This window comes from Plecotus auritus (genome assembly GCF_963455305.1).
Source record: "Plecotus auritus genome assembly, chromosome: 7".
NCBI lineage: Eukaryota > Metazoa > Chordata > Mammalia > Chiroptera > Vespertilionidae > Plecotus > Plecotus auritus.
Genome location: NC_137774.1, coordinates 54,116,972 through 54,258,261, shown reverse-complemented (window position 1 = coordinate 54,258,261; position 141,290 = coordinate 54,116,972). Strand labels below are relative to the sequence as shown.

Here is a 141,290-nt window from a genome sequence, read left to right as displayed (position 1 = left end):
GGTAAGCACACTCTGTGTGCACATACCTGCACATCCCTGCAGGCGCTGGCACCGGGCAACCACGGCTCTGAGGGTGGCACGCGCTCTACTTCACTGGCCACTGCCCAGCTGTTGTCCAAAGTGGGCAAACCAGACAAGCAAACAAGATCGTAAGATAACTTGCAATCCGTTCAGACCACTCTCTTCCACTCTGACTCCCCTTCGCCCTGGGTCCCCTCTGTTTGTACTTATGAGGCTGTACTTTTTCCAAGCGGCCTGGGCATCCTACATTATAGACGCTCCAGGCCCACAAGCCTGGCTCTGCCCCTGAGGGGGCTCTGTAGACCATGGCAAGGTTGTAAGTGAGCTGGGAGCCCAGAGGGTCCTGAGCAGAGGAGGGATGTGGGGTTCGGGTGGGGATCAGCCTGGGACACAGGTGGAAGAGAGAGCTGAGCCAAGTGAGCAGTGTCCATGTGGCCAGGACGCCAGCGGGGCTGTGGGTCCGAGTCCAGAACATTCCAGAGGTAGCCAATGAGATTTGCTGGCAAATCAGATGCAGGGAATGAGAAAAAGGTGGTCTCTTGCCCTCAGCAGATGGCAGGAGGGTTGTACAGAGCAGGAGAAGACAGGGTGGAATGGGTCTGGGGGAGACTGGGAGCTTGTTTTCAGATGGGGTGATGTTGGAGCATGAGCCTGGAGTTCAGGGCTTAGCTGGTGTTTAGAGCCTCTAGAGTACTGAGACCACCCGGAAGTTAGTGAAGACGCAGAAAGGCCAGGGTGGACCCAGGGGCGCCCTGAGGTCAGAGAGGAGGACCCCTCACTGAAGCCTCTGGAAAACTGGGAGCAGTGAGGGGCAGTGTGTTGCACACCTCACATCCCAGGACACCCTACTGTGTGCACTGCCCAGGCCCTGCAAGAGCACGAGCAGGCTCCCTGTCCTTCCAGCCGACTTCCGCACAGCGCTCACCTCTGCAGCAAGACTGACCTCACACTTTGTATTGATTATTGACTGTCCCCTCCGCGTCTGTTTCCCGGTCACTGCCGCAGTCCCAGCGCCCTGTTCAGTGCCTAGCACACAGTAGGAACTCGGGAAATAGTTGGGTAATGCGTTTTGCAGAAGTGGAAAGTGAGGCTCAGAGAGGGAAGGCAGGATAGGGATTTGGTTAAGATCTGTGGTCCCAAGGCCCAGACCCCTCCGACGCTCTTCCCGGGCCTCCTTGGGTCACCTCGCCTGGATCCTGGGACCGACAGGTGGAGACTGCCTAGCGACCTGGGCGTCTACGCAAGAGGGCGCGGGGGACGCGCGAATGGCGAGCAGGGAGGGGCTGGGCGGGCAGGGCGGGCCGGGAGGGGCTAGGCGGGCCGGGCGGGCCGAACCCGGAAGGGAGAGGGAATAGGGTCGTCACTGGGGGGAGGGAGGACTAGCTGGGGAGACGCAGGCCAGAGGGGGGCTGCGGGAACCCTTGAGGACCTTTAGCAGCTGGGGAGGGAAGCAGGAAGAAGGCAGGCTGCCCAGAAGGTATCTTAACTGTATCCTGAAAAATCGGGGGGAGGGGTAGTTTGGGAAGGGCAGGGGTCTGGTGAAGGGAGCAGCAAAGGCCCCAGCAGCTCTCCAGGACTACAACTTGCCCCTGCGGAGGCCTCAGTGGTATCACCTGTAGAATGGGTTTTAGGGGAAGATATGAAGCCCATTCCAGGTCCTTGTCTAAAGTCAACAGGAAGGATTGCCCCCCCCCCCCCCCCCCCCCCCCCCCCCGCCAGCAAACTGTCCCTCCTACTTCCTGCTGCAAGATATTCCAGGGACAATGTCAATAATAATAATAATGGCTCTTTGTTTTCTTTAGTTTTGCTATATTCCAGGACCCTTCCTAAGTGATTGATTTATTAGATCAATTAACCCCTAAACGGTACCATGATGAGCAACTGCTGATCCCCTTTTGCAGATGAAGAAACTGAGACCCAGAGAGGGAGGTGACTCGTCCAAGCCAAACAGCTGGGAATGAGCAGTCTGGTCTCTCAGGTCAGGTGAGTGCCCCAGCCCCATGCAAGGAAAAAAGAGACCCCAAACCTCAGCCTTGCTCTGAGCACAGACACGCATGTGCTCCAGACCTCTCCCCAGAGGCAGCGTGACCTGGACCCAGAGAGGACCCCTTCAGTCTGGGGCCGCTGAGCCCTGGAGTGCAGTTGGATGTGGGCAGTCAGCCTTGGGGCAGGGATGGTGCCCAGCTGCCTGGGTGCTGGCACCAGAGTGGCAGCTGTGGGTTAAAATTCCAACTGTACCACTCTGGGCTGGGAGTCCAGGCAAGTCACGCAGCTACTCTGCGCCTTGGTTCCCCTTTCATGAGGCTGGGTAATAACAGCACCTGCCTTAGGGAATTGAGAGCGCTGGCTGCTGCTGTGCCATGGCCTTCCTTGGCTCCCCATGTCTCCTAGTTCTCCAATGGCCTCCTCATGTTCAGCACAGTGGGCAGTAAACCCCGCCTCCAAACCTCAGTGGCATCATGAACCAAAGCTTTGGAATCTCCCACTGGTCCTCTGGGGTTGGTATGGTAAGTGCCACTCCATGAAGGAGGGAATGGAGGCTCCACAGCCAGAAAAAGGGATGAAGAAGGCATCTAGATTGACAGGAAGTGATCTCCGAGTTAGACTGTTAGAAATTGTAAATGGAAGGGGGAAAGCCAAGTGCAGAACAATGTGTAGTATATTCTCACATTTGAGTTGAAAAGGGGGTGGGGAGAGAGAGAACATATAGGTAGATTTGCCTATATGTGCACAAAATAACTCTAAAATCGTAAACAAGTGAGTGATTGGAGAGGGGTCTGGATGCCTGGGGTCTGCAGCTGAAGGGTACTTTTTGCTGCATATCTAGGAAGCACGGGGAAGGGATACTTTGTGTGCTTAACCAATCCTGGAGACTCTGAAATGAGGGCAGGGAGAGGAAATAAATGCATTAGCTCAGCCCTAGCTGGTTTGGCTCAGTGTCGGCCTGTGAACTGAAGGGTCCCGGGTTCGATTCCGGTCAAGGGCACATGCCCAGGTTGCGGGCTCGTGCAGAAGTCAGCCAATCAATGATTCTCTCTCATCATTGATGTTTCTATCTCTCTCTCCCTCTCCCTTCCTCTCTGAAATCAATAAAATATATTTTTAAAAAATACATTAGCTCAGGCGTTCAAGTTTCATCACCAATAAGGGCCAAGCAAGAAATGTGAATGAGTGAAATGTGAGGCATTAGGGACTGGTAGAGACTGAGGCAGTCATATCCTACCTAAAGGGGCAGCCTACTCTGGATCAATGATTGTCGCGCTGTGAAGTGCAGGCCCAGAACTGTCAGAGCTCTCATTTTCTAAAGAGAAATGGAAATGGGGTTGGATGAGAGAGGAGGTCAGGGGTGACTATGGAGAGCATGGCCTGGGGCAAGGGGGCCGGGGTGGGGGGGCGAAGGGAGAATCTGTGGCAGACACCACTGGCTGGCTGACCGATCGCCATTCCTGTGCCCCTCTTCCCTACTGCCTTCCACTTTGGAGGCTGGAAAAGAGAAATGACTCCCTTTCCCAGGCCCCCTTGCAGTTAGGAGTGGTCATGTAACACAGTTCTGGCCAACTAGATCTCAGGAGTCCGGGAGGGGGTGGCTCTGGGAAACTTTCTCTTCATGATAAAAGGGGCAAAAGCCTTCAGTTAACCCTAAACCTAAGCTGTCTTAAATGTAAATTCAGGCCCAATGCCAGGAGCAGTACAGCCATTTGCAAACGACAGGGAAAAGCCAAGAGAGTTGCAGAGACACCAGCCCTGGCATCTTTGGCAGGTGAACAGTGCCAGCCACAGCTGGTCTCCAGGCTTGGTGTGATGGGAAGAAATAAGCTCCTGCCTGTCGGAGCCCCGGGGTCTGTTTCCTGGTTTTTGTAGTCAGCACGCCCTTCACTGTGCAGAGACGGTGTTTGACAGAACCCAGGGGAAGCAGGGAGAAGCTGAGGAGGAGTTGGTGGGGGAAGGGTCCGGCGGAGAGACTTGTTTGAAGTGGGGAAGTGTGAGGTGTGTCTGCTGTAATAACCACATTTCCCGAGCACACACTATGTGCTGCGCACAGCGATGCACACAGAGGGACTTGCTGCCCACCCCAGCCCTCTGGGCCAGCTGCACGGTACCCCATTTCACAGGGGGGACCTTGGCCTTCACAGAGAAGCACAACTTGCCCAAAGGTCCTATAGCAACGAGGCAGTGCAGGCAGGATTTGAACTCGGGCAGACTGAGTCCAGCCCAAGATGGATCTGACTCCTCAATCAGTGTAGTGGGCAAGTGTGTTAATAGATGCACATGCCTGTCCCTCCTGGGGCAGATGGTCTCTCTCTGTCAGGAGACAGGGTCCTGCCCATCTTCACCCCTCCCACCCGTGTAGGCCAGAGGGGTAGCACTGCCTGTGGGTGGCTGAGTTGTGTGGCGGAATGGGTTGGCATCTGCTGGCCCAGAGCTGGGGTGGTAGGCTTTGCTCTCTGTTCCTGGGGGACAGTGAGCTGACCACCTCCGTTTTGGGCTCCATCTCCATGTCCGTCCATCCACTGGGATAGAAGGGTTTGTGGGTGATGCAGCCCTGCTGGGCAGGGACCAGGAGGGAGCAGCCTGGGCCTGGCAGAGTCACTGAAGTGCTGGAGGCAAAGTGACTTCACTGGCCCTGCGTGCCTCCGTGTCTTCTCCCCTGAAGTGGGGATTGAAGGGCACCGCCGCCCATCCAGGGGGTTCACGTGTAGGACAATCACAGAGCCCAGAGGGGTGCTGGAGACCCAGGAATCCAGGAGAGGCGCATGGAGGGGAGCGTGCAGATCACAGGTAGGCAGGGGCGGGGTGTAGCTCCCTCCCAGGTCTGTCCTATTCCCGGCTCCCCAGGTGGCCCCAGGCACATCTGGACCAGCCTCAGGGAAAACCGGATCCTGCCCCATGCCCCACTGGTCCTCCCGGCCCAGGTCCCCCCACCACCGGCCCAGCTGCTCACCGGATCTCCTCCACTACCATAGGCCGAGGGCAGTGCCTGTTCTCCTGGGTGGTGCCCTCAAGACTTACCCCGCCACCTCGAACCTTCTGGATGTCTGTGCCACCTCTTTCCTTTTCTCCAAGGCTACTCCCTTTCTGGAAAAGACCAGCTGAGGGGCAGGGCTGGGGTCTGGTAACGGGGCTGCTATACCCAGGAGGTCAGGCTGTTGTGAGGTGGGGAAAGATGGGGGAGAGTCTGGGAATGCAGAATGGGAATCAGGGAAGCCATATGGGAAGGCTGCCTGGCGAAGGGGACATTAGGTGTGGATGGGGAGAGCAGGCCGTTACCAAGGAACAGTGTTCCAGGTAGGAATTCATTTATTCAGCAAACGTGTGCTGAGCACCTGCTTGGTGCCGTCCCTGTCTAGGCCCAGAGGCAACATAAGTGTGTGCTGTGGTGTGTTTTGCAGCCTGGGAGTCAGAGGAGAAGGCAGAGGGGTAGACATCACCTCCCCCACTGGACTCAGCTCCTGAGGTAGAGTATCATACGGGGCGGAGGGACCTGTGCTGGTCGGAGGGAGTCGGTCAGTAGAGCTTCCTCCCCGTGAGAGGGCCTTGGCAGGATTGCGGAGCCGCGAGGCCGAGAGCTGGGGTTGCCTAAGCCAAGAGCGAGGCGGGGCAGTGCACTGGAAGTCCCGTGCCACTGAGGGCTGGAGGGAATGGGCAGTGAGGGGATGTGCCCAAGGCCACAAGGGGTGGAGCTCCCACTGCTGCCCATCCCATCCCTCAGGGCGCAGACCGTGGCAGGCTGTTGCACGGGGCAGGTGCTGATGGTGACAGCCAGCGGGTGGTAGGAGGGATTGCGGGGAGAGGCAGCAGTGGAAGGAAGTCGCTGTGGGATGGTGAAGGCTGTGGTGGCCGCGATGAGGTTCCCAGGCCCTGTGATACTAGCTGGGCACTGTGCCCACCTCCTGCGGCTCCAGCCAGCGCCCTCTGTGGGGCGTGTTCTTGTTCCCAGAGCTTGGGCTTGGGCTGGGAGCCCAGATGGGGCTCTTCTCAGGCTCTGGAGACTACGACACACTGACGGGCTGTGAAAGCACCTCCCTCCCGCAGCGATGGCCTCCCTCAGGGCCCGAAAGGTGACTCCAGGGATGGCGCGCAAGCAAACACCTGGCACTGATTCCTTGTTCTCACTGGCTTGGGGGGGGCAGCCTTCCCAGGGGACTGAGCCCCGCCTGAAGCCCCCCCCCGCCCCCCCGCCAGGCAGGCTCTCCATTATCCAGCCCGCCTCGGAGTGGCTCCCGCGGAGGCCGCAGGCATGACTGCTGGCGCTGGGTCAGACCCCCAGTCTAACACCCGACCGGTGAGCCACGTGTCACTGCACCTGCCTGTGCCGCAGTCCCCTCGCCGTGGAACGGGGACGTGATGGCTCCTCACTGGCTCAGTGTGAAGGTTAAATAAGATAACACAGGGTGATGCTCAGGCGGTGCCAGGTGGGTGTCATGTCATCCCTGGACACCTCCTACACCCGATGACCTTGCACAGAGGAGTCAGCCCACGGCCTGGCCGCATCCTACCTGGGCTGACCAGGTGGCTTCCACCCGGGATGTCTTGTCTTCTGTTCTTCACTCAACACACATGCTCAGACATTACATTACACTCTGTGGCCAGGGCCTTGCAGGCCTAGGAGACACGGCTAAGGGCCAGTCCCGGCCCTCCGTCAAGAAGCTGTGGGACACGGGTGGCAGAATCTTACCTGTCTGTTACCACCCAGGGGGCAGGTGCTAGGATGGTGAGCAGCCAGAGAAGGCCTTGAACACGGCCCGTGGCCGTCAGTGAGGCTTCCGAGAGCTCCACCCCTTGTGGCCTTGGGCACGTCCCCTCACTGCCCATTTCCTCCGGCCCTCAGTGGCACGGGGCTTCCAGTGCACCACCCCACCTCGCTCTTGGCTTAGGCAACCCCAGCTCTCGGCCTCGCGGCTCCGCAATCCTGCCAAGGCCCTCTCACGGGGAGGAAGCTCTACTGACCGCCTCCCTCCGACCAGTACAGGGCCCTCCGCCCCGTATGATACTCTTCCTCAGGAGCTGAGTCCAGTGGGGGAGGTGATGTCTACCCCTCTGCCTTCTCCTCTGACTCCCAGGATGCAAAACGCACCAGAGCACACACTTATGTTGCCTCTTGCCCAAACCCAGGGCCTAGACAGGGACGAGCACCAAGTAAGTGCTCAGTACACGTTTGCTGAATAAATGACTTCTTATCTGGAACGCTTGTTCTGCGAGCCTTTTAGCATTCAGCCGGGCCGCCTGCTGGGCGGGGCCTGAGGGTGGAGAGGGCGCTCGGGCCACAGGAGCAGCACGCTGGACAGGGACGCTCAGTGGAGAGCATGCACAGGCCGTCCACGGCGCCCATGTGATTGGCGGGGCTGCGAGGCAGGATGGTGGGGAGCAGTGCCAGCAGCTGAGCCAGGGAGGGCAGTGCCTTTCCCCGGGAGCTCAGTGGTCACAAGGAAGCGGTGAGACCAGGCGGTCGGGGTGGGCAGGGCGCGGGGCTGGCTGGGCAGGTTTCTGTTGGCTGACTTGCACCTCCCGCCTTTGTTTGAGTGTGTGGGCGGCTTGAAGCCAGCAGCCAGATAAAAGCAATGGAGGTGCAGTTTTGTTCTCATCTTTCTTCTCTGTGCCTCTCAGATAAGTACATTTACAAAATGTATGGCAATATTTGTTTCATGTCCTCAAATTGTATTTCCTTTGGGTTAAAGAAAAAAAAAGTAGGAGAAGGAGAGAGGAATGGAGGGGAGGGGGAAATAAGGAAGAGGAGACAGAGGCCAAAAAAAAAAAGAGAGAGAAAGATTGGGGGAAATGTTCTTTTTGCCTTTTTCTGGACTAAGTGGCCTCAACCTTTACATTTTCTCACCCCTTGGAGTCACTGGCCTTCTGTCCTCTTTTGGAACCCTCCAGGTCTGGGCCTCTCACTGCTGTATCTGTGTCAGCCTCCCCATGGCCTGGCCCCGCATCAGTCCTGCTTCAGCTCCAATCTCCAGCAGCACACGAATGGCTCAGGACACCGTGGCTAAAGGGATGCATAGAGGCAAGTGGGAGGAGAAGGCGGCAGGGAGAACCAGTCTGAATGCGTGTTCCAAGGTCTCTGGATAGACTGGTAGATCCTGATATTCCATTCCATCACCCTTGGCCTGGGCCTCTTCCAGAGCCAGGCTGGCCCTCCTGGATTCTTCCAACCCTGAGTGATGAGTGTCGGCTCTGCGCTGGGCCCCGGAAGGCGTACTTTCCGCCTCTCGTCTCGGGACCATGAAGTGGTCCTCCTGGTCCCGTTTCCCAGGTGAAGAAGCTTGCGGCACACAGAAGAGCAGGGACTAGACTGAGGCCACCAGCTGAGAAGTGAAGTCTGGATTCAAACTCAGGCCTCCTTGTCCCAGGACCTGTATTTTCAGCCACTGGTAGAGTCCCCAGAAGGGACCAGGTTATGGGCGTGGCTTCGCAAAGGGAAGAGCATCCAAATGGAAAGGCTGGAGAATTCAAGCACTTCTCCCAACATATTAGAAATCCTATTTCTCTCCCCCGTCCAAAAAGCCCTGGATTCTCTCAAGGGCAGAGATTTTCAACCTCTGTGCCACAAGAATTTTTAAAACATGAAATACCTCACTGTTTAGTCAGGGCGCTGGCCTCTATTCCCTTAGAATCTTAGATAAAAGAATCAAATAAAAAAGAGACAATAGCCAACACAGCCATCTGGTGTGAATGAATCAAAATTATACCCATTTTTTTGGTCAGATCAGCAAAAAATGTAATGTATTTTTTGGTATGCTGCAGAATTTTAGTAATTAGTGTATGTGTGTCATGAGATGGAAAAGGTTCATCTGGAAGCTGAGCCAGCCACCCGGGCTGGCCCTGCGGCCTGTGTGAGAGCACGTGGGCAAGCCAGCCTCACGAGCTCGCGGGTGCTCCTGCCCCGGATCAGGGGGTGGGTCCCAGAGCCTGGCATGCTTCTCATAGCCCACGCGGCACAGGCACGCCTTGCTGCACAACACTTTCACATCTCATATAATCTGGGCCTCCTATCGCCATTTGAAGTAGACCAGGCAGGAGTTATCACTGCCCTGTTCATTTCATAGCAGAGATAACAGGCTCAGAAAGGTAGAGTGGTATGTCCGAGGCCACGGAGCTGCCAAGTGCTACCTTGTACCCTGGTCTTGATCATCGCGAATCTGTGGTTTTGCACATGGCACTAACATGTCAGCTTCTTTGCAGTCTTCTTAGCCCCTCAGGCTGCTCTGTAATTCTCCAGGCTGCAGGCTCTCTGCTCAGGCCCACCTGTCTTTTTGCTTCTGGGGAGTAGGGAGAGGGATCAGGACTCTGGAGACAGAGGGGAAAGTGAAGAGCAGATCAACAGGGCAGCCAAGCACCTCCCCCATTGCCCTCACACAGTATTTGGGTTAAGAAATACACATGGCCCTGGCTGGGTGGCTTACTTGGTGGGAGTATCATTCCATACACCACAGAGTTGTGGGTTCCATTCCCATTCAGGGCACATACCTAGGTTTTGGGTTCAATCCCCAGTTGGGGCGTGTATGAGAGGCAATTGATCGATGTTTCTCTTTCACATAGATGTCTCTCTCTCAAAATCAATAAAAAAATAAACATATCCTCCAGGGAGGATTAAAATCTATATATATAAAAGCCTAAGTGACCAAATGACCGGTTGACCAGTTGCTATGATGTGCACTGACCACCAGGGGGCAGACGCTCAATGCAGGAGCTGCCCCCTGGTGGTCAGTGCACTTCCACAGCCAACCTCCCGCGGTCCCTCCCCTGGCTGGCCAGGACCCGATTGCCCTGATTCCTGGCCAGGCTGAGGGACCCCACCCATGCATGAATTCCTGCACTGGGCCACTAGTATATAAATAAATAAAAAAGAAACATACATGACAGGTTGGAAAACTTAGGTCCTCAAAAAGGTGAAATTGCTTCATGAGTGGAGGGGCTGGGGTTTGAATTCTGGCTTTCTGAGTCCCAATTTTATGCCCTTGGCCTTGGAGGGACCACACACCTAGAGAGTTGACTGCCATTTCAGTTTTGATTTGGACTTTTTGCCCAAGATGACCAGCTGATGATGACAGAAAAGTGTGATGCAGGCCAGGAGTGACCAGGGACAGAGCATGGTCCCCAGTGTGGTGACAAGTCTTCTGTTTCTGCCTTTGGTATCAAAGGCAGCAGCGCTTTTAGAATACAAATAGAAAGAGGCTCACTATTACGCATGAAATATAGCTGGGAGGGCACTGGTTTGAATAAAACTAACATTTAAGAATGACTTCAACAAATATTTATTCAGAGCTGAATCGATATCAAGCAGTAATAGAGAAGCATTCAGAATGGGGAGAGTGTCACCACGGCCAGGAGTCTGTTACATTCCTTTATTAATGGAGGCACAGGGCGGGAACAGCTGTTTAGGAATCATTGCATGATTTAAAACAGGGATGCAGCCCTAACCAGTTTGGCTCAGTGGATAGAGCATTGGCCCTTGGACTGAAGGGTCTTGGGTTGGATTCTTGTCAAGGGCACGTACTTCAGTTTCAGGCTCAATCCCTGGCCCCAGTCAGGGCACGTGAGGGAGGCAACCAATTCATGTGTCTCTCTCACATCAATGTTTCTCTCTCTGTCTCTCCCTCTCCTTTCCACTCTCTAAAAATCAATGGAAAAATATCCCCGGGTGAGGATTAACAACAACAACAAAAACAGGATGGAGAAGGTATCAGGTCGGGTTCTTTGGCTGAGAGCAACAGAAATGGATTCTGGTTAACAAAAGAAAAAATGGAAGGAAATTTAAATTTAGTGCAAAAAAATGGAATAGCTCAGAGAATCAAAGTCGGGGCTTGACAAGCCCGCCACCATGCCAGGCAGCTCCAGGGCCTCAGAAGCAAGAGTTGTTGGGCAAGCTTGTGAGGCGGCACTTCTGCGGGGTGGTCCACAGGGAACAGATGCTGAGCAGTTGATCCAAGGAGGACTCCTCCGTGGGTAGGAGGTCGGTTGATAGCAGTCAAATCCTCAGAGATGTCACCTGCAACCGGCAGGCGGGATCTGGTAGAGCAGTAAAGTAATTTTGCTGAAGTAAACTTCAAATCCTATCTTTGAGTCTGAGAACCCAATATAGGTTGGGGATACCTGGCCTTGCAGAAACCTATGGGCAGAGCTCTGCAGTTGCTCTTTGAGAGCCTCTATAATGAGCCTGGAGATAAATTTGCACATGTGTGCAAAGACATTGTATGTAGCAGAATGCAGGGGGTACTGCCCACCATTCACTGGGGACACGGTAAATACACCAAACCATTACAAACGAGGCAGTTCTCTTCATGTGGACGGGGAAGACTCTCCAAGAAACACACTGTTAAGTGAAAAGCAGGAGTTACTATTTGTGTAGAACAGGGTGGAGGGGTAGATCTATGTAAGTCTGCAGTTACATAGAGCATCCACATTACACTGTAACAGTGGTTGTCTCTAAGGAGGGGGGATTGCAGGAGAGACACCTGTTTTCCACCATATATCCTGATATACTGGTTGAACTTTTTCTGTGCAATGTATTAAAAAAACAAACAAAAAAAACTTTTACACTGGAGTGATTTCAGATTTAGAGAAAAGTTTCAAATATAGCACAGAGAGTTTTCTTCTGTTCCCTGTACCCTAATTACCACACATTACCATTGTCCCTTTGTCAAAACTCAGAAATTAACATTGGTACAGTACTTTTAACTAAGCCACAGAATTATTCAGATTATTTCACCTGGGTTTTGTTTTTGTTTTTTAGGGGGGTGGCGGTGGGGTTGTGTGTGTGGTGTTTGTGGGTTTTTTGTTTGTTTGTTTTTACCAATCTCCCTTTTCTGTAGTAAGGTCTCATCCAGGATGCCACATTGAATTGAATTGTCTTCTTAGTCTCCTTTAGTTGGTGGCAGTTTCTTAATCCTTCTTATGTTTCATGACATTGACAGTTTTAAATCATACTGGTCAGGTATTTGTAAAATGTGTGCGTGTATTTTTTAGAATTATTTTAAAAGATATTTACTAAATTAAAAAATAAAGGAGAGAGAGAAACAGAAAAAAGATGTGGAAAGAAAAAGAAAGAATGCAAGAGAGAATGAATATGAATAAATGAAAAAAAGAAGAGAAAAAGGAAATAAAGACTTTTGAGGTTTCTCTCAAAAGAGAAGTTTGCTTGAGGCGACAGTTGGATGTGTCCTTCCAAAAAGCTAGGATGAGGCCAGCCTGACTCAACAGCCCTGGTCTCCTTGTCTCCAGGCTGATCTGAACTGGTGGTGCTCAGAATTGTCTCTGTGGGGTGACAAAGCGGTTCCTGGCAGCTCCAGGCTTCCCTGGTCCTTGGCACCTGCAATCACAGAAACAGAGAGGGCCTCTTACCTGCTGGTTTTATCTAAAATCCTGGGGAAAGATCTCATTGGCTTGGCTTGAGTCACATGCCCACTCCTGAACCAATCACTATCACCATGGAGATATGCATTCTCATTGGCCAGCCAGGGATATGCCCGCCCCTGGACTGCCAAGGAGGAGGGCTGATCTCTAGGGCACCTTCTAGCTATTCTCTCCTGACTCACTCCCTGACTCTCTCTTCCATGCCTCCTGCAGCTCAGCTGAGCTGCACCCCTGGTCTGTGATTTCCCACCTCCTGGTCTTTGCTCAGCCTGTCCCGCTCCCCCACTTTCTGCAAAGCAAATAATTAGCCATCCTTACAAAGGCTCAGCACACATGCTACTCTTCAGGGCAGACTTCTTTGTGCTATTGGTTTGAGTGGTTACGTTTCAACTCTAGACCTAAGCTGAAACCTTTATGAAGGCGGAGTGTGTTCAACTTGTCTGTAAATTTTTTGAAGAAGCAAGCATGGTACCTTTCTGAGGCCGTAGAGGTGCTATGGCCTCTCCTGGCCATGCTGCAGTCTCTGACGGAAATGTAGTGTGCACATTACTGAGGAAAGGAGCTCAAGGGAGGGCACAGGGAAGTGCTCTGAGGGAGGTACCAGTCCCTGACGCCATGGACTTGAGTGAAGAGCTGAGCTCTGCCACTCACCAGCTGGGCCACCAGCTGCAGCACTCTCTGTGCCTCACTGCACGTGCCTGCAAAATGGTGATGACCAGTGTGCCTGTCTCACAGGGTGCTGCTGGATGTTTCCTGAAACGATGTGTGTGAGATGTTCAGTCCATATAGATTTAATAAAACATGTTTTACAACAGCCTTTCTTGCTTGAAAGCTTCATTGCTATAGAGGAAAAGGCATGAAGATTAATGGTCAATAAAGAACAGACATGTTGAGTTGTAAGAGTAGAAACTATATATTAAGTGGATGCTATGGGGTTTTTTTTGGGGGGGGGTGTTTATTTTTAATAATACATTTTTATTGACTTCAAAGAGGGAGAGGGAGAGAGAGATAGAAGCATCAATGATGAGAGAGAATCAATGATCTGCTGCCTACTGCACACCCCGCACTGGGGATCAAGCCCGCAAGCTGGGCATGTGCCCTGACCTGGAATAGAGCCGTGACCTCCTGGTTCATAGGTCGATACTTAACCACTGAGCCCAGGCTGCTATGTTTTTATAGTTACTAGTACACATAATGCCCTAGGGCAGTGGTCAACAAACTCTTTAGTCAACAGAGCCAAATATCAACAGCACGATTGAAATTTCTTTTGAGAGCCAAATTTTTTAAACTTAAACTTCTTCTAATGCTACTTCTTCAAAATAGACTCACCCAGGCCATGGTATTTTGTGGAAGAGCCACACTCAAGGGGCCAAAGAGCCGCATGTGGCTCGCAAGCCGCGGTTTGCCGACTACTGCCCTAGGGGGGAAAGGCTGAGGCAGGTTGTTGAAACTTGTTTCTGAGGTGTGATGAGAGTTTGGGATAAAAGGCATTATGTAAATTCCAAGCAGAATTAACAATTTGTTGATTGATTTAGTAAATACTGTAAGTATAAAGACTGGAGCGGCCAAAAATTAAATGAAAACTCTTTGGAAATGGGGTTGATGATTGTTACTATCAGGAATCTGGGTACCAAGTGATGAAACCCAAGTCAATTGACTAAGGGAGAAAAGGGGTTCTTAGAGGTGGGCACTGCGGCCTCTTAGCACGTGTTCTCCTGCCTCCAATGCCAGGGCTGAGCCCCGGCTGGCCCAAGCCAATCACCCTTATTCCTCACATCGAACTCCCTAGTTGGCTCAGGGATGAGCAGGAGATCTGAGTTCTTCCCATCAGAGCACACCTGAGACTTTAGTTTGTGGTTGGGAAAGAGGCACTATCGGTTCTGGGTGGTGTGGCTGCAGAAGTGAAGCCTGATCTGCTGCAGCCAGTTCACAACCAGTCCAGACACCAGCTAGGGACGACGATGGCATGCCTACGAGGCGTGCATATGCCATGGGGCCTCGGGCATCTGCACTTGAATTCCCAGCGCTGGAGTTGTTCTTTAAATGAGCCAATCGATTCCGATGAGCATTTAAGCCAGTTTGAGTTGGGTTTTCTATCAAAATAGTTTCAACTGGTGTATTGGCTGTATGCTAAAAAGCCCAGGGTGAGAGCTCCAGGCACAGCTGGCTCAGATGGCAGCAGGAACCTGTCTTTCCCTTGCCTCTGCCCCTCTGCCCCTCTGCGTGGGCTTCATCTCAGCCTCGCTCTCCCAGGGTGCAGTTGCTCCAGGCTTAAATCACATTAGTCAGCAAGCTGTCGGAAAGAGAAGTGTCACATTTTCAATGGTTTCTACAGTTTCTATAGAAATCCTTGTTTTGAGGTTCACTGGCCTATCTTGAGTCATGTGCCCATTCCTGAACCAATCACTGTGACCAGGGAGAGATGCTCTGATGGGCTCAGCCTTGGTTATACACCAACCCCTGGAGCGGGAGCAAAGGGGGATCTCTCTCTCCAGCTATCCAAATTCTTTTCAAGAGTTTGGCTTTGCCCTACCTAGCCCATTTGCCTCAGTGGACAGAAAGTCGGCCTGCGGACTGAGGGTCCAGGTTCGATTCCGGTCAAGGGCACATATCTCAGTTGCAGGCTGGATCCGGGTCTGGTCGGGGCATTGCAGGAGGAAAACAATCGATGTGTCTCTCTCACATTGATATTTCTTTCTGTCTCTCCACCTCCCTCCCACTCTCTCTAAAAAAATCAATGGAAAAATATCTTCAGGTGAGGATTAACAAGAGAGAGAGAGAGAGAGAGAGAGAGAGAGAGAGAGAGAGAGAGAGAGTTTGGCTTTGAAATCAGACAGGTTTTCCACCACTGCCAGTTTTTAGCTTTGTGATCGTGGGCAAGTAGTTGAATGTCTCTGAACATTATCTGTAAGTTAAAGACATTGATGGTCTGAAACTCAGGGTTGTGATGAACAGGAAATGAGATAACCTATGCAAACCATTTACACAGTGCTCACTACTTTGTTGTTATTATTAGTATTACTATTATTTCCTATCTCTAGTGCCTCCACTTCCAGAAAGTCTGAGCTGACCACTCCCTTCCCACAAACCAGAAGAAACTTCCGTGTTGAGCTCTCACAACCCTTTCTCTTACGGTTTCCTATGTAATTTCAGAGCTTCCGTTTCTGCTCCTGTTCATGACTCTTCTGCTCTTTTAGACTCCCAGCACCTACAAGGCCCGCACAGCTGCATCTTGGTATCTTAATAAGAAGCACTGCTAGCACCTCAGGGCTTTACCATTTCCAAAGCATTTCTGTCTCTGTGTTTTCATTCTGAACTGAAGTGCAATCCTACAAGGTGTGAGGGATTATTATTCCCACTTCCAAGATGGAGAAACTGAGGCCTGGAAGGAGTAGTGATATGGCCAAAGTCAGGCAACAAATCAGTGGAGTAGACATTAGGCATTTTGGGATTTCCAGCACATTGAACAGTGCTGGCCTAGAACCTCACACAGCCCCACAAGGTGAGCATTCTTATTGCCCACATTTTATAGACCAAGAAATTGAGGCTTGGGGGGATGCTGGGTCTTGTCACCCAGGCTGATTTTGCTGGATTTAAAAAAAAAATGTTTTTATTGATTTCAGAGGGAGGAAGGAAGAGGGAGAGAGAGTTAGAAACATCAATGAGAGAGAAACATCGATTGGCTGCCTTCTGCATGCTCCTTACTGGGAATAGAGCCCGCAACCCAGGCATGTGCCCTGATCAGGAATTGAACCGGTGACCTCTTGGTTCATGGGTTGATGCTCAACCAGTTGGATATGGTTTTGACTGTAGGGTTCACCCCTGGGACCTCCTTCTACACCTTTATTCAGTGATTCTTCTCACTCAGCACATCCTCTCTCCCTGCAGGCAATTCTCCCCCTATTGACTCCTCCTTCCCCAACTCTAGAGATATCCCTGGCCCGCACAGTCACCCTTCTGCTTCTGAAGCATAGCACTCAAGCTATCCCTCATCACTCTGCCTCAGTATGCATCTGGAACCAACCTCCATGTCCTAGGAAGGGCAGGTGAGTGTCTGCTCTGGCTCTGTGCCCTGGGACTGTATTGGGCTTGGGTTATCCTGTACCCTCCTCTGCAAGGCTGCTTGCATGCTGTGGACTGAGCAGAACTGGGTTTTGAATCCCAGCACTTGCAGTGTGCTGCCTCTGATTTTTCATCGGTAAAATGAGAATAGAGCTGCTGACCTCAAGGGCTCCTCATGAGAATGCACTGAGAGAGGGAAGGGGGAGATGACGATATGCTTCAAAGCTAGTGCAGGGGGAGACGTGATTTTAAGGACTGAGGCAATGTTCTCTGATCTTACACGTGGGTGGTGGGCCTTCAGCCTCTGGAGACCCTCCCTCAACCCCAGCCCCGCTCAGTCTCACCCTCCAACTCACTTTCTGGGCTGCAGTTAGCTCATCATTGCTTTATCTGCATCCAATTCTCTTCCCAAAGCTTGCATCTTATCTCGGTGACTCCACAGACTTGCTAGCGTGGTGGGGAAAGGAATGGGTTCTACATGCAGCAAAACCAGCCTGGGTGACAAGACCCAGCATCCCCCCAAGCCACAAGTTCTTGGTCTGTAAAGTGTGGGCAATAAGAATGCTCACCTTGTGGGGCTGTGTGAGGTTCTAGGCCAGCACTGTTCTCTGTGGCAGCATCTAGCGACATGTGGCTATTTAAATATATTACTTAAAGTTATATAAGGTCTTAAAACTTCAGATCTTTGGTCACTAGCCACATTTCAGTGCTCACATGTGGCAGCATCTCTAGAGAACATGTCCATCATTGCAGGACGTTCAGCCGGGCAGTGCTGGTTTAGACAACCCATGTAAAGCCCTCAAGCCTGCACCGGGCTCCCAGTTCGTGTTGGCATAATCCCCCTGAAGTTGCAAACTTTTTGAGGCCAGGAGCCATGATTTCATGTAAAGCTCTGCTCTCCTGGGAGGCCTGGGAAGGCCCAGCAAAGAGTTGCGGCTTACAAGGAGTGTTGGACTGGTTGAGGGCCTTCTCTGGGACAAGGAGCCTGGTTCCTGCCACAAGGCAGGCATAGAAAACTTAATTTATCCTCACAGTGGAGCAGGAACACAGCAGTGGGAGGGACATGGAGTCCTGTGAGGGCAGCCAACTGTTGGGAGGAGTTCCCAGCATCTAGAACTAGTGTGGGACTTTACAAAGGAAGAGTGGCCATGTGGGTTTGCAAATGTGTTGGTTTCTCTCTCTCTTCTCCCTCCCCTCTCATGGCCTCCCCTCTCTCCTCCCTCTTTTTTTTAAAATTTAATAAATCTTTATTGTTCAGATTATTACAATTGTTCCTCTTTTTTCCCCCATACCTCCCCTCCACCCAGTTCTCACCCCACCCTCTGCCCTTACCCTCCCACTACTGTCCTCATCCATAGGTGTACGATTTTTGTCCAGTCTCTTCCCACACCCCCCACACCCTTTTCCCCCTGAGAATTGTCAGTCCACTCCCTTTCTATGCCCCTGATTCTATTATATTCACCAGTTTATTTTGTTCATCAGATTTTTTTATTCACTTGATTTTTAGATTCACTTGTTGATAGATATGTATTTGTTGTTCATAATTTTTATCTTTACCTTTTTCTTCTTCTTCCTCTTCTTAAAGAATACCTTTCAGCATTTCATATAATACTGGTTTGGCGGTGATGAACTCCTTTAGCTTTTTCTTATCTGTGAAGCTCTTTGTCTGACCTTCAATTCTGAATGATAGCTTTGCTGGGTAGAGTAACCTTGGTTGTAGGTTCTTGCTGTTCATCACTTTGAATATTTCTTGCCACTCCCATCTGGCCTGCATAGTTTCTGTTGAGAAATCAGTTGACAATTGTATGGGTGCTCCCTTGTAGGTAACTGACTGCTTTTCTCTTGCTGCTTTTAATATTCTCTCTGTCTTTTGCTCTTGGCATTTTAATTATGATGTGTCTTGGTGTGGTTCTCTTTGGATTCCTCTTGTTTGGGGTTCTCTGTGCTTCCTGGACTTGTAAGTCTATTTCTTTCACCAGGTGGGGGAGGTTTTCAGTCATTATTTCTTCAAATAGGTTTTCAGTATCTTGCTCTCTAGAGTCTTCTTCTGGCACCCCCATAATTCGGATGTTGGTACGCTTGAAGTTGTCCCAGAGGCTCCTTATACTATCTTCATATTTTTGGATTCTTTTTTCTTTTTGCTTTTCCGGTTGAGTGTTTTTTGCTTCTTTGTATTTCAAATCTTTGACTTGATTCTTGCGATCCTCTAGTCTGCTGTTAGATCTCTGTATAATATTTTTTTTAAAAAATTTTTTATTGATATTTCACAGAGAGGAAGAGAGAGGGATAGAGAGCTAGAAACATCGATCAGCTGCCTCCTGCACACCTCCCACTGGGGATGTGCCCGCAACCAAGGTACATGCCCTTGACCGGAATCGAACCTGGGACCCTTCAGTCTGCAGGCCGACGCTCTATCCACTGAGCCAAACTGGTTTCGGCTGTATAATATTTTTTATTTCAGTCAGTGTATGCTTAATTTCTAGTTGGTCCTTTTTCATATCCTCTAGGGTCTCGCTAAATTTATCAGCCTTTTCTAGGATATTCTTGAAAAACCTTATAACCGTGGTTTTGAAATCTATATCCAGTCGTTTGCTTTCCTCCATTTCTTTCATTTGTGACCTGTTTTTTTCTCTCTGCATTTTGGCTGCTTCTGAGTTGATAGAGTGGCTTTGTGTGCTAGGTGTCCTATAGGGCCCAGTGGCTCAGCCTCCCCAATTACCTGAGGTGGACACTCTTGGTGCACCCCTTTGTGGGCTGTGTGCACAGTCTTGTTGTAGTTAAGCCTTGATTGTTGTTGGTATCACTGGGAAGAATTGATCTCCAGGCCAGTTGGCTGTGAGGATCAACTGTGTCTACGCTGGGAGAACTTCTGTGCTGGAGACACCCTATGAGACAAGACCTGCAAAAGCCTCTGTGCTCAGCTTGGATGGGGCGGAGTCTCAGGGCGGAGCAGACAGCATTGGTGTCCCATCAGCCCTGCCCTAATAGGCCCCTGTGTCTCAGTGTCCCGCGGTAATCGCTGCAAGCACCTCTGAGAGAAAGCTGCCCTCGAGTTTCACCCGCTGCCAGACAGTCCAGTTTCTCCCCAAATGAGTCTGGGTCCCCAGAGTCTCGCCTGGAACTGGAGTTCAGTGCATTCGGGAGCTTTTGTCTCCCTCCCGCTTGAGAAAGCCAGCCGTGCACTCAGTTGCCCGCCCTCTCCGCGCGTCTCAGTGCCTCTGCCTCTTGCAGCTCCTCTGAGTCTCAGTGTGCTTTTCTCTTTCCTTCTAGTTGTAGAATTTCCACTCAGCCAGCCTTCCTGTGGTTCTGAATGATGTCCGTTTTGTCTTTTAGTTGTAGTTTTGAAATTGTTGTGCAAGGCAGCAGTTTAGGTGCTTACCTATGCCGCCATCTTGGTTTCTCCTCTCCTCCCTCTTATATTTTTGCTGGAGAAGGGAAGTCCAGTCTAGATCCCAGCTTGTGTGAACGGAAGAGATGCCTTGGCCATCTGGCTCCTTCATAGGAGGAGTATGCAGCTCATAGAAGTGCAGCGAGCTGCCTAGTCCCCGAGTGAGTGAGGGCAGAGTGATGGTTCTGGATACAGCTTTCCTGACACCAGAGTTTGGCATAGTGTTGATATTGTCTAGCAACAGGGATGGTGCTGTCTGCTGTCTGCCAATCTAGCAGCCCTGATCCATCCCCAGGCTCTGCTGTGAGGGGTCTATGCAGTGCCCACCCTGACTGGGGCAGGTTAGTCAGCTGGGAGGTCCTGAGAACCTCCTCAGGGTCTGCCATTTCTCAGCTTTCTTTGTCTCCTTCTGTGCCAAGCACCATGCTGGGCACATAGTTGGTGCCTTGTGGGCACGGGTTTAATCAAAGGGAAGAGGCAGTTCCTGTTGTTCCTTTGAGAGTGTGAGGCCATGTGAAGGGGCAAGGCTGCACCAGGGGCGTTTAATAACCCCTCACATCAGGGTTATGGTGAGCTTAGAGGCCCCACCTTTTCAGTGCCACCGCCCCTCTGGCAGCCTAAGGAAGCCTATGCATCCCTTCCCGGAATAACTTTTGAGCGTGTTTTATTGAAGTATAACACACACAGATTAAAGTGCACACATTTAAAGTATACACCAGTGAATTTTCACAAAGTGAACACTTTTGATCCCCGCACCCAGCTCAAGAAACCAGGCGTGACCTAGCGCTCCAAGCAGCCACCTCACCCCTTTCAAGCACCACCTCTCAAGAAATCTCTGTCCCAATGTTTACTGCAAGGGTCAGAATGCGCGTGTTAGCTTAAGATGCCGTGATCTGTGTGTGTGAGGGAGGGTGGTGAGGTGTGTCAGGAGTTGCAGGATGTGCATGGGGTGTGAGGATTTGTGGGGGATCTGAGTGAAAGTCGCAGAGTGCATGGTTTGGGGTATGAATTTGCCAGGGTATGTGTGGCACTTGGGATAGTTGGAACGCGTGAGTGGGCGTTGGGGGAGTTGTTTAGGGGATTCCGGCCAAGGTTCTGGGGAGCTGTGGGACCACTGGGCAATCTGCGTGGGGTCGTGGGAAGGTGGGGGTGGAGGCTGCAGGGGGCGGGGCGGAGCCTGAGAGACGGTGGGCGGGGGCCGGTGGGCGTGGGGCGGGGCCTGGGCGACAGTGGGCGGGACCGGCGGGCGCGGGGCGGGGCCTGGGCAACGGAGGGCGGGGCCGGCGCGCGCGCACACGCAGCCGGCGCGCCCCCTCCCGGCCGCCATGTTGGCTGGTGAGTGGGTGTCAAACGGAGCTAGACGTGCTGGCGGCGCCGGCGGCGGCTCCGCGGGCTCCGGTTGCTCCCGCCTCCACAGCGCTATTGGCGGTCGTGGCCGCGAACCCGGGCCGGCCCGAAGGAGCGGAGGTGAGCCGGGTTCGGGACCGGAGTGGGCCCCAGAGCGCGGAGCGCCCCCCTCCCCCAGGGGGCGGACGCCTCCAGAACATAGGCGTCCGCGAAGTCAGCCCCCCAAGCGTGCAACCCCGCTGCCCCAGCTGGGTCTACCCCTCTGGCGGGACCCCTTTCCTTCCAACCAGACCCCGCCCCACAGCATGGCCCCCTCCCTATCTTCCCGCTGCAAGGACCCCGCTCCCCGACACACGCGCGCACACTCTCCATTTCCTATCCGGGGGCTCTGCGTTTTATATCCTGGGAGTCTGGAGTCCCCTCTCGGCCCTCACCTCTGCCTCAGTCTGAAGTGACGCCGCCCGTTCTCCCAGAGCACTTTCCGCTCCTCCCGGGCCAGGCGCCCCTTTTCTCGGGAGCCGGGTCTGGTCTCCCTCCCGCCCCCTTGTGGAGCTCAGGCCCCATCCCTCCTGGAATCGGAGGAAGGGTTCTCTGTGTCCGGGATCCCGGCCCGACCCCGTTCTTCTTCGGGCTGGAGCGGGGCCCCTACCCCTCCCGAGGGACCAGGTTCTCCCTCCCCACCCCCACCCCCAATCCCTCCACCTCACAGCGGGGACGGGGGCGGCAGAGCCAGGCTCCAGCTGCCTTTTGTTCCGCGTGGGATGGCAGAGACCCCCCTCCCTGCTCGGCTAATCGGGTGGGGGAATGGGTGCGTGGGGCCCTGCTCTTCCAGGCAGTCTGTGTGGAAAGAGGCCCTTCCTCTCTCCCCCAGTTGGGCGGCTCCCCGGGAGCCGAGCGCGTTGGAGAAGCTGGTCCTTCCTGGAGGAGTCCTAGCCCAAAGGTTTTTGTTTGCGTCCCGGAGTTGGTCAAGTGGCTTTCTGGAAAGGGCAATTTGCTCTCCCCCAAACCCCAGCATTCCTCCGCCCAGGGGCTTCGTGTGGGGCCCCTTCACAGTTTTGCAGTCTGTGTTTGAAGAGAAGATGGGGCTCAACCATCTTTGGGGTTCAGATGGGGAAAACTGAGGCCCAGAGAAGCAGTGATTCGCTCAAGATCACATAGCGATTCTGTGGCAGTGCCAAAACTAGAAGCTCCCTCTCTAAGGCTCTCCCCATAACGTTATAGAATTTTTATAAAAAATCATTTTAATTGATTTTTAGAGAGAAGGGCGGGGGGGAGAGAAACATCGGCACACCAATCAGCTGCCTCCCTGTATGCCCCCTACCGGGAGATCAAGCCACGAGCCTGCAATCCAGGTGACCCTGCAATCCAGGTGACCGGGAATCTTACTGGCAACCTTTTAGTGCACTGGATGGTGTCCAACCTACTGGGCCACACCGGCCAGAATTATCTCCCTCCTCTTAAAAATTTTTTAAATTAATCCTCATATTTTCTCCATTGATTTTTTAGAGAGAATGGAAGGAAGAGAGAGAAATATCACGTGATAGACACATGGATTGGTTGCCTCCTGCACGCCAGGGACCAGGGCCGATGGAACCTGTAACCCAGGTACGTGCCCTTGACTGGGAATTGAACCTGAGACCTTTTGGTCTGCTAGCCTATGCTCTAACCACAGAGCCAAACTGGCTAGGGCAGTCCCCCTCCTCTTTTATTTTTAACATTCACACGAGAAAATGGTTAGGAGAAGATGAGAAGTATGATTTCTTTATTTCCACCTCCAGAATATCCCTTGTAAAGAAGGGATTGGACTGGGGGTTAGAATGATTTTAAAAGGTGAATTTTAATATCCATGCCCTTCCTTTCCCTCTGCAACTGCCACCTCATTACATGTGCATCTTGTAGCTCTAGATACCAGATGGTAGGTGCTGACAAAATCATATACTGACTGAATCCTGCACAGCACCCATTGAGTTGGAACTGATAATTAAGTTTTCATTGTATTTAAAAATTGAAAGGGACTATCGTTTATTTCTGAATAGTACTTGTTCTAGTGTTTGTGTTTGAAACGATTGTGTTGGAGAAACCACCAAAATCGTCTCATCTTTTACTTATTTGTATTTTTACATTTAGAAGCTATTTTTTTTTTTTTAGTTGTAATATTAGGCTCATCATCCTTCCCAATCTTGCTGGTCTAGTCTTTTGTGAGCATTGAATGTGATACTGGCTATTAAAGCATTTGGTAAGTGCAAACTACTGTAAGGCAAGATTCAGGATTGCATCCCACAAACGTCTGGACCAGGAGCAAGTTTGGATTGTCCTGTGGTTTACACCAGCTTTTTGCCTCTCTGGACCCTGAGCTTGGCAGATAGGGGGTTCTGTGGAGAATTCTCTCCCAGCAAGGTGTGTGCCAAGCACCTGTGTGAGATGTGAAGAAATGTAAACCTTTCAAGTAGTGATACCCAGCACAGTGTCTGCAGTCTTGAAAAATGTATTTCTACATTCTCTGTAGAAATACAATTGCCTCTTATGTCTTCCATAATAAGGTGTGGATTTCCTGAGCATTGGGATTCTGATCCTGCAAAAGCGTTTGCACTGTTTTGGGGACTGATTTGTTTTAATTGCTTGGCTTTTCCTAAATTTAAAGGGTAGACGGTGGCAGCTTCCTCTTCTTCTTCCGCTTCTGCTGCTTCTGCTTCTGCTTCTCCTCTTCCTCCTCCTCCTGCCCCTCCCTTCCTCCTTCCTTCCTTCTTCATTTCATTCAGAGGAGTGGCACCTTTCAGATCTTTGTGGACTAAGTGCTAAGAGATTATCATGTGTGGGGTTGTCATTGTTATACTGTTGGGAAGCACATTAAAGCCCTAGCTGGTTTGGCTCAGTGGATGGAGCGTCAGCCTACAGACTGAGGGGTCCCAGGTTTGATTTCTGTTGGGGGTGCATGCTGGGTTGTGGGCTTGATCCCCGGTGGTGATGTGCAGTGCAGTGATTATCTCTCATTATTGATGTTTCTGTCTCTCTGTCCCTCTCCCTTCCTCTCTGAAATCAATACTAATATATATGTATGTATGGTGTGTGTGTGTGTGTGTGTGTGTGTGTGTGTATATATATATATATATGTATTTTTTTTTTAAGTTTTCAAATGTTTTTGGCAATTGTTCTTATCGTTCCCCAGAACCTTCCTGTTGAATTGGTGGAGCATGGATGAGCATGGTAGTTACCATTTTATGGCATGAGTACCCGGTGACTGTGAGCCTTGGAGAAATAAAAGGGCTTGGATTTGGGGAATTTGAGGTTAGAGAGGATATAAAGAATCACCTAGTCCTGCTCCCTGTTTTCTGTTGGACATTCAACCTATGCCTTCAGTTTAAACGTCTGTCAAGCCTTTGCCAGCCAACTCCATCAGTGTTTGGGCCCCTCTAAGCCTGTTCTGTATGCCTCACCAGTCTGTTGGAGCACTTATCACAGTTGTCTGTGTATCTGGGGCTCTTGTGACACTGACATCTTTGAAACCAATGATTGTCCTTTTTTTTACTTCTCCAGCACACAGCTCCGTTTCTGGCACATGCATGGTAGGTGCTCAGTAAAGGTCTGGGGTATGAATAAATAGTCCTGGTGACAGGGGAACGACCTTTTATTGATCTTACTACAGGCTCCACTGTTCTGTCTTGTTCTTGCAAAAACCATTGCTGTTTGTCCAGCAGTCATATGTCAGTCAGGTGGGTATTATCCTCCTGTTACAGATGACGAAAATGAGACCCAGAGGCCCAAGGTCACACAATCAGTAAGTGATGAAGCTGGGATTTGAACAGATCTGTTGGATTCCAAAATATTATTATTACTGGAGACCTGGTGCACAAAATTCATGCACTTGCGGGGGGGTGGCCCTCAGCCTGGCCTGCGCCCTCCCGCAGTCTGGGAGCCCTCGGGGGATGTCCAACTGATGGCTTAGGCCTGCTTCCCATGGCAGTCTGACATCCTTAGTGCTGCCATGGAGGCAGGAGAGGCTCCCACCACCGCTGCTGTGCTTGCCAGCTGTGAGCCCGGCTTCTGGCTGAGTGGCACTCCCCCTGTGGGAGTGCACTGACCATCAGGGGCCAGCTCCTGCCTTGAGCGTCTGCCCCCTGGTGGTCAGTGAGCATCATAGTGACCAGTTGTTCTCCTGTTTGGTCGATTTGCATATTAGCCTTTTATTATATAGGATTATTATTATGTTTTTATTGATTTCAGAGAGAGGAAGGGAGAGGGAGAGAGAGAGAAACATCAGTGATGAGAGAGAATCATTAATCAGCTACCTCCGCAGTCTCCCTTTTGGGGATCGAGCCCAAAACCCGGGCATGTGCCCTGACCAGAAATCAAAACTTGACTTCCTGGTTCATGGGTTGATGCTCAACCAGTGAGCCACACTGGCTGGGCCCAAAATATTATTATTCCCATTACTTCATTTGAAAAATCCAGTCTCACAGGAACGAAGATACTTGCTTAAAGCCCTACTACAAATGGATAATGGACTGAGGACTGTGAGATGATGTAATTAAGATTGGTAAGGGTGGGAGAAAGCACATTTTATTTTTGCAAAATGCATTGTTGGAATGACTGTTCACAGCCATCTGTTGAGTTTCTGAAAATTGACAAACTTTCTGATAAGTTCGTCAGTGGAATTAATTAGCTTGTTCAAGTTGTCTAAAACTAGAAACTTAGAAAACAAAAACAGTGAAATAAGTGTGCACGTAGTTAAGTAAGTGTATTCAGTGTCAGCCACCTATGGACTTGTTTGGGCACACCTATTTTTTAGTCAGGCAGTTAAGTTTTTGATGTCTTAAAATGCAAAGCTATTAATAGCAGCTTTTGTGTGTGTGTGTGGTTTTTCACATAAAATTTTATTTTGTGTTCACATGGACACACTGATTCATGAGTGGAAAATCTGAGGTCCAGAAGAGATGTAACCCTTCCCGCCCCCCCATCATCAGTATTGAGCATTTATGGTGCACTAGGCACAATAGAACATACAAGAAAAACATTGTCCCTGCTCTGGAGGAGCTTACATTCTAAAAGGAAAAATACACCTCTTTTAAAATGGTACTTTTGTTTGGTGTTTTTGCAAGGTACTGAGGTTATAGTTTGTCGGGTAAGCTTTGGGTATAACAGCCTCGTTATTTAAAAAGAGAGGAAGCCTGGCTGGTGTGGCTCGGTTGGTTGTGTCGTCCCCTGCCAGTTCGATTGCAGGTCGGCACATTCTCAGTTTTGGGCTTCATCCCCAATGGGGTGCATGTGCGGGAGGCAGCTGATCGATGTTTCGTTCTCACATTGATGTTTCTCTCTCCCTGTCTCTTCTCTAAAATCATTAAAAACACATTTCAATCTTTTTAAAAAATAAAGACGAGAGGAAGAGGAAGGATTTTAAAGGCAGACAATGACAGACATTTGGGATAGGTGTTGTTCACAGGGAGGTAACACAATCTCATCAACTAAGAAGAGATTTGCTGCAGTAAATAGGACCAGGGAGATAGTGTGTGCCATGCAAGCAAAGGAAGCAGCGTGTCCTTAGACACTGAGTGGAGCCATAAAGATCATGCGGCCTTTTTTCCAAGTGCAGGGCCACCGGGTAGGAATGATTGGTGACAGAACAGAAGGCTGGAAAAGGAAATCCTATGCACCTGTCAAGTAGGAAGAAGAAAGGACCAAAGTTGGAGGCAGGCTATAAGTGTATCAAGAAATTTTTAAAAACAAAAATGATTTGGAAGCACAAAACTTAACAGTTAATGCTACCTGATGATATGATGGACTAAGAACATTGTGGCTTTCAAAATTAGAAAATGCCATATACTACAATTTTAAATGGAACACGTTACTTTTTTCCAATCAATCCCCCCACCTCTGAAAAAAGCAACAACCAACACCTTTTTTTTTCATGGGGTTTCAGGTGGAGTAGTATGGGACATGGTTGGAAACAGAAGTTATATAGGTAGTATTTTGTTGTTATGATAAACTTTGTATTTGGTTATTTAATTTATTGAGGTGACATTGGTTAATAGGATCATATAGGTTTCAAGTGAATAAATTTGGTAAAAGCCCATTAGCTGCCACAGGGGAAGAAGGAATAAATTTCCAAAAATGTACAATTTCCTTTAGAGAAGTTTCAGAACCAAAACACTAATATACATGAAAAGCTGTAGAGAAGTAGTTGAAAAGTTCATTCATAAAGTTTTTATTCCACTTACAGGAACTCAATACTATATTCTTAACCATTATGCTGAGATTGTTCATGAAAATTTCTTGACATTAAAAATAGCTGAAGCTATTTTTACAGCACATGCATGTTAGGCAAATATTAAAAAAATGACTAAAACAAAAAAGCTAAAAAAAAGTCAAATCCATGGGCCTTTTTGTTTTACTGCTGTGCGTGATATACATGAAGTAATGGATGTCAAGAAGTTCATTTTACTGTATCTTCACTTGTACATTTGTTCTTAGGTTGCCTAAAACATTTAAATACAAATAAAATGAGTGCAGCAAAAATAATGAAAGTAAACAGCAGGCAAATTGACAAATAATAGAATGTAAATCATTTCTGCCCTTTTCCAGGGTAGGCTGGGTCACAGCTAAAGGAAGCCTGCTGCAGCTGTGGTCACAGTGTCACACTGAGACAGAGTGTCCACAGACACTCACCCACTCAGCATGGACTATCCTGGGAAATCCACTTCAGCCCTCTGAGAGCGCCAGGAGGTTAGGTAACTTTTGAGGAACTGGCACAGCCAGGAGTCAAACCCAGGTCTGTGTGATTCCCAAACCTGGGTTCCTCCTATTCCACCAGCTCCTGTAGAAAGCCCCACAGTGAAGGGGCTCCCCATTGTATCTTCATGGCAACTCAACTGGTAAATGGAGCAGGGAAAAGCAGGCTGATGCATGGTTCGGATTTAAAAGCATCTCTAGTTAATCACTTCTAAGTACAGGACTCATCCTTCCCTCACTCCCACCCCTCTTCAGTTAATGGCATCATTGCATCCTGGTGGCTCAGTAGCTGAGAGCACCAAATGGTACAGACAGTTTGGCTACAAAGGCCGTGCGACAACTAGCTTTGGAATCTCACTGGGTACATATTGGCCTTCTCACAGTGGGGCGTTGGGCATTGTAATCACTGAGCTTCAATTTCCTCCTCTCTAAAGTGGGGCTAATACCGGTAATAACCACTTGGCAGCAGGGTAGTGGTGTTTCTCAGACTCCAGTGCACATCAGAATTACCCAGAGAGGCTGTTAGGCACATTGCTGGGCCCCACCCCAGAGTTTCTGATTCTGTAGGTCTGGGCTGAGGCCTGAGAGTATGCATTTCAACCAGTTTCCAAGTGTTACTGATGCTGAAGAGAAGGTGTGTAAGGGGTCAGCATCAGCAGTTTCTTTTTGCCTCAGATGTGATGTGCCTCTGAGTTGCTCAGAAGATGGTGGCGTGGCACTTGGGAACTTGGTTTCTCAAAAAGCTGTTTTCACCTTATTCCTGTGTGATTATAATTTGGACTGGCGTCACAGGCATCATCACTCTGTGGGTTAGTCGAGATGTTTTCCTTAATGAAAGGAATGTAAGATGTCGGTGCCCTTGAAGAGGCAGTAAATCTAAGATTGTTTGAAAATCCAATTCATTCCTGCACCTCAAGCAAGATGTTCACTGTGAAGGCTTTTTAGATAAGCAGCTGGGAAAAGGCCGGGGGAGTGAGGTTGGGCACCGAGCAAACTCCCACAGGGTAATTAGGGATGGCTGCTGGCCTTACTGGAAGTCACTCCTTTCCCCTCCAACATTTCAGATTGATTTAATATTCTTTGGTGCTTAGAGTTTGGAGAAAACATTGTTTTTTCTCCAGTAGTGATGTTAGGTTGTCCATGAAAACCAAACATGTGCCCTGATGGTTTTAGGATGTCTCCTGTGTGTTAGGCCTTATGCTACTTTGTTTATACACAGTATTAATTTAATTTTCATCGTGATGGTGCATGGCCTGTCACTATTTCTCTTTTTGATATGCAAAAACGAAGGCTCAGAGGGGCTCAGCAGCCTGCCCCAGGCTACACAGTCCTCAGTGCCCCAGCTGGTGTTTGCTGCCACCTGTGTCAGATTCAAAGCCACATTATTTCCACTACCTCACGCCCTAGCCATTCCAGGTGCTTCCATTGCCTCATTGTTCCCTCTCTGCAGCCCTGAGAGGTAGGCATTTCACAGATGAGCAAGCTGAGGCTCAGAGGGGGTCAAGCTTGCTCATATGCATCCACTCTGAATTCAGTCCCACTTGTCTGATTTTGGAGCCTCATGAAGCTGTTTCTATGACAACACCTCACCTTCTTATCCAGGGCTACAAGTGTAAGTTCTAAGACCAAAGCTGCCTAGATGAGCACAACAGGGACCTGAGAACACCCCTGTTGGGTTGGCTGGGAGGAAGTCTTTGTGGGTTTGTAAAGTTTTTTTGTGTTTGTAAAGCCGTGTTATAATAATTATCCAAATTGCTCTTTGAGGAAAGGGGCCATTTCTTTTCAGCCTGTAACCCCGAAGCTCTGCCCATTGGTTCTGTAAACATGACACAGGGAAGTTAAGGACTGAAAACCTTCTGGTGATGCTATTGTTTAAATATGATAAAATTCATAAAGAAGAACTTGATAGTCTTAAACAGTTACATGTAAAAAAAAATATAAGCATCTCCTTCCTCAGTAGGCTATTAATGCATGACTTCTAGTAAATGGGTCATTTTTCTGATCTTACAGTGTATGAGTAGACTGGGGTGTGATCACTTTCCCAGGGTTTGAAAATTGCCTGCAGTTCCCAAGCCAAGGATGATAAACAGCTATGTGTCCATACCTGTCCTGCACTCCTTGGAGGCCCTGGAGGTTTGGACTCGAGTGTATTGTTTCGTAAACTCTTTAAGACTCTGTGGTGAATAAATCATGAGAGCTGAAATTACTCTTCAGAGTCTGTCCCCTCCTCCCCCAACCCTGTGGTCATAGCAGTACAGGGCACCGACAGGCTGGAGAGACTCCTTGGAGAGCAGGTCCTCCCTGAGTGCCTGTTCCATAGATACCCAGAGCTGTCCTGGCATAATAACAATACTCTGGATCCAAAAATTTGGGAAACATGAGCAGAGAAATAATTTTTATGCTACTTTATGAAAGGCAGTCTGATTGATGTAGAATTATGAGCATCAAATCAAAAGGCAATTTCATGACAGCAGGTCAGAATATTTGAGATCAGTGTCAGCCTGGAAAATACGCAACACCTGGTCTCAAGAGTCAAAATGATGGGTGTGAAATGCCATGTTTCTTGCCACCAAGAACTTAGTCTAACTGCGAAGACAAAGGTAACAGGGAGAAGATAGGATTTGAGCTGCACCTCGAAGGACAGGGAATAGTTTCAGGAGTGGAAGGCAGATGGGAAGGTATTTCAGATCGAGGGAACAGCGCAAGGCAAAGCTTGGGGTGGGCCTGGGCTGGTGGCTGCGTGCATGTGGGGTGTGTACTCGGTGGGTGCCTGATGGGAGCAGTGAGGACCTAGGTGGCAGAAGCCTTGGAACATGGTGGTGCTGGCAGTAGGGAGCTCAAGTGTTTGGGGAGGGACCCTCTGGCAGAGGCCTTGCAAAGTGGCATAATTTCTGTGGGTGAGGGCCTGGCCAGGCTAGCTTTCTGAGACTGGATACATTGCAATTCTGGAGACAGCACAGGGGTATGTGTCAGAGTGAGGGGAGGCCAGAGTCCACTTCTGTTTGGGGAGAGGTGAGGGCTTTAGGGCCTCAGCGCTGGCTGGGAAGTGTGGGTGTGACACCTGCAGTTCTTAAAAAAAAAAATTTTTTTTTTTAAATTGCTTTCAGAGGGGAAGGGAGAGGGGAGAGAGAGAAACATCAATGATGAGAGAGACTCATTGATTGGCTGCTCCTGTAGGTCACCCACTGGGGATCGAGCCTGCAACCTGGGCATGTGCCCTGACCTGGAATCGAACCATGACCTCCTGGTTTGTAAGTTGACACTCAACCACTGAGCCACACATGCAGTTCTTATCCTTGGGTGTACCTGTAAACCACATGACCCGAAAACTTTCTAAAAGTGGGGTCTATGATGGGGCCCCACTCCAGACCATGGAGGCAGGAACCAGTAGTAATTTCTGAAGTACTCCAGATGATTCTAATGGCTTGTGTGGGCTGAGAAGCTGAACTGTGTGCTCAGGGGGCCCTCTGGGAATGTCACCCATTAGAAGGTGGGAGAAAATTGAGCCAGAGAGCACAGGAAACCTAATGAGGTGTGAGTGCTGGGGCCCTGAGTACTATAGAGTAACTGGACAACTGAAGAAAAGAGGGATGACAGAAGAGGTGAAATCAGATGGCTACCTGGGCTGAAGTCTGCCTTAGCAAACAGAGTGTAAACAAGGTGAGGACCAGAGAAGAGATTGTGACCCACCTGTTTGGTAGCCCTTCTTCAGCTTGACTTTGAGCCAGGTTTATGGAGCAGGGCACAGCAGGTGCTTGTCTGCATCCAGGCCTGCAGCCAGGTTCCTTCCTGTGCTCTTAATTGAAAGATAGACACTAGTAAAATTTAAACTAAGTAATTATTTTGAGATAGTTGTAATTTAGAGTTCCTAATTTAAATAAATTAACTTTAGTAAAGATCAGAAGTGAGGTTTTATCTGGTGCATTTAATAAATATCACAATTTATAGTAGTTACAGAAAAAATTAGTTTATAGACCAATTCATTCAGTCTTTATTTTATGTTTACCAAGCACGTATGTATTATGTGTTATAGTCTGGGAATACATAGGTGATAAGTTCCTGCCCTCAAGTAGCTTATGGTCTGCAGAGAGTGGCTCCTGATACAGGGACAAGTAGCATCAGCCCCCGGGAGAGAGAAGTTTAGACGGCGGTGTCAGACACTGAGAATGAACCTGAGTGTCACAGAGGCTTCAGAGGAAGTGATATGTAAGTAGAGTTTTGAAGGAAAACTGAGAGTGGGGGGCAGAGTTGGGAAGACTGCAGGCAGAGGGAACGGAGCTGTGTCCAGGCCTGAGGGAGAAGTGTCCAGCTTGGGCTGAGCAAGGAGGAAGGGCTGGACATGGGGCAGAGGTGCAGCCACAGGCCGGCCAGGCAGGACAGGTGGAAAGTTTAGTGAGATTTGAGTTGGGCTGTGGTTTTCACACAATCTTTTGGTGGCGAGTATGCAGGAACCTGGGTCCTCCTCTCTACCTCTAATCAGAGCAGCTCTGCTCTGATCTGAATGTGGGGAACTAAAATGAGCTTATTTGGAAAGTTTTCTCTGCTGTTGAAAAGAAATCAAAGTGATCTCATTGCAGTGGGTGCTGGGAGGCACTGGGCAGCAGAGTGCCCCAGAGGTAGCTGGGATGCAGGGAGGGACGAGGCTTCCCCAGGGACCTGGAAAAGCTCTCACTTCTTGTTGTTTGCAGGAGACAGTGGAGTTGAAAAGGATTGTGTTCCATCCTCTGCTCCGAGCCAGTTTCTCAGGTCCCAGGTAACTCCTAGGTGTGTGCTGATGCTTGGGAATAGAACTCCTTTCAGTAAGCATTTTTGTTTTCCAGAACCCCCTGGAGGATTTTGTGCCCCATTTGTAAAGATGAGGGGCCTAGTAGTTAACTTGGAAGGCATGGCAGGCTCTGGGCTGGGTACTCAGGAGAGGACCCAGCCCTTAGATCTTCTCAGTGTGGACTAGACAGAAGTTGTCCATGCTTCATCCACCCCACAGATGCATTTTGTTTGGGCTGTACTGTGCCTCCTTTTAAAAGTTAATATTGGTTGCTGTAGTAGTTTCCTGTGGCTGCTGTCACAAATTACCCCAGACACAGAGCTTGAAACAATGCAGTTCTGTAGGTTAGAAGTTCAGCACTGGTCCCACTGGGCTAAAATCCTGGTGTAGCCAGGGCTGCGTTCCTTGTGGAGGCTCTAGGGGAGGGTCTATTTCCTTGCCTTTTCCAGTTTCTGGAGGCTGTCCATGTTCCTTGATTTGTGGTCCTTTCTCTCTTCAAAGTCAGCAATAGCCAGTCCTGTTCTCCCACTGCATCACGCTGATGCCCTTTCTGCCTCCCACTTCCACTTTTAAGGACCCTTGTGATTACCTTGAGCTGACGGGATAATCCAGGATCCTCTCTCTCTTTTAAGATAAGCTGATCAGAGGCCTTAATTCCATCGGCTACTTCAATTCCTCTTTGCCATGTAACCAGGGGTACAAGGTGGACATCTTTGGGAGGCCATTATTCTCTTTACCACAGTTGCCAAAATGAAAATCAGATCTTACATAGCAATTCAGACTTGCAGCTTCATTGACAAATCAGAACACTTGGCAGCTGGGGGCCTGCACTGTTGCCTGGCAACACTGGGTCAGCGCCAGTGTTGGCCACTGTCTCTGGATAGGGTTGCGTTTACCAGTTCTCCAGAACCCCCACCCCTCCCATGATGCCCACTCATTTTTCTTCGTGGCTTGGGCCCTGCTTTGGGGACCCAGGACTGTACACAGAGACCAGTCATGGCAGTGTCAGCGCTCAGGGTGGGGAACTTGCTTACCAACCTGTGCTGTGCCCTCCTTTTTGCCCCTGTGCCCCGTCCCTGCCCCCAGACCCTTTTCACGAACTCCCCTCTGCCTGGCATATACCTCCTCTCCATGCCCCTCTCACTCCCCAACCCAGGGCCCTACGTTCTAGAACATCTCTGGTACTGCTTTAGGTGGTATTGTTTGTACCATAACTTCTTGTTTCCTGTCCCCTCCTTTTCTGGCAAACAGGGTTCATACATTCTGTTATTTTCCATTGGCATTTGTAAAAAGCAAGTCTTTATAATACACCTTTGGAGCAGTATTCATCAAGAATCAAGATCACACAACAAACATTGAGTCAAGTATGTACTGTGAACCAACTTTCCTAGACAATAGGGAATGTGATAGAGACACCTGCCTTGCCCCTCACCCCCCAAATCTAATTCTAGAAGAGGAAGGAGGAGAAACAATAGGCAATTGCAATATTAACCTCCTACGGCATTTAGGAGGGGTCTGACAGCATACTGCCTCCTCGGACCCTGGCCTGAAGGGAAGCTCTGTCTGCAGTGGTCAGGGATTCTAGGGGCTCTGTTAAAGGCATTTTGGTGAAAGGTTCCCTCATTTCCAGACATCGCCTAGACCCCAGGTAATAGCTGAATTTGGGGCGGGCATCTCAGAGGCCAAGATAGCAGATTGGTTTGCTGTGTGAAGGACTAGGCTAGACACCTCCAAGTGCTACTGTCTGGCATTCTGAACGGGGGCCTGGTGACTTTCTGCGGGGTCCTTGGTATGGCCTCTCGCAGATGGGCCTGCCCTGGGTGAACCTGCACTGTGAAGCTCAGGTGGAGGGCACTGGGTCAAGTCTGAGAGTTTGAAAGTTTAAGTTCTTTATCCATGTTAAAGATCATTACAAGCTTGCTTGAAAACAGAGCACAACTTTTCATTGTGGAAGATTTCTAACATATAAAAATAGAAGAGTTCGATGAACCCCATCACTCAGCTTCAACAGTTTTAATCTAGGCTCCCCCTTCTCCCATTGGATTATTTCAAAGCAGATTCCAGACTTCAGTGATAACTGCTTCAGTGTGGATCTCTACCAGATATGGACTCTTGGTAAACTTTTTTTTAAGTCAGACTGACTTCCAGCAGTCCTGATTCTGACTTTTAAAAAAAAATTTATTGGGTGACATAGGTCAACATGAACATATAGGTTTCATGTGTGGATTTCTAAGTTACAAAATCTGTATATAGCACCATGTGTCCACCCAGAGTCAAGTCTTCTCCTGTCACCTCAGTTTAGGACCCCTCTTCCCCCCCGACAACCAATACACTGCTGTTTGTGTTCATAAGTTTCAGTTTTATATCCCACATATGAGTGAAATGGTATGGTTCAGCTTTTTCTGACTGACTTATTTCATTTAGCATAATGTTCTCAAGGTCCATCCATGTTGTTGTAAATGACACAATTTCATCTTTTCTTATGGCTGAGTAGTACTTCATTGTGTATATGGGCCATGTCTTCTTTACTCAGTCCTCTATCACAGGGCACTTTGGCTGTTTCCATGTCTTGGCCACCATGAATAATGCTGCAATGAACATAGGGATGCATATATATTTGCATATTAATGATTTCGAGTTTTTTGGGTATATACTCAGGAGTGAGGTTGTTGGGTCATATGGTAGCTCTATTCTTAACTTTTTGAGGAATCGCCAGACTGCTTTCCATAGTGGTTGTACCATCTACATTCCCACCAGCAGTGAATGAGGGTTCCCTTTTTTCCACAGCCTCTCCAACACTTGTCATGTTGATAAGGGCACTCTAACAGGTGTGAGGTGGTATCTCACTGTAGTTTTGATTTGCATTTCCCTAATTGCTAGTGAGGTTGAACATCTTTTCATATATCTATTGGCTGTTTGTTTGTCTTCTTGGGAGAGGTATATTTTCAGGTCCTCTGCCCACTTTTTGATTGGATTGTTTATTTGTTTGATGTTAAGTCTTAACAAGTTCTTTATATATTTTGGAAAATAAACCTTTGTCGGTGCTACTATTTGCAAATATCTTCCATCTAGTTGGCTGCCTGTTTGTTTTGTTGTCTGTTTCTTTTGCTGTGCAGAAGCTTTTCAGTTTGATATAGTCCCATTCATTTATTTTTGCCTTTACCTACCTTGCCTTTGGGGTCAAGTCTGTGAAATGTTCTCTACCACTCAGGTCCATAAGTTTGTTACCTATATTTTCTTCTGTGTAACTTATTGTTTTGGGTCTTATATTTAGGTCTTTGATCCATTTTGAATTAATTGTTGTACATGGGGACAAACTGTAATCCAGTTTCATTCGTTTGCATGTGGCTTTCTAATTTTCCCAGCACCATTTATTGAAGAGAATATCTTTACTCCAGTGTGCATTTCTGGCTCCTTCAATGATCTGTCCATATATGTGTGGTTTTATTGCTGGGCTCTCTGTTCTGTTCCATTGATCTGTGTGTCTGTTTCTCTGGCAATACCATGTTGTTTTGATTATCGTAGCTCTGTAGTATAATTTGAAATTAGGTAGCGTGATACCTCCCGCTTCGTTCTTACTTTTCAGGATTGCTTTGGCTATTCTGGGTCTTTTGTGGTTCCATACAAATCTGGTGATTTCTCATTTAACTTTTTTTTTTAATGGCATTGGGATTTTGATGGGGATTTCATTAAATCTGTATATTTCTTTGGGAAATATGGCCATTTTAACTATGTTGATGCTTCCAGTCTATGAACAATCCCATGAAAATGGGATATTTTCCCATTTTGTTGCGTCTTTTTCAGTCTCTTTTAATAATGCTTTGTAATTTTCAGTATATAAGTCTTTCACATCCTTTGTTAAGTTTATTCCTAGATATTTCATTCTTTTAGTTGCTATTGCAAAAGGAATTGTTTTTTTCATTTCTTTACCTGAAGTTTTGTTGTTGGTATACAGGAAGGCAATGGATTTTTGCACATTGATTTTGTATCCTGAAATTGACTATGTTTGTTTATTGTTTCTGATTTTAATTATGTTCTGGGCTTGTAGCTGATTTTTTTTTCAGTTGTGGAATAATCTTTATACAAAATCTTGATTTAGGTTGAATTTTATTAGCATTTATGTTAGGGCAGAACAATGAAAGTTTTGCTCTTTTAAGTTTTACTCTCTAAAATATATATACATTTATATACATATATATATATATAATTTACTGTGATATATATATAAATTATATATATATTATATATATGTATTATATATATATATAATTTACTGTGGTAACCATTTTAAAGTTAAAAACCCAGTGGCATTAGTACATTTACAGTGTTGTGCAATCACCATCACTGTCTAGTTCTAGAACTTTTCATCACCCCACAAGGACACCTGTGCCCACTTAGCAGTCACTCCCTACACCCCTCAGCCCCCAACCCCTGGCAACCACTAATCTGTTTTCTGTCCCTATGGCTTTGCCTGTGCTGACATTTCACCAAATGGAATCATGCAGTGTGTGGCCCTTTGTGTCTGGTGTCTTTCACTTAGCATAGTGTTTTCCAGGCTCTTCCGTGTAGTACCAGGGTCAGGACTTCCTTCTTTTCATGGTTGGTAATACCTGTTGTGTGGCTAGACCACAATTTGTTTATCCATATATCTGTTGATGGACACTGGGGTTGATTCCTCTCTTGGTGATTGTGAGTAGTTGTTACTTTAACTCATCAGTGCTTTGAAATGTGGTGATGTGGTGCGTGGTTCAAAAAGAAAATGTTAAAAAAAGAAAAGAAAATGTCACATGTGGGAGCAGTAGGGTGATTTACTCTTTCATAGATTTTAACACACATTTAAAAAACTCAATACTGAAGTGTAGTGTGCATAACAAAAGCATACAGTACATATTGTCAGAGTGGAAGTGCTCAGAGGTCTCTTCTGGTTGTTTTGTTTTTGGTGGCCATGAGGCCTGCTTAATAGCCTGACTTCTGGGGGACAAACCCTGATCTTAGATCTGAGAGACCACAGCGGGTTTGAGGGTGGTCAGTGGCCTTTCTGAGCACTGGCATCGAGGGAAGTGCTTGGCAGGCTCTGGGACTTTGCTCCCTTCTAAGTATGGGCCCAGATTTGGTGTTCTGGGGCGGTCGTGACGGTTGTGACGGTTATGACGGAAGAGCTTGTTTTCCAGAGCACCGAGCCAGTGGCATTATTCACATAGTCAGTGAAATAGAGGCTGAGCCCTTGTGTTTTCATGACAGCTTCGAGGAGGCTCAAAATGGCAGGTTAGATACATTGTTACCAGTGAAAAATGAAGTGGATTTGACTGCATGTTTTATATGCAGGCATTGATTTTCATTAGGGGGTTATTTCCAGCAAGGAGTTTGCAGGCAGCCCTAAGTAGCCCTGTGCTGATTTGTGGGCACCCTTCGCAAGGCTGCGATGTGGGATGAGAAGTGGCTCTGTGCCACTTCTCAGGTGGTTATGGTCACGGTGTGGGGGAGCATACTCTCCTCTTGGAGGGTGTGAAGGAGTGTTCATCTCGGGTCCCAGGACAAGAAGGATCTTCTGCTGTTTATCCCTGCCTCGCACTCCAGTGATTTTCAACTGGTGTGCCGCAAGCATTTTTAAAACATGCAGTACCTGACTATTTAGTCTGGGGACTGACCTCTTTTCCCTTAGATCAGTGGTTCTCAACCTTTCTAATGCCGCGACCCTTTAATACAGTTCCTCATGTTGTGGTGACACCCAACCATAAAATTATTTTCATTGCTACTTCATAACTGTAATTTTGCTACTGTTATGAATTGTAATGTAAATATCTGTGTTTTCCGATGGTCTTACCAGCCGTGGGCAAACTACGGCCCGCGGGCCGGATCCGGCCCTTTCGGCTGTTCTATCCGGCCCGCGGAGGGTTCTCTTGCTCTCCCCTCCACTCCTTTACTTTGAATTTATATTAGTTCACACAAACACTCCATCCATGCTTTTGTTCCGGCCCTCCGGTCCAGTTTAAGAACCCATTGTGGCCCTCGAGTCAAAAAGTTTGCCCACCCCTGTCTTAGGCTCTACAGCAGCGGTTCTCAACCTGTGGGTCACGACCCACAGGTTGAGAACCGCTTGACCCACAGGTTGAGAACTGCTAGCAGGGTCGCCTAAGACCATTGGAAAACAGATATTTACATTACGATTCATAACAGTAGCAAAATTACAGTTATGAAGTAGCAACGAAAATAATTTTATGGTTGGGGGTCACCACAACATGAGGAACTGTATTAAAGGGTCGCGGCATTAGAACGGTTGAGAACCACTGCCTTAGATTGTTAAATTAAAAAAAAAAAAAAAGTACAGCCAACACAACAATAGTCTTCCAGTGTGAATGAATCAAAATTACTCCTATTTTTTTTCACATCAGCAAAAAATATAATGTATTCTTTGGTATGCCGCAGAATTTTAGTAATGTATGTGTGCCATGAGATGAAAAAGGGAGAAAATCACTGTGTAGACCAGTGGTCGGCAAACTGCGGCTCTTTGGCCTCTTGAGTGTGGCTCTTCCACAAAATACCACGGCCTGGGCGAGTCTATTTTGAAGAAGTGGCGTTAGAAGAAGTTTAAGTTTAAAAAATTTGGCTCTCAAAAGAAATTTCAATCGTTATACTGTTGATATTTGGCTCTGTTGACTAATGAGTTTGCCGACCACTGGGACAGTGAGTCCTCTTTGCTTTTACCACCAGGAAGCTCAGCTCAGAGCCAATAGTTCTAGCTCTACTGTGGCCTGCACTTTATATTCTAACCTTGTTTTCTGGCTTTACTTTTCTATTTTCCCTTCTGTTTCCCTATTGCCTGTGTTTTCATTTATTTGCTTTTCATTACATAGCAATGCAGTGGATTTCTGTAAGCTCAGTAATTCTTAACTTGTCTACTTTACTTTAAAAATTACCTGGGGAGATTCATTTTTAAAGTGCCAGTGCTTGGTTCCCACCACCTTATGTCTTAATTGTTCTGGGATGGGGCCTGAGCATAAGTATGTTCCCAAAGCTCCCCAGAGATTCAGACCAGTGTCTAGGGTTGAGAACCGCTGCTTTAGGCCATTTCACATATTTTTAGCAACAAGCAAGTGATAAATAGATGAAAAAAAAAAAAGCCTGGTAGGATAGTCAACCCAAAGCACAGTGGTATGAGTTCAGAGAAGCTGAGTAAAGAGAATTGTGTAGCTTCCAGTGGTTTTCTGGGTAGTGAAGCCTGTGGGAAAGCTCTGAGGGGCTCCTCTCCGTGGCCAGAACCTCTGAAGGTCTCGGGCCTGCTTAGTGGTAGTATAGCTTTGTAACAAGATCTTCTGGGCTATATAAGTCCCACACTTATGCTTAACACCATTTGCTATAGAATGTAACTACAGAGAAGACCCAGTGTGTAAAGAAAATTTAACACATGGTCTTAGCAACTAATCCAATACCTCCTGCACTTTAAAAAAACACTCTCCCTGCTCGAAAGAGAAAGCAGGAAATTATGAAAGAAAACACATTCTTTCTTGATTTAAAAGCATATATTTTATTGGTAGAAGAAAATGGCAATAATAAGCACAAGAAATCACTATGTAACCTGACTGCAAGTCTTTGGTCAGATTTTAACAATTGAAGAAAGCAAAAAATGTTTCTTTAAGAAACAAAACAAAACCCACCTATCACCTCAAAAAACAAACCAGATTCTTGCCTGGCTGATGTGGCTCAGTGGTTGAGTGTCGACCAATAAACCAGGAGGTCACAGTTCGATTCCCAGTCAGGGCACATGCCCGGGTTGCAGGCTTGAATCCCCAGTGTGGGGCGTGCAGGAGGCAGCCGATCAACGATTTTCTCTCATCACTGATGTTTATCTCTTTCTCTCTCTCCCTTCTTAAAAACAAAAACAAATGAGGACTCCAAATTCTTACAGTTTGGTTGGGCTGAAAGGCAATTTCCTGATTGGTCAGAATGGAGCTGCTCTGATTGGGCGGTGAAGATGTTGATGGTGGGAGGGGGAGATATAGCTGTACAGCTCTAATTGAATGGGGAAGTCTCAGTCCTATTGGTTGAAATAGGAGTCCAGGACTCCTTTATAAGGCTGGCTCAGATGGCAGGAACACAGGCAGTCAGGGAGTTCAGTGCAGGCTACTCCCAGAAGTGCAGTTTTCGTGAGAGGCCTCTGTGTAGAAATGGCTGCTAGACTGTTTTTTAAAATTGGAGCCCAGCTAGCCACCAGGAGCCCTTAGTAGGTGTCTTTTTTTCTCAGGGTCTCTGCCCATGATATGTTAAAGTCTAGTAATTTCCTTCTGGGGTCCTTGGCATTGGTGCTTCGCCTCCCTGTGAGCAGGTCTCTCATGCTGGGGAAAGGTCCCTGATTCCCTGCACATTGGTGTTAGGCCCACCTGGCTGGTCACAGAGTCAACTCCAGTTAAAAGATAGCAACCTTGCTGAAACCGGTTTGGCTCAGTGGATAGAGCGTCGGCCTGCGGACTGAAGGGTCCCGGGTTCGATTCCGGTCAAGGGCATGTACCTTGGTTGTGGGCACATCCCCAGTGGGAGGTGTGCAGGAGGCAGCTGATCGATGTTTCTCTCTCATCGATGTTTCTAGCTTTCTATCCCTCTCCTTTCCTCTCTGTAAAATATCAATAAAATATATTTAAAAAAAAAAAAAGAAAAAGAAAAAAGATAGCAACCTTCCCACAAGACACGACCCCGCCCCTCCCTCCTCCCTCCCCCCCCCGCCCCTCCGCCCCAGGAGAGCAATGGTCCTGCTGTGTTCTGTGTTTAGTGCAGGGCCTGGTAGTGGTGGATGGCTAAGAACAGACTTGTTAAATGAGGTTTGTATTTATGTACCATCATTCACTACCAACTGGTGGATATTTAAGAAATCCTTTCAAATAGAAATTTAAAGGCCACTATGAAGGACCTTTTTTCATTTGGAAGAAAAAATTGGTTTAAAACTGGAAAAGGGAAAACAGATGTCTTCTTTAAAAGAAAAAACTCATCCTTTAACACATTAGCTTCTGAATCAACCTCTCAGAAATAAGAGATTTTTAAAAAACAAACTATCTTGTGAGGCTTTAGGAGTATAATTTGGACTTGGTCAGCTTAGTTCTCTCCTTTCAGTAGATGATGTGGAAATAAGGTTTTGCTGTTGTTTTTGTTAAATGTGAATGCAGTGCCTCATTGTTTGGCATCTTTTGGGCACTGAGTCACAGCAGAGAAGATTTCCAGACAAATGAATATCACCTCTTTGAGGACCAAAGCCTTTCCTTTTCCCTTGCAGCTTTTGTTTTTCCTCTTCACACTTTCTCTGTGTCCTGCTTCCACAGAGGCCGGCTGGCTGGACTGGCACCTGGTTAGGAGGGTGGCTTCCAGGTGAAAGGCGGAGGTGTGCCTGCAGTGAGACAATGGAATTGCTTCATAGTGGGCCTCGGTCCTCGCCTCCTGTCCCCCTGAACGCAAGGAGGAAGAGTCCAAGTTCTCTGTTACTCCCTGTTTGGCCTGTTTTCTGGCTTCACCTCTCACCACTTTCTCTCTTCACTTGCCAAGCTGGGTATTGGAACACCTTTTGCCTGCTGTTTACCCACTTTGGCTGTTTCTTTGCATGGCCCTGGCCTATATGTACCCTTTAGGCTTCCATTGTGGGGTAGGGTTTTTCTGCTTCCGGTGGGCTGTGACTGATTGGTATGCATCCCCCAGCACTGAGCCGCTGTCCGCAGGTAGCAAGTGCTGAGCGCATGCTTGCTGCACAAGTGACTGCTCAGGGCTTCTTGTTCTCCTTGACCCTGCCCCTGATGATAGATTGGAGAGACAGGCCTGCTCAGGGCTGCACTGGGGTGGGGGGTGGGGGGGAATTGTGCAGGGGAGAGAGGTCCCGGCAGGCCAGCTCATACCAGCTGGATTGAGGGTTAGATGGGTGTGTGGATGGCTGGGGAACACCATTCCCAGCCTGCCAAGTGTGAAGTCTGAAAAGGCCAGACACAGGACTGTCTGGTGGTTTCTGGCCTCTGGCTATTGGTGGAAGGCTTTGTTGCAGATTGACAGGAGGAAGGAAAGGCAGAGATGACCCTGGCTGGTGGCTCAGTCCGTTAGAATGTTGTCCCCATGCACTGAGGGTTTCTGTGGGTTTGATCTCGGTCAGGGCATATATAAGAATCAACCAATGAATGCAGAAATAAGTGGAACAACAAAACGATGTTCTTTCTCTCCCTCCCACCCTCTCCCTCTCCCCTCTTCCTTTCTCTCTCTCATAATCAGTAAATAAAAAGTTAAAAAAAGAAAGAAAAGAAAGGCAGAGCTGGGCTGACAGCTCTGCCTGCGCTGCTCACAGCACTGTTTTCTGAGACTGTTTGCCAAAGGCTTTTATGTGGCTTTGGTATTTTTTTTTTAATGAGCATGGGACTTTTTTTTTAAGTAATGCTCTTTGAATATGCACTGCATCCACATAGTCCCCAAATGAGAAGATTAAAGTGTAGTTTACGAAATCTTACCGATCACCTCTGTTCTCATCTTTTCTATCCCCCCTTCTCCCTAATACTCCTTTTTAGTAGTTTGACTGGCTTTCCAATGTTTCTTTGTGCAAATAAAACACACAAATTTACATTCTTATGTCTTCAGTTTTATAAAATTAAAGATAGCACGCTGTACATGTACACACTGTTCAACACCTTGCTTTTTTACTTACCAGTGTAGTCTAGATATTTTCCATGTTGGTATGTGGAGAATCATTGACACTCTCTCTTCAGCTATTAGTATTGTGAAGTTGTTCCTCATTGGGAGGAACAAAAATTGTTCGTTTTTGTTTGTTTTTTAAATTTTATTGTTTAAGATATTACAAATAGTATTACATATGTCTCCCCCCACACACACTGACCTCCCCCTGGCCTCCCCTAACCCCCCCCCCCCCCCCGGCACTTGCGTTTTGTTTTAAATCCCATCTCCTCTACAAAGGCATTTGGGCATGTTTCCAACATGCTGTTTCCTAACAATACCTGCAAGTAGTCGTCTTACTTCGGCACTGTCTCCCACATGTGCAGGTGGATCTGTAGGTATCATCCCCCAGGGACATTGCTGGGTCAGAGGGGAAACACATTTGTAATTTTGATAGATTTTGCCAAATTGCGCTCCACAGGGCGATTCCATTTTGCACTCCCACCAGCAAGTGTGAGTGCTATTTCCCCACAGCCTCACCAGCAGAAAGTGTAGTCAAACGTTTGGATTTTTGCCAACCTGACAGGTGTAAAGAGTATCTCAGTATAGTTTTATTTATTTATTTTTGTTAATTCTCACCCAAGGACATTTTTTTCCATTGATTTTTAGAGAGAATGGAGGGAGAGAGGGAAGGAGGAAAGGAGAGAGGAATAGAAAGAGAGTGAGAACGAAATATCGCCTGCACGTGCCCCAAGCGGGGCCAGGGATCGAACCTGCAAACCAAGTACGTGCCCTTGACTGGGAATTGAACCTGGAACTCTTTGGTGCTCAGGCTGACACTAACCATCGAGCAACACCGGCCACGGCTCAATAAGTTTTAGTTTGCATTTTTCTGAAGTGTGAGCTGATGGTGTTGTCATATGTTTAGGAACCATTTATACTTTTCTGTGGATTTTTCTCATTTTTCTCTTAGGATATTGGTTGCTTATTTCTCAATTTTTGTGAGTGATTCATATTTTTGGAAGGTTAGTTCATTGTGTTACGAGTTGTTAATATTTATTCAGGCTAGGAATTATTCTCATCTAGTCAGATTCTTTTTATTTTTAAGTGGTCAGATTCTTTAGATTACCTCCCCCCCCCCCCCCCGCCCCGTTTCCTGTGTTTGAAGGTTCAGTCTGTGGCCTTGGGACAGAGTCTGGTCCCGGTTGGGACAGAACAACACCATGGCTTTCTTCCAGGATTTTAAGTTAATTGGCCAAAGACATATTTTCAACATGAGCGTACAGTAACATGGATGTGTTTGAGTTTGTATTGTTACATGATGCTACGTATGTAGTATGCGGTCACCATAGTCCTTCATGGACCCAGGAAGATGGAGGTTCCATCCTTTTTTGGTTGTTGTTAACCGCTTTATTAATATATAGTTTATGTACCATGAAGTAAATTTCACTTTTTTGAAATATACAGTTCAATAGTTTTTAGTGTATTTAGAGTTTTTCACCCATCAGCCTAATTTTATTTTAGAACGTTTAATCACCCCAAAAAGAAATCTTGTACCCATTAAGCAGTCATTCCCTCACCTCTTCTTCCCCCAGCCTCTGGTAACTATCAATCTACTTTCTCTCCCTCTGGATTTGCCTAATTCTGGACACTTCACTTAAACAAAATCATATAATATGTGGCCTTTTTGTGTCTGGCTTCTCTCAGCATACTGTTTTCAAGTTTCATTCATGTTGTAGCATGTATCCATTCTTCATTCCTTTGTAAGGCTGAATGGCATTCCATTGTATAGATACATCACATTGTATTTACCCCATTCGTCTGTTGATGGACAGAGCTGTTCCCACTTTTGGGCTGTTGTAAATAATGCTGCTAAGAACACAAGTTTGTGTGTAGGTGTGTTTTCTTTTCTCTTGGGTGGGTAAGGAGGCTTTCATCATCACCATATTGGGAAGGAAATGTGGAGAATTGCACATCGGTGTTTAAAATATTTGACAAAAAGTGACACACTCGCTTCTATCTCATTTTATTGGCCAGTGCCATGACTGACTTCAGAGGGATGAGAAAATGCAGTTTTGTCACAGGCCCAAAAGGAGGTGAACTGGAAATATTTATTTGGTGAATAGAAGTAATTACTACATAGGCGAGAAATGGACGTTCCTGGGATCCAACAGAGTGATTGTGTATGGACAGGTCACTATGAAAGGGTTCACTAGTTCATTAGTGAGGTGGGAATGCCAGGGTAGAAATTATCTAGAACTAACTGTTCAACCTTGAGAGCTGGTTGGTGGAAAGACCTCGAATCTTTCAAGGAACAGCTTAGAAGTGTGTGAGATATTAGAGAGGAAAGGGGCAGCCCCATGGAGTAATGTTAAATTGATTTAGGACTGGCCTCCTCTGAGTTTTCACAGGGGCTTTGTTCAAGAGGGAGCACAGACCTCACCCAGCTCTGCGACTTGTTCTGTCACTCATCCTCTCTCTTCACCTGCAAACACCTCCCTGTAGAACTTAGCACATCACAGGTGCTGAGCACATGGAATGACTGGCAGCCTTGGTCACTGAGTGCAGGCCCGGCCTTCTCTGAATCATTGGATCAGGTTTCCTGGTGGAGCACAAATGTGCTTGCCGGCCTGCCCTGTTCTCACGGCCCGGTTCTCCCCAGGGTGGCTGACGAGGAGGTGGTGGCACTGACATGGCTGGTGAATATTCCAAGGCAAATAAACGTTATTTCCTCAGCCAGTGGCACAGAATTTCTAAACTGGAGTGTTTTCTGGGTCCGGAGACACTGAGCAGATGTGTACACGCGCTTGGTCGGCAGTGCTGGAAACACAGCCCTTTATTATTTTTCTAAACAAAGCAGGACAAGGGCAGTGTAAACATTACTTGAACAAAAGCATTTGGTTATTGGAGATAAAACCAAAAGGAAAATAACAACTTCAGTTTTTTGGGGAGGGGGTTGTGTTTTGATATTTAGCAGCATTCTCATTTTTTAAGAAATAAAAATATTATATGGTATGAGAACTTCTGTTTGTTTCTGCTAATATTATTAAAGTCGGTATGAAATACATTCAGAAATACCATATTCCCCTCCCCCCCCCCGCCCCCCCCCCGCCACCTGTCAGCTTGCTCTTGTGTTCTTTTGTTCTTTTGGAGGAAGTGGTGGGAGACAGCACGGCCTGAAGAGGTCAAAAGCATGTGGACAAACGCAGACCCTATAGTAGAAGTAAAAGGTTGCACTCCAGTTTACCCAGTTCCTTCATGTCTATTATCGGTGTGCCTCACAGGCCACCGTTCCCATTTCCCAGAGGAGGAAACTGAGATTCATCCAGGTGACTACAGAGTGGTGGGGAGAGCAGCCATCTTTACAGAGTCATTTTTAAACTACAACAATATCTTTAGGCCATGTTTTATATTCCATAAGAGCCTTTATGGAAGTTGGTGAGAGCATGGAGAGGCGCAGAGAGATTAGGTTAGGGAGGGGGATGCTTCTCGCAGGTTGGGGGTGGACTTGGTGCCCTGTGAGTCATTCATTCCTGTGGCAGATGTGTACCAGGCGCCGTGCCAGGTCCTGGAAGGCAGGCAGCAGTTTGGAGACAGTTAGAGCCTCTGTCCTCCTAGAGCCTGCAGTCCAGAGGTGGACAGAGCCGGAAGCCCTGGTGGCAGCAGGTGGTGGCTCCTCCAGCGAAGGATCCCTGGAGGAAAGGGGAAGGGGCTCAGGTGGGAGTTTGGGGCAGAGGGGGCAGGTTCAGTTTTGTCCTGAGATTGGGGGCAGAGCTGGTGTGCCACAGGGGTGTGGGCCATCATGCAGCAATCTGTGAGGCCTCCCCTACAAGGGTGCCTGTGCCATCTGTTCATTGGCATCATTAGGACAAGTCATGGTTCTCCAGCCAACCCCTGCTGTGTACCCAGAAGCATGTTTCTCGCCTTATCCTCTGGACTCTTCTCTGTCCCTGTGATTTTCATCGCTCCCAAAACCTCTCCACTTGCTCTTCCCCCGCACGGATGGTTCTGTGTCTCTACCATATCCCTGCTCCCCGCCCCGGCCCCGCCCAGCTCTTCTTGGACTTTGTTGATGGATACTCGCCTCCTTCTGACTTGCATCCTCGCCCGTTCTCCACTGCTGTCCACGATCCTCGTACCTTCTCCCAGTGGGACATGCTGGGCCCAGCACCCCTCTCCACCCTCGATGCCAGTGGTACTAGGCTGTCTCCATTCTCCATGCCTGTCTCCACTCACATCTGTCTGAAATAAAACTGCTTATTCTGCCTCTTTCTCCTGAGATCTGCACACCCTCACCACCTTTACTTTCTGTGAAGTGTGCCTGTGTCCTCCTGGCTGCTCCCATCCCGTCTTGCCCCATCTCGCACTGACATTTGGTAGTCAGGAGTTGATTCTCTTGCTTTGTGTGTTTGTCTCTCTCCTGCCTTTTCCCATTCCCCTGCTGCACTTGGATTCAGGGCTTCGTCTCTTCTCATTACTTCAGTGTGGGCTTCTAGGTGGGCTTCCTGTCCTCCTCATCCTCCCTTTCCCACAGTCCTCACCCTGCTGCTGCTTGACCAGGGTTCAGAACCACCGCCCTGACAGCCTCCTTCCTCTGCTCCTAAACTAAACAGAAACCAGCTTCAGTAGCTTCGCCTTTCGCAGTAGTTCCTAAAATAACGTTAAGTCCTACACAGCTGAATGTTACACATTTTAATAGTTCTTTCTCTTAAAAATGCCATAGTACTTTCACAGTTCCTCAGAAAGCTAAACACAGTTATCCTATGACCTAACAATCCCACTGCTCAGTATCTACCCAGAAGAGCTGAAAGCATATGCCCACACAAAATCCTATGTGTAAATGTTCACAGCAGCATTATTCATAATGGCTAAAAAATGGAAACCACCAGATGTTCTCTACCTGATAAATGGATAAATAAAACGTGGTGTATCCATACAATAGAAAAGTATTCAGATGTGAAAAGGAATGAAGTACTGATATAGTATAATACAACATGGATGGGCCTTTAAAATATGCTAAGCAAAATAGCGAGACACGAGGCTATTGTATGATTTCATATATGTAAAATGTTCAGAGTAGGCAAATCCATAGAGGCAGAAAGATTCATGGTTATCAGGAGCAGAGGGAAAGGGGCACGGGCAGTGACTGCTAGCAGACACAGGGTTTCTTTTGAGGGTGATGAAAATGGACAGTGCCTGGAATATAGGAAGTCCCTATAAGTGTTAGCCATTATTATTATTTGGAGGCTATGGCACAAATCTTGCCAAGTCCAAATTTCTTAGTGTGTGAGGGCAGTCCTTAAAGTGCAGCCCAGCCAGACTGCTCCTGTCCTTGCACACCCATACACCTCGCTGACGGGTGCTCTGCCCGAGTGGTCTCCTTCCCCGGTGTACTGAACATCCTCTCATTCTTCAGTGGCATTGCCTTGGATGCACCTGACACCCTGATATTCTCGAGAGCTGCCTGGAGCACCAGTATAGAATCTACTTTTGATGTCCTGTGTGAGGTTGTCCCCCAGTCCAGACTGAAAGCCCCATCTTGTGTTTTCCTAAATCCCTGAGCCTGTTGGCATTGTTCTTTACGCACTCACATTTAACAGCAACTAAACCATTGACATGTCCTTGCACTATAATGATAAAATGGTGTTATAAAGCAGGACAGCAAAAACATTTTTAAAATGCAGGGCAGAGCCTGGACAGTGTGTCTCAGTGGTTGAGTGTGGACCCATGAACCAGGAGGTCACGGTTCAATTCCTGGTCAGGGCACATGCCCAGGTTGCAGGCTGGATCCCCAGTAGGGGGCGTGCAGGAGGCAGCTGATCAATGATTTTCTCTCATTGTTGATGTTTCTCTCTCTCCTTCTTCCTTCCTGTCTGAAATCAATTAAAAAAGATATTTTTTAAAAAAATACAGGGCAGAGAGCATATATGTACCCTACAAATGAGCAATTCTAGGAATGCACTCTAGAAAAACATGGTGCACGCGCCCTAAGACACACACCAGCACTACTCGTGATAGCATTAATCTGGAAATGGTCCAGACGTTCATCAGTGGGAGGATGAGGGGAAAGTTGTTAAATGTGAACATAGGCAAATGTTACACAGAAGTGACAGTGGATGAACCACAGCTGGCTATACCTAGTAACATGGCTGAGTCTCAGACACATAATATGGAGCGACAGTGCAGGTTGTAGAAAACCATACATTGTTTAGTTTTACAATACTTTCTTTTTTTTTTTCTTTATTGATTAAGGTATTACATATGTGTCCTTATACTCCCAGCCCCCGACACACGCTCTCACCCCACCCCCCCGGTGTCTGTGTCCATTGGTTAGGCTTATATGCATGTATACAAGTCCTTTGGTTGATCACGCCCCCTTACCTCCACCCTCCCCTACCTTCATTTTCACAAAATAATAATAATAATTATTATTATTATTATTTTTAAAGCAAGGGACCAAAGAACCCTGAACTTGAGCCGTTTTCCTGGGGCGGATTTGAGGGGGAGGACCCCTTGTGTATGTACTGTGGTCATGCTCTAGGCCTTGAGAGGGCCGTGGGGTCACAGGTGCTCATTTTGTTTGTTCCTCTCATGTAGTTTGCACTTACTCTTTTATATGTACCCAGCAGAACATAACAAAGGGCAGAAAACCGAGAAGCAGCAAGAAGACATTAGGGCTGGTCATGCCTTTTCTGGGGCAGATTCTGACATTTAAGAGTAAGAAGGAACATTTCCTGCTTATGTAGCCAGTCATTGTTGCAGAGTAAATAAAACATGGGCATGCCTCCAGCAGAGGAGAGAGGAGGGAAATAATATTTTTATTCTGTACCAAAAAAGGAAGTTTACCTTTCAGCATGGAGACTCGTTTTTTCTGAGTGGTATTTCAGATGACAGCTATTTCAAAGGAATGCAGATTTCTTGGGTTGTTCAAGTTGATGTGACTGATTTAGTAGAAGTGTGTGTTACAGCCAGAGAGACACCATTTCTTAAGGATGTGAGTTCTGAAGAACACACTTTAAAAATAGTTTGGAGTGTCTGTGGTATTTCAGACTCCACCTGGCTGGTTTCATTGTATTTCCAGTCTGTAGGATCTCACCCGTTTCCCGCTGAAGCTTTCTTTGAAGAGCATTATAGGCTCTTTCCTTTTGTCAGCCCCCCAGGAAGGAGCCAGGCAGGCCAGGCTCTGGTCCCCATACAGCACTAACCTTTCCAGGCCTCGGCGCCTGCACACAGGTGAGTCCCGGGCCCTGAGAGCCCCTTCATCGTTGCCCCTGCCCACTTGATTCGGTGAACTGGCGGGGCAGCGTTCTCCTGTGACAGCTGAGCAAGGCGGGCTTAGGAGGACATTGCTTCTCTGCCACCTCCTGGCCTCTTACATGTCTAGGCAAGAAGGCCCTTTCTAAAGGCCTGCAGACTCAGCAAGGAAAATTCACTGTTCTTAAGACTTTGAGTGCTGGGTTTTTCTAAAGCCAGACAGAATAAGAAATAGGGATTAAGAGGATGGGACCAGAAGCCAGAGGTCTGGGATCAAATCCTAGTTCTACCACTTGCTGGCAATGTACCTCCTCTGTAAAATAAAGGTAAGAATAATAACTCCCTGTAGGATTGTTATGAAAATTTAGTGAGTAGACTTGTGTGAAGTTCTTAGAGTGTGCCTGGCACATCACCAGAGCTCAGTTAGTGCTGTCTAGCTTCTGGTTAAAGAGCCTCTTACGTTTTATACTAGAGGCCCAGTGCATGAAAATTCATGCACTGGAGGGGCGTCCCTCAGCCCAGCCTGCCCCCTCTCACATCCAGGAGCCCTCAGGGGTGGGAGGCAACCCGGTGATCAGGGGAAGGCGACGCCCCCATCACACCTCTGCTGCTGCCACTGCCAGCAGTGCAAGCCTCGGCCAGCCCTGGTTACCTGAGCCTCGGGCGGCCCTGGGCAGCTGGGCAGCTGCCATCTGAGGCTTGCCTGTCCCTCGGGCCAGCTCTGGGAGGCTGGGCAGCTGCCATCCGAGGATTGCCTGCATCTCGGGCCGGCCCTAGGCGGCTGGGGGGGCTGAGGGGACTGGGTGCCGCCATCTTGTGGCTGTGGGTGCTGCCATCTTTGAGGGCGTGGCAGTCAATTAGCATATTCCCTCCTTATTGACTGTGGGCGCCACCATCTTTGTGAGGACCTGATGGTCAATAGCATATTCCCTCTTTATCAGATAGGATTACCTTCTAAGTCAGTCCTGTTATGATTACTAGTGTCTGAGAGCTTTCTTGGGAATTTCAGCTGCGAAGGAGAAGAGTGGAAATGGTGACCATGTTTAACAGGTTGTATGTAGGCTCAAACTGGGAGGTGATTTCCATCTAGCAGGCTCAGAAAAGCTCATGGCTTGCCTCAGGTCACCCAGCTGGAAAGGCAGGATATAGACCTATGTGGTCAGAATAAAATATACATGTCAGCCTTGTGTGCTGCCAAAGCTTGGCTGGCTTTGCTCCTGAACCCAGTTAGGGGTGTCCAGTGGTTTCTGCTACGTGGCACGTGTGCTGCCCTGTGGGGCCCAGGCTTTGGTGGCTCTTCGCTCCCCGCCCAGGCAGTGTAAGTCGGGCAGGCGGTTGGTAAGTGGGTATAGCAGCTGTTTTTAACTCAAGGGCTAGAGACTTAAGAGAAACGAGCTGGGAGAAGAGCCTGCAGGGTGTTAACATGGTGGTCTCTAAGTAGACAGGGTTAAGGAGAACTATTTTTATTGTCTTACTTTTTTGCCTCTATGTCCATTCACTCAGCACATGTTTATTGAATGCTCATTGTGCACCAGGCTCTGTTATGGGCACTGAGGAGCTGGTGGTGAAGGCAGGCAGGGCCCTGCTCTTACAGAGGGCATGCGGGCACCGGAGAGAAACAAATGAACTGAGCATAAGCAGGAAAATGGCCAGTAGAGAGAAGGGCTCTGCTGACAAGTAAAACTGGCGATTTGATGGAGTGGCTGGTGGTTCCCAGGAGGTGATGTGTAAACTGAGATCTGCATGACAAGAAAGAGCCAGTCAGTGACGCTGGCTGCCACCTCTAGGAAGGATGGCAGGTGGAGGAAGCAGGTGCTTAGAGTGAGACAGGGACAGTTGGTGTGCGGGTCCCTCTGAGGTGGCAGTGAGTGGAAAGGAGAGTGCAGCACATTGGTGGCACATGAAGAGTTCACCTTCAGGTCTCTCCTTCCCCAGGGCACCCCAGCGCCCACATGTAGGATGACTTGGCTTATACTTTGACCTTTTGCTGAGGTAAGCCTGGCCTCTAGTCTCTGGGCTTGGCTCACCACCCTGTGCTGCTCAGTGTGGGGTTGGGGACCAGGCCACCCTGTGAGGATTATGGACATCAGACATCACTACCTGAGTCCGTGGTAGTAACTCCCTCAGCTGCCCACCGAAATCTGCCCTGTTCCTCCACAGCCACCATCGGGAGGGCCATGGCTTTGGTTTTACACTATATAGTGTGGAAGCACCTGCAAGGTTTCTTTTGGCAGTGCCTTGCGCTCCTTTTGAGAAAAGTGTTAGGTCACTGGTGTGCCTGAAACCAAGTCCATGGGGTCCTGGCAGAGGGGATCACGGTTCCCCCCTTCTCTCAGTGCTCTCAGTGGCTCTTCGGGAGAGGCTGACAGCCGCCCTCAGCGCCCCAGAGTGACCAGCCGGGTCTGGGTCAAACAGAAATCATGGGTGGTCTAAATGTTCCCATGCAGCTCTGTAGTTTTTTCAAATGTCTCATGCTGGAAAGTTGTACTGATCACATTGCAGGGCCTGCCCCATGGGGCGGGGTGGGTGTGTGAAGCCATCAGGTGCCCATTCCATGGTTCCCAGTCCTGGGTGGCATCACCATCTGTCATTAGTGGGCATTTCTAGTAGCTGAGCCTCAGAGTGTTAGAAATGGAGACTCTGGCCCAGGGGTCACACACAAGCTGCCATTCTTGGAGGAGGAAAGGGTTCTGAGGGGTGCTCTTCATACTTCCACAGGCCTAAAGGAAGCCCTGCCCTTGACTCCCACGGAGCCAGCCCCCTGGGCCAAGAGAAACATGCCGCTAGGCTTGGGCTAGAGTTCTCCCTGTGGCGGGGCTGGTGCTAAACTTGGGCTCTCCATGGCCCCTTGGAGATGGCAGAGAATTGAGCCATTTGTCAGAAAGGGGGTCTTGGGAATTAAGGATTTGGGGAGACCATCTGGCTTATCCCATGATTTTAGAAGTAAAGAGCCTGGTCACTGGTGCCAGGTCTAGCGGTCACATTGCTGGACTTGGATTCCTGGTCCCTGTGTCCTGGTTCTGTGCATTCTACCACAACACATTGTTTGCTTTTGAGAAGGGTTTGTTAAGAATGCGGTCCATGCTTTGTCATTTGCAAAGCTACTTTGAGGAGTAGCAGAGAGGTGGGGTCATGAAAGAATTCTCTTTCCTTTATGACATGGTTACGCACCACAGTCATCGGGGTGTTTGATCCTTGACCCAGCGAGGGAGGCATAGCCCATCACACTCCCATTTTCTGGACTGGGGGACTGAGGCTAAGTAACTACATTACATGGCAAGTGTGGAACTGAAATGGCAGAACTAGGTCTTCTGGCCCCGGTGCTTGCTTTATGGGACCTTTAAAAATGACTGCACTTCAACACCTGTGTAGCCTGCCCTTCTGGAAACTAAATGGCTGGACATGTTGGTAAAGAAAATTGGAATTCCTTATGTGTATTTTCAGTCATGGATTTCTGCTTTTAGACAAATTAAGAACAGATAAAGTTATAGGAGATGTCTGACATCTGTTTTGAACTGCCCTGTGCTTGTTCCTGTGACTCCTGGGTCCTGGGAGGAGCTGCCCAGGTGGCTCTTTGTGGGAAGATCTGCCTTGTGTGAAGGGTGGCATTGTCCAGCATGGGGGCAGGGTGCTTCCTACCTGGTCAGCCCCTCATAGTCCAGCCTCCGCATCTCCACCTGACCATAGGCTAATTGACACCCCCTCGGGGCTCTTCTGCCCCTGGGAGGGAGAGAGGAGAGTGCATGGACAGTTCACCTGCTTTATTGTCTACAAGTCAAGTCTAATATACTGTGTTTTCCTTGAAATTTTTTAAGCACGTACATGCAGTTTTTTAAAGCCCACTTTTAAAGCCCACAGTTTGATTCTCTACCCAACAAGAAGTCATTGCAATTTGGATGCCCCCATTCAGTTAGTGAAGAGGACATTTCTTTCTTTTTTTGGCTGAATCTTACTGTTTTTCTGGTGTGTGTAAAGGATTTTCCCCCCTTCATTCCCTCGCCTGCATGAGTAGTAGTGATAAGCTCTGTTATTGCTAGCTTGGCTGATGCAGAGTCATAATAGTCCTTTCTCTGGAGGCTGAAATGACCACTGTGGGGAAGAATGTGGCAACTGTCCATATTGTCCTGACTAGACTGTTGTATTTTGGAGAGTCAGCTCAGGCTGGTCATGTGAGCTGAGGTCTCAGCCACCCCTGACTGAGCTTCCTTGTGATGGTCGTGGGACCCTTTTCTCCTGTAGAAAGGTGGAGACGTGTCCTCACTCAGGGGCTCCACGCACAGGAAAATGAAAGCCAGCTAATTGAGGTTTGCAGAGTATTCTCAAACTTCACGTTGATGTGTGTCCTATAGTGACATGTGGTCCACACCTTGGTATGTGTACAAATCATGGGAGCTTGGTAAGAGTGTTATGTTCCCTATATGCTATCCCCAGTTACTGTGTGTCTGGGGTTTTGAATAGTGTCCCCAGGAGATTCTGGTATGTATAGTCAGTGGACCCAGTGCTGTAGGAAGCAGGAAGGGGGCTGTGTCCCCTCCCCACAGCTCTCCCTGTACCTGCCTTGAGGAAAATGAAGTGTATGCGAAGTTAGAAGAGGCTGCCAGACAGATAGTTTGAACTGCTATCTGGGCTGAAGTTTCAGTTCAGTACATTCAGCAATATTTATTGATTATGACTGGATTGTTACAGTGAATATTGATTAACCTGTGACTGTTTGGTTTTGGAGGCAGGGAGAGATGATTATTGCTGTTCCCTCATCGCTGGTCTTGATCCTTGATCCCTGAAAAGCTACTGTCAAAATGTCGCAGCACACGACCAGCCGTGTGCCCTGGCGCCACAGAAGCTCAGCAGAAGAGAGACACGTGGGCTCTGAACAGGGCCCATCCGTGCTGTTCTGAGCCAGAAAAGCCTCTTTTTTCTCCTGTTATGGGCACTCTCGGTTTAGCAGGAATTTTCCCAGCCAGCTCTGAAAGCATATTTTTTAAATGGAATTCTTCTTGTCTCAAGTCTAGGGGCCTCACTCTAGCCTTGGAATTTTTTGTTTGTTTGTTTAGTTTTCTTCTGCTTGCTATTTTTAGTCTATTTTCAGGCTCCACTGTCGTTTGAATTCTTGTATTTTCAAATATCCCAGAATTTTTCTTCCCCAGCTTGACCTTGCAAATGTGGTGATTCAGCTGTTCCTTGATGGGCATCATCATAAGCCACTCTCAAAAAGAGCCATGATCCCAGGCTGTGCCTGGCGGTGCCTGGGCCATGGGTAGGTGTGTCAGGAGAGCCTGGCTGCTCCCCTCACTTGTGCAGAGGCCCGCTGGAGGCTCTGGGAGGCAGTCATTGCTCCCGTTGTGTTTGTTGTTTGGCTGTTGCCCGCTTTCCTCCTCCCTGGGTGCTTTGCACAGAGCTCACGGTTGCAGGTGATAGAAACATATTGCTCCTGGTTACAAGTGAATGAATGCCTCCACTTTCCAACTTGTGTTAATGGGCTTGTGCAGCTGAGAAGTCCAAGGAGAGGTTCAAAGGATGGTCTGTCTTGCTCCTTCTGGCTGCTTGCTTGCTTCTGTGTCAGCTTCAGACTTAGGTAAAGCCTGGCCCTGTAGTGGCTTCCAGCAGCTCAGCAACCCTGCTGGCTTCCTAGTAGTTTCAGAGCCCATCCAGAGAGGTAGGTCCGCAGGAGGTCCAGTCTGGATTCTCAGTTGGCCCCTGTTCTAGCCACTATGGCTGGGGGCTCGTGGTGCTCTGACTGATGGGGTCTGAGCGGGCCTGCTCCTGGTCACTTCCCCTCTGGAAGACCAAGGCTCTTTCCAAGACAAGGCAAATGGATGTTGCACAGGCAGAAAGAACAGATTCCATTTCTAGTAAAGATTCTTTGGCTTAAAGAGCCTTCCCTAGTCCTGGGGACTAACGGTAGAAAAGTGAGTGTCTGTGAATAGTCTGTGGCTTTTGAGATGGAGTCTCCAGAACTCCCAGGGGCCTTTTGGAAGACCTGGCAGAAGTGCGCAGGGCAGCTCCCCGCATCACTGAGAGGTTCCTTCTTTGCCTTTGGTTAGATTTTATCAAATCATTGTGGTTACCAGTAGTTATCTCATGTGTATCAGTCATTTTGCTGCCTCCACTCAAAAAAATCTAAAGCTGTAACAATTGTGTAAACTCACTTGCTTCATTCACCACTTACGGTAAAATCCTTCTAAGTAATCCTATATAATAAAAGCCTAATATGCAAATTGTCCCCTTGACTGGGAGTTCGACCAAGGGGAGGGGCCGGCCAGCCAACTGCCCGTGGCCCCTCCCCGCTGGCCAGCCCCACCCCGGCCAGCAGCTGCGGCAGGCAGCTGGGGGAAGGGAGGCCCTGACCAGCAGCTGGCAGCCGGCAGCCGCTAGGGACCCTACCTGTGCACGAATTTCGTGAACTGGGCCTCTAGTACCTGATAATAGTGTTAATGTAAAAACATTCAAACCTGTAAAGAATTTTTGTGAGTTTATTTGAGCCAAACTGTCGACAATTGCCAAGAAACAGAATCTCAATGGATTGGGAGAGTGCTCCGGAGAATGGCAGTTTTTCACCTTGTTTTATGCATTGCAATCAGAGGAGGAGATGTAAGTGGGTCACATGAAATCCACTGGTGACAGATTAGGGAGGCGGGAGAAAGCAAAGCAGAGCTAGGATAAAAAGTAAAGTGATAGGCACATGCTTCCTTTACTTAGGTGGTATAGGATAGTTAACAGTCAACAATTAACACAATAACAATAACAATGAAAGGATTTATGGTCTCTGTTCTGGCACCCAGGTACATTTGGTTGTGCCCAACGGAGGGGGGCGGGAGGGAGTTACAAGTTACTCTGACATTTCATAGGTATGTTATCTTAGATGCAAAAAGACAATAGGCTCAGGTAAGGTAAAAATTGACCTTGTCAGAGAAAATACCAGCCTAGGACATGACTACCCACCATAACTGCTTTTAGTTGAAGTTTTAATTTCAGACATCCTTTGTGGTTACTTTAGGTCTTTAAGTTTGCAAGACTGCCATGCAGGCCTTCCCCGAGCTTGTCAGGTTAGCATGTAGCCCCTTTCACCCACAATAGAAATATTTCTAAAGGCATTTCTAGTTCCTGATGTCCTAGTGGCATTTGTCCCTTCAATTGTCAGCATATAGTTTATGAAAATGAGTCCTGCCACTTTTTTTCTTTTAGTCTATATCTTACAAAGTTTATTTTCCCTTCTTGTTTTGACAGTGTCCCCACCACTACCATCCCCATATCTGTCTTGGCGGTCCTAATAAATAAATGGCTGGAAGTTTACAAACTTATCATATTTCTGCACACTTGAGTGAAGAGCCCAGAAGGTAGGTGTAACAAGTTACCCTCGTTTTAGTTACTTTTGCATGTACATTAGTTCAGGCTCAGCAAGTTGGAGAAAACTGGCAAGTTGAGAAGGCAAGTTGGAAAGTGGAGGCATTCATTCAAAAGAGAGTGAGAACAAAACACAATTCAGATTCTGGAAATAAGACTGTGTGTGTATTTGAGGATGGTGTGTGTTTGGGGCTGGCTTTTGGGAGGAGATATTTGGCAGATGTTTTTGGGGAGGGGGAGGTATTTACAGTATTACTGCCCAATCTGAGGTTGAGGGGGCGATGTTTTAAAAATGGAAAAACCGAGGTCTGAGTAGGACAAGTGCGACAGAGCCACTTGTCCAGTCTTCAGCCTGGAGGAGCCTAGGAGAGCTGAGCCAGGCTGGCGCTGCTGTGGTCCCCCAGCCTACTCATGTGTCACAGGTTCTCTTACAGATGGAATTGGAAGGCTTTTTGTTGTGTATGTGTGGTTTTTTTAATTCTCACCTGAGGGTATTTTTAAATTGATTTTTAGAGAGAGAGAGGAAGACATGGATGTGAGAGAGAAACATTGATTGGTTGCCTCCTGTACGTGCCCTGACTGGGAATTGAACGTGCCACCTAGGCATGTGACCTGACCTGGAATCAAACCCGCAACTTTTTTGGTGTACAGGATGACACTCTTATCAACTGAACCACCTGGCCAGGGCGGAATTGGAAGTTTTGATCTGCAAAGTTTTGGGTGAGATGGGTAACCCATTTGGCCATGAAAATAGTTTCTCAAAGGTGCCTCTGGGTGTTTTGTCCTATCAGGAATTTATTTTTTTTATGTGTTTTTATTGATTGCAGAGAGGAAAGAAGAGGGAGAGAGAGAGAGAAACATCAATGATGAGAATCATTGGTCAAGCTGCCTCCTGCACGCCCCCTACGGGGGATCGAGCTCACAAGCCGGGCATGTGCCCTGACTGGGAATCGAACCCTGACCTCCTGGTTCATAGGTTAAATACAAACCACTGAGCAATGCCAGGCCTATCAGGAATTTCTTATCTCCAGATCTCAGCCTTCCCACCATTTGTTAGTCCTGAAAGTGGCTCTTGTCTGTAGCTTGAAGAAAATGGCAGGCAGCCATTCGTATTACATAAACTTTATATATATATTTTTGAATATAACAAGCATTTTATTAGCTTTTTCCTTCTTGAGGCCTATTTCAGGGACTGCTAACAGATATCTCTGCAGGTGGAGCCTGTGAGGGCCGCCCCTGCCTTGGTCTGCAGCCCATTTCTCTTCCCAGTCTGCATCTGTCAGCAGGAGCACCCTGACCCTTGCTCACAGGAACTCTGGCCTCTTCCTAGTCTTTCTGGGAGGACACCAGGTCCAGCTGTTCTGGTCCACCCCCCAAGGTGGCAGGACTAGAGAAGGGCAGCAGAGCCCAGTGTACCACGTCTCCCTCAGGAAATTGTGGTGTTTTGTGTGTGTGTTTTTTTCATTATATTGTCAACCATTTGGGGCCTTTTTACCAGGATGGTTTGCTATCATGCTTAACTGAAGCTGCTTTCATACCTGGAAAAAGGTGATCCCAGCTCCACCTGCTTCTCCTTGAGAAGTGGGACAGTCTGACCTGCTGCGTGCCAGATGGAATAACAAAGTAAGTGCCATGTTCCTGGCACATCGCACAGCCCGGGATATTAAGTACCTCCAAACGTTACTGCTGATTTTGATGAGTGTGCTTCAATCTGGGAGATGCTTATTCAAAATCAGAGTCTTTTTTTCTTTTCGAGGCCCACCCCATCTCTGCCAGCACTGACTGTTGCTGTGAATGAAAACAATTAAAATCAAGTGTGCAGGTCACTGTGAGAGTTTCCATGCCTGGTCCTTTGACAGGCCTGAGCGGATTCGGGAGAGCTGCCAGGTAGTGGAGAGGCAGAATATCCCTGCCTTCAGCTGGAGCTCTGTTCTGTGGAGTCAGAATTCTTGTCATATTGGAGAGGCCGCATTGGCCAGAGCAGATGTACTGATGTCACCAGGATGAAATTTTATGAGCTGTCTTTCTTATTGGTATGGCAGCATGTGATGAGTGATCGCTGATTGCATATCCTATGGCTTTCCCCCACCGAATACCTTTTGCTGACTTATTCTTTCTACTGCCCATTGCCTGTCTGGGGCTTTTGATAAAGGTGGGAGTCATGCATTATTTGTCTGGCAGAAGCCTCGTAGCAGCTTGATAGAGAGTAAGGGCACGAGGAGGGGAGAAGGGAGGAGGGCTAGCCTGGTGGTGGCCTTAGTCAGCTCAGGCTTCAAGTTCCTTATCTGTAAAGGGGAAGAATAATCTTTATCCAGAAGGTTTTCATGAGCATTAAGTGAGACAGCCTGGCCCAAGAGGCGCAGCAGGCATAGGTTGGGGAAGTGGCAGTGGGTGGTTGGGGACGGGGCAGTGGGTGGTGGGCAGCTTTGTATCCAGACTCCAGCTGTACTGCTCTGTCTTTGGCAGTCCCTGGAGTCTCCGGGACTTTTCCTCACTTTATAAATGAGGAGTAACCTATGTCACTACTTCCTGTTTATCCCCTCAGGTCTCTTCAGCTTTGAAGACCATATTGAGGGTAATTTCTGGCAAAAGTCCTTCCCGTGCCTGCCTTTGCGGCCCCAACAGCCAGCTGAGGTGGTGGTTCTGGCTTTGCATCTTCAGATCCCCTCTGCTCCATCCCCTGGCAGACTGTGGCCTTCCTGAGGAAAGGGACATTGTTTTCAGTCTGTTTCATAAACTTATTCAACAGGGTTTATATGATGTCAGGCTCAGTACTAGGTGCTGGGTATTCATCGATTAAAAGACTAATGGGTCACCAAACTTGTGGACCAGCGCCCATTGTCAGGGACATGGGTCTCACTCTAGCTCAGTAAATGTTTCTTTTCTGGAGAGGGAATGACATGTTTGTGGCATAAGGCTGGGCGAGCCAGTTAATGCATAACCCTGAGCCTCAGTTTTCTCCTCTGGAAATGAGGGGGTTGGGCTAGAACCAGATTATTTCTGAGCTGTATTATATAGCTCGGGCCAGATGCTGGAGACTCGAAAGTCCAGCTATGCTCTAGAAGAGTAGTTGGGAACCTTTATAAAAAGTCAGGAGAAATGGGTTGCTCATGGAGAAATCCCCGGGCAGTTTTAAGCATGTGGACCAAAGCCAAATGTTAAAGGTGTAGATAGGCATTTTGGGGTTAAGATATACTGAGATGAGAGGCTTTCTTATTCCCAAAGATAATTTAAAACAAGTCAGGACCAACCTTCCCCAACATGGCTTCTGTAGTTGGCTTTTGCCGTGCAATGAAAAGACAACCCATAGAAGAGCCGTTTCAATGGAAGCCTTTTGAAAATAGAAAATAGTCATAATGTTTACTTCTTTCCTTCCAAAGGCTTAAACTTTAATTTAAATTTTACTCAATATTAACCTGTCATACTGATCTTTTAGTTTTGAAAGAAAGATGAAATCTCTTCCATCCTGGGGAGACTGGAGTATGTCCAATTTTGCCCCCCCCTTCCCCCACATGCCCCAATACCTGCTGTTCACAGAAGTGTCTGCACCGAAGCCGCCTGCTGTCTGAGGCGCTCATGCACAGTGAGTGTTTTTTCTTTCTTTCTCTAGGTCATGGCTTCCAGCTTCTCAGAGCTGAGTCTCCAACAGAGGAAAAAGAAATGACTGTCGGGGGCCTTGCTCCAGATCTGTTACGAGACTGAAGCTTCCCAGGGTGCGAGCTTGCTCAGGACAGGAGAGTTTCTCTCTTTGAAGGGCTTTTTGCATTTGTTACAAAGAAAATAAAGATGACGACTTCGTCAATCAGACGGCAGATGAAAAACATTGTGAACAATTACTCAGAAGCAGAAATAAAAGTGCGGGAAGCCACCTCCAATGACCCCTGGGGCCCGTCCAGCTCCCTGATGACTGAGATCGCGGACCTGACCTACAACGTGGTGGCCTTCTCGGAGATCATGAGCATGGTGTGGAAGCGGCTCAATGACCACGGCAAGAACTGGCGGCACGTGTACAAGGCCCTGACGCTCCTGGACTACCTCATCAAGACGGGCTCTGAGCGGGTGGCCCAGCAGTGCCGAGAGAACATCTTTGCCATCCAGACCCTGAAGGACTTCCAGTACATTGACCGCGATGGCAAGGACCAGGGCATCAATGTGCGTGAGAAGTCGAAGCAGCTGGTGGCCCTCCTCAAGGACGAGGAGCGGCTGAAGGCTGAGAGGGTCCAGGCCCTCAAAACCAAAGAGCGCATGGCCCAGGTTGCCACCGGTATGAGCAGCAACCAGATCACCTTTGGTCGCGGCTCCAGCCAGCCCAACCTCTCTACCACCTACTCGGAGCAGGAGTATGGCAAGGCTGGGGGATCACCAGCCTCCTATCATGGCTGTGAGTAGTGGAAATGCGCCTCACCCTTTGCCAGTAGCACTGGGCAACAGGTGGGAGGTGCCCTTAGGCTGAGTGAGATGGTGCATCATTTCAGCTTCTGGCCTCCTAGACAACAGTATTCCTTCGTCTGGATTGAGTTACTGTTACAAAGGTGCTTTCAGCCTGTGACTGCTTTGGCTCCAGTGTCTCAAAAGCCTCTGCTTCTGAGTCTGCTTCTGTGCATCTAGGCAGGACTGCCTTCGGGAGAAGGGGAGGAGGCAGGCCTCCTGTGTCCTCCTGGGGAGGGCTGCAGTGAAGGGCTGCCTCCTGCACACACAGTGGGGAGTTGACTGTATTTGGTAGCTGGGAGGAAACAGGTGCTTTTTCTGGATAATCTTGTTTCTTTAATCTCATATTATTGTTTTTCTAATGATTGGGCTAGAGGTCTCCTGACCGGCTCAGTGTACTTTCTGCTTTGGCATCACAGGGCACGAGATGGTATGTCTCTGTGTCACTGAAACGGAGAAAGCAAGGCCTCTGCAGGTGTTCCTGTGGGCAAGGGCTCCTTTTCCCACCTGCAGACGAGAGTTCGTGGTGGTTTGTTGGCATGGCTGGGTCTGTGCTGGGGGGGGCTGCTGTTTCCTCATTTTGAATGTCAGATCACCCTTGGCCCAATGTTCAGAAGAAGTGGCAGGGATCAGAAGTGGAATTCAGGCCTGATGGAGGCTGACCTCTGTGAACAGCATGGCATCCTGGCTGCTCACTGAAAGTGGTCCCGGGAATCGCTCCTCGGCCTTCACAGTGCGGTGTAGAGACAGGTGGCCCAGTGGCCTGCGGGGTGGGCTGCAGTGGGGGATGCAAAAATAAAAGTATAGGTCCCCATACTCTTTCTTTCTGGAATCAGTAACGCTTAGGTCAGCATAACAAAAACTTTTTTTAAAGGAAGTTGTTTGTAGTTGACAAACCTGCCAACCCTTCCTTAATCAGTGGTCTGCTAACATTTCTTGCTTTTGCAGGTTTCAATTTGACATTGCACAGCCACCAGTAGCATTTTGAGACATGTGTCAGATAAGAAATTTGCATAGTAAAGTCAAACTCCCTGCCTCTAGAAATTGTAAATTATTGCCAAGCTGGGAGAGGTTAGCGTTTTCTTGTCCCGTCAGTTCCTCACTTAGTTTGAACTCTGCTTAAGCAAAGGTGTGACCTTCATGAAAGCCTGCATCTTGGAAAAAATATAACCTGCATCTCCAGAGTCCAGGCTAGGGTGCCCAGAAAATAAAGATTGCCCTTTAAGAGTGAAGTTGTTTGTTTCTCTCAAGTTACCTCTCTCCATCCTCCAGAAAGGCCTCCTATGGGTTGAATTGGTCTCCAGGCCCCTTGGCTTCCTCTTGGGAAGTGGCTGTAGTTGTGCTGTGTGGCCACCGGGAGCTGCTCCTCTCTCTACCTGCCCTTTGCAGTCATTGTTCTCAAGAAGCCAGAGGCTACAAAGCGAGGGGCTAGAATAGTGCTGTTTCGTCAGTAGTTTGTAGGATGCTCCAGTGGCAGGGGATGTCATGGAAGGTGCAGGTGGGTGCCTGGGCGGGGCCTCTCATCAAAGGTCCTGCCGGCCTTACACTGGGCTGCCTGCTGCTGCCATGTCTCAGCTCCACGGTTTCTGGTTCCCTCAGACCTTGAGCTTGAGCAGCATGTGCAGGGTCAGAATGTGGTGGGTCAGCAGGTTGTTCACTGCCTCTGAGAACGCCAGGCAAGCATTGGCCTCCGCTGGAACCTCTGCCACTCCGTCTCCCTCTAATGGCCTGTCTTTTTCTGTGTGTGTATGTATGTCCCTGCCCAACAGCGCCCGAGACCTCGCTGTGCCCCCAGCACCGCACGGGGGTCCCGCTGGGTCAGAGCGAGGAGCTGCAGCCGCTGAGCCAGCATCACCCCTTCCTGTCGCACCTGGGCCTGGCCTCCCACCCAAATGGTGACTGGTCCCAGCCCTGCCTCACTTGTGACCGCGCAGGCCGAGGTGGGATGGCAGTTTGCTTTTTCCTTCCTAGAAATGCTGGGCAGCTTGCTGGGGGGTGCGTGTCGTGTCAGTACAGCCAACTCTCTCCCTGTGTCCTCTGGACCTCATGGTCCAGACTCCAGAAGACCCAGGGCCCTTTCTTCCTCTCCCCCAGGAGCTCAAGTCCTGGTCATGCTCCCCTCACGCTGTCTCATGTCACTTGCTAGAAGTTCTGCCCGAGGCTTAAGAGGGGAGCTGCTCTTTGGGTCAGGCACGGGGTGGCTGTCCATGCTCTCCTGTGTCCCCATGCCCTGAAAAACCTGGAAGGGCTTTCCTGTCTGCCAGACCCAGGTGCAGTGGAGGACCAGACCTTGGCTTGTTGAGCCGGAAAGGGGTGGTTTAAGTCTCCCAATGCGGCAAACCCGAGGACCTCGGAGGATGGTCGTTGGAAGCCATCGTCCTTGATGCAGTGATACGTGCCTTGCTGAGGACAAAATGGGATTGTTCTGCTTCTCAATTAACTGCTGTTCTTCCTAAAATTCCCATTACAGTGGTAAACAGAGAGTTAGCTGTACTGTCAATTCTAGGTCACAGTGTTTGAAGATACCTAATTCAGTGGGTAATTAAAAATGGGGCTTCTCTTTTGACTAATTAATAATGTATCCTGGTCAGAGACTACAACTGTTGCAGGTTAAATCGAAAACGGATTTCACTGTTGCCTACAGGAAAATGTTCTCAATCTACCTACCTTTGGTCCCCAGTGGGGCCCTGCCAAAGAGAAGAAAGCTTTATTAGAAGGGTGCCAACAAAGAGCCTTTGTGAGACTCCCAGTAAGGTGTGGCCAGCCTGTATTCAGGCTGGAAACAGGGACTGTTTATTCCTGCCTCATTAATACTGCAGGGTTTTGGATGTGGGCATTAGTGTGATCACTGTATTTCGCTCTGGGACATTTTCCTTTGTGCCCCCCCTCTTCCTCAAACAGTTTATAGAGGACTTTGTAAGGAGGGTCAGCTTTGCACGGTGTTCCCAAGGAGCTCCCAGTGTGCTGAGCTACAGGTCTGCCTCCCACCAGACCTTCAGGGCTGCTCCCAGCAGGCCCCATGCTCCCAGAACTCCAGGATCTCCCTTGTTGTGTTTTCCAGGTTCTACCCTTTTAGTAACTGGCAGGGCCTATGGTGGGTCTCAGTGGTTAGCTTTGTATTCACTGGCCCTCCAGCTCTTCTGTTGGCAGGCTGCCTCTCCTGGGACCTGGCATTAAAATCAGGTGACACGCCCCTTCTACTTCCTCCCACTCTGCCAGGACCAGACACCCTGCTCCACCAGGCCCTCTGCCCCTCTGCCCCTTTGCCCTGCAGTTCCTTCCACATGGGGGCCTCCCCGCATATCTGGCAAAGTGCTCAGGGCATGCTGCCCAGGTGGATTTCTCTTCTTCAGCTCTGGTAGGAATTAAGGATAAAAATGAGTTTTATTTATTTTTTTGAGTATTTCTCCCACCCTAGATGAGTTTTGGGCAAACAAGTGTTACATGGTGTCATGTGTCATGCTTCACCATGTGTGCATTCCTCTCTACACTTCACACGCTCCAGGATGGGGCTGCGGGGGCAGGGCCCTGTCCCGTGACTCCTGTCTCTTCTTTTTCAGCACCTAGCAAAGTGTTGAATGGAAGGTAAATGCTAACATATGCATTTTGGCAGACTTGCTTTGGACATACTTGCTTGGAACCCAGCAGTGGAGAAGTCAGACTGACCCAGGATTTCATGGGCGGGCTCATGAAATGTAGGCTGGGATTCAGGGGGACATTTGTGAGAGGCACACTTGGGACTCAGATCCCTCAGGGGAGGCCCAGTAGACACGGTGCAGACTCAGGGCGGGGGCAGGGAAGGCAGTTGTGAGAAGACCCCTTTGTGTTCGCATCCACAGTAATCATGGCCGTTTGAGGCGAGCTTCCTTTTCCTACCATACCCATGTACCCTCCCTGTGCGTCCTCCCTCCCCTCCTCCTGCAGACATCTATAGGCCTCATCTCAGAAACCTCTCCAGTGCTGTCCTTCATCTCTAGCTCCATGTCCTCAGTTCCCTGCCAGCTTTCTGGTTGGCTTCTTCCCCATTCTTATCTGCCCTCCCACTTTGTATTATACATCAGATTCTGATCTCTGGTCGCAGGAAGCTCCTCTGGATCCCAGAGGGCCCAGCTCAGAGCTTTTGGCATGGCGGACAATTCCCTCTCTGGTGGTCCTTGGTTGCCCCCTGCCAGCTTGAGTCTGCTGAGATCTGCCTTGGTGCATCACTCTGGGTGAAGCCTGCCCCAGCTGCACTCTAGCTCCCATGTTTCCTTGTTCATTCAGCAGATATGTATTCAGTTCCCACTGTGTGCCAGGCCCTGTGCTAAGCACCAAGCAGGGGTCCTGCCACTACTAGTGGGAAGAGAGACAACATAAGACATTATTCAGCATGTTACATGATGAGTGCTTTGTAAAACAGCAAAAACCCAAAACAGCCCAGCCTTGGCTGAAGAATAGGGAGGGTGGTCTGGAGTGTTAAGGAGGGTGTCAACAAGCCTCTTTGAGAAAGTGATGCTGGAGCAAGGCTTGAAGTAAGAGGAGGAATGAGCTGTTGAATATCTGGAAAAGCACTCCAGGCAGATGGCAGGAGCTGCAGTGCAAACGCCCTGAGGTGGGAGTCTGCTCAGGGTGTTTGTGGAGCAGGAAGGGGAACAGGAAATGGCCAGTGTGGCTGGAGCTGGTGAGGGAGAGGAGTAGGTGAGGTCAGGGTGGGAATACAGCAGAGGGCGGGCCTGGAGAAGGGGTAGGTCCACTTCTCACACTGACTCAGGCAGGGAGCAGTTCTTTCCATCCCTAATCCATCTCAGACTGGTCCTTTTGTATCAGTGTTTCGTTTGTAGCAATGTCAGGTTGCTATAAAAGTATTAAGTTCTTTCTCTGCCTGTCCATATGCTGTCCTGTGCCATATGCTAACTAGACTGGTGGTGGGCTTTTGGATCATTACAAACCCTTTGGCTTTTACTCAGTGAGCTAGGGAGACACGGGTGGGTTTGGAAACAAGGAGGGACTTGATCCCGTTTAGGGATGTGAAGGCTCAGGAGGACCATCCAGCTATGTATGAAGCAAGGTGGGCCCAGGAAAGCCAGTCAGGAGACCACTGCCCTCATCCAGGTGGGAGACGACATGCCTAGATCTGATGGGGCTGTGGAGGTCTGGGTGTATCGTGAACAAGAGTAATAAGGCTTGCTGGAGGACTGGACCAGGTGAGAGGAGTTTGGGACAGCTCTGATGACTGTCTCCCCTGGCGAGAGGGCGCCTATGAGCAGAGCAGATGTGAGCAGAGGCGGGATTGTGTTCTGGACATGCTGATGTGCCTAGCAGGCTCGCAGGTGGAGGTGTGGAGGAGGTCTGAGAAGTCTTGGGCGAAGGGAGTATTCCAGGCTTGAAGGTGCCTTCTGCACTCTGGCCTCCCCTGCACTCACATGGTTTCATTGTTCCTGGTGAACTGGCCTCCCTCCCCATCGAGGCTGGCTCCTGGGCCCACCTGTGTCGGCTGCCTCACTTGGTCATGGGGAGTAGGCAGGACTGCTGTGTGCAGGTGAAGCTGTGGGGCCCTGAGGAGGTCTCTTGGGTTGTGAGGGGTTGGGTTTTGCTTAAGACAATCTAGACAGGGTAGCCAGCTTGTATGGAGTGAACAGCCCACTTGTCCCCCTGCCCAGGGCTCTGTCCACCCTCCCACATTCTGCAGAGCCACTCATGATGTTCAGCAGGCTGTGGGAAAATTGTAGATGTTCTTGGGGTGGCGGGAACCCATATCAAAGGCGCCACACAGGTTGGGAGAATTGTCCCTGTGAGTCAAGCTGGAAGCCTGGAATATAAAGATCGCTGCTGTCCTCTGACATGGATGCTTCAAGGTCCAGGGCTAGACCTCCCGCTCACCCCCTCTCTGGGCCTCGGTTGGCCTCCACAGAGGGAGGGCTAGTGAAAGGAGAGAAGGCCCACTTGCTGCCTCAGCTCCCTTTGTGGGGCTCTGTGTCAGTGTCCGAGCCAGGCCCGCACTTGCCTTGCTGCAGTGTGACCATGACCGTGTCCGTGTCCGTGTGGCTGGTGCCTTGGGTTTCTGGGTGTCAGCATTCCCATTCTTAGGAAAGGAGAAAACGGAAGGAAGGGGGAGAATAGAAATCCTCATTGCTCTCTGATTCCTTCAGGTGAAGGAGAACCAACCTGAGGTCCCAGAACCGAGTGGGCAGTGGCGTGCTTTGCAAGGGGTGGGTGCTGCTACCTGTGGCCAGGTCTCGCAAGCTGTCCTGATGAACCCCTGCTTGGTTGACACCTTCAGCACTCTGGCCAGTGCAGAGAAGCCGTCCGTGGTGGGGTTCAGGTCTGCTCCCAGGGGACGTCAGTGCTCCCTTCAGGCCAGCCTTTCATTTGAGCCGGGAGCCCTGCACACAGGGCGGGTCCCCTTGCACACCGTTGGCAGTGATTCACCACATTTATTTCATTTATTTGCCCTGCCTGCTTCACTCTAGAAAGCATTGCAGTTGGCAGTGTCAGAGGATTAAATAGACACCAGAAAAAAAATTGGGCAAAAGGAAAATAAGGATAAGAAAATGAGACAAGGCAAGGGTCACACATAACTGCTGGAGATTTGGCTTTGAACTTCTCAGCCACCAGTACCAAAGAGGACAGTTTCTCTTTAGTTGCTGAACAAGAGTCCAGGATCCATATGAGGTCCAGGGAGGCCAAGTGCTCCCTGTGAGGAGGAGAGGCAGGGCCTGAGCCCAGGCCCTTGTGGGAGCGCTGGGCTCTCTGTCCTGGCTGCATCCCACGGTCTGCACGCAGTCTCTCGCCGGGAGTGGAGGGATGGATGGCTCTCCCACTCCCTCATGGAGATCAGACATTCTTAAACCCGTTAAAGAGATTCTGAAAGCTGTTGTGTGCATGGTTTCTCACGTGTGTTTGAGAAGGCCCCGGTAACAGCCTGCCCTCCAGGGCTCCAGGCAAGCTGGTCTCTGCGGCACAGGACATCGGGGGTGACTGACGCCATGGCACCAGCTTTACCGGCACACTGCAGAGGAGAGCGTGTTCACACGCAAGAGAGCATTTCCGAAGCATCGGGCAGCTGAGAAAGAGTCTTATATAAGTCTGTTTTGAAAATTTGAGGATGTGGGGAAATGTTAATTGCTTTAAAACAAAAATCAAACCTAGCCAGCATGTGGCTCAAGCCTTTCTGGGCCCTGGCTGGTGTGGTTAAATGGTTAGAGCATCAGCCCATGTACTGAAGGGTCTCGGGTTCAATTCCCAATCAAGGGCATGTACCTGAGTTGCAGATTTGATCCCTGGCCCGGTCAGGGCACATGTGGGAGGCAACCGATCCATGTGTCTCTCTCATGTTATGTTTCTCTCTGTCACTCTCCCTCCTCCCCTCTCCTCCTTCCCTTCTGCTCTCTCTAAAAATCAATGGAGAGCCCTAGCTGGTTTGGTTCAGTGGATAGAGCGTTGGCCTGCGGACTGAAGGGTCCTAGATTCAATTCTAGTCAAGGGCACATGCCCGGGTTGCGGGCTCGATCCCCAGTGGGGGACGTGCAGGAGACAGCCGATCAATGATTCTCTCTCATCATTGATGTTTCTATCTTTCTCTCCCTCCCCCTTCCTCTCTGAACTCAGTAAAAATATAAATTTTTTTTTAAAAGTAGTTTTTAAATTGTTCTACAAACCGTTTGAATATGCAGTGTACACCTATTGAAATGTCATGCTTGTGTGGGGTCCATCTTGTGTGATGCTTTTTTTCTTAATTGCATGGTTGTTAAAAGCAGGAATTCTTATTTCAATGATTACTTAATGGGAACCCAGATCCCAGGGAGCCCCGATTGTCAGAGAGTATGGTATAAGATTGCAACACAACCATCAAAAGTGCTGATTAGAGTAGGGTTTCTTTTAATGTTTTTATTGATTAGAGAGAGGGATAGAGAGATAAAAATATTGATTAGAGAGAAACATCAATTGACTGCCTCCTGCATGCCCTCTACGTGGGATCAGGCCCACAACCCGGGCATGTGCCCTGACTGGAATCGAACGGGTGACCTCATGATTCATGGGTAGATGCTCAACCACTGAGCCACATCTGCAGAGCTGTTTAGGGCAGTTTTGATCATTATTAATTATACTATAGGTCCGGTGTATGAAAATTCATGCACTGAAGGGGGGTCCCTCAGCCTGGCTTGCCCCTTCTCACAGTCCAAGAGCCCTCAGGGGCGGGAGGCGACCCGGCAATCAGGGGAAGGCGATGCCCCCATTACACCTCTGCTGCTGCCACTGCCAACAGCGCAAGCCTCGGCTGGCCCTGGTTACCTGAGCTTCAGGCAGCCCTGGGTTGCTGGGCAGCCGACATCTGAGGCTTGCCTGCGCCTCAGGCCGGCCCTGGGCAGCTGGGGGGCTGAGGGGATTGGGGGACTCTGGAGGCAGGCGCCTGCCGCCCCGGCAGGGTTGAGGGGACTGGGTGCCGCCATCTTGTGGCTGTGGGCGCTGCCATCTTTGAGGGCGTGGCAGTCAATGAGCATATTCCCTCCTTATTGGCTGTGGGTGCCGCCATCTTTGTGAGGGCGTGACAATCAATTAACATATTCCCTCTGTTAGATAGGATGATTGATGTTGACTTATGCCATAGAAAATCGAAGTTATGAATATAATATACCAATTTGTCTTTAAAGTGTCCTTTGTGGTATAGGTAGGTAAACTATTTTTTAACTAATTGTCAAGAATGGGGTATGAAAAGGGAAAAGGGGAGTTTAAGTCAGGCTCTGTAACACAGCCCCACCGCTGGTATAATGTCTGATTCATGGCTGCGTAATGGCTGATTTCAAGTGGTCAGCTCTAAGGGAGCAGTTACAAAAGATGTGAATAAAAGTGAGAGGGAAGGTCTAAAGATAGAGGGATAGGTCTAAAGCATAATATGCTAATTAGACCAGATGACCTCCTGGACAAAGCCGGGGCTTTGAGGGCTAAGCTCCTTGCATGAATTTCGTGCGTCGGGCCTCTAGTAATTATGTAAAATCTCTGTACCAGGTTATTCTGTTGTCTTAGAGTACTTTTCACCGTCTGAAGTTAGCAGTTCCTGTATTTTCAGGCTTGCTGTGCTGAAACACACTGTAGGAGTGGGAGCCTTGTTTGTGCTGTGTGCAGCCTGACCCTGGAGAGGTGACATCACACACTTACTGCATGAGCAGTTGCTAAACAAACCTAATTTTGGGGGGAGGAGTGTGTTTTTATGTGATGTGCTCACCTTTGGCATGAGCATTCGTCTTTTGAAAATTTACTTTGTAGGTTCCCCTCCCCCCCGCAATATAGAAACATTATACATATCTGTAGTTTCTTGATGCTTTAAAGTTGAATTTAGCAGTGGTATGATTCATAGTTGTAGTTATTGCTTAGTAATAAATGCTGTTCCTCATTTGCCAGCTTCCTTTTTTCCCTAAGCCACTGGCTCTCAAGCTGTCTGCCCAGGAGCTGTTTAATGTCCCACCTGCCCTGAAGTCTGGGCCACAGGTCTGACCAATTGTGGGAACCTCTGGGATAGGCCCAAGAGGAGTAAAGCTGTCACTGGGGAGTAAAGCCTCTAGCGAGTGCAGTGTGTGCGCCCCTGGGCTCCAGTGGCCGATGCAGTGTGCCGCTTTGTTCTGTTGAAGTTTCCTCCTCCGTCTCCCCTCCACTGCTGATTAGTAGAGTGCCCTTTGAGTCAGGGAGCGTCAGCAGGCAACACTCCAGCTCTCAGCAGCTCGAAATGGATGTTGCGCATTGACTGAGGCTCCTAGTGCTGACTGCTAGTGGGAGGCTCAGTCCCCCTGTCCGCAGATAACACCCTTCAGATGAGATCCTGGGGCCTCCTTCTCCAGTGCTAACTGGTAGCGGTGGGAAGCATCTGAAATAAAAAAACTGCCAGTTTTTCCATTATCTAAGGGATGCATGTTCATTTATGATAGTGTAGAAAATGCAAGAAGTATCCCATAATCTTATTATACAAAGACAGCTGTTCACATGTTAATGTATTTCCTCCTGGACTTTTTATGTTGTTGTTAATCCTCACCCAAGGATATTTTTCCCATTGATTTTTAGAGTGGAAGGCAGGGAGAGAGAGAATCATCAATGTGAGAGAGACACATCAATTGGTTGCCTCCCGCATGCACCCTGACTGGAACCTGCAACTGAGGTACATGCCCTTGACTGGGAATCAAACCGAAGACTCTTCAGTGTTCAGTCTGATGGTCTCACCCAGCCGTGGGCAAACTACGGCCCGCGGGCCGGATCCGGACCGTTCGGCTGTTCTATCCGACCCGCAGAGCCAAAAGAGCAGAGGGTTCTCTTGCTCTCCCCTCCGTTCCTTTACTTTGAATTTATATTAGTTCACACAAACACTCCATCCATGCTTTTGTTCCGGCCCTCCGGTCCAGTTTAAGGACCCATTGTGGCCCTCGAGTCAAAAAGTTTGCCCACTCCTGCTCTAACTACTGAAAACACTGTCCAGAGCTGGACTTATTATTTGTTTTTTTTTTTTAGCATTTTCTTTTTCAGGGTTGCAGTTACAGTGTAGATCAAGCATGTCAAACTCAAAGGCTAACACAGGCCAAATAAGCAAGATTTAAGTGTATGTTGGCCACAAAAAAACAAAAGCTTCAGTTTTCATGGAAATGTAGGTTTATTTTGATAGAGACATGCTGAATACAAAGGGCTGAAATAAATGTCATCGTTAACATAAAATAATAGAACATTTTAATAAAAATTAATATTTTTTCTTGAACCTTAACTTATCAGACACTGAATAACTGCACAAATTAATAAGTGTAACGCAAATAAACCTATTTTTCTTGTTCTCCGAAAGTGAAATATTTCCAGTTGTGTGCACCAAACAAGCCAGTTCAAGACTAATGATGTGGCCATCGGCTACTAAAATATTTGCTGCTAGTATTAGTGGAGAGAAATGGTGCGCTTGTGCATAAGGTACATAAGGGAAATGAATGCAACATGATTATAGTAATTAGCGAACATGGTAGTTCGTTTTTAATAATTATGTATATCAGGGTATTGTAAAAATTAAGTTACAAATATATATTAAAATGTTTCCTACATACCGTTATATTGACTGGGCCACAAAAATAGTCATTGTGGGCCACATGCGGGCTGCAAGTTTGACATGCTTGGTATAGATCAGGGGTGGGCAAACTTTTTGACTCGAGGGCCACAATGGGTTCTTAAACTGGACCGGAGGGCCGGAACAAAAGCATGGATGGAGTGTTTGTGTGAAGTAATATAAATTCAAAGTAAACATCATTACATAAAAGGGTATGGTCTTTTTTTTTTTATTTCAATAGTTTTATTCATTTCAAACATTTTTACAAGAAGAATGTAAACACTAATTATTATAATTTGAAACTTCAAAAAATGGAGGAATCAGCACAATAACATACCTTATATTGAAGATGGCAAAGGCAAAATAAAATTGCCTAACAAAGGAAAGGTACAAAAGCCTTTCAAATTAAACTTAAATATAATAAAATAATTTAAAACTAAAACAAATAGAAAAGAACAAAATGTGTAAACAGTAAATTAAACATTTTCTTTAGTGCAACTTCCAAATTATGCCCGGGACGTAGATGTAGATGGCAATGTAGACTGGGTTGAAAGGTTTTTGGTCTTTAAAACATCAACTTCAGTGGGAACAGTGTTGTTGGTCTCCTTTTGAGCTAATGCTCTGATACTGTGCTCTCCAGGGGCGTGTCTCCCTACATCACCACGATAACGTGTCTACGCATTCCCAGGGTGATGTTGGGGGACGCGTCCGCGGCCATTACAAGGAGCCTCTGGAAGATTGAGAGGTTGTTCCTTCTACTGAATGGGCGGATATAAATCCGCCCACTCAGAAGAAGGAGCTGCGGCCGTGTTTCCCGACGTTGCCACGTTAACACTGATGCTGGTGAAGGAGTGGAGGGGAGAGGAAGAGAACCCTCCACTCTTTCGGCTCCGTGGGCCGGATAGAACAGCCGAACGGGCCGGATCCGGCCCGCGGGCCGTAGTTTGCCCACGGCTGGTATAGATGCAACTTTATCTCTGCTTTTTGTCTCACAGCATTATAACAGATGCATTCTCTCATTTCTCCGCAGTTCTGTAAACGTTTTAACAGCTGTACTCAGCATTCCACTGGGTGAAGCTTCCTAAGTCATCCTCACCTGGGGGCCAGGCACTCACAGTCACAGCGGACAGCCCTACCATTTTCAGTGCCGAGGTCCTGCTGCCTGGACTGGGAGCATGGGCAGTCTAAGCCCCGGCTGTGGGGTTTTGTCGTGGTCATCATCTGTGGGCAAAGCAACCAGGTTCTTAACCTGGGGAGGAATGGAAGTTCAGATCAAGACACACATCCCCCAAAGGCAGTTGTACTAACAAATCTGACCACAGGTCTGATGAGGGTGCCATGAGAACAAAATGGATGTAATGTTTTGTATTATGCAGATAACAAAACAACAGTATTGTACAAGTGTCATTCATAGCCATGTGACATTTTCAGAGCACATTTTTCAAAATGTTTGTTCATTTGCTCATTTTGTAGGTCCCTGAGTGCAGGGCTGGTGCTGAGCAGTGGGGCTCAGTCGGCTGCTAAGGCCTGGCCCTTGGTGAGCTTCCCGTTCGGCAGAGGCAGACATACTGATGTTGCGCCAAGTGTAGCACTGGGAGGGGCTGAGCGGGGGTTCAGAGCTCCTGTGACTATTGAGCTGCTCTAATCCTGTACACGGTGGGACAGGGCGAGGGCAGGCCACAGCGGACACTGCCATGGCCATAGGGGTGGCCTTCAGCTCACTGCTTACCACCGGATTCCCATGAGAAATAACACAATTATGCAGTCTGATTTCCCCCCACTTTTCTGTGTGCATTTTCTAGGTTGCTTTACACTTCTTTTTAAAGGTTAAACGTTAGGTTACTAACTTCTACAAGTTTAAGGCTTTTAATCTGTAAAACGGGGTTAAGGATAGTACTCCCTCCTGGGTTATGGTGAAAATTACATGTGCTAACATGACACTGCACACACCACCTTGCACAGAGTGGGCTCCATACACAGAGCAGTCATCGCCATTGTTCTGATCAGCGTTGTGTTTAGGTTCTCATTGGTGTAAATGGCGCTGTGGTAAATGTCTTCATGCAGAAAGTGTGCTTTTCTAACTCGGTCTTGGACTGTGTTTTCAATGTAGAATTCCCAGAAGTGAGTTGAGATTAATGGGAAAGTGTATTGTCATTCTATCTCTTACAACATTGCAAATGCTTCCCACATCTTGTGCCCATTTGGAGGCCCGCAGCCGTGGATGGCATGCTCATGCTGAGCCCCACTGTAATTCTTTTTAAGGTCATTATTAATGTACTGGAAATTGCTATCAGAACACTTATTTTAAAAGTGAGTTTTCAGTTTATAAGTATTACTCCAAGACAGAGATTTCCAACCTTTTTCATTGCATGGCACATAAACCAATTACTAAAATTCTGTGGCATACCAGAAAAATATATTCTTTGCTGATCTGACAAAAGAGGATGTATAATTTGTTGTTGTTGTTAATCCACACCCAAGAATATTTTTTTCATTGATTTTAGATAGAGTAGAAGTAGGGAGATAGAGATGGATGCAAGAGAGACACATCCATTGGTTACCCTCTGACCTGGGCCAGGAATTAAACCTGCAACCCAGGTATGTACTCTTGACTGGGAATCAAATCCGAGACCTTTTGGTGCTCGGACTGACGCTCTAACCACTGACCAACAACAGACAGGGGTAGTAGGTATACTTTTGATTCATTCACACCAGGGGACTATTGCTGTGTTGGTGGTTGTCACTTTTTTCCTTGATAGTCTAAGGCAGTGGTCGGCAAACCGTGGCTCGCGAGCCATATGCGGCTCTTTGGCCCCTTGAGTGTGGCTCTTCCACAAAATACCACGGCCTAGGCGAGTCTATTTTGAAGAAGTGGCGTTAGAAGAAGTTTAAGTTTAAAAAATTTGGCTCTCAAAAGAAATTTCAATCATTGTACTGTTGATATTTGGCTCTGTTGACTAATGAGTTTGCCGACCACTGGTCTAAGGGAAAAGAAGTCAGGTATTGCATGTTAAGTATTTCTTTGTTGAAATTCATGCCTTGCCCTGTGCCTCCTCACAAATTTGAGTGCCAGTGTTCAGAGCCCCCACCTTCCCCACCTCCCTCCTCCACTCCCACCTGGAGAGCTGTGGTGATTCCCAGTTCCACCCAAAGAGCAGCTTTCACGGGGTAAAGCGATAGGAGCCATGGGGACCCTTGGAGAAGCAGCAGTGAGGAGAGTGGCTCCATGTTTTGGACAAGCCCCCCTTCCACACCCCTTGCCCCCCCCCCCCCACACACACACACAGGTTGGTGGTCTTGGGATGCAGCCCAAGGAGAGAGCTTAGCCTCGCTCTTTGTTTCAGATGGAGGTGGGCTGTGACTCCTGCAGACAAGTAAAACGACTGCCTTTTATTCATGCGCTCCGCGCTCCCCCTCCCCCCCCGCGCTCTCCTTCCCCCCATGGCTCTGGCTCTGCTTTCTTCCTCCCTGGGTTTCAGCTTCTGTGTCTGCAACCAGAGGTGGCAGCACCAATATGGTGAGAGTATGTGAGGTGTGTCTTTGGAAGTCACAGCCACTGTTTCACGGGGACTAAACTTGGAAATAAACTGACACGTGTTTGAACTCTGCTCTGTGCCTGGAACAAGGCTGCATGGCTCCTACCATCTTGAGGAGCTGGCTGCACCGCCAGCAGGTCCGCCAGCAGGTCCGTAGTGCAGAATGCTTAAGTACCAGTGGTGAGGGGCAGGCGAGGCCCGGAGGGACCCACGGAGCAGATGCCCCCTGTGTGCTCGCCAAACTCTTGGTGCCCAGGGGTGGGTGAGGGCATCTGTGGCGAGTGAAGCCCGTAGGAGCCCCTGCCCTGTGGAGCATTCTGGTGGCACAGTTGGGGAAGGCTTGCTAGATAGATGACAGCATTGGAGCTGACACATGAGGAGAATGGACAGTCCCAAGGCAGAAGGAGCTAGGGGACTCAGAACTGAATGTAGGCTGCTATGACAGGTGCCCAGGGGCAGGATGCACTCATGAGCAGGGCCAGGCCAGTAAAGAGCCAGGGGTGGGGGTCCATTCCCTGCTTGGTGAAGATGCCTGTGTGCAGGGAGGTGGTGGGGCACTGAGATGTGCCCTGGGCAGGTTTTGACTGGTAGCTTCCCAGGGATGCTGCAATGAAGTGCAAACCCGGTGGCTTTAGGTTGTCCACCCTTCTGGAGCCAACACTGGTCTGCAGCCGTGCTCCCTCAGAAACCGTAGGGGAGGCTCGGTCCTGGCCTTTCCCAGTTCCTGGTGGCGGCCGGCCGGCCCTGGCGCCTTGGCTAGCAGTTGCAGTGCTCTAGTCCCCATCCCCGTCAGGTGCGCTTCTTGTGCATCTGCGCCTGTGTCTCTTCTCTTGTAAGATCACCAGTCCTATTGGATCAGGGCCCACCCTGCTTCAGTGTGGCCTCATCTTACCGAATTACATCTGCAACAACATTTCCAAATACGGCTCCATGCTGAGGTGCTGAGGTGAGGTCTTCAACATGTCGTCCGGGGGGCCAGTGCTGATGGCCCTGGTCAGAAGAAAGCACTGCAGGTGCTGAGTTCACTCGCACAGCTGAGGTCACAGCTGCCCCTGTTGGCGAGGAAGCGGGGAGCTTTGCTGCTGAAGGTCATCGTGAGCCAGGCCTCTGACTAGATGGTCAGCAATATCTCCAGGTATCAGAACCTCAGTTAATCAGAACCTGGCCCCTTTTCAGCTCCTGCAAAGCTGCAGTCCTGGCCTGAGAGCCCACATTGCATCACTGGACTGGTCCTGTTGCATCACTGCTCTGCATAGACCTTCCCAAAGCCTCCAGGGGCCTCTGGAATGACCAAGGCTCTTCCATCTGACCCCTGGGGCACCTTCTGCCCATACCAGCCTCAGAGCCCTCCACCCCCTGAGCGAAACTCCCACCTGCTCTATGTCTGGCCTCTGCTCCCCCCACCTCTGCTCCAATATCTCATGTCAGAACGACTCCCTGACCTCTGAACACAGAAGCCTCCTCTGTCCTGGCACTCCCTCCCCCTCGTCACTTAGGTGGGCATCTCTGTGCTGGAATGCATACTTGCTCCGGAGAGTGGGGCCTTTGCCCAGGCTGAGCTTGCGTGGAAAGGACTGTGGTCTCTGAGCCCCAAAGGTTGCTAGGAGCAAGCGCGAGACCTGGCTTTAAGACTTGGCTTTGAGTTCTGCCAGCTGTGAGAGTCATTTAACCTTTTTGGATCCTGTGGGAAGGGTTGCTAATAAAGAGCAAGATCTTCAGGGTCAGACTTTCTCTCACTGGCTAGGTGACCTTGGGCAAGTTCCTCACCTCAATCCCTCAGCCGTGGTCTATAAGTTAGGGGGTTTGGGAGCTGTATCCCCTCCTAGACTGAGGGTTCTTTGAGATGCTAGTAAGTATTGTATGGGTGAGGCGTTGGACTAAGTGCTTGCTTGTCACATATTAACTCATTTAATCCTCACTGCCACCCTAGGAGGCTTGCAGATGAGAAAACTGAGGCACAGAGAATTACCTGCCTAGACCAAGGTCACATATTGAGAAGTGGCAGAGCCCAGATCCGAGCCCAGGTGTTTGGGCTTGCCCTCCACATTGGGCTGCCTCTCAAGTTGAAAACACTCTGCCTAGGTCAGCCCGAGGCAAGACACACACACACACACACACACACACACACACACACACACACACACACACGGCATTACACACACAAGGAATGGACGAGGTTCCCTGCGGGTACATGCCAGAAAGGCGCACCCACACATCCACACATGGAGCATGCATTAGAAAGCTTTTCTGGGTGGAATCACAAGAAAATGTCAAGAGTTGTTTCCTCTGGAAAAGGAGTGGCTCTCGCTTTCTTTGGTGCCGAGTGTTTAAGAAGTTCTCCCCAGCAGCACTTCAGCATGCCTCCTGAAAGTGAGCCGTTGCCACCTAACAAAGTCATCCAATACTGCATACACAGTTTTGCCAGCTGTCCTGAAAGTGTCTTCCAGCTGTTCTATCTAACCCTAGACCAGTGGTCGGCAAACTCATTAGTCAACAGAGCCAAATATCAACAGTACAACGATTGAAATTTCTTTTGAGAGCCAAATTTTTTAAACTTAAACTTCTTCTAATGCCACTTCAAAATAGACTCGCCCAGGCCGTGGTATTTTGTGGAAGAGCCACACTCAAGGGGCCAAAGAGCCACTGCCCTAGACCATCCAGGACCACGTGCTGCATCTGCTTGTCCTGTCCCTTTAGTCGCATTGCAGCGAATTCCCTTTTTCTCTTGACCCTACTATACAGGGGACCCGGCAGTTGCCTTGCAGCGTCCCTGGGTCGGGGTTGGTTCATGCGCTGCCTTGTGCAGTGCTTGGCTCAGTTCTCATTCTACACATCTGTGAACTGGGAAACAGATCCAGGGTCTGGATTGGAATCAAGTTAGAGGTGTTGCCAGGAGCATCATGGGTGGTGGGATGATGTCATCTGACGGGCAGGGGTTGCTATAGCATCAGGTGCCTTTGGTTTGTCCCTCTGTTGTACAGTCAGACCTCCCTGGCAGCCTGAGAGTGAGCTGGGTGATGGTACTTTGCTACACTTCTCATCTTGTGCCTCTTGGGCCTTCCCCCGTGGATTTATATCTTTTTTCTCTTTTCATTCTACCTGGGGCAATCTGAACTTACTTTCTCGTAATTTGCCTCATTAAACTAAAAGTAGCCTTTCCTGCTCCTCCCTGTGAAGTGGTAGTGCGGGCCTGGAGCTTCTCCCAGGGGGAGCGGATGTAGAAGCCTCCGCTCAGGCCCAGCCGAGGGCAGGGTGTCCTCAGCACCGAGGGTACTGGCACAGGAAATGGCCTGTACAACTGCAGGAAGGTGCTGCCCGTGGGGGAAGACTGCACGGGCACTTCGCTGCCGTTTAGTCATGAGGAAGGAACTTAGCTGGACTGGGAACGGTCGCTGGTGGCAGATGCTGGCCCTGGGCTCGGTGTGGGCTCCCAACCCCTCCCTCAAAGGACCACAGCAGCAGAAAGAGCAGGTGGAGACCACAGCTTATGTTCCCATGAAGGCCTGGGCCACCACACCCTACCCATTTATGGTTCTACTAAGTGAGATAGGAGTGCCCAAAAGAGCTCTGGTCCCCAGGGTCTGGTGATTGTGGGGTGGGACAGCGAGCAGTGCCGGGCCAGGTACATCCTCCAGGGAGAGCCCGCTGTGTCAGAGGCACTGCTGACCCTTCCACAAGCCCCACTGGTCTCCATTTCACAAAGAGGAAGGAGCCCAGAGAGGTCAGGCCGTGTGGGGGTGGTCTCACTGCTAGTGAATAGTGGTGACAGGATTCGAACCCTGGTGAGCTGAGGGGCACAGGGCCATGAGTGGTGGCAGCAGTGCTTGAGCCCAGTGAGGTCTTCTTGGGACCCTGAGGCCTGGCAAAATGTGTGTCCAGCTTCCATTGGGGACACATGGACTTGAGCCCCTCGGCCTGCAGAGACCCACATGCCTGAGAACTTTACCCGAGTCATGCTGTCACCTCAAAGAGCCACTTGACAGTCAAGTCACGTCCCACTGTGTGTGTTCCCATCCATCAGCATGTGTGATTGTAGAAGCTGCAATCTTTCTAGGAAAATTGCAAAACCTAGCGATGAGAAGAAGCAGCTTTCTGTTTTTCTCTTACCTTGACTGCTTTGCTTTCTTCCTTCAAAATGACCCCAACCTGACCAGCTGAAGCGTCTCTATTAGGACATCTTCTGGTCTCTGTTTGGGGAGCATGTTTGGGCACAAGGGCCTTCCTGCAGCACAGGGTCCGCAGGCCTCGGGAGGGGGAGGAGTGAGGGCCGGAGGTCCTTGTCTCCTGCACTGGGGGCCTCTGCGCCTGTGCTTTCAGGGGAATGTTGGGCTTTTCCAGCTCTCGGGCCCACTTCTCCCCTCAGGCTTTCCTAGGCAAGGCACCAGACTGGGAAGGACAAAAGTGAGGCCTGTGTTTATAACTCTCTGGCTTTGAGCTCTTCCAGGTGGGATCTTAGCGGCAGAACAAGGGCGATGGTGTGCTCGCGCTCCTGCCATGATTCAGTAACTGATGGCAAGTGCTGTTCTCCTTCCATAGACGCTGGCTGAGCAAGCACTTGGCTCACCCAAGAGTGGGCAGTTCTCGGGCACTTGTTTTTCCCACTGGTCCCTGTGAGTTGTGGACCTTAAGATCCTCAGAGTAGCCAAAACCGGTTTGGCTCAGTGGATAGAGCGTCAGCCTGCGGACTGAAAGGTCCCGGGTTCGATTCCGGTCAAGGGCATGTAACTTGGTTGCGGGCACATCCCCAGTAGGAGGTGTGCAAGAGGCAGCTGATCGATGTTTCTCTCTCATCGATGTTTCTGACTATCTATCCTTCTTCCTTCCTCTCTGTAAAAAATCAATAAAATAAAAATAAAATAAAATAAAAAAAAAGATCCTCAGAGTAGGCCCAGGGCCACACTCAGGTAGTCAGAAGGGTCCATTCAGGCCCATCTCACAACCATGTCTGTGTTCACAGTCATGTGCACGGCACAGAGGACCTTTGTGGGGCCGAGATGCTGTCACTAAAGCAAAAACATCTCTGTTGGAATCCTCCTCATAGCTGAGACCTCTTTGTGAGCTCAGCTGATGCTCAGTGCTAGTGGCTGTGAATTCTGCCACCTGCGGAACTGAGAGCTTGTGCCTCCATTCATAAAAGCCACAGCATTTAGGGGAATACCCTTTGTCTTTAATTTCCACATTGATGTGGGAAGCTATTTCCGTGGTGGCGGCTGTGCATCGTTCTAACATCGTCACTCTGGGTAGATAAAGCAGGTGCATTTGCATTTGAAGCCAGCCTGGCCTCGCAGATGTGCTGAAAGGCGCTGAGGACAGGGAGGGAGGCGCATTGCTCTTGGAGGTCACTGTTTGGAGCCCTAGCCCATTCATCCCGTGCTGAGTCGGGCCTGTGGCGCTGCTGCCAAGGCTGCTTTCCCTGCCAAGATGGGGCTGTGCTCTGAGCACTTTTTGGGATATGAGGTAGGATATGAGGTCGTCTTTTTTCACTCATCATTTCCATTTGGTAGTAAATGAAGGGTGTCAGATGCACTGTGTTGGTTTCAAATGGAGCGTTTTGTGAAGCAAGCCTGAAAGATTCTTTATCAGGAAAGAGGCTGGGAACGGGCAGTCTGAATGGTTGGTGGTCTGGACAGAAGAGCTGCATTCAGTCCAGTAGAGTCTTCCAGAACTCTCTCCCAGACACCTCCGGAACTGTCCCCCACAAGCGCCCCCCAAAGCATCTGGCTCTGTTTCTACCATTTGGATGTAAACGGCTCTGCTTCCAGAGCACAATAAAGCCCTGACGCAAGTACTGGGATGGGCTAAGTGATGTTTAGAGCAAAATATGTACTTTTGTTTTGATATGTTATTAAGAAGTCAAATTATTAAGATGGACTTGAGGACATTTGGATGCCATCTAGCTTTATTTCTAAAGAAATACTTTGTAAAATATTGTGGTGATGCACTAGGCGGGGATTTGACTTGATTTAATCTAGAAGAATATCTTTTTTTATAATGGCAGCATTTTTTGGATGGTTCTTTGGTTAATAATAAATCATAGAAAACACCATTGAATTGTTCTGAATGAAATCTTGCCGAAGTATGTTTTATGTGTTTTTTTCTTAATTGTGTGACAAAGCAATGCCACTTAGAGTCTCCTAGCCTGCACTACGCCAGCCTGTGCCCGGAGCAACCCCGGCCTCACCTAGTTCTTCTGTGGATTCCTCCACGACCCCAGCTGTACCCAGCCCTCTTCTCCTGTTTAATGCACTGCGGCCAGAACCCAGCCATCTAGAAACCTCATCTGTCAGAAATCATTCCCCACCTCTTACTTTCTCCCAGAGGCAGGTCCTAAGCGCTGAGTTAAGATTAGAGATTTAGGCAAAAGCAGGATTTTGGTGAGTCCTGATGATTGGGTTTGTTAGAGTGGACACAAGGAAAGAAGGAGCAAACTAATACACAGTTAAAGCATTTTCAAGCAGTTACCATCAGCCATGAAGTTGAGTTCTCTACCTCTGTCTGTCCTTCCATGTGCACGCAGCATCTATCCACTCAATGGCTGTTTATTTGCCAGCTGCTCTGTCAACCTTGTTAGTAGATGTAATAGTGAGAAGGCTGGCCTGGGGCTTCCCCAAGTAGTGTGTCTTCTGGCATTTACCTACCAAAGTGCAGGATGGGGGCGGTGCCATGAGAGGAGGTGCTGACCCAGCCCCATCGGGAGGGCTGCCCTGGAAGCCCTGGCACCAGGAAGCTGAGCTCTGAGACCTGAGGGGGAGTAGGGTGGGCTGAGGAACCGCATGCACGGAGGCCCAGAGAGAGGACAGGTGCAGAACCGTCTATGACAGGGGTTCCAATCCTCTCTCAGATGGCAGACCTCCCTTGGAGAATTTCAGAGGAGTGTGGATCCTGTCCTGGGGGAGGGCAGAGATGGCCGCGCACTTAGCCACATGCTCCCAGAGCTTTATATCTAATTTCTGGAGCCACTGAGACTCCCTGACACACAGACACCCTGAGAGCCCTGAGAGCCCCATCATGGTTTATTTACAGGGATGCTAGCCTCACTTAACGCTTCTTTCCTTGGGCTTTGTCACACCAGCCTAGAAGCTGTCTCATCCCTTCAGTAAAAGCTGTCTTTCTAGGAGCTGCTTACAGGAGTTTAAAGGAGCATATGCTTGTATTTTTTCAAGTCAGTGTACAGTTTCACTTAAAAAAACGCACACAAGTTTTCAGGGTTACTGCAGAAATGTTTAGCTGTCATTGTCCATGACCCTTAAAGCCATGAGCTACAAAGGGAGATGCTCATGCTGGGTGTGTCTCAGTGGCGCTCTGGTCCATAGGTGCCCTGCATTTGTTTGATGCTCTTTGATGCAGTTTTTCAGGAGCTATACTCTCCATCTTTTATAAAACGAGTTCCACTCTGAAGCAGGGCAGCTCTGCACTGCAGGCTGAGGGGCGGATCCTTGGGGGCCTGAGGGCTGGGCGTGTGCCTGAAGCATCTTCTTTCGGTTGACACCATATGGCAGTTGTGAAACAACATTTGACATTACTTGATTTAAACCTTGAAATGTTCGCAAACCTTTCAATCCCCACATTGCTGGGGTATTGCCAGACCTGTGGGTGTGAGGTGGGAACGGACTGTGATTTGCCTGGGTACCTACTGAGCATGAACCTGTGCTTTGCCTTTCCCACAGCCACTTCCCCTCGGGTGTCCTCCGAGCTGGAGCAGGCCCGGCCCCAGACTAGCGGAGAAGAGGAACTGCAGCTGCAGCTGGCGCTTGCCATGAGCAGAGAAGTAGCTGAGCAGGTTGTGCCCAGGCTCACTGTGTGCTGCCCTGTGCTGGGGGGCAGGAACCCCAGGGAGGACAAACACCTGCCCTGTCCCCATGCTCTGCAAATGACTTGTGTTGCCACCTGTGTGTTCTTTCACCTCCTGCCCCCAGTCAGGGCGGTGTCCTACGCAAAGTTACATTTAGGAAAGGTCTTCAGGGAAGGAAGGCTTTGCCAAGGGACAAACCAGTCAAAAGTGCTTCCCAGAAACCCTTTTGCCAACATGGCCAAGCCTCACGGCTCACTCTGCACAAGCTGAGTGTCCATGGCTTCCTTGACGCTGGTGTGTGGGCTCACCACCGGCTTAGCCCTGGGGAGTCTGGTGAGATGAACCAGCAGCATCTGAACACAGGAAAAATACTACAGACAGTTAGATGGAAGTACAGGTGCATCCTCTGGGCCCGTTTTAGTTCATAGCATGCCTATGATTTGTTATATTTATAATAAAACGTAATGGATTTATTTACTAATATTTAATCATTATGTAAAAGCTAGGCTGACCCAGTCTTTTGCATATGGTGGCTATAATGAATCATTTTTGTTAGAAAGCATAGAAAATAAACAGTCATTTCTGGAGGAATGCACAGCAGGAGGGGGACAATATGTGATTTTCCTCTTGAATTCTTTTCTGGGTTGTCGGATTTTCTACTTTTATAAGCTGACCTTTTGCTGCTATATTTGGAATTATAAAGCCATTTTCATTTTGATAAAAAACATTTGAGAATTAGTATTCCCTTTTCCCAATTTGTGGTGCCTGTGCCCCACTCTCCCTGGGACCCCACGGCGGGTGTGGGGGTGAGCAGGGAGTCACAGAAGAGTCACTGTGTCCTGCAAGTTGTTTCCGAGTCCTCTTTTGAAATAGCACATGATACAATCTTGCGTTTCCTGGTTCTGGCCCGGTTGCTTTGTTCTGTAGAGTGATGTCATTGCAGTTACCCCAGCTTCAAGTTCATTGTCCTCTCCAGGAAGAGCGCCTCCGGCGGGGTGATGATCTCAGACTGCAGATGGCCCTGGAAGAAAGCCGGAGAGACACAGTTAAAGTTCCAAAAAAGCAGGAGGTGAGTGCTTCGCTAGAAGGTGAGCGCGTGGAGACTGCCCCGCAGTAGTTGCTAAAGGGCCCAACCCACCAACAGTGCAGTGCGTGTGCCCTGTGGAGCTCTCCCACGGGCAGCTTCTCTTCATTCTGCAAGTAGTCCTAAGGCCTGGAATGAGCAAGAGCGAGGTGAGGATGGAATTGACAATATGTTTTGGCCTCCTGAGACCACCCAAGAGAAATGGGCATGGACAAGGGGACTAGTTGCCTAGGTTCCCATTCCCCGTGCTAGTTTGTATGTACCTCAGTCCCCGCTGTGAAATAGCAGGTAGTAGAGCCCACCTCATGCAGTGATGGTGGCCGTTGGTTACGTAAGCTAAATGTCAGGTGCTTTGGAACCATTTCCTGGCACAGGGTCAGCCCTCGTAGTGCTGGTCTTCCTTGCTGTCATCATTTCTATGCCAGGCTTCTTGCTTCGTATCTCAAGGTGACCAGGACATGGCTCTGCTCCCAACAAGCTCATCATCCAGCCAGGATTCAGCCCCTCCAACCACAGGGCCAGGGGCTCCAATGGCCACCTATATCACAGTCCCAAAAGCATCCCTGGCAGCTAGGGAACAAGGTGGTGTGGTGTGCGTTCTGGAAAGAGGAGGAAGCCTGGGGTCATGCAGGAAAGCCCTAGGACTATCTGAAAGTGGGCAGGTCATTAGGCACATAGTAAATAGCTCAGTGTGGCTATGGTAATGCTGGGGGCAGAGGGACATGGGCAGGGCAGGACATGGGGCTGCTCAATACCAAGGCTTCTCGCCCTTCAAGAGGGACTCTACTCTAGTAAGAAGCACAGGCAATATTTATGGCTGACAGGTGGATGTTTGCTGGACTGTAGCAAAGTAAAACTTGTTCCCTTCTCTTTTTTTCAAAAGCTCAGCTCCTACCCACAGCAGACCACTCTGTTGGATTTAATGGACGCCCTCCCCAGCTCAGGCCCTGCTGCCCAGCAAGCTGAGCCCTGGGGCCCGTCAGCCTCAACTAACCAGACCAACCCCTGGGGTGGGCCCGCAGCCCCAGCCAGCACTTCGAATCCCTGGCCATGCGGTAAAGATTCCCTTGTCTGTCTCCTGCATGCTTGTTGAATGGGTGAGGGCAGCAGGGCAGAGCTGCTTGCTCTCTCTCATCTGGCAGAGGTGGGGTTAGTCTGGCCCCTGGTGGGGACCCAGGCTGCTGCTCTCCTCCTGAGGACTTTAGTGCCGCACGCTCTTGCATTCTACTTTGAATGGTTTCTGCTTTGGTGGAGGGAAAGTAGCCTTCCTCTCTGCTTCCCACGTGCATGTGAAATGGTTTGTCCCACTCTCTCAGCCTCAGAATTGCACCCAGCACCCAGGTTAACAAACTGTAATATACAGCATGAAATGTGGAAATCAAGTTGCTATGATGTACTTACATGACTGCTAATGAAAAGGGGATACATTTGCTGTAATTGTTCTTACTAGTTAATACAATAGTAAATCAGTTTACTAGGCTACCTGAACATTTTGAAGTTCTGTTTAATGCCAAATGTAAGAGAACTTGTAAGAAGAGCTCTGAAATCTGAATGTAGCATGATTGGTTTAATGTGGGTGGAGATCTTGGGCACATAGTAAATATGTGGATCGCTGGGCACACGGCTTGACCAGCAGGCAATGGCTTCCCACCCCACCTGCACTCTGGGACGGGCAGCAGCACTTCACTCTGGGTGCTCTGGGCCCCGCAGGCCATGGTGGTCTGTGGTTTTCTGCCTAGGAACTTTGAATTGTGTATTTTGTGGCAACTTGCATGTATCTGTTGGAATCTCTGTTTCCCCAACTAGAACCATCTTTTGTATTCAGCTGGGTTCCCTGGATGCTTGCTGAAGTGTACCAAATGCCAGGCTCCATCCTGTCATGCAGGGGCCCAGACACAACCAAGGTTCCGGTCAGGTGTGGGCTGGGCCTTGGTGGCAGTGGAGAACTCAGGCAGTGGAGGGCAGGGCTGAGCTCAGGAGATGGGGCTTATCAGGAGTTGGGGTGGGGGGTGAGGCAGGCCTGTTGGAGGAATCTTCAAGGGAGAGCAGGAGTGGCCAGGCCGGGAAGAGGCACGAGTGTTCCCAGCAGAAGGCTCGCTGTAAGGGGCAGGAGGGCATGCAGTGGTGTAGCTGGTATAGGCATGGGGGCCTTCCTGGTGTACGTTGGGCAGCAGGGGGGTGAGGTGGGGGTGGGGAGAATGAGGGCTGGAAAGCGGGGATGGTGGCCTCCTGGTTACTCAGGGCCTGGCAGCTCTGCCAAGTGCTTGGACGTGTCCAGAAGACAGTGTTGGCACCAGGTGTCCTTGGGTGAGGTTGTTGGCTTCAGGGACTTAGACAGAGCCCCACCCTCCCTGGCAGGAGCCCTCTGGGCCTTGGGACAAACCCTAGGCCAAATGGTCCACAGTTCCTGCTCACTGATGGCCAGCACCAAGGCTGCCAGGAGCTGGGTTTGTGTGGTCCATGGTCATGTGCGGTGCCCCAGCCTATGGTGGACTGTCTTCCCTGAGTGCGCATGGGCAGTGAAGGCGGGTCTGCTGGAGGTGCCCACTCGGCACTGCCTGTGGGGACAGCAGTGGTGTTGGCCACCCTAAGTTATGGATAAGGACATTCTTCAGGAAAGACTTGTCAGTCCCTTTCAGAATGATAACTGATCATTGAACAAATGGGCGGTCTTCTCCGGAGGAGCCTGGGAGAGGAAGGCAACTGAATTATGCTGAGTCAGCGGCTGATTCTGGGGCAGGGCTTGGGGGCCGGGTGATGGGACGGAGACCGCTTTCCCTTCTACCCTGTTTCTACTGTTTGTGTTACCTGGTTGGAAGCAGTAGAATAAATATTTTGTAAATGAACAAGTTTGCCCAGCCCTTCCTTTGGCTGGTGGACAGGGCTATGTCCTGGAACTGAATGATTGAGCCAGGGATGTAACCCTCACGGGGAACTGGGGAGTCTCCTGTTGTGGGGCAGGACCATCTCTGGCAGTTGGGGTTCTCACACTGCAGGCAGCATAGACAGGATGACCAGAGGTGGGTGCAGTTGGGGAAAGGCAGCTGGTGCCCAGAGGCAGATGTTTGCTCTTCCAATTCACTTTTAATCAAGATAGAATTCATATAGCATAAGATTCACTATTTTAACCATTGAAAGTGGGCAGTTCCGTGGTTCTTAACCACTCATCAGCATTGATTGCAGGGCATTTCTGTCAGCCTGTCCCTTTCAGCAGTCCCTCCCTGTAACCCCTCCCCCAGCCGTCTCTGGATTTGCCCATTCTGGACATTTCATATGTGTAATGGAATCACACATGTGGCCCTTGTGACTGGTTTCTTTCACTTCAAGTGTTTTCGAAGTTCACCCACATACTAGCATGTATCCCTACTGCATTCCTTTTTATGGCTGAATAATACTCCATTTTATAGATAATACCACATTTTGTTTAGCCATTTAGCAGTAGATGGATATTTGGGTCACTTTCACTTTGGGGCTGTTATGAATCTAATTTTTAAAAGAAACGATTAAAACCTGCATTTTTGAAATATATTAATATTTAAACGTTGACAGTGTTTGGGGCTAATCAAAATATATCTGCAGGTACCCACAGGTGGTTCATAGACTGCCATCTGTCTTTTTCTGCTTCCTGATCCAGGGCTCTCTCTTTGGTTCTGATATATTTGGCATTTTCCCAGGGACTTGAGAGAAAACAGGCCACTAAAGGCTAGAGAGGCTCTTCATGTTGTGGGATCACACAGCAAGTTAGAGGCAGGCCCTGTGCTCTGATCCTCGGTGCTCGAGTCGTCACATGGTCCTAGACTGCTGCAAGGCCTTCGAGTCGTCACATGGTCCTAGACTGCTGCAAGGCCTTCTGTGGGGGCAGGTCCTGGGAGAGCCATCTCAGCCTCCAGCACTGGCAGTGACTGGATGAACATGCTCGCTGGTCTGCTTCCTCTTTTCTCTGGGCACTTAGGTTTAATGTGGTTGGGTCATAGTGTATATACAATTGTATGTATGTGTGTACATATATAATATATATGTATAAAGGGAGAGAGAGAGAGAGAGAGAGAGAGAGAGAGAGAGAGAGAGAGATTGAGGTTTCCATTTGTACCACATGATGAGCATTTCCAGGCATGTGCACACCCTACACAGCGTGGCTCCAGGGGACCGTGCCAGGCTAGACCCCGTTGGACAGGGGGTGGCTTTGCACTCTCAGTACTCCACTCCCATGGCGCTGCAGGAGAGTCTGATGCCAGCTACCGAGTTCCCCCGAGCATGGGAGCAGCCCCCTGACCTTCATCTCCCAAGACACAGCCCCGAGTGCCGTGTGGTGTCAGGTTCATGGATTAGTCTCTAGTAAAGTCTGCTGGTGTGTGTTTTCAGGGCCGCCCCAGTGCCCTGAACATCCTCATAAATTAGAAAGAGTAAAGGGTCTTTTTCAGACATTGTTAGTTGCACCCTCTGGATGAAAGAAACACTGTTTTGAAAGCCTCTGTTTGTAGCAAGCCCTGCCATTCCCATTTCTTCCCAAGTAGCGTGGGGCAGCTTGGCCTTGGGAGGAAATTCTAAGGACTGAGAGGAGGAAACGAGCCTGCTAGGTCAGCGGGCACTTCCCCCACCGTCCAAAACAAAGCAGCCCGCCTGGCATGAGGCGGACGCACACCTGTGACTCGGGCCCTGCTGGCTCTGGCAGGTGGTGCTGCTGGCTTCTCGGTGACGCCCTCCGAGGGGGCTTAGCTCTTTCTATGACTTCCTCCTGGTACACATGAATATTAATGTGCAAGGCTGTGGCCGCGGGACCCGTGAAAGGGCTCTCAGAGAAGCCGGCCGGACGCTGCTTGATCTTTCCGCCCTTGGTTCATCCCCCTTTCCTTGCATTCATGGACTTTTCCCAGCATTTATTTATCGGGTATGTGGAGACCCGGGCCTCTGGAGGACATGGAGGGCAGAGCACACAGCTGCCTCGCTGTGAATCCCTGTGCCTCCATGGGGAAGGCATTGCTGTCAGCAAAACCTCACGGGGACTGTGCCCCTGCTGCCCACTCTCTCAGCCTAGGTTTTTGGAGGGTGGCGGAAACATGGTCTGAGCCCAGGTTAGCTGAGGAACGTGTGGTGCTGCAGTGCGCGGCCTCCTGTGCCTCCTGCAGGCACCTGGTGGAGTGGAGAGTTGGCGTCGGGTCCTGGACGCACCTAGGCTTAAGCAGCTTATCCTCGGTCATCTGGCTGATGTGGTGTCAGCAGGGTTTGAACTGAACTCGTCTTTCATTTCCCATCCAAAGCTCTGCGCTGTGACCACCTCTGTCCTGTGCGTGGCTTCCCCTCAGGCCCAGCTTGTGGGCTGCAGCACAGGGCAGCATATAGGATGCTGACTTTTCAAGTTCTTGGCCATGCTGTTGTTTCAGCAGATTCTAAAGGGGAGCAGAGCCCATGGAAGCTAACTGGAGGTGTCAGAAAAGGCTCTTGATTCCAGGGCGGGGCGCCTGGGGGGACCTTGCCTGAGAGCCAGGATAATGGTTCTCAGCAGAAGCCTGTCTGGAGAGCGTTTACCCAGCTTCACAGGTCAGAGTGTTGGTATAGAGAGAGCCCTTCCAGAAAAGTTGCGATACTTCATAGTAACCCATAGTGACAGGAGTTTAGCAGTTTGGGGGGAAAGTAGTGTTTTCAGGTCCTTGTGGCCCAAGAGTAGGCCCGGGAGTGAAGCAGGCCTTAGCTTCTGGTGTCTTGCACATGCAGCTTGTGAGTCGCTGCGGGCTTGCCCGTCTTAGGTCAGGAGGGCACGCCCGGCCCAGGGCTAGTGGGTGGTGAAGGAGAGCGCCCAGGTTTGCCTGCTTGGGGCAGCCTGGGTTCCCTAAATGCCTGGTCCTTACTTTGTATTGTATCTTGCTGTCTGCCTAGCAAACGCTTGTTTATTCTTGAAAACATGCTCAGATGTTCCAGCTTGGGCAGCCCTACCTCACCCCATCCCGTGACTCATCTGTGTGCTGCCGTGACTCATCTGTGTCTTCTCTCAGAGGAAGGCCTGGGCCTGGGCCTGGTGAATGCTCTCCAGGTGTTGCTCAGAAAGCTTGAGGAGACTCCACGGATCACCTGTCTGTGGGAGGCAAGGCTGGACCCCATAGATGTCCCTCCATTCCGGCCTGTATGTCCAAGCTGGGCCATCACACAGTGGGCCTCACGTCCGAGGAGGGCGTGACCCACAGCGTGAGTGCTCCAGGAGCTCAGTGGTTCTCCTGCATCCAGGCTCCCATTCCAATCACCTGGGCAACTTCTAAAAATCCAAGTGCCCGGGCCTGCCCCAGAATCTGGAGGCAGTGAGGTAGGGTGGGGAGGGGAGGGAACAGCACTAGTATGTTACTAAAATCCCCCAGGAGAGTCCCCAGATGAAAAGCTCTGGGCTGGTGCTCCAGTTGCATGGTGAGTGAAGTCCCACTAAATCTACGGTATTGGAGCGTTTCTTGTGCAGACTGTCAGAGCTCAGGAGCAGCCCTGACCTGTATGTGTTCCCAGCACCTGAATCATACATTTACCTGCAACTCTAGAGGTGCCACTGACCCCAGTGTTCAAAGCTGCCTCTCTGGAGAGGGTAGATAGACTGCAGCCATGAGGGTCTGTGGTTGCCTTCATTGGTTCCCATCAGTCCCCAGGAGTTACTGAGCTTTTTCTGTGTGTCAGGCTCAGGGAAGCAGATGGGCAGAGCAGACCAGACCTGCTCCCAGGAACTCACGCTGTAGCTGAGGAGACAGGCAGATTCTCACAGGAGCCAGGGCAGGGGATGCATAGTCCTGTGAGGGGCTCTGGTCTGGGTTTAGACAGGAAAGTAAGCGTACCCTGTGACAGGATGACGTGGAGGCTGTACAGTGGAAACCGTGCCTTCCCAGCAGGTCCCATGTGTGCACACATATGTGCACTCATACATGCACACACAACACATATCCTCACACGCATGTACACACGCATGTACACGGAGTGAGCTGGGATGCAGTCTGGTCTGGACGCTGTCCTGTAAGCCGTTCAGCAGGATTCAGTGCTCAGATGATCACCAGGACTCCGGTCTCCCCTCCCTCCAGCCTCAGAGCTTGAGGTCCTGCTGTCTTAGGTGCCCGCCTCCTGTCCCCAGGTCATAGCCCGGGGGTGGGGAGGGTGTCTCTGCGGCTCCTGTACTCTTCTAGGGTTTGCGGTGAGGGTTGGGGCTGGGAGACTTTGCAGATGGACTGTAGTTTGTGAAAAGCCTCCCCTGTTGCCAGGGCAGGGTTAGGCATTCAAATGGACTGGGAGTGGGCCGGGGGAACCCTCCTGAGGAGAGTGGGCGAGCCCTGCAGGAGGGGATGGTGCTGGAGAGGACTGGAGAGTGCCTCCTGATGGAGGGGAAGGAGGAAGGACGGCAGCTCTGTCTGCAAGGGGGTGCGGGCCACGCAGCAGGGTCCCTCTGACAGAGCTTGTTCAGTTCTTACTGCCGTGGGGGAGCGAGGGGAGGTGGAGGTAGAGGGTGTGTCGATTCCTCTGGCTGCCTCCAGGCCGGGTCTTCCTGTGGGCTACGCGCTGGGTTCTCCCTGTGTCATCGCAGGGTCTCTGAAGACACTTCCCATCTCTGTGACTTGCAGTCCAGCTGTCCCTGATGCAGCTGCCACCACATCACTTCCTCCAGTCAAGATGGAGACCAAGGCCTGTGAGGCTGTGATTCCAGCTGGGACCAGGTCCTGTGTCCTGATAGGCCTTTGGTGCACCCAGCGGAGTGGCCTGGGGAGAGCGGGCTCAGTCACAGAGCTTGTTCTGCAGAGGGGCTGGGAGACAAGGAGGGGCTTCTGGAGGCTGTGGGTTTGGGGCAGCGGCAGGAGAAGCCCTAAGTTCACACAGGAGTTGACAGGCCCGGAGTAAAGGACAGGCACGCGTGCCCAAGGGGTGGTGGGAATGAAGCTTGCAGGTGTTTTTCCAGCTCGCAAGCTGGGAAGTAGTGAGAGCAGTGCACTCCTGCCCTCCCTCAGCTGCTCTGGGGCAAACATAGTGATGGGCTGCGTGGTAAGTGCTCTAAAGGAAGCCGAGTGGAGAACCAGGGAAGAAGGGAAAGGTGGAGGGACTCGGGTCAGAGGCGGCAGCTGGTGAGTGTGCCCTTCGGTGTGTTTGGGAACTGTAGGGAGGTCAATGTGGCTGGAAGCGTGGAGGCAGAGTGAAGATATCTAACACATCTGTGTGAGTTCCAGAAAAGTTAATATTTGAAAAGATTATGACAAGGGCTTTTTAAGGTGCTACTTCTCAGATCTGGGAAGCCTAGTAAATCATAAGCAGGGCGTGGGCCGGGGGAACCAGAGAAAGAGGACATCTTAAATGAACCCAAAGGAATGGCAGCCGGACAACTGCTGACCTCCCAGGGACAACAGGGCCCGAGGACAGCGGGCTGAGCTCGCTGGGTGCTGAAGGAACGCTCTGTCACCTGGAATTCCATTCCAGCAACGTCTTCTTTCCTCCAAGAAGTCTATATTCCGTCAAGGTTTCCTTCAGCAGTGACGGCGATAGTAGCCTTCCGAGTAACAGAGCGAAGACAGCCTGCTGCCAGCACTTCTGCCGAGGCAGTGGTGAGGGCTGTTTGTCAGGTGCAGGACAGAAAGCAGTGGGAACAGGCCTTGAGGAGGGCATGGAAACCTCAGAAATGGCAATCATGTGGAAGGACCTTTTTATTTTATTTATTTTTAAATCCTCACCAGAGGACATGCTGAGGGGGAGAGAGAAGGAGAAACATCGGTCGGTTGCCTCCTGCACACCCCCTACTGGAGATCAAGCCCCAAACCCGGACATGTGCCCTGACTGGGAATCTTACCAACTGAGCCACACTGGCCAGATGTGGGAGAATAGTTTTAAAGAATATAAGAAAACATGAGCAGCATGATTCCTGAGCCTGTGAACTTGAAGAATACACATTATTTTCAGTTACATCTTTGCCTAACATGAATACTAACAAAAATTGATCATGGACTAGGCAAAGATGCTAGCTTCCACAAATTTCAGAAAATTGGGATTACATAGGATATATTTTCTGACCATAATACATTCAAGTTAAAAGTCATAACAAAAAGATAACTAGAAAAACTCCATACACTTGACATTTTAAAACATTTCTAAATTCTTGAGTCAAAGAAGAAAATATGAAAATCAGAAATATTTAGAACCAAATAATATAAATACTTTCATATCAGAATTTGTGGGACAACTGAAGCAATAGTACAAGGGAAATTTACAGCTTAAGGTGTTTACATTCATCAAGAAGAAAGGCACAAGATTAATGAGGTGACATTAGGGGTAGAATAGCATTACACCCAAATCAGTAGGAGGAATGAAATAGGATAAGTACAGAAATGAATTAGCGCACCAACTAATAATACCCACGAAGGCGGAAGTTGGTGATTGGAAAGAGTAGTAAAATGGACAAACCTCTGAGTATTGTAACAGCAGAGGGAAGGCACAGGCAGTGTGGGGGAGGACACAACAGAAACTGCCACGATTCGGAACAGAGTAGAGGCTGTGTAATCAGCTCTGCCTTCAGTCTGAAAATTTAGACGCCGTGGGTGTTAGCCCTTCGTACACCATAAGCGTGTTTGGACGCAAGCTGCGGACCTTCCCCACACGCCACTAAATTTAATTCTCAACTAAAAATGCTAGAGAGATAAAGTTATTTTTCTCTAAACTAATTATGTCTGAATTTTGGCACCAGCACCAAATCGTCATAGCTGCATCTATAGCTGCAAACCTCGCATATCAACTCTGGTCTCCCAGTTCTAAAATCAGACTTGTTAGTGACATCTCTGGGTTTATAAAGAAAATTATGGTAACTTAAATTCGTAAACATTCCAGCGCATCTGGAAGAAATGGGGATGGTTTCCGTTTTGGACGTGTGGCAGTTAACTAAAGACTACTTAGCACAGTTGACTGAAGAAAACCTATAAATAGGGATAATGCTATAGTCATTAAAGAAGTTGAATCAGTGCCCTGGCTGGTGTTTCTCAGTGGTTAGAGTGTCGACCCACACACCAAAGGGTCATGGGTCCGATTCTTGGTCAAGGGCATGTACTTGGGCAGCAGGTTTGTTACCCGGCCCCTTTGAGGCGCCAGTGGGAGGCAATCAATAGATGTTTCTGTCTCTCAAAATCAATGGCAAAAATACCCTTGGGTAAGGATTAACAAAAAGGAAATTGAATCAGTTACTTTAAAATTCCTCTCAAATCTACCCAAAGGGGTTTACTAGCAAGTTCTAACATCATTCAAGAAACAATTCCACTTTTATACACAGTCCTTCAGAGGATAGGAAAATAGGGAGTATTCCTACTCATTTGATGAGGCTAACATAACCTTAACACCACACCAGACAAAAGACATGTGAGAATAGACATGTCAGGCCAGTCCCACTGATGAATATAGATGCAAAAATTATAAGCAAAGAAACAGTAGCGAAACCAACATGAGAAAAATATAAAAATGATAGAGCACATCATGAAAACTTGGTTTTCAAGGACCAGGTCATTAGAAAATGTATTAATGTATATGCACCATTTTAATAGACCCAAAGAGAAAAATCATGTGATCATCTTAACAGAGTCAAGAACAGGTTGACAAAATTCATCGGCTAGCTCTGGCCATGTGGCTCAGAAGATTGAGTGTCATCCTGTGCACCAAAAGGTCACTGGTTCGATTCCTGGTCCCTCCTCAGGGTGTGTATGGGAGGCAACCACTTGATGTTTCTGTCTCTCCCTCCCTTCCTCTCACTCTAAAATCAACTTTAAAAATAAATAAGAATTACATTTTTTTAAAAATTCATCAGCTATTCATTGCAAAAATGCTAGCCAACTTGGAATGATGGGGAACTTGCATAAGGGCTTCTAAAAGGAAGAAAAACTATTGCAGTTGGTACCTCTTTTTATTATTATTGGTTTTTAGAGAGAGAGGAGTGGGGAGAGAAACATTGATCAGTTGCCTCCCAAACATGCCCTTACAGGGATTGAACCTGCAACACTTGGTGTGAGACGATGCTCCAACAAACTGAGCCACCCGGCCAGGTCCAGATGGTACCGTTTAATAGTAAAATGTTGGAAGTTGATCCTGTGAGAGATAGATAAGGCTACTATCTGCCTTCCAGGTTTATATTGGGACTGGAGGTCCCAGCCAATGCAGTAAGACAGGAAAACGAAATAAAAAATATAAGGATTAGAAAGACTAAACTGTTGTCATTTGTAAGTTACATGATCATGTACATGGAATATAAAAACATTTCTACAGATGAGTTTACTAGAATTAAGAGTTATTAGAGCCCTGGCCAGGTTGGCTCAGTGGATAGAGTGTCGGCCTGTGGACGGAAGGGTCCCAGGTTCGATTTCGGTCAAGGATGCATGCCTGGGTTGTGGGCTCGGTCCAACATGCAGGGAGCAGCCAATCGATGATTCCCTCTCATCATTGATGTTTCTACCTCTCTTCCTCTCCCTCTCTGAAGTCAATGAAAATATATTTTTTTAAAAGTTATTAGAATTATAAAAATAAGGATGAATTTCAGTGTTAGAATTAAGAGTAGCAAGATTTCGGGATAAAAAATCAGTATACAAAATTAAATTGTTTTCTGCATAACAAAAAATAAATAGAAAATGAAAATTTAAAAATATACCAGTCCCTAGGAATAAATTTTACAAGAGTTGTATAAATCCCTCGTGGAAATAAAGGATAAAATTTTTAAAAGATTTCATTTTACTGAAAGATATTAAAGAAGACTTAAGTAAATGGGAGATATTGTGTGATTTTTGTTTGGAAGACTTGCTATTAGTAACAGTTTTCCTCAAATTGATCTGAGATTCAATGCAATTCTCAAAATTTCAACAAGGTTTTAATTTTTTTAACCTGGCAAGATGATTTAAAAATGAGTGTGAAAGAGTAAGGGACCAGAAATGACCAAGATACTCCTGGAGAACAGGGCCAGAGTTGGGATTTGCTGTACCACATGTCAAGGTCTGTTATCAAAATAATATCTGTGAGGATAATCCAGAAAATACAACGATGGAGACAGAAATGGTTCAGTGGAAGAGAACGGAGCTCAGGAATGAGTCCATGAAGCCTCCTCGCCTTGGGACAGAGGAGGCGCTGTGCGAGTTCACCTTTCATGTAGGAAAGCAGGAGCCACATGCAAAGCCAGTTACCAACGCCGCAGATGTGAAACATGGAAGGAACTGGAAACCCTTCCAACGTTAGTACAGAAGAGCTTTGAGGCCCCAGGGTAGGGAAGAGTTTCTGAATGTCAGGAAAAGCACAAACGAAAATACTGACGGTTCTGCTGCATTCCGGGGAAGAGCTCGTCTGCTCATGTGCTCACTCGCCTTAAGGAGAGGGAAGGTGAGGGTATTTGCAACACAAGGAAGAGACACAGTATTTAGGACATGGAAAGCATGTCGGGTCAGAGAAAAGGCGGCTCAAGGAAGGTGATGGTGGCTGGGATGGCCAGTCTTTTTAGGAGAGGAGAGCAGTGGGGGTGGCAGCTGGCATTGCCCGGTGACGGGGACAGTGGACACGGGCACAGTGGGGGTGGCAGCTGGCATTGCTTGGTGACAGGGACAGTGCATACAGGCACCTGGGGTGGAACAAGGACAAAGCAGTGCAGTAGCCAGGCCAGACCAGTGCCCTCCACAGACTGCTCATTGTGGCCTTTTCTGGAGTGACAGACACACTCGGCCACACCTCACACAGATGACTCCCAAATAAAACACAGAGTCAACACAGCCTGTCACAAGGACTGTATCCTCGCTGATGGGGGTGAAAGTGCCACTGGGGAGGCACTTTCTGGTCCCTGAAAAGCAGCAGTGGTTCTTAAACATTCCTGTGATGCTCCACTGGAGGAAAGGAGATACATGTGTATGTGTGTGTACATGTGCCAAAATGTGTGTATACATGTATCTACACATACCTGAATGTGCATGTACACGTAGCTGCATGCACCTGAATGTGTGTACATGTGTACATGTATGCTATTTACATGTACCCAACTATGTGTGTCTACACATACCTGAATTATGAGTGTGCACATGTACACATGTACCTGAATGGGTATGCATACTCACATTTATATGTACCCAAATGTGTGTACACATGTATCTACACGTACCCCAGTGTGTGTGCACACACACATATTTATCTACACATACTCAAATGTGTGTACACATACTAGTATCTACACGTATTCTGTGTGTACATGTAGACAGACGTGTGTCTACATGTACCCCCATGTGTGCGCGCATATCTACATGTACCCAAATGTGTGTGTACACGTGTCTACACATACCCAAATGTGTGTGCATATGTATCTACATGTGCCTAAATTTGTGTATACAGGTACACATGTACCCAAAATGGAGACTCACGCAACAGGATTGACTCTTACATTAGTTTGCGCAAGTGTTTTCTGTCCTGTCCTTCAAAACCCTAGGTGGGTGGCCACTGACAGGCTGTCAGTCAGTTTGACAGTGTTTCCTTGCTGAGGCTGGGCCATACACAGGCGTCCTTACCCTCCTTGTGCTGCTCTCATTGGGCAGTTTCCCTCCTTCAAAGGCAAAAACCACTCCAAGCAGGTGGGACGGGCGCTACAGGCAGAGCCTGGTCCGAGGCCTGTGCGCTCCAGGGAGGTGGGCTTGCCTTCGCCAGGAGGCCTCTGTTGCCGGAGGGCGGCAAGTTCTCGGCTGTTCCTCTCTGGTCCCTTCCCGGGGATGTGCTGGCGGGCCTTGCAGGGCTCTCGCAGCCCTGGCTTCGGCTCTGTCTGGCATTGCTGGTGTGGGATAGTGCCCTTTGGGCGTCTGCCTCTCCTGACACGGCACAGACCCTAGTGTGGCTCACATGACCCTCTCACCCCAGCTGCCCAGAACTTTGTGAGGGCATTTCTGAGCCCTACCTGCCTTCCTACAGGTGCCAAGCCAGCTTCCTCTGTGGACCCATGGGGAGTTCCCCCCGGAACCAGCACACACTCCAGCTCCACGAGCTCAGATTCCTGGGCAGCCCCGCAGCAGCCCGCCCACAGTGCCGAGAGGGCAGCGGATGCCTGGGCAACAGCCTCTGCCGCCAAGCCTGCAGCCGTCTCTGGTGAGCCACCCTCCTTCCTCCTGGGTCCCAGGAGCCCCTCAGGCCCCGCCACTCTCCCCCTCCTGCCTCCTTGGCATGGGGCCTCTCAATTTGCCTTCACTTGCTACCCTCCTTCCGCAGCCTCTGTCCCCATCCCCCAGCCACACACCCACTCTGTGGTGTGCTCACAGGCCTCTGACACCACACCTCCTCCAGAGGGAGCCTCCAGGCCCGGGCAGGCTGCCCTCTGGACACACCAGGCACTTCCTGCAGGCCATGCCCCAGCTCCACTGTGTCTTCACCACCATCAGCCCCTCCTTCAGTTTCAGGGGGATGGTGGGAGCATGGGCAGGTGAACAGCCCACTCTTTGCACCGGGAGGCCAAGTTCAGTTCCAGCCCACCAGTCACCCTGAACCGAGCAGCCCCCTTGCTCTCAGTGTCTCCCCAGAAGGGACGTGGGACGTGGGACGTGGAGAGCCACAAGGTGCTCACAATCACCGGCCTTGTGTTCACTCAGGGGCCTTCGATCTCTTCAGTAATTTGAATGGGACAGTTAAAGATGACTTTTCTGAATTTGACAACCTCCGAACTTCAAAAAACACAGGTATGTAAAGGTGGGGGTGGTGCCCATAAAGTTCTGCACATTTGACCAGCCCATTTACTGCAGAAATAATTACCAACGTTCTAAGCCTAGCAATTTCACGCATTTCCTTTGCGCTTTGATCTTGGGAGATCTTGGGAGCCAGGAGTGTCTAATCACAAGAAATCACACATCACAGTGAACAGTCCTATGTTGAGTTTCCTTTCTCCCTCTCCTTGTACTAGGCCCATGTTTTCTCTCTGGTCACCTCCCCCTAAGGCTCATGACTCCCCTGGGCACCCCCCCGAGCCCAGAGTGGGACCCCCAACTTCAGGTCTAAGCCATGGTTTCCATTCACCTTCATCCTCCCAGCATCCCACTCCCCAAGGGTGCCAGCTTTTCCAGACTGCCCGCTTTGGGCATGCCCCACGCCATCCGCAGGTCGCCCATCAGAGCCCCCACCAGGAGACCCACCATTAAGGCTGCAGGCCCAGCTCTTCCCTGGGTGCCCCTGGCTGGGAGGGGTCAGTGAGGTGCAGAGTGTCCTGGAGGGAGCAGGAGGAGGAGGCCTGGATGCACTCTCTGTACACCTTGGAGTGGAGCTGGGCGGCCGGCAGCCTCTCCATGTCAGGGCCGCACCTCGTCACACAGCAACTTCTCTCTCTCCTCCTCAGCTTCTCCCTATTCTCTACCTCCTCCCTCCACCTCTCTGCCTCTCCCCTGCTGCAACCATAGGCTTGGCTGGCCTGGTTTAAGGTACAAGCAGCCTGGCCCCCCAGCTTGGGTCAGAGGCAACGTAGAATGTGCCGCTTCGTGGGGTCTTTCTTTTGCTGCGTTCAGAAAGCCACAGGCTCCAAGTGTCTCTGGTGCAGGCCAGAGTGCAACCTAACTGTCCTTCCGGCCATGCTCCGTGAGGCAGCCGGCTGGTGGCGGGGCCTCCGCGGACTTGCAGAGCCCGTCCCAGGTGTGTTCCTGTCGGAGGAAATTTGGAAAAGCTTATGGGGAGAAAATGAAAATCATCTCTGATTCTTCCTGCCCTCAGCCACTGTTTCCTTCCAGTATGCCTTGAGCTCTTAAATACAGTTTGGCTCACACTGTCAGAGTGGAACCCCGCCTCCCACCCCCGTTTTATGGAATAGCAGATTGAGAACAAGTTCTCATAACATTAAGTCCTTAAGAAAAGATTTCTCATCTAGGTGTACCTCGATCCCGCTCAGCAGTAACATCTTTAATCTGCTTTGGGGAGGACACTAGGTTGATTGGTTCTGCGGAGGGAAATAATGCTGCAGTGAGGAGAGCTCCACCGTGCCCACAGCGCATTACTTCCTGACGGGCTTCCTGGAAATGGGCACCGTGCGTGCGTGCGGGGAGAGTGCCCATTTCTCAGCGGCTCTGCACCACATCGCCACCTTGCATCTTGGCCCAGCAACACATGCCCACAGCCTGTCTCCACACACCCTCTGTTGGCTGAATTTTAAAAAATAATTTGCTCCCTTCTAGCTATCAAGAAATTTATGCTCATTGTAGAAAATTTACTAGTAGAAAATGAAAACATTACAAAAACCCTGCCTCGCCGCCAGCCCAGAATATCATTTTCCGGAGCTTCAAGGACTGAGCTGTCTAGACTGTTAGTCCCCGCCTCTCGTTGGATGCGAGGAGTTGGTCTCTCCTCCTCACTCTGTCCCTGCACGTGGGCTGGTGACCAGGAGGCAGGCTCTAACCTGCCCTGTCTCCAGCTCGGGGCTGTTGGAAACAACCCTGCAATGAGCATCCCACCCCTGCAGCCCCACGGGGAGCTGCGGGTCTGGGCACGTCTGCGTGGCTCGGGACGTCCTGGGCGGCTGTAGCATGGGTGCAGGAGCCGCAGGACCTCCCTCCGGCTCACCACGCTTGTGTCTGTCATTGTCTTGTAGCTGAGGCGGTGGTCTCTCTGCCATCCCAAAAAAGTGGAACCACAAGCCCCGACCCCTTTGAGTCTCAGCCCCTGACCATGATCGCGAGCAAGCCCAGCAGCGCCCGGAAAACCCCAGAGTCCTTCCTGGGCCCCAATGCGGCCCTGGTGAACCTGGACTCCCTGGTGACCAGGCCAGCCCCGCCGGCTCAGTCCCTCAACCCTTTCCTGGCACCAGGTAAGCGGCTTCCCAGCGCTCGTGTGGCTGGCGGCTCCCAAGAAGGGGCTTGTGGGAGGCCTGTCCTTGAGGGGGAGTGAAACAGCCCCTCCTTTCTTCCAGTAGAGACCGCTGAGCAGAAGCTGCCCCTGGCCTGTGCCCAGCCAGGGAGAGCCTTGAGTGGGCGCCCACCCGGTGGTCCTAGGGGTGTGAGTGCAGTTTGCGGCCCACGTCCCGTCAAATGCAATGTCACTGTGCCCTAAACTGGGCCATCCTTAGGGACCCAGGGGCCCTCACTTCACCCCTGCTGCTGGATTCTGTCTTCCCTGGGGCTGGGAACTCTGCCCTCCCACCCCCTCCATTCATTCTCCCTGGGCGGGGTGGGGGGGTGTCTGTTTAAAGACCTGCGCTCCACCCTCCACCTCCCTGGGCTACAGGGCAAGCCCTCCCTTGCTTTAGTGCCCCCACCCAGCCCGAGTGCTCAGGCCCTCAGCACCCAGCTGCTGACATTCCTCATGCGGATGCCCTGCCCCCCTCCTCCCATGGAAGTCACATCTGTTCCTCAGCCCATCCCAGACAACACTCCCAGGAGACCGCCCTCCCTCCCCACAGATTTCCCAGTGGGCCTTGGGTTCCCCCGAGGGCAAGAGCTTGTCACGTTCAAGGCGTTCAGTCCCTGACCTGTCTTGTGGTGAAGGGATCTGAAGGCTGGACCACGGCCCCTGATGGGAGCCTGCAGAGAAGGACCCAGGACTTAGGGGTGGGGGTTGAGGGTCCTGGGCAGAAGTGGGGGGTGTGGGGAGCCTTGGTCCTGCCACCCTGCGTCCCCCGAGAGGTGACTCCAGGGCCCCTTGCTCCCTGGAGCTAGATTAGAACCCAGTTTCCTGAGCAACATGAGCCCTGTCCCTACCCCAGAAGGCCTCCTGCCACCCCTGCCCAGAGATCCTGGGCGGCCCAGAGTCCCCCTGGCAGCTGTGGCATCAGCGTCTCCCAGGCTTTCAGGGAGGGGCTCGTCGGTGGCAGGGAAGAGCTGTGCTGTCAGCAAACAGGTCTGTCTCCAAGGCCCTGCTGGGCCTCCAGGCTGTTTCCCAGGCCGCACAGGGGGCTTGGGCTGTTGTCATTGGTGGGGTCTGGCTCTAACCCTTCTAAGCTGAGCCTCAAGCGAGTCCCTGTCCTGTGCTGGAGTCTCGGTTCGGTCATCTCTCACGGGTGATCTGCAGAGCCGCCTCCTGGGGTGACTAGAGGGGGCCCGGCTGATGCAGGGATGTCAGGGTTGCCCTCCTAAGCCTGCCCACCCCAGTGTGTGTGGGGAGCCTTTGTGAGTAGGAGCTGGGCTGCGTTGGAGACTCAGTGCCGGCAGCTCCTGCGCTTGGGGCAGAGTATCAATAGATGTTTTTACTAAAAGGGAAAGAGGCTTCTGATGTGAGATAAATTCTGGAAATACTGGGAGAGACAGAGCTGCATCAGTCTCTTGACTGCACAACTTCTCAGAGCCTTTGGAGAAGGGCACAGTGTGGGGAATGCCACTCTCAAGCCACGCACTGTGGCTCCCGCCTCCCTCTTTGCTCTTCTCCCTCCCAGACACCCGTTGTCACAGGGCAGCGCCAGTGGTTGGCTGCTGAGGGAGTCCTGGCCAGCTCCGCAGAGGAGCTGGGCCTCCAGCCTGGCACATTCCTGGCACTGCCTCATTTAGGCTTGTGACCTTGGACAAGTCACTTGGCCTCTCCAAGTGACAGCCTTAGTCTCCTCATCCAAACAGTGGAGATTCGTTCTGTAAGCAGACGTGTCTCCGTGTGCCAGTGGGGCTGCCAGAGGCTCTGCGGCCCAGCAGGGACCGGGGCGCACCAGCCCCTGGCCTTGGGGACGGATGCTGTTCTGACCACCCACTGTCCCTCCTGCTCTCTCACAGGTGCAGCTGCGGCTTCGGGCCCTGTCAACCCATTCCAGGTGAACCAGCCCCAGCCGCTGACACTGAACCAGCTGCGGGGGAGCCCCGTGCTGGGGACCAGCGCGTCCTTCGGGCCTGGCCCAAGTGTGGAGCCCATGGCTGTGGCCTCCATGACCTCCACAGCCTCACACCCAGCCCTAGGGGCCAGTAGTTCCTCCCTGGCGCCATTGGGCCCTGCCACAATGAACATGGTGGGCAGCATGGGCATCCCCCCAGCTGCAGCTCAGGCTACTGGCACAACCAACCCTTTCCTTCTCTAGTGCCCAGGCCTGGGACCGCCCAGAGCAAACGCCCAAGCACCTGTGCCCAGGACACCAGCAGAGACTCGCTACGGAATGGTGTCAGGGCCAGGGGGTCGGTTCCAGTCTGCTTCCTGGTAGAAGGGTCATCTGTACAGCCCCGTCCTCAGGTGTGAGCAGGCCGGGCGTGCTGAGCCTGAGATCAGGAGGAGCTCTACGCACCTTCTGGTGCCTGCTCGCCCTGACCCAGCCTGGGCACTCTCACCTCCTCCCAAGTGCAGGGTCCTGGCTCCTGGGAGTCACCTGGCTCTGCAGGGCCTTGGTCAGGGGCAGGAGTCCTCAGTGTTGCCCTTGCCGTTAGCCTCAGCCTGAGGGTCTCGGGGACACGGCCTCGCCCAGGACCTGGGACAGCCACCTTGTCTTTGCCCTTCACCCCCAGCCCTGCCGGCCCAGGTGTGGTTGGAAGGAAGTTCTGGCTCCATTAGACACAGACCTTTAGGGGAAGTGGTTGTGCATCTTTTTCTTTGACTCGTATGTGAGTTCAAAGTAAACACCACCGTGGGACGGCTCGCGCTCAGGCCACTAGAGCGAGCTTTAAACTAACCTGAGCATAACCCTCCACGCGGCTCGAGGCTTGTGTATGTTTGCACACGTTTTGTTTAGTACAGTTTCATATTTGAGTTTGCAAAATTATCTAACAGTCTTTTTTGGCTAATATTTTTATAACGTGGTTCTTATTTAACTGTCTAGTTTTGATAGAATTTACCAGGTCTGGCTGAATTAAGATATTGGCACATGTTATGTTAGTAGTTTAAATTCTCTTATTTATGGTTTTAACTCTATAAGAAAATTTAAATAGGAAGAGACAAAAAATGCCTTATGGAAAACTAAAGCAAATTCTTTATAGGAAAAAAAATGTGAGAGTTTGGTTACACTTAAAAGATGATGTTTATTTAAAAAAAAAAAACACTACAACAGCAACAAAAAAAACTCTAGCCTCCAGTTGCCTTTTCCTTTAATTCCCTTTTTTGGTAAATTACCAAACTGATTAACTTTCAGCCTTTTCGGCTAGATGCTAAGAAAGAACTATTTTTCTTACCGATACACCAGCATCAAGAAAGTTAAAGAAAAAAGTCTACTGTCTGAATGTGACTCCCCAGTGTTTATCAGCTGATTCCTTTTTAACTGAGGGCGGCACAGTTAGCGGGACTTCCGCTCACGATGGGAACGTGAGATGGAAGAGACATCTTGGACCACTTGTCTGTGATCTCCTGTCTGATACTCGCTCAGGTAAAGATGGGGGGCGGGGGGTGTGGAGATGACAGGTGGCTGGGGGCAGTGGCTCTATGGGGCTTGTGGCTGAGACGGGCGAGGGACCAGGGCTGGCCCTGACTCTGCTAACTCCAGACACACAGCACACTTAAAATCCATCTCTTATTTTGGAGAAGAAAAACATCTTCACCCAGGATAGATGGTTAACAAACGTGCCCTTATATTACCTCCCTCTCCCCATCCTGAGCCCCTCACCCAGCCACCACTATAAACAAGTATTAGGTCATAAACTAAGGACCAGAAAAGACTTGCCTTTCCCTAGGGAAGGGGCATTCTCCCTCACATTCCACCGTGGGTGCCCTAGCCCTCACCTCAGGGCAGCGGACCACCGGTGGGCCCTCTGAGCAGGGGGCCTTGGCCCCTGCCTGCCTCTAGGAGGGATCTGCCCCGGCCCTGGGCCTGGAGAGACATATAGGCCACGCTGACTGCCTCTGGGCCCCTCGAGTTTCCTGCTTCCTACTCACCAGCGCTGCTCCCTGAGGCTCCTGGGGTCTCAGGCTGGGCCTGGGGTGGGGAGAGGCAGTGGACTGGGGCAGGTGCTTCCCCAGGTGCGGCCTGGCCACCTCCCAGTGCCCCCAGCACAGTTGATGCCCCTGCAGTACGGCCCCAGGACACCTGGACGCCTGCCCAGCACGGTTGGCCCCCAGGCACTCTGTCAGTTGCCTGCACTGATCATGCCACTGCCAGCCACTGACACACAAGCTGCACACAGGCCCTCGCTCCCTCCTGAGGGCTCCGGGTGGAGTCCCCCCGCCATTTTCTCAGCCCCAGGGGCCGGTAGCTGGTTTTGAACTTGTGTCACTATTGATACTTATTTACTGTATAAATATAATTTATCATTTGTATCATGATGCGGTCTCTGGCTATGTCCTTTGCGCTCCCCCGTCTTTATCAATCCCGTGACACAGGAGGGGTGGGCAGGCTGTGGAGCCAGGTCCTGCCTGGAGCCCAGTTTGGCCTGCAGTTGACAAGGCCATTGTCCCGATGGCCGTGGGCCCCTGATGGCCAGAGAGGAACTGGAGGTGGCCTTCAGGACACTGCCGTGGTCTGCAGGCATGGAGGTGGAGGTGCTGGCCTCGTCCTTCCCCCCCTCACTGGGTCTTGGGGGTGCACTCCACTGGGTGCTTGCGGGCTTGCTCCATGCCACCAGAGCTGCCCCTTCAGAGGCCGCCAGCCAGCTGCACATCCTTAGGGTGACTCACAGCCACCAGCTTGGTGGCTGGTGCAGGGCCCTGTCCCCTTCCAGGACCCGAGATCAGAAGAGGAGGGAGTACAGCAAGGGTAGTGACAGGCAGGGGGAGCAAAGGGGCGGGTGGAGAGGGCGCGGGGCAGGCCTGTGCTGCTCTTGGGAGGGCCTGGGCCCCAGCCTCTGCTCAGGGCTGTCTGCCACCCACCTTTCTGTGCTGAAGCCCTGGCCTTGGACCCTCAAGGAGCAGGACTTAACAGGGCCCTGGGGTGGGTTTGCAGGGCCTGCAGCAGCTGGGGATCCACTCAGGACAGGGGTGGGGGGGGGGGGTGGCAGGGTGTTCCTGATGGGCAGCTCTCCAAGTGGTGTCTGGGGACCTCAGCGGCTTCCGTCTGTGACACTGCCCCTTCCACACACAGCAGAGCGGGGAGGGGGAGGCTCCTGGGGCCAGGCCTGCAGCACATGACTTCCTCGTCCCCACACCAGATCTGATCTCAGCTCCCGCGCCCGGAGGAGGAAATGCAGGGGACCAGATATGGGTTTGGTTAGCGTGTGGCCAGTCACATGGCCCTCTAGCATCACCAAGTACTTATTTCACTGTTTCCCATACATGGATCATATCCCCTCCCATGGGAGCGGTCCTTGGGCCCCATCCAGTCAGTCACCTGTAGGGCTATGAGAGAGAGTAAATGCTGGTTAAGCGGCCAAGTTTTGGGGTAGTTTGTTAACAGTAGTAGGTAATGAGCACTCACAGAAGCCCTCCCTAGGCAGCCTGCTTTCTCTCCTGCTGCTCCCCGTTTCACCTTGGTGCCAGCTGCGGTGCCATGTGGAGCCAGGCACCAGTGCCCTGCTCAGCCTGGGACTTGCCCAAGCCGAGTGACCTACCCATCAGAAGTCTCATGAGGCCTTTATGGCCAAAGCATGCTTCAGGCTTAGCCCTTCCTGTGTGAGTTCTAGGAGTTTCCTTTTCCAATCTTTTGATAACAGTTTTGGATTCTCTTCATTTCTTGTCACTTCTGCTTGCAAACTGGCCACTTCTTTGCTGAGCACATCCCTTTACTGGGGTAGCTTTCAAGTGGCCCCCACACCTGCCTCCTGCAGCTGCCCTGCCCGAGCTGACAGCTCAGTAGGCAGAGCCTGCCCAGGCAAGCATGGCAGTCTCCAAGTCTGTCCTGCTGTCCAGGGTCCCGTCCGCGTTCTTCCTGCCCACCCAGCAGAGCGGGGAGGGGGAGGCTCCCGTCCAGCCAATACACATCGGCTGGTTTTGTTTTGGTTACAGCAGAAACTCAGATACCAATTTCCATATCAGAATAGAATAGGTTCCGCAGGAACCAATAAACACAGGTTCTTGATGGCTGAATGCCATGTTTCTCGCTTACAAAATGCCTAGTGGGAATGTTCCTGGCAGCTCCCTCGTAATGTGCCATCTTTACCAGCTGGCCTTGGGTGCCGTGGGAAAGGAAGGGTGAGGGCATTGCTCCAGGAGGTTTAAGTGGTCAGATCTCTACGTGGGGAACATCCTTTCCACAAAGAGTTTCCTAGCCAGCGGTCCCATGGACCCACTTAGATGCAGGGCCTGGGGATGCAAACTCCCATCAGCCCAGGAGAAGAGGCGGCCTGTGACACAGCTTCGTCACGGGGGACAGGATCAACAGCAAGGGGTGGGCTCGGGGGCCATATGCCTTGGCTGTTCATGGTCAGGGGTGGGGAACCTTTTTTCTGCCAAGGGCCATTCGGATATTTATAACATCATTCATGGGCCATACAAAATTATCAGCTTAAAAATTAGCCTGCTCTATTTGGTCATTTAATTAACAAACCCCTACTGCCTTGGCAGAGCCAGACCAAGTGATTTCTCAGGCCTTATACAGCCCTCAGGCCTGACGTTCCCACCTCAGGTGTAGCTGGTCACAGATCCCACCCCACTCCCCAGGCACAACCACCGGAGTCCCTAACCAATATTCTGCTCCTGACTGGGCAAAGGCAGCAGGGCTCTCAGGTGAGGGCAACGTTCTGCGCCTGCCGGGCGTGGGCATGCATTGCCACAACTCCACAGGCAGTACCCCTAAGTTGTATGCATTTCATGGCATGGAAAAGTTCCCTCAAAAGGAAAACACGGGAGAACAAACAGCAAGCTCTGGTTGGTGACAAGCAGGCTGGCGTGTGCAGGGCGTGCCCATGTCTGCAATTGACTGACATGCACTAAGAATGGGAAGGCTTGCCGGAGGTGAGCAGGGCAGAGGGAGCACACCGGGAAATGGGGATGGAAGACAGGTGGGTGTGATGGTGCTCACTGTAAAGGTATTTCAACTTTTCTAGGTTTAAACATTTTAATAAAATGTTGAAAAGTAGAAAATTAAACATAAGAGGGTGAACTGCTATGTTAAAGGTGTTGACAGGCCAGCTCTGGCAACCTGAAACTGCACTGGACAGGGTCTGGACAGTGACAGGGAAGGGGCGGGAAGGGGCGGGCAGGGGCGGAATGGGCGCTGTGAGGGGGCAGAGGCGTGGAGCATGCGGAGGCCCAGCGCGTGTTCTTTGCGTGGTTGTTCCATAATAGGGCGCATGGGGAGGCTGCGGAGTGGCCCGCGAGGAGGCAGGGGCAGGGCCTCACACACCCCAGGCATCTCTGGCGCAAAGGTTGGTTGGTGCCAGATGGGGGGAAGGCAAGGAGCTCTGATTGCCCCATTTCCTCATGAGCATTTCAGGTAAGGGCAAAGGAGACTGAAGGTTTGAGGGAAAAGGTGTGAATGAACTTCCTCAGATGCATGAGGGGCTAAGGAAATAGGGGGACCGCTTGGCAGCAATGTGAGGGAGGCCTGGCTCTGGACATGGTGCGAGCAGCCCTCGTCTGGACACTCTGCCCAGGCTCTGGTCCTCTGCAGGAGGTTCCAGGTTCCCCAGGACGAGGTTGGCCAGGCAAGAATAGAGCCAGGGGCAGGGTGGGGGCTGAGGGTGGAGCAGGTGTGCACCGACCAGAGTGGGCCTGCATGATCCATGGGTGAGCAAACTGAGGTCAACCCCGACTTATCCTGGAAGTTTGACTTTGAAGAAGGTCCTGCTGCGAGGGACCTGCCCTGTGGGGGCGGTGGGCTTCCCCAGCGCTGCAGGAGCTTCTAAAACACGCAGCACCTGGCAGGGCACTGCCTCTTCTCCCTCAGGTGCCAAACAGAGAGACAACAGCCAAAACAACATAGCCGTCCGGTGTGAGCCGGTAAAAATTATACCTATTTTTTTTGTCAGATCAGCAAATATCTATTTGTTGGTGGCCATATAATTTTAGTAATTAGTTTCTATGCCATGGGATGAAAAAGGTTGAAAATCGCTTCTCAGAGACACACAGGTCTCCAAGACTGGCATGGGCATAGGAGAGCAGAGCCCCCTGCCCAGTGGGCGAGGCCTGCCCGCACTAAGCAACACTGCCTGGGAACTCCCAGTAGAGCTGAGGCAGGGCCCTGCATTTTAGGGTCTTGCCAAGTCTGGCGCGCCTTTGTGCTGTTACCACTTAACGATCAGAATGGACAAGTGCCCTGAGATGGCCTGCAGGCATGCTCCCCGCTCCCCGTATAGAGTATCGTCTGTGCTTCCCTAAACAAACGCACCCTCCCCCTCACCAAGGGCCTGGCAGTGCTGCCATCTGTCAATGCTGGTGGTGGCGAGGGTGACACCGCCTGTCACCACAGCGACCTGTGGCCTGCGTGTTAGTATAGCCCGAACCAGGCACCTGATGGCGTGTTACTTGAGATGGCCCTACTTGTTCATTTGTTTGTTGTTAATCCTCACCCGAAGGTATTTTTCCATTGATTTTTAGAGAGTGGAAGGATGCGGGGGACAGAGAACATTGATGTGAGACACACATCAATTGGTTGCTTCTGCACGTTATCCCAGGATCCAGCCTGCAACCGAGATACGTGCCCTTGACCTGAACTGAACCTGGGACCATTCAGTCCACAGACCCCCACTGTACCATGGAAGCACACTGGCTAGGGCAAATCTCCTGTCATCCTATCTAATAAAAGAGTAATATGCAAATTAACCATCACTCCGCTATACCCACAAGCCACGCCCACAAGCCAATTAGGAGCGAATATGCAAATAAACCCAACCAAGATGGCTACAGCCACAGAGAGCAGGAGGAAGGCTTGGGTTTCCCTGGCAATGGAGGAAGCCAAGCTTTCTGCCTGCCCTTGCCAGCCTAGTCTTCCACTCAATGCTACAAAGTTTCAATGATAGAAGATAAATATAGTCCAACAGAAATGGCGGCAGCCACAGAGATGGAAAGAGCAGGAGGCTAGGGTTGCCAGCGGAGATGGAGGAAGCCAAGCTTCTGCAGCCCTGGCCAGCCCAGGCCTCTGCTTAAGGCTACAAAGTTTCAATTATAGAAGATACATAAATTCCAACAGAAATGGCTGCCACCTCGGATCAAGCAGAAGGCTTGGCTCTGCTCCAGGCTACAAAGTTTCAGTTGTAGAAGATAAATAAACCCCAGATACCAGGGCCTCTGCTTGGGTCGCCAGGGGGCGTGGCCAGCCTGCAAACCACCACAGGCCCCTCGCCCAGGCCGCCCCATGCCCCAAGGGAACCCACACCCTGATCCGGGACACCCTTCAGGGCAAACCGGCTGGCCCCCACCCGTGCACCAGACCTCTATCCCAGGCATCCTCAAACTACGGCCTGCAGGCCACATGCGGCCCACCAAGGACATTTATCCGGCCCGCCGGGTGCCGCTGCCTGTCCTGCTTAGCAGCCAACTCATCCCGGGCCCTTTGGTGGACATCAGAGGTGAGGTCCGATGGCCCGGGGGTCGGGGAGCTGAGATGGGGAGTAGGAAGTGCTCAAAGGAAGCAAGGACACAAACCCCATTTCTAAGCCCCTGGTGCCCCTGTAGAGCCCGAGAGCTGAGGGGCCACGGCTGCAGTAGGGCCAGAGGTGGAAGGCACTGTCCCATCAGCAAGGATCGAATTGGGAGCGCGCTGATGATGGAGCTCCAGAGCGTAGCAAGTGGGGGCGGGAGGCAGAAGGTCCCCTGTGCAGTTACACCTCTGGTGCCGAGAGCAGAGGCAGGGGCAGGACAGGCCTTTCCCTGGTCTTAGGACAAGTTCTGACGCAGTGAGGCCGCAGAGCACCGGGCCGTGGTCTTCAGGGCTGAGGAGCCGGAAGCAGGCACTGTGGCTCCCCTGAAATCCTGGGGTGCAGGCTGGGCACGCCCCACCCTACTTGAAGCTGGGGGGCGGGGAGGATGCAGTCACTGCGGGCCCAGCGTCTGTGTGGGGGGGAGGTAAGAAGGCCCGGCCTTGGGCGGTGGCAGGTGAGACAGTGCCGTGGGAGAACTCACTCAGCCCAGGTGTTGGGTGCCGTGTGCACCCTCCTCTTGCTATGAGGCTGGCCAGGGCTGCGGGGGCAGGTGGAGGGCGGGTGGGGCCTCTCACCCACCTCCTCCTAACAGGGTATTCTCTCTGTTGCCAAGGAAGGCTGGTGATCAGAGTATGACGGGGTGACAAGTGCTTCCTGGGACAGCAGTGCAAGACAGGCAGGTCCCGGCCCGGCTCAGGCCGGGCAGGTGCGGTGCTGAAGGGGCGAGGAGGCAGCCGAGGCCTGGGTTCCATGACAAAGCAACAATTTATTTTATGAAAATACCCGCCCCCCCAACTGCACTGGAGTCAGGCAGGTGGATCGGCGGTGGCTGCCTGGCGTTGTGGGAACCGCTCAGTCTGCACACTGCTTGGCCAGGCTCACTGGGCGGAGGGGCCACGACTTCACTGGGTAAGGCCCTGGGGCAGGCTGGGCCCCAAGACCCCCTGCATGTCTGAAGGCCCAGTGTCGTAGCCCAGCTTCCTCATGTCCTTGGTCACCACGTTGAAGAGGAGAGTGACAAAGCCCTGGGAGCGGACGCGGGTCACTGGGGACAGAGGGGAGCGTCAGCTGCCAGGCAGACCGAGCCAGGCTGCACTGGGCCTGTCTCCGTGCTGTCGCCTGGCCCAGCCACAGTGCGCCCTCTCCCCCTCAGAGAAGCTGTGGTGCTCACTGGCAAGTGGAGGGCCGTTTCAGAGCTGGGCAGAGTGGCAAAATGTGCTCCGACCAGGTCTGTCTGGGAGACGCCCCGCAGCCCCCGCATCTCCGTGCTGGCAGGTCCCTGGCACCGCCCAACTGTTCCCAGGGTTTCACCTAGTCCCTCCCGGGCTCCAACCTGTCTGCGGGGTCAGGGGTGGGATTGGGAGATCAAGCTTTACCTTCCCGGCCTTCACCCTGAGCCACCACCTTGGGGTCCGTGTACTCAGGCCTCCGTCCCATGAACCAGCTGAGAAGACAGGAAGCCAGGTAAGCCGCAGTGCTCAGGACCCACAAACAAACTAAAGTGGGCACTCTCCTGGCTTCTGAAACCAGCAGCCTCCATCCCCCGCCACAAGGGGCAGGCCCTGGGCAGAAACTGCCCCCACCTCCCTCGACCTGTCTGAAAGCGAGGCCACCACAGGTGCGTCGAGCTGGCTTGACTGGCCCTGACACCCACTGAGCCCACAACACCCCGCACTAGCCGGTTGGGCGGTGCCGCCTGACCGGGGCTTCCGGAGCCTCCTGCCCTGGGGGGGTCATAGGCCTCCCATGTGGAAGGCATGAGGCACCATAGGCGCAAGGTTCCTGCGTCCTGGAAAGGCCTGTCCTCAGCCTCCTGGACAGCAGGTGGCCTGCAGGAGGTGGGGGCTCCCCCAGGTCAGCCACCCTGGCTTGCACCTGTTCGAGGACGCCAGCGCCCACTGGCGGCCAGCTCCACAGGCTGCGTGGAGGCCCAGTGAGGGGCGCATGGGCTCCCAGCCCCCAGGAAGGGGACAGGGAGGGAGACGGAGCCCAGGCTCCAGCTGGGACTGACAGGTGAGTCACTGCTCTATGCCTCAGTTTCTCCATCTGAGGAGTAGGGCTCTAACAGCAGCCACCTCAAGTGCAGGGCAGCAGCCCCATGAGCCAGGCACGACCCACGTGGGAACGCAGAGCCAGCACCACTGCTTCTCGGAGGGTGGTGAGGGCGCTGTGGGCTGGGCTGGGGCAGAGGCACTGCGGAGGGCACAAAGCGGGAAGGGCCGAGCTGGCTGGAGGGCCAGGCAGGGGCCAGGTGAAGTGAGCCCTGACTGCAGACGTGCCTCCGCGGTTTCTGAAGCTGTGCCTCAGGAAACCCTTCCTTGTTCTGTCTGAAGACCAGGTCGGAGATACTGTCACAGGCTGAATGATGGCCCCAAGATGCAGGTCCTGGCCCCCGGCCCTGGGAATGTGGCCTCGTCTGGAAGACGGGACTCTTGCGCAGGTGACTTGGGGAAGCTGAGCACGGGCACACTTTGGCCTCCCGTGGGACCTTCAATGCCACCAGAAAGGTCCTCGTGAGAGGCAGGGACTAGAGTGACGTGGCCACAAGCCAGGGCCACAGCCAGCAGCTGGAGAAGGGGGCCTCCCCTGGGCCTGGAACGGGTGCGCAGCCCGCCGACACCTCACAGCCCAGCAGTGCTGCCTGCACTTTTGGGTTCAGAACTGGAGGGGAAACCTGCAGTGTTAAGCCATCAAGGTCATCATGGTAGTTTGTTTGCGGCAGCCATGGGAGAGTAACACAGGGCAGAAGAGAATGCAAACAGCAGGCCAGGGAAGCTGAGGACGGAGAGCAGAGGCCGCGGGAGAGCAAGGGCGCTGGAGAATGCCAGGACAGGCCGAGAGGGGACTGGCCACCCCAGGTCTCGGGCCTGAGCAAAGGGGGCTGCTGGAGCTGGGCCCTCGGAGGTCTGCCTTCACCCCTTAGACCTCTCCCGCTTGGCCTCGCCCAGGCCCGAGCTCCTGCACCGAGGCATCGGGAGGCAAGAGCCTCGACTGTTCTGTGAGCCACCCAGCCCCCTCAGAGCTGGGAGCTGGGGTGCAGCAGCGCACCCCTAGGGAGGACGGCTGTGGCTCTCACAGCCCTTGACCTTCCTGTGCCCGTTGACGGGCACTACCCTGCTTCCCTAGCAGCCCAGGGGATGGTGCTGTCACGCCCCTACCCATCATGGTGGCCTCTGAGGGGCCTCTAGGGGTAGGCCTCAGAACTCACGAGGCCTGCTCGGTCCTGGTCCAATGCGGCCCCTCTGCCCCGACCCAGCCCACAGGGGCAGTGTGCCAGCTGCCGCCCCTCCACCCGGTCTCCCCGGCTCAGCCCACAGGGGCAGTGTGCCAGCTGCCGCCCCTCCACCCAGTCTCCCTGGCTCAGCCCACAGGGGCAGTGTGCCAGCTGCCACCCCTCCGCCCCGGTCCCCGGCCCAGCCCACAGGGGCAGTGTGCCAGCTGCCATCCCAGAGCCTAGTTGGTAGTGCGCTTCCCTTTGTCCTGCTGGTGAACAGAGGGTCCGAGCCTGGTGACCTGCTAGGGAGCAGCGGAGGCTTGTAGCTGAGCTGAGCTGATGGAGGCTTCTGTCCCTACCCACTGGCCAGTCAGCCAGGGCCTAGCTGGTTCCCCACTCCCACGTGGAGGTTGTGAGGGCGAAGGCCTGAGGTTCAGCCTCCCTTGACATCCAGCACTCCCTGTAGGCCCTGCTCCCCTGCCTCCTGCGTCCCTCCCCCAGCACCTCCACCATCCCCTTGCTCACCAGCTGCGAGCCTGGCTGCTCCTAACGGCTGAGTGCACGGTCTCCTAGGGCAGTGGTCGGCAAACTCATTAGTCAACAGAGTCAAATATCAACAGTACAACAATTGAAATTTGAGAGCCGAAAACCGACTTCTGCACATGGGTCACAAAGTTTCAATCGCACTGTATGTGCGCGCCCGCACATGGTATTTTGTGCAAGAGCCACACTCAAGGGGCCAAAGAGCCGCATGTGGCTCATGAGCCGCAGTTTGCCGACCACTGTCCTAGGGCCTTGCACATGCTGTTCCTGTGCCTGGAAGGTCCTTCCAGATCCACCCTCGCCGGCCCCTCCCCTCAGCTCAGGGCTCTGCTCAGATGTCACCTCCTAGAGCCCCAGGTGAAAGGCCTTTAGCAACCGCCAGGCGGAGGCCTATGCGGTTCAGGCGGCTGGCTCGCACTGCGGTGGCCTCACGTGCTACCACTTTAACGGCACGTCAGAGCGTTTTCCCAGCTGAGACTTTTAACAGCACACAGATGGACCCGCACGGCCGTGTGCTGCTGGGACCCGCTTCCATGTGCCCCAAAGCTGGGCAGCTGGGCGACCTGGCAAGGTCACCTGGCACAAGAGAGGGCAGATGTGACAGCCCTCTACTCCATACTCAGGGCAGGAAGAGGGGTTGGGGCGACGTGTAGAAAACTCACCTTGTGAACTTCTGCAGCTTAGATGTAGATTCTGGGACAAACATGGGGATGGTCCTTTTGTGCCTGGAACAGATGTTTTAAGAGATGTGCTGAAGGACAGAGAAGCCACGCCCGCTGCCGGAGCCTCCAGCGAGCAGCCAGCAGCGGGCAGCCAGGCCAGCCAGTGCAGCGCACTGACGTGGCGTGTGCTGCACGAAGCCAGCCTTTCAGAGCTGTACCTCATGAGCCTTTTGTTCTTTTAAGCGGTCAGAAGGATGCTAAGGTTACAAACCTCAAACCTGAGGTGCCGGCGCCCAAATGCTCCTTAGAGAGCCCTGTCCTCCAAAGGCTCTGCCATCTTCAAGGCCCAGCGCAGTGCCCTTCCTCCAGGAAGCCCTGGCAAACCCTGAACTTCGGCCCCGCCCTGGTGCCTGCCCCAGGCCTGTCTGACCCTCAGAGCCCGGGGCCTGTCCCCCCTCCTCTCTCCCGGCCTCCGAGTCTGGCCCTTGTTTTAACAGCAGAACTCAGAGCAGCGCACCCGGCACCTCCTCTCTCGGCCTTCCCCAGATCCACTCCCGTCCTCCAGGCCAGCTGACCTCGGCCTGCTCTGTGCACCAGCTCACTGTCTACACCCTCCCAACGGTGCTTCACAGGGCTACCCCTCCATGGCACGGCTCTGGGGGTTCCTGTGTCTGACACGTCCGTGTCCTCTGCTGCCAGGAGCACTGGGCTGCAGGGCACTGAAGGAGGACAAGATGAAGGGCTGAGTGCACTCCGACCCTAACTGCCCAGGACCCTCAGAGTGGTTACAGCCCCTCAGGATGCCCAGCACTCCCTCCACCCCGTGGTGTTCAGGCGGCAGCATGAACCTCGCCCACTTAGGTCTCCTTCCAGATATGAGCTGCCCAGAGCCCTGGGCAACAGCACATTCCTGGCCTAGAGGTGAAGTCTGTCCCAGAAAAAGCCCTGCTGATGCCAGTTCCTAAGCTAGAATGGCCCAGCAAGGACGGACTGTGCTGGAGGGCAGGAAAGTGAGGGCCTACCTGCCAGGCGAGAAAGGCACATGCACTGCCCCGTAGCCTCGGACCACGTCATTCCCAAACACGTCTGGTCCGTACACGCTGAGCACAATCTGTGGCCCTGGGAGGACAAGGCAAGTCAGCATGCGGGGACCATGGAGGAGGTGCAGGCAGAGGGGAGGAGGGTGCTCAAGCCGGGGCCAGGGGCCTGGCAGCAGGTGCAGACCTGGGACCCCTGCAGCACCAACGGCTCCTGCAGCCCAGGTCCAGGTGCGGATGAGGGGAACCAGAACCTGCAAGGCAGGCCCCTTGCTTGGCCGACGCCGGAGTCAGAGCCAGGGTGCTGCCCACGCCTGTCATTAGACACATGGAAGTGGCTCTGGAGCCCTTTAGGGACGGGCCAGGAGGCTGGTTTCTGTCTGGGGGAGACGTCAGAGAGAAAGCAAAGGCATTCCTGCACCTCCTTTTACATATTAGCAATTATGCCCAGGCCGGTGGGGCTTAGTACCAAAGGTTGCTGGTTCGATTCCCAGTCAGGGCACCTGCCGGGGTTGTAGGCTTGGACCCTGGTAAGGGGTGTACAATATGCAGCTGATGGATGTTCACTCTCACATCGATGTTTCTCTCTCCCTCTCTTCCTTTCTAAAAATCAATACAAAATATTAACAATTACACCTGTTTTCTATTTACATCAAGGCATCTCGTCGTGGCCCCTGATGATGGCAGTGGGGGGCTGGCCCGGCAGCCACCCGCACTAGTCACAGGCAACTCCCGCCTCCTCGAGGCCTGGAACAGGGCATGAGGCCCAGTGTCAGCAAGTGTGAGGGAGGCCTGTGCCTTCCTGTCACTAGCCTTAAAGGTCATCACTACCCAGAACTTCATGAAACCACTCCTTTAAGATTTCACTGCCAGAGAATGCATCCCAGCAGGTGGGTCCTTTGGTTCTGTCCCCTTTACTGAACTTTCTGGAAGTGAATCTTTGTATCCAGCTTCTTTAATCCAGCAAGTTTGTGAGACTTGCTCTCACTGAAGTAGGCTGGAGACCTTGTCCTGGCTCTTGGCCACGCGTGCCTGCTCGTCTCCTGCCCTTTTGCTACAGGACGGTCTTTCTCACGGGTTTGGAATGTGTGTGAAATCTGCGCTCTCCTCTCTGACCAGAAGCCTGCTGCCAGAAGCCAATTCCAGCATGTCAGCAGGGCTGAATCATCTGGGATGGCTGAAAGGCATTTCCCCAAACCTGAAAGGGATGCATTAAATGATTGCTTGCTGCCAGACAGCTCAGGACATCTTAATTTACATGTTGCCTCCTGTTGGCCAAACACCTGAACAGCCATAGGCAAATTCTTCCATTCTGACAATGGACTCTGTATAGAAAACCCTACCCTTTGATGTGTATATACCTACCTCGCCTTAGGACAAATTGTGTTAATAAAAAGCAAGGGGTCCTGAGACAAGGAGAACTTAGTTCCTTTAGCGAAGTCTTCTCTGACTCCCTATAATGCCTTTCAAAATTATGTTTCATCTCTGGACTCTTGATTAATTTACACACAGCCCTTCTCCAGATTGCTGAACCCTTTTAGATGCTGGATCAAGACCACTGGCGTTAGCCTGCACCCTCCCCGAGGCTCCCGTCCCCGTGGCCTAACGCCAGTGCCGTGCTATCCTCCTGAATGAAGCTGGTTCTTCCCATTGGCATTTGCAAACCCACTGGAATCAGTGTGTGTAACGGAAGTAGGGATCTGCTTTCCTCTTCCACCCTGTGCACATCTGCTCGTCCCAGCACCACTTATGAAACTCTCACTCACACGCACACAAAAGACAGACTCTCCCGACGGCTGGGCAGTGCCAGATCCGTTCGGCTGCCTGCAGGTGCAAGTGCGGGCCAGCTCTGTGCTTGTCTGTCTGCCCTATGCCAACGCCACTGCCTCATCACTGCACTTTGTAATCAAAGCTTCACATCTGGTAGCATAAGTTATATCTTGATATTTTACGTATTTCACTTTTAAAGTTATCATTTTCTACTTACTTCCTATATAGAATAGAATATTTATGTATTCTATTTATTCTTACACAAAAAGCAACTGATTCTTTATTAATCTTATCAATGGCATGCATGACAATGCATTACCTCTAATAATTTATTTGTAGGTTACTTTGGAAATTCTACATGATCGTATCACCTGTGGATAGTTCTGTTCTTCCTTCCTAATTCCTGTGCCCTTTATGTGCACAGTGTTGGTGATAACAAGCACCCTGATCTTACAGGGAGATCCTTGGACAGTTCACTAACAGTGATGTTTCCTCTAAGTTTTTGTAGATAGCCTTTATTGGATTAAGGAAGTTTCACTCTATTTCTACTTTGCTAAATATTTATCATGGATGTTCACTGTCACATCGATGTTTCTCTGTGAGACTCAGTGGTTGAGCATCAACTCATGAACCAGGAGGTCAGGGCTTGAATCTCAGTCAGGGCACATACCCAGGCATCTCATCATCGCTCAATCTCCAGTAGGGGGTGCGCAGGAGGCAGCTGATCAATGATTCTCTCTCATCATTGATGTTTCTATCTCTCTTTCCCTCTTCTTTCCTCTCTGAAATCAATAAAAAGAATGGATGTTGAATTTCATTACACTTTCTTCATTTATAGGGATGATCATGACTTTTCAATGTGGTAGATCACATTGGTTTATTTTAGATGCTATCTGAGCTTTGTATTTTTAAAATAAACACTACTTGCTCATGTATTATCATCTTTTGTATCCTGCTAGATTCAGTTTGAAAAGATTTTGTTTGGTCAAGTCTGAAATGGTCAGGAGCGGGGCTGCAATCTGTGGGGCTGGCCTGCCTCCACTCTTCCTCATTCCAGGGCACAGCTCTCTGAGGTCTTGGCCCAAGTTGGGAGGACTTACCTGAGGCCCTGCACCCAACCCTTCTAGAGTTCTGCACACCGCTTCTTGGGCCCTGAATCAGGGAGGCTGTCAAGTCTTGATACCCTGGCCAGCTTTGCTCAGTGGTTAGAGTGCCAGCCTGCTCACCAAAGGGGTCAGGTTTCATTCCCGGTCAAGGCATGTACCTGGGTTGCAGGTTCACCAATCGATGTGACTCTCTCATACAGTTGTTTCACTCCCCCCGCCCCCCTTTCAGTTGCTTGTTGGACTGGTTTCCTCCTTGATCCTGGCCTGGTAACTCACTGCTCTGCTCGCTACCTGATGCATTCAGGGGTTGTATCGTTTTTTGCCTTTTCGTGTTTCTCTGCCTCTCCTAGCCGTACTCAGCAAGAGGAAGCTGTCACTATCTAGGCCCACTTGAAGGAGTCATGGGAGTTTCTTGCTCGTGAAGATGACGGCAGGAGGGCTGTCCCTGCCCAGGAGGGCCGCCAGGCAGCCCTGCTCCAGACCCCCGTCCCGGGGAGCCTGGCCCGGCCAGTGCACCAGGAAGGCTTGGACTGTGAAGTCAAGCCACCTGAATTTAAATCATGCTCAGCTACTAGGGTAAGGCTGGAAGCAAGGAACAGCTTTTGAGTCTGTTTCCTAACGTGAGGTAAGAACGGAGAGTGCTGTGCCCATGCAGGACGGGCCCATCATGCAGGGCGATAGTCACCGCCGGGCACTAGCCCCGGCCTCGCACACAGCAGGCAGGAGGGAATCCTGTAGGCAAGGGAGCCTTTGGAAGGGGGTCAGAAGTAGGATGTGGGAAAGATGTCCTGGGCGGGGAACGGCACAAAGCACCGCTCAGAAGAGGCCACGTCAGGGACTGCACGGAGGAGCAGGAGTTGGGGGTTGCTGGGGCACAGCCTGTGCGGAGGCTGCGGCAGCACCCAGCACTCCAGATCCTGTAGCCTGCACCCCGGCTCTGCCCTTTACCCCAGAGCGGCCCAGGCTTCAGGCTGGGGCCTCACCTGACTCACTTTGGACCTCGTGGAGATGAAATGGGGTGGGAGGAGGAAGAAATGGAGGGAAATAGCCAGATGGCATGGTATCAGGCTGGTACAAGGGCCCAGCTGATGGGACGGTGGTGGGCAGGAGGCTGAGGCTGAGACTGCCCTGGGGTGGCCCCTCTCCCCATGCCCCTTGGTCCCCACAGGGCCCCTGCAGACTCACAGCCGAAGGGGTTGGTGCTTTTGAAGGTGACATCGATGGGGAAGTTCCACACCAGCGCTTGCCGCACATCTCGGCTCTTCGATGTGATCTGGGAGATCCCCTCCTCCAGCCCCTGAGGACAGACACCGGCCCTGTGTCCCAGCGCCAGTAGCCAGGGCCCCCTCATCTGGGCTGGCAGCTGGGAGGGCTGTTTTTTTTTGTTTTTTTTTTCACTATCTTCTGCCAAAGCACTAACTTCCAAACAAAGAGAACTAAAAGACACTGGAGCAGTTCCTCTCCTGTTGAGCCTGCATTTCATTAGACTGGCACCTTCAGGAGCCACCTTCGGCCAGTGCCAAGACCTCGCCCCCTGGCCTTCCCGAAGGAAGCACCTCCAGCAGTGTTTCTCTCCTCCCACACCTTCCCATCACCGAGTATGAGCGTTCTTTTCTCCACACAAAACACCACCTGCTTGACTCCACTCCCGCCCCCATCAGGCAGGCTTGCTCCCCTTCGGAGCAACCTTGAAAGAGCTGTCCAGACTCACGGGCTCCAAGTCCTTCTTTGTTTTTCTTTCACGAACCCGCTCCAATCTGACCACTGGTCCCCCTCTACCAAAGGGCTTTTGTAAATAATACCAGCGACCTCGGCATCGGTAGTGATGTCTCTTCCTCATTTTGTCTGGCCACTGTCAGCATCTGATACAGACAGCCACTTCCTCACCCTTCCTCCACCTGCCTCCTGGGGCACCTCACATCTCCAGGTAGTTCCTCCTCCCGTGGCCCCTGCTCCATAGCTCCTGCACAGCCTCCCTTTGTGCGGAAGCACCTGGAGGCTCAGTCTGGATGTTTCTTTATCTGCACTGGGGTTCTCATCAGTCTCTGAGATTTCAATGTGGTTGTGTGGTTATGATTCCTAAACTCACCACAACTAGCCTGGTCCTCGCCTCTGAACTCCTGATCAGCACTGCCCTGTCTCCACAGTCAACTCCACATCTCCATCTGGACATCTAGTGGGAACCTTACACATGCCAGGCCCAATTCGGGAGAGTGCTCCAGTCTGTTCTACCCACAGCAACTCTACGCCCAAGCTCCCCAGTTACAAAGTGTGGCCTTGCTCTTTCTTTAAATCCTCACCCGAGGGTATTGTTGCCATTGATTTCTAGAGAGGGAGGGAGGGAGAGAGGGAAACATCAATTGGTTGCCTCTGCAGCGGGGGCTGGGGAAACAAGGTACATGCCCTTGACCAGGAATAGACTTGGTGACCCTTTGGTCTATAGGTGGACGCTCTAAGAACTGGGCCAAACCAGCCAGGGCAAGCGTGGTGTTACTCCTAACTCCTCTTTTTCTCATGCCCACATCTGCCCAACAAAAAAACCTGTTGGCACTATCTTCAAAATATACTTGAAATTCAACCACCTCTCACCCCTCCACCGCCTCCCTCGTCCACACTGCCATCGCCCCACCTGTTTAGAGTTGCTGGTTCCCTGCTTTGGCCCTGGTTCCCAATAGTCCACTCCCAACAAAGAAGTCAAAGTCTCTTTTAAGAACACAGGTCAGATGGCCTTTCTCTCTGCTCACAGCGCTCGGAGGGAGCCCTAGCCCACCCGGGGGAAGGTCAATGGTCCTTATTCTGAACTACCACATCCTCCAAGACCTCCCTGGGACCTGCTCGTCCCCAAGCCTTCTCCTTTCTCACTGTCCACCCGCCACACCGGCCTCCTCACTGTTCCCCACCCCCCCGCCCCCCGCCAGGCACACTCCTGCCCCAGGGCCCTGGCACTGCTCCGTCTCCCTGGCACGCTCTTGCCACGAATGTCCACATGGATTGTCTCCTCACTTCCTTCTTTACTCGAAAGCTCCCTTCTCAGCAAGGCCTTGCCTCACCACCGATCTAGATTCATCTCCCTACCGCCCTCACCACCGATCTAGATTCATCTCCCCCAGCTCCCCTTCCTACCTTCGCTTTCTCCTCAGCACTGCAACTTGCTAACATGCTAGATGGCCGCTACTCACTGTCTGTCCCCAAGAAAGTGCACCCCAGGAAGACAGGGACGGCAGCCCCAGCACCAAGGCCCTTCATAAAGCCGTCAGTCAGCGGGGCCACGGAAAACAAGTCCTATCTCCTCGGCTCTGCAGACGAGTAAGTGACTCTGAGAGGTTAAGGACATTTGGCCTCCATTTCCTCAACTGCCATGTGGTCAAACGAGAGCTCTGCCAACAGTAAGCTGGGGGAGCGGCCACGGCCCTGGCCTGGGGGAGACGGGCTGATCCTGGGGAAGTCTTGAAGGGAGAGCTCCGGAATCCCCACAGGCTGAGAGGCCAAACAGTGAAGGACCAGCCCAGAATGTCTACAGCTCAGGCCAGCAAGCTGGCCTGTCTGCACTGCCCCTACACTTCTGTTTGCTGCCACATGCCAGCTCCCAGGATAGGGTCCATGAGCAAGCACAGCCTTGGGGGGTGGAGCAAGGAACCAGTGGTGTTTGCGTTCCCCACTCCAGCTTTACCAGGAACAAGCTCATTTCGAATGCCCTCTGAACTCAAAGTCTATCTTTCCAATGGTTCTGAACTGGGAAGGGAAGGGGTGTGTCTGGCCTTCAGAAACTCCAGGTCTCGAAGGTGTGAGGTGGGCCTGGGGCCAGCTTACCGCGGTGGGGGCCCAGTCATGGCCGTACACAAAGCAGTACTTGCAGTAGAGGTCATCGTACTCAGGAAACTGTGGAGACAAGCACACACAGGTTGTTCAGGGAACGCACACTGAGCCAATGCGTTGGCTGCGCAGGGATAGCCAATAGCAATTCTGAACTTGAGACGTGGGCTAGGATCTGAGCAGCGGCCACGGATGTGGACATGGGGTTTAGCGCCAGGGCTGGGTGTGGGAGTGCAAGGGAGAGTCCCAGCTGCTACTGTCCCTGGGCCTTTGCTCAGCTCTGCCTTCCGTCTGACATGCCTTTCCCAGCCCTTCCTCTGGAAAACTCCTGCTCACCCTCAGGGAGCTGCCCGAACTCCCAGGCTATCTTAGGGCCACCTCCTGGCTCCTTTGGCCCCTGGGGCTTCCCTCCATCGAAGCATTTGCCTGTGTTTATACCTGTTGACCTCATCAGACTGTGAGCAAGTAACAGGTTGATGGCTTTCTGCACCCCAGGGCCTGACACGGGGTGGGCACAGAGATGTAAGGAAATGGTGGGAACTGAACCCAGGTGCTGTCAGGACAGCGTATGCACGGCTGCAGCTGAAAGCCTGGAGTGGGGAGGGGGTGGTGGCAGGGAGCAGAGGCTGGGCGGGTGCTTAGAGTGTGGACACATGACCGAGCCCAGTGAGAGCCCCTCAGCAGCCCGAAAAGGCAGTGTAGCCAAGCTCTGGCGCTACAAAGACCCGGTTCAAATCCCAGTTTTGCCACTTCCTTTGGGTAAGTTTTCCCATCTATAAATTGGGATGCTAGTGATAACTACTTCACAGGGTCATTGTGAGGCTTGAATGAGCAGTGCTGAGCACGGAGCTTGGCACATAGCAAACACCTGGTGAACTTCTAAGAAATTTATACACACACATAAAAACAAATGATTCTTATAATGTTGGGGGTGGGGGGAAGAGTAGCGTCCCCTTGCGTCTGACAGACACATCCTCCCTGGACCATTCCAAGGCACTACCATTGTAGGGTTAGAGTAACCAAATCATCTCCATTCTAACCCAAGTTCAAGGATCTAAGAGTTCAGAGTGCGGGGATGGGCGCTCACTGCGCACGGGGCGTGGTGCCGACGCCTCCGGCTCCCTCACAGAGGACAAGGCCCAGTGCGGGCTCCGCCGCTCCAACCCGCATTAGGCTCCTCAACAAAGTGCGCACGACCCGAGCCCGGGCCACAACCTGGCCGAGTGTGGCGTCGCTACTAGGCCCGGCTCTCGGTGTTTCACACCCGCACATCAGGTTTAAAGATGTCCGGCAACCTCGCGCCAAGCTTCTCAAACGCTGGCCCCCTCCCCGCCTGAGGAATGATGAGCCTCTTCGGGCCACATAATGTGGGGGGCGGGCCCGGTCGGGACCCTGGCCGCTCACCTGGGCACTCTCCACCTGCCCGCTGACCATGAGCAGGAAGACGCTGGGACCCGCGGCCGCCATGGTAGGGGGCGCGGGGAAAACCACCCGAGTGGCGCATACAATTGCGAAGAGGCGCCCTAGTTGCCCTGGAAACAGACGACGTGGCATGCAAGCTCGTTTCTTATACGTGGACCTTCTGCGCAGGCGCGTGGACGTGGTGCGCAGGCGCAGCCGGCGGCTCTCCTCAGGAATGCTGGGAGAGAATGCGCGCAGCGGGCGGCGCGGGGCGGGAGGGAGAAGCCGGCGCGGTGCTTCGTGGGTGAGTCCGCTCGGCCTCGGTCTGCGCGCCCCACGCGGAGGCGCGCCCGACTGGGGCAGGACTTCGAAGGCCAAGTGGTGCAGGCAGCCCCGGGCCACGAGACGGCGCTGTGGCGCCACAGCGAGGCCGGGCGCGGGGAGCCTGCGGGGGCGTGGGCCGGCGGCGCTAGTCGCAGGTACAGCGCGAGCTGGTGCTGGGAGCTGGGCGCCGCCCGGGGTCTGAGGAGCATCAGCAGCGCCCGTTGTGGCTTTTGAGACCTTCATCTCAAAAAGTTTATTTTTTTTAATGAACAACACGCTACTTTTCAAGAGGAACATTCTATATTTTTTTTAAATCCTCACCTGAGTTTGTTACCAAACTCAAGGGGTTTGCTGCTTGGGGTGCTCTATTCAAAAACAAGACATAGTTGCCATGGCTTACACACACTATTTGGTCAATTACATGTTGATTTCTTCTTTGCAGTTGACTATACTTACCAGGTTGGGTTCCTGTCCAACTCATCCTGTTCCCAGCTGGTCTGCAAAATACTGTGCTACATTTTAGCATTCAGCAAGAATAGCATTTAATAAGAATGGCCTAGGCCAGTGGTCGGCAAACTCATTAGTCAACAGAGCCAAATATCAACAGTACAATGATTGAAATTTCTTTTGAGAGCCAAATTTTTTAAACTTAAATTCTTCTAACGCCACTTCTTCAAAATAGATTCACCCAGGCCATGGTATTTTGTGGAAGAGCCACACTCAAGGGGCCAAAGAGCCGCATGTGGCTTGCGAGCCACAGTTTGCCGACCACTGGCCTAGGCTTTTATCCTATCTAACAAAGGGGTGAGCACTTCCAGTCAGAGCACAGTAAATGCAAAGGTCCTGAGGTGGAATATGCTTGAGGAACCGAGAGGCAGACTGCAGCCTGCTTGCACTGGCTCACAGGAGACAACTTGCCTTCAGTGCTGTCACGTTGGTGGCTTGAAGTCAGCCATGGAGGAAATATTTACACCATGAAAATCAGCAAATGCTAAAATCAGGGCTTTCGATTTTTTATATTTTATTTTTTTAGAGAGCCACTTTACCAGCAGACCCATGGGGATAGGAGATGGGTTTAGAGAGCTCACCAAGCCCAGATCACCCAGGACCTCAGAATGCCTAGAGGGTTTTGAAGCAAAATGCTGAGGAGGGATATAAAACAATTGGGTTTTAACAGGGTCTCTTTGGCCACCATGTGGGGGGCCAGGGGATAATTGGGAGGCCAGTGAGGAAGCAGAAGTAGTCATCCAGGTAGGGTTATCAGATACAGCAAATGTAAATACCGGTTGCATACCATATTTGGGATATACATAACCAAAAAAATATGTTTATGTGAAATTCTAATTGAAATGGACATCCTGTATTTTATCTGGCAACTCTACCTATAGGAGCCATGTAAGAGAGATGAGGTCCACACTACTTCTGGAAGGCTTATTGCTTGACTAGAGGCCTGGTGCACGAAATTTGTGCACGGGCGGGGTGGGGGGAGGAGAGCATTTCCCTCAGCCCAGCCTGCACCCTCTACAATCTGGGACCCCTCATGGGATGTCCGACTGCCTGTTTAGGCCCAATCCCGGTAGGATCGGGCCTAAATGGGCAGTCAGACATCCCTCTCACAATCCAGGACTGCTGGCTCCCAACTGCTCGCCTGCCTGCCTTCCTGATGGCCCCTAACTGCTTCTGCCTGCCAGCCTGATCACCCCTAACCACTCTCCTGACAGCCTGATTGATGCCTAACTGCTCCCCTGCCAGCCTGTTTGCCCCTAACTGCTCTCCCCTGCAGGCCTGGGTCCCCCCAACTGCCCTCCCTTGCAGGCCTGGTCCCTCCCAACTGCCCTCCCCTGCTGACCTGATCGCCCACAACTTCCCTCCCTTGCAGGCCTGGTCCCTCCCAACTGCCCTCCCCTGCTGGCCATCTTGTGGTGGCCATCTTATGTCCACATGGGGGCAGCCATCTTTAACCACATGGGGGCAGCCATCTTGTGTGTTGGAGTGATGGTCAATTTGCATATTACTCTTTTATTAGATAGGATTATGCTTCCCCCCACCCCAGTCCTTGGGATGGAGCCTCCTTCATGGCCATTCCCTCCTCCTGGGATGTTCAGAGCAAGATCTGTACCAACCCCACCCCACAGCCCACACCCCAACTGACCCTGGACCTGCACATACCCCTCAGCCATTTTCTCTGTGCTTTCCAGCATATCTGAAAGAGGAAACAAGGCAGGGGGTAGATCACAGATGAATGAATGGGGCTAATCTCACAGGAAACAAAACAAGCTGGAATTGCTGCCACACTCAGGACTCAGCCTCAAAGAAGAAGGTCCCTTCACTGACTGTCCCCACCTCTGTCTCTGTTACCAGACAGCCCCCTGAGTAGGAGGGGAGGGCTGTCCCCTTTTTGGCTCGTCAATCTCATAAAAAAGGATTTCAGATGAGTGACAGAAGCATTGAAGCAAAGCAAGCAAAATTTTTAAAAATATATTTTTTATTGATTTCAGAGAGGAAGGGAGAGGGAAAGAGAGCTAGAAACATCAATGATGAGAGAGAATCATTGATTGGCTGCCTCCTGCACGCCCCCTACTGGAGATCGAGCCCACAATCCAGAATCAAACCTGGGACCCTTCAGTGCACAGGCCAATGCTCTATCCACTGAGCCAAACCAGTTAGGACAAAGCAAGCAAATTTATTAAGAATACACTTGGGGGAAGAACCAAGATGGTAGCAGTATGTAAACGAGGTACTCACTTCCTCCCACAACCACATTAAAATTACAATTAAAACACAACAACCATTATTCAGAACCACCTGAAATCTGGCTGAATGGAAGTCCTACAACTAGAGAAGTAAAGAAAGCACATTGAGACTGGTAGGAGGGGTGGAGGCATGGAACAGGCTGTTCCAATACCCACATGTGATTTTTTTAAATCGGGAGGGATATCTTGGCTGAGGAGGTCTCCCATGAAGAGCAAGGGGCCCTAGCCCCACAACAGACCCCCCAGCCAAGGGTTCCAGAGCTGGGAAGAGAAGTCCTCATAACTTCAGGCTATAAAAACCATCAGGGATAGTGGTTTAGTGACACGGATTTTTTATGGAGTCCCAGACAGTTCCTCTTAAAGGGCCAGCACACAGACTTACTTGGACTTACTACCTCTGAGTTCTAGCACTGGGACAGTGGCTTAGGGGGATCCAGGAACCTACGGGGAGGAACTGGATTGTCTGGCATCAAAGCAAGAACTTGGGGGCAGCATCCTTCCAGACAGGAGTTCTCACAGTGGTCATTGTTCCTATACTGAAAGCTCCTCTGTCACAGAGCTGACTGGCAGGGGCCATATCTGAATCTCCATCAATCTAACTCACACTGTTCGCCCCACCTGGTGATTCCCTGAGACCCCACCCCACCAAATTTTCAGCCCCACCCAAGCTGTTTGCAGTGGCTTTCCCATATGAATGGCCTGTCCTAGCTCAGGCTTCATACTTTCCTAAAATCTCTCAAACAAGCAGCAATTGGTGTAAGTGTACCTCATACCATTCAAAAAGAGGCTCCAGGCTGGGCACTAGCAGCAGCCTGCCTTGCTTCACAGCTTGGCCTCTCCTGGGTACTTCCAAGCCCAACACAAGTAAGAAGTTGCTCTGTAGCTACTGACAGGTGGCCCCAGGCAAAGCACAGGTAGTGGCTGACTTTGCACCTCCTGGGAGGCCCCAGAGCCAGTGTACCTGGTGGACAGCTTCAGACCACACCAGATTACAACTCTACACATCCACAAGTGACACACTCAAGGGGCAGACTCAGTGAGCATCAAAGCCCCACTGAAGCAAGTCCTGCTCCATAGGGGTATCTTCTGTACTGCAGCTCTTCCACTATAGTTGTGGCTATTCCTTACAGCCAATTGGCCTGGAGGTCACCTCCTCCCAGTGACACCAATAGCAATCAAGGCTCAACTACAAGACAGTGCACATAGCCCACATGGGTGTGCACTAGGGTTCCCAGCTCAGTTGACTGAGGAGGCTGAGCCACTGGGTCTTACAGGACACCTACTATACAAGGACACTCTACCAATTCTAGGAGACATAGCAGCTCTACCTAATACATAGAAACAAACACAGGGAAGCAGCCAAAATATGGAGACAAACATGTCACAAATTAAAGAACAGAAGAAATCTCCAGAAAAAGAACTAAATGAAATGGAAGCTAGCAAACTACTAGATGCAGAGTTCAAAACAATGGTTATAAGGATGTTCAAGGATCTTAATGAGAGCTTCAAGGGACTTAGTGAGAATTTCAAGGATCTTAGTGAGAACATCAAAAACATGAAAAAGTACCCGTCAGAAATTAAGGATACACTAACTGAAATGAAGAATAACTTACAGGGAATCAACAGTAAAGTGGAGGATGCTGAGAATCAAATCAGAGATTTGGAATATGAGGAAACAAAAAACACCCAATCAAAAAAGCAACAAGAATCCAAAATCTCTGGGACAACTTCAAGCATACCAACATTCGCATCATGGAGGTGCCAGAAGGAGAAGAGAGAGCCAGATATTGAAAACCTATTTGAAGAAATAATGACAGAAAACTTCCCCTACCTGGTGAAATAAATAGACTTACAAGTGCAGGAAGCGTAGAGAGCTCCAAACAAGATGAACCCAGCCCTAGCTGGTTTGGCTCAGTGAATAGAGCATTGGCCATGGACTGAAGGGTCCTGGGTTTGATCCCAGTCAAGGATTGGTTGCAGGTTCCCCAGCTGTGGTCAGGGTGCATGCAGAAGGCAACCAATTGATGTGTCTCTCTTACACTGATGTTTCTCTGTGTCTCTCCCTCTCCCTTCCACTCTCTCTAAAAATCAATGGAAAAATATCCTCAGGTGAGGATTAACAAAAATAAAATTCTTAAAAAAGATGAACCCCAAAAAGCCACACCACACCAAGACACATCATAATTAAAATAGTTAAGGACAAAGAGAATCTTAAAAGTAGCAAGAGAAAAGCAGTTAGTTACTTGCAAGGAAGCATGCAAAAGACTGTCAACTAATTTCACAACAGAAACTTTGCAGGCCAGAAGGGATAAGCAAGAAATATTCAAAGGGATGAATAGCAAGGACCTACAACCAAGATTACTCTACCAGCAAAGCTGTCATTTAGAATTGAAGGTCAGATAAGGAGCTTCACAGACAAGAAAAGGCTAAAGGAGTTCATCAGCACCAAACCAGTGCTACATGAAATGTTGAAGGGAAGAAGGAGGAGGAGGAGGAGGAAGAGGAGGAGGAGGAGGAGGAGGAGGAGGAGGAGGAAGAGGAGGAGGAGAAGAGGAGGAGGAGGAGGGAAGAAGAAGAAGAAGGGGAAGGGGAGGAGGAGGAGGAGGAGGAGGAGGAGGAGGAGGAGGAGAAGGAAGAGGAGGAGAAAAAAGAAAAAAGAAAAGATAAAAATATGAACAATAAAATGGCAATAAATACATAATATCAACACTTGAATCTAAAAATAAAAATAAACAAAGAATCTAATGAACAAAATAAACTGATGAATAAACTAGAACCAGAGGCATGGAAACATGGAACAGATTGATGAATCCCAGAGGGAAGTGGGGAGGGTGTGGGAAGAGATTAACCAAAGAATTTATATGCATAGATGCATTACCTATAGACTCAGCCCACCCACACAGGCCTCTGGAAGCCAGGGACAGACAATAGGGTGGTGAAGACCTGACAGGAACCAGGTAGAGGGGGATAATCTAGTGAGGAAAGGGGGACATCTGTAATACTCAACAATAAAGATACTTTTTAAAAGAAAAAGTTAAAAAAAAAAAAAAGAATACACTTGGCATAAAACACAAGTGGGTAACCCAGCTAGTCTGAACACATGCCTGGTGGGGGATCAAGGAGGCTTTATATTCTTTTCCCTGTAGGTTTCAAAGCTCCCCTGCTGGATATCTTGGGTAGCAGACTAAATTTCAAAGTCTCCTTCTATATTGTTGTGGCTTATCTCAGAATGTTTGTACATACACCTGTCATCTTATTGGGCAAATCCTAAGATGGATTTCCCCCTTTTCCCCTTCCCCTCCTCCTGCCTTCGCAGTTACCTTTCCTAACATCCCCCAAGTGATATTTGTCCTTGGGTTTAGCTGGCACAAATGGCATTAATTGGGTCATTGTTCTCTATTTTCCCAGGCCAGGGCAATTTAGCTATACGTAGAGTCTCTGGTTAGGGAGGAGAGGTATTAATCATTTGCTCTCAAGTGTCCTTGGTTGAGGAAGATAAGGTCTTATGATTCACAAACTGGCTACAAGCTACACAAACTATTTGGCCTTGTTTAATTTTATTATTTCAGTTTCTCATTCTACTTGGCCAGGAATTTTCTAGCTTCTCACTATTCTGCCACTTCTCCATTCTTCATGAGCAAGGCCTTGCAGGCCTGGGTGATGGACTTGATTCTGTGAGATGGGGATACTACTGTAGGGACATGATCTGACCTGCGTTTTCGAAAAGTCACTCCGGCTGCTGAGCAGAGAATAGGTTATAGGAGCAAGAGCAGAAATCAAGAGGATGGTAGGAGGTGACTGCAATAGTCTTGGTGAGGCATTATGGTGGCTGGGACTAGGCAGTTAGCAATAAAAATGGTGCTTCTCCTACCCAGTCTTCCCAACTCATTCTGCTCCAGCCAGTTTCCTTGCTGTTTCTCAAACACACCTCAGGGCCTTTGCATTTCTGTCCCCTCTGCCCGGTGGGGGGGGGGGGGGGATTTGTTCCCTCAAATCTCTCCATGGGGCTCATTCCTGTCTTCCATCAAGTCTTTGCTACAATGTCACCATCTCTGTCATCTTTCTCCGACCATTCTATTTAAAATGATGACCACTCCCCCATCAGCACTTTCCATCTCCTTCCCTGCTTTTGTTTTCGGCATGGTGCGCATCACCTTCTAAGACACTGTAATTGAGTGATTTCTCTGGTTGCTTTCTCCCAACCAAAATCTCAGTTCCTCCAAGGCAGAGTTTGTGACTGTCTTTTTCGAATCCCCAGCACCTGGAATAGTGCCTGGGACATAGTAGGTGCTCAGTATTGTTGGATGAACTAAAGATTTGGACTTGGGCCCTGCTTTGGAGTTGTAGGTTGGAGTGGTAGATAAGGTGAGGGTGAATTCCAGGTGCCTGGCTGGGATGGAGGTGCCATTTACTGAGATGGGGCTGGGGATGGTGAGCATGGTATCAGTCACAGGAATCGGCCGGCCTGGGTGTCAGGGCCTGGGGGATGTCTGAGGAGCACTTGGTATTGGATCTGGATCCCAGGGGAGAGAGCTGGGCTGGAGCAGAGCTGTCAGTGCAGACTTGGGGAGAAGGAGCAGAGTGAGGAGAGGGCCCCTGGTCCAGCCTCAAGATACCAACGTTCCAGAGAAGGACAGAAGACCCTGAGGAGTCGGGATCAGGAAAGGTGTGTGGCCATGTGGTTGACATCCATGATGACATTCATCTTGTGTCAATCTCTCTTGCAGACCTGAGGACAGAGAGCAGATGCAAGTCTCCGTCCTGGGACTCCAGGCAAGCACAGGCAGGCCTCGGGCAATGCCACTTCAGTGTGTTTGCTCAGCTCATGGGACTACAAAGGACTGCAGGGGCAATGGCAGAAGTCCAGGCACTGTGACAGACATCACCGACCTCCCCACTCAGCTCTTCAGGGGGCTTGGGTGTGCTGAGGATGGAAGCAGTGGTGAGGAGGGGCTCACTGAAAACCACACATGGCCCCACGTTGGAGCCAGTGGCCTGAGCTCAGCCTGCCCACGCAGGCTCTGTAAGCCAGGGACAGCCACTTCCCAGCGGGTTTTCTGCTGTCTCTCCACCAAAACCGCATCTCACGGCTGCCCTTGGGGTAGCCCCTTCCCGTGGAGACACTGGTGTGCAAATGCTGCTGGTTGGATGAGCCAAAGGTGCGTGCTGGGAGCAAGGCCTGACTCTGCCATGTTTTGTGTCCTACGGGCAGGTCTGCCCTACCATGGAGCCACACTGCCTGGTTGCTGGGTCCCAGGCAGCAGTCCCTTGGAGTCCCTTCTGGCTCTGGGAGTTTATAAGCTCTGCCTCTCTCAGCAAGCCCTGGTCTCTCCAGGTTAAGCAGTGCCCACCATAGTCTCTGTTAGGGTCACCAAAGGAGGAATGCACGAGGCCAAAGTGGTAAGGGATTATAAATTTACTAGAGGCCCGGTGCACGAAAATTCATGCACTGGAGGGGGGTTCCTCAGCCCAGCCTGCCCCCTCAGTCCAGGAGCCCTCAGGGGTGGGAGGCGACCCGGCGATCAGGGGAAGGCTACACCCCCATCACACCTCTGCTGCTGCCACTGCCAATAGTGCAAGCCTCAGCTGGCCCTGGTTACCTGAGCCTTGGGCGGCCCTGGGCGGCTGGGCAGCTGCCATCTGAGGCTTGCCTGGGCCTCAGGCCAGCCCTAAGCAGCTGGGGGCCTGAGGGGCCTGGGGGACTCCAGAGGCAGGCACGCGGAGCGGGCCTGGCCTTGCCATGCGCCTGCTGCCCCGGTGGGGCTGAGGGGAATGGGCACTGCCATCTTGTGGCTGTGGGCACCGCCATCTTTGAGGGTGGGGCAGTCAATTAGCATATTCCCTCTTTATTAGAAAGGATTAGGTTATCTGCATACCAGATGGGCTGAGCCCCAAAATGGCACCAGCCCCCAAAGACAGAGTCAGAGGTTTTTGTTTTTTAAATATATTTTTATTGATTTCAGAGAGGAAGGGAGAGGGAGAGAAACACCAATGACGAGAATCATTGATCGGCTGCCTCCTGCACACCCCCAACTGGGGATTGAGCCTGCAACCCAGGCATGTGCTCTTGACTGGAATCAAACCTGGGACCCTTCAGTCCACAGTCCGACACTCTATCCACTGAGCCAAACCGGCTAGTCAGAGGTTTTTAAAGGACTCTAGGCGGACTTTTTCTGGGCAGAGAATTCTCAGGATGGGTCTAGATTCTAGGAAACTCCAGAGGGGAGAGATAATGATCTTAGCAAGTGGAATGTGGTCTAAGCAAGTGGAATGTCCATTGTGAAGTGGCCTAAAGGTCAGTTCCCAGGGGATGAGATATCGATTCAATTATTTGATCAGACTTAACAGTCTCCTGTGTGGAAGGCACTTCCCCATTCCTTCCTCTTTCCCTCAGGACTGTGGGGAGAAAGGTTGTTCTGGGCACTCGTGTGCTGAGGCAAAAATAGACCAAGTAGAAGCAATGGAGGGGAGGAAAGGGTGTGTGTGTGTATTCTATCTGCATGTGTCCCTGTGTACTGTTCCCGTGTGCAAACCTCTGTGCATGTTTGTGCAAATCTGCATGTGAGTTGTGCGTTCCTGACTCCCCATGCACGTGTGCATAGTTATGCCCCTGAATTTTGTGCACCGTGTGGGTATAAGCATGTCCTTGTTCCTGTGAACCAAAGTGGACTGTGAGCACTGTGGTGTGACTGTGTCACAGAGCAGAGAGACAGGCTGAAGCTGCCAGCCAGTACCTGCCTCACACCCACCTGTGGCCATATTGCTTGTCACCTGGGAGACACTAGGCTCTGGACTAAGTGAAGCCTTGGCACCCGCCACCTTTTAGAAAGAGCATGGGAGCCCCCAGGGCAGGGCAAGATGAGGAGGGTGGTTGCACTGGGGAGAAGATGGACCCTGGATTGGGGAATCTACCCTAACCCCCAACTCCCTCAGCCTGCCAGCCTTCAGGGTCTCCTAGAAGGGGCCTGCCCCTCTTGGTCTTGGGCACTAGGGCACCTCCCACCTGCCCTCTTGTCCAGTAGCTCTGGCTTTGCCTTTTACCTATTCATTATCTGTTCTCCATGCATTCCTTCCTAACAAACCTTGATTTGGGGGACAATGTACTGCCGGGGCTGACTAACAGACCCTGAGCGGCAGATGAACAGATTGCTCTGACACACATTTCTGTGAAAGAGAGGCTAAGAGACTGTTTTACTTTAGAAGTAAAAAGCAACCCTGTTTGTCTGCCTCCTTTGGCTTTTATTGTCCTAACAGCTTGAACTCAAATTAACCTCTAGATACAATCAGCAGGGTAAGCATCCTTGAGAAAGTATGTGCTTCTACAAGGTTGGTCTTTAAAGACTAAACATAGAGATTCTAGCAAAACATCCGGGGGCTCGGACTTATTTGGAAAAGTCAAGGCAGGGGCTGCCGCCTTTGGCAAGGTCCCCCCAGAGACTCCCAACCTCTCGGAGAATCCTCCTTAGACATTCCAACCAAGTCCCGTGCTTCCCCACAATGTACCTATCGAAGCCCTTTATTTCTGGGCCTCCCTGGCAGCTGGTGGTGGCATAGTTCTAAGGAGATGTAAGTGCATGTCTGCTGGGGGCTACCAGGAAGGCGAGCTCTTGTGATGACAGATATAGCAGCCTCCCTCCTTTATTGTGTCTGCAGCTTGAATCTGATGGCTGGAGGGCAGCAGCCATCTTGCAGCCCTGAGTTAAGAGAGGCCAACTGTCAGTAGGATACTGGCAATGCAGAAAGATAGAGCCTTAGTCCCTGACAAGCATTACTGAGCAGCAAAACCAAGGCCAACAAAGTCCTCTGGATGTCTTATGATGAAAGAAAAAAAAAAAACCTCCATGTGTGTTTAAGATAGGTTGGTGGGTTTCTGTTACTTGCAGCCTGATGCAGTCTTATCTGATCACTCCAGGTTGAGGGCAGGAGAGTAAGTCGCCAGGCATGCCATGCTCCCACCCCCACCGCTCCCTCCAGCCTGCTGAGTCCTGCCCACTCCCAGCCCCTGCCATTTGTGTGGTTAATAGCAGGATCCACGTTCAGATCAGGCCTAGAACCAGTTATAATTTAGACCAACTCCCTATTTCAATCTTCAGGAGACTCTTCCTGCATGTCGGGGCAATAGCTCACTGCCCTCACCTCACAGAGGAGACAGAGGTTTCCAGGAGGCGGAGGCTTGCCTAAGCTGAGGGGGTCACAGCTCAGTCGCTACCTCTAGGTGAGTTCTAAGGTCTCACAGAGTTTTTGCCAAACTCCCCTTGCCACCTGTTACAGTGGTGCCTAAGATGCTCCCATTGAGAAAAGACAGGTCATTTGCAGATTCATCCTTTAAACTGGTCCCCTTCTTGGGAGGGAGCATCCCGTCTGCTAGTCCACAGGCCACCCTGCCCCATAGGTGGCACCAAGAGCAGGAGCAGGAGCAGGAGAGCCAGCTGAGGGAAGCAGGGAAGCCCTACCGCCCTCTGCAGACTAACAATTGCCTGCCCACCCCATCAATGGTTGCCAGGGACTGGGTGAAGGGAAACAAGGAGTGATTATGAACGGGTTTCTTTGTGGGATGATGAAAATGTTTTCAAACTGTGTAGTGGTGATGGTTGCACAACTGTCAACATACTATAAAACACTGAATTACACATTATAAATGTTTCAGAGTATGTGAATTATATCTCAAAACAGCTCTTATAAAAAAAAGAATAAGCATGGCCGGCGTGGCTCAGTGGTTGAGCATCGACCTATGAACCAGGAGGTCACGGATGATTCCCAATCAGGGCACATGCCCAGGTTGTGGGCTCGATCCCCAGTGTGGGGCATGCAGGAGGCAGCCGATCAATGATTCTCTCTCATTACTGATGTTTCTATCTCTCTCTCTCTCTCCCTCTCCCTTCCTCTCTGAAATCAATTAAAAAAAAAAAAAGTATGAGAGACCTCTCTGGTTACTGATACCTAATGATCTTCAGAAAAAGTATGTAAAATGCTACCTTGTGTATATTAAAGGGGAGGAGGGTAAGAATGTGTATTAGTATTTGCTTGTGTTGAATTTATATTGCTTGTTTCTTACTTCCAATAAGAAATTATAAAAGTGGCCCCTAGGGTGGGACCAAGATTTTTCACTTAAGCCTTTTGAACCACATGCAACAATTTCTTCCTAAGAAGCGGTCAGTTGTGGCATATGCAGCAGAGCTCAGTGAGCCAACGACAGAAGAATGTCCACTGGATCTGAATATAGTTAAGTACCTGATGACTTTTCCAGGAGTCAGGCCTAGTGGGGGTAGAGCAGAACAGCTCATGGTGGGGTGGAAAGTAAATGAGAATCAGCAAGTTTTTCCAGAAGAATGTTGAACTCTGTAACTTGTATAAAAAGCCTAGCGGAAATACTTATAGAACAGAATTTAAAGCATACAGTTTTTGAGTTTCTTCTGATATTTTATGTTTTGTTCCTGGATCAGACAGAACCATCACATAGCTGTCCACTTTGTTTCCTGAAAAGATGTGCTTATGTGTCCTCCCTTTGTACACCTCTACTTACACCGGAGGACAACACAGGCCTGCGTTGCACACATTTCACAGTTAGGGAAGATCATCTACTGTATCACCTGTAGAAAAGCCATCAAAAGTTATTTTCAGGCCTCAGTGATACAAAACGTTCACTTCCCACAAGGATGGTTTCTTCGTGTTCAATCATGTAACTGACAATTTGGCTTTTTGCTATGCTGTCAGGAAAATCTAGTAACAAATTTTATACAGTCAAACCTCGTTTCTCGAAGGTCTCCCATCTGGAACAATTCGGTTCTCAACCAAGTTGTTCACAGAAAAAATGTCTTGGTTGTGGACCAAAACTTGTTTTGGACCTGACAACCCTTTCATGCTGATACCTCAGCAGGACACAAAGCGTCTATTGGGCAACAAACAAAGGAGAATGGTTAGCACAATTTTAAAACACAGAGACAACCAAGAGTGCTAATGTTGCTAAGGCTTTGAAAGTGCTCACCAAAACAGCACAGCCAAGTGAACAGGCAGAAAAACTGCTGGTGATTGGATAAACGAAAAGCAGCTGGTGACAGCATTTCAGAAGCAGATATATATTAAAAAATTGTTTAAGGCTAGTAGGGGTGATTCAATAAATTTAATAAGCATTTATTTATGGATTAAACAGCACATTAGACATACACAATATATAAAAAAGATTAAAACAGGAATCATTTGGGGGTCTGGAACGGATTGATTCAATTTATATTACTTCTAATGGGAAAAAATGATTCAGTTTTCAAACAAATCGCTTCTCAAACAGCCTTCCGGAACAAATTAAATTTGAGAACCGAGGTTCCACTGTAGTTCAACCTTAACTAAGGAGGCCCATATGATCTTTTTTCCAAAAAAATATTTTTATTGATTTCAGAGAGGAAGGGAGAGGGAGATAGAAACATCAATGATGAGAATCACTGACTACCTGCCTCCTGCATGTCCCCTACTGGGGATCGAGCCCGAAACACGGGCATGTGCCCCTGACGGGAATCCAACCCAGGAACCTTCAGTCCATAGGCTGACGCTCTATCCACTGAGCCAAACCAGCTAGGGCTGATCTTTATGTGTCTAAATACTAGATACCTATTTGTTCTAATACTGATACTGACTAGTACTCCTAAATATATTTTTTCTAATGTTGATTTTTAAAAAATGTAATACCGTGTTTCCCCGAAAATAAGACAGTGTCTTATATTAATTTTTGCCCCCAAAGACACGCTAGGTCTTATTTTCAGGGGATGTCTTATTTTTCCATGAAGAAGAATACGGTACACATTTATTGTTAAATGAAAATAAAGGAAATTTATTACCTGTATACGGTACGGTAGTACGGTAGTTGTCAACACAAACCAGACAAACTGTGAATCCTACAGTATCAAGAATTTACTCATTTATTCAATGACAATCATGTCATCATCTTCTGGAACATCATCATAACAATCCAATTCCTGAATTTCCTGGTGAATTTCTTGTGACTCCATTTCTTTCAGAATCAGTGGACCAAATCTCTCATGTTTAGCAATAGCACTGTCTTTAAATGAGTACTTCTTGTCAAGGTAGCCTGCTCGCAGTGCATTTGCAATGCAACTGTCAGTGATTTTCTCCCATGAATTCTTCACCCAAGTCACAACTTCTTGCAGTTTAGGTTTCACAAAGTTTCCACGCTGATTTCTCTCCATTCTATTTTCAATGTAGTCATTAATTTCCATGCGCAAATTGTCTTTGAATGGCTTGTTTATTGCAATATCAAGAGTCTGGAGATAGGCCGTCATTCCTGCGGGAATCATTATCTGATTTATTTTTCTTTCATGAAGAAATGTCTTCATGTCTTTAGCGCGGTGAGTGCTGGCTGCATCCCAGACTAGCAGACCTCTTTGGCTCCCTCGCATAACAAGCGGCAGCATTAAATCGACCCACTTCCTTATAACTGCTTGTGTGGCCCAGGCTTTTTCAGTTTCAAGAATAAAAACGCCCAAAACATGTTCAATCTTTTCCTTCTTGCCCTTAGAAATGATTAAAGGTGGGATTTTAGTGCCATCCAGATGAATTGCCAAAATACAGGAAACACGTGCACTTTCGTAAGCAGTGGAGGGAATGTACGCCAAGGAGGCACCCCGCCGTTCAATTGTTGTTTGAGATGATGGGCCCATAAACACTGCAGTTTCATCCATAGCAATCATGTTGGAAAGATTGTATTTAGAGAAGTCAGCATCATCAATAAAGGACTTGAATGCAAGTGCTCGCTTAATAACTTGAGTATCTTCCAACCTAAACAATGTTGTAGATCTTCTTAAAGACAGTTCACTTCGCTGAAGGAAATTATCCAGCCAGTGTTGTGATGCTTTGAAGTCTTCGGGGGCTATGTCAAACTGTGGTGCCATTGCAAGGGCAAATTCTTGAATCTGAGCCCTATTCACAACCAAAGCCTTTGCTCTCCTGTCAACAACCCATTCACAGATCAGGTCTTCCAGCTCGGAAAATAATGGTTGCCGACCTGATCCACACTTGCACTTTTTAGCATTTCCCTTGTCCACTTGTTCAATGAGGTTACCATACTCTGCTCGCCATTTTCGGACCAATCGGATACTCAACATCTTCTCTTTGCAGAAAGCAGTAAGATTTTGGCCCCAAGAGTCTCCCACGATTCCTTTCTTGTACTCCACAGAGTAGCTTTTTCTTTTTGCGCTCATTTCTAGGGGTAAAAAAAAAAGGAATTGGGGTATCAAGGTGGGGGGAGGGGGATCACTCAAAATGACACGGGGGATCAGAGGGGGGAATCAAAATGGCACAGGAGAATCAGAGGGGGGATTACCATTTTAGTAACCCCCTTTTTTTTTTTTTTAATATATTTTATTGATATTTCACAGAAAGGAAGGGAGAGGGATAGAGAGCTAGAAACATCGATGAGAGAGAAACATCGATCAGCTGCCTCCTGCACACCTCCCACTGGGGATGTGCCCGCAACCAAGGTACATGCCCTTGACCGGAATCGAACCCGGGACCTTTCAGTCCGCAGGCCAACGCTCTATCCACTGAGCCAAACCGGTTTCGGCAGTAACCCCTTTTGATCCTCCTGTGTC

General features: G+C 50.4%; 2 protein-coding genes across 6 annotated transcripts; one reads left to right on the top strand and one right to left on the bottom strand.

Moving 5' to 3' along the window:
* Positions 1–21,143: 21,143 nt before the first annotated feature.
* EPN2 (epsin 2) lies at positions 21,144–106,877 on the top strand. Of its 3 annotated transcripts, XM_080680386.1 has the most exons (11): positions 21,153–21,292; positions 57,768–57,877; positions 61,495–62,265; positions 64,082–64,252; positions 84,560–84,672; positions 85,661–85,753; positions 86,652–86,823; positions 99,668–99,841; positions 100,339–100,425; positions 102,315–102,530; positions 104,419–106,877. In XM_080680386.1, exons 3-11 carry the CDS (start codon positions 61,671–61,673, stop codon positions 104,715–104,717), a joined length of 1,920 nt encoding a protein of 639 aa, XP_080536512.1. In that variant the 5' UTR covers positions 21,153–21,292; positions 57,768–57,877; positions 61,495–61,670; the 3' UTR covers positions 104,718–106,877. The 3 variants fall into 3 exon arrangements, with proteins under 3 accessions (XP_080536513.1, XP_080536514.1, XP_080536512.1); XM_080680387.1 differs by lacking the exon at positions 64,082–64,252 and having other exon boundaries at positions 21,144–21,292; XM_080680388.1 differs by lacking the exons at positions 57,768–57,877; positions 64,082–64,252 and having other exon boundaries at positions 21,144–21,292.
* On the bottom strand, positions 93,199–125,793 carry B9D1 (B9 domain containing 1). Of its 3 annotated transcripts, none has more exons than XM_080680389.1 (7): positions 125,618–125,793; positions 124,211–124,279; positions 121,586–121,697; positions 117,510–117,606; positions 116,488–116,550; positions 94,176–94,454; positions 93,199–93,528 (listed from the first exon to the last, which is right to left on the bottom strand). In XM_080680389.1, exons 1-7 carry the CDS (start codon positions 125,765–125,767, stop codon positions 93,504–93,506), a joined length of 795 nt encoding a protein of 264 aa, XP_080536515.1. In that variant the 5' UTR covers positions 125,768–125,793; the 3' UTR covers positions 93,199–93,503. The 3 variants fall into 3 exon arrangements, with proteins under 3 accessions (XP_080536515.1, XP_080536517.1, XP_080536516.1); XM_080680390.1 differs by lacking the exons at positions 93,199–93,528; positions 94,176–94,454 and adding exons at positions 112,817–113,113; positions 113,445–113,512; XM_080680391.1 differs by lacking the exons at positions 93,199–93,528; positions 94,176–94,454 and adding an exon at positions 112,781–113,113.
* Between the last annotated feature and the right edge of the window lie 15,497 nt (positions 125,794–141,290).

Bases quoted from the DNA above. Each gene is read 5' to 3' on its own strand.
- EPN2 (XM_080680386.1), top strand. From the start codon at position 61,671: ATGACGACTTCGTCAATCAGACGGCAGATGAAAAACATTGTGAACAAT. The intron at 84,673-85,660 runs GTTGTGCCCAGG...TGTCCTCTCCAG, and splicing joins GCAGAGAAGTAGCTGAGCAG to GAAGAGCGCCTCCGGCGGGG. The intron at 100,426-102,314 runs GTATGTAAAGGT...ATTGTCTTGTAG, and splicing joins CCGAACTTCAAAAAACACAG to CTGAGGCGGTGGTCTCTCTG.
- B9D1 (XM_080680389.1), bottom strand. From the start codon at position 125,767: ATGCCACGTCGTCTGTTTCCAGGGCAACTAGGGCGCCTCTTCGCAATT. The intron at 117,607-121,585 runs GTGAGTCTGCAG...TTGTCCTCCCAG, and splicing joins AAGCACCAACCCCTTCGGCT to GGCCACAGATTGTGCTCAGC. The intron at 116,551-117,509 runs GTAGGCCCTCAC...CATCTGTTCCAG, and splicing joins GTGCCTTTCTCGCCTGGCAG to GCACAAAAGGACCATCCCCA.